This window comes from Homo sapiens, chromosome X (genome assembly GCF_000001405.40).
Source record: "Homo sapiens chromosome X, GRCh38.p14 Primary Assembly".
NCBI lineage: Eukaryota > Metazoa > Chordata > Mammalia > Primates > Hominidae > Homo > Homo sapiens.
Window position 1 is genome coordinate 120,493,620 of NC_000023.11, and position 109,909 is coordinate 120,603,528.

Sequence of the window (109,909 nt, forward strand, 5' to 3'; positions counted from 1 at the left end):
ATTAAAAAATTAGCTGGGCATAGTGGCATGTGCCTGTTGTCCCAGATACTCATGCGTCTGAGGTAGCAGGATTGCTCGAGCCCGGGAGGTTGAGGCTGCAAGGAGTTGTTGTCATTGTGCCACTGCACTGTGGCCTGGAAGACAGAGTAAGACTCTGCTTTAATTTTTTTTTTTTTTTTTTTTTTTTTTTGCTGGGCTCGGTGGCTCACGCTTGTAATCCCAGCACTTTGGGAGGCTGAGGCGGGCGGATTACCTGAGCTCAGGAGTTCAAGACCAGCCTGGCCAACTTGGTGGAACCCCATCTCTACCAAAAATATAAAAATTAGTCAGGCCTGGTGGCGTGTGCCTGTAGTCCCAGCTACTCGAACCTGGGAGGCGGAGATTGCAGTGAGCCAAGATGGCTCCACTGCACTTCAGCCTGGGCAACAGAGCAAGACTCCATCTCAGAAAAAAAAAAGAGAAAATGTGAAGAAAGTTTTTGAAGGGCTCCTTTGATAGTGCACCTAAGTGTCCTAAAATAGGTACTGAATTTTTTTTTTTTTACAAAGATTGGGTTATTTTGTTGAACATCAGTAGGTAATATTTAATCAAAATATTAAACAAATAGAGCACCTAAAAATCTTTGGCTTTTGAAGCTTTTAGCAAATTGCAGTTATTGAAAACAAAGCCTGAAAAACAGAAAGGCATCAAAATGTAACCCTAAAAAAAGGACTGAAACAAACTAGAGCTGTAATGGTGAACAATGAACAAATAGGATTTAACTGTGAAATTCTATAATTGTGCTTTGGAATATGTTGACTTGAGAGAAAGCACTTGACGTGTTGATAGTGCTCTTATTTTTTTAGTTGAATACATTTAATTTGATAATATTTTAATTAGACAGATTTCTATTCTGTACCTGAATGGAATGAAATTGAGAAGGCCTATGATTTTCAGCATCCACATTTGGCAAAATTTTCAAAAGAAACATAGAGACAACTTTTTACATGAGTTTTGTCTTGTGAAAATATTCGTTGAAGAATGACGTTTTGATTAGAGAGTTTCTGTAAGAATATTTGAAATGAAATAATTACCCATTTTAATTTTTTAAAGTGTAATTGTGAGTCTGGGGTAGGTAGCTCACACCCATAATCCCAGCACTCTGGGATACAAAGGTGTGAGGATCAATTGAGGCCAGGAATTTGAGACCAGCCTGGGCAACATAAAGAAATCCTGTCTCTACAGCAACAACAACAACATATTATAAAACAAAAGTAGGCAGGCATGGTGGCACACAGCTGTAGTTCTAGCTACTCAGGAGGCTGAGGCGTGAAGATTGCTTGAGCACAGGAGTTCGAGGTTGCTATGAGCCATGATTACACCACTGCACTTCAGCCTGGGGGACAAAACAACACTCCATCTGAAAAAAAAAAAAGTAATTGTGACTAAGCATGCTATAGTTAAGATGTATACCATTTATTGAACTTGAGGTGCAGGGTACTCACCTCAATACTATCTCAGCACCTGCAGACATAGTATTTTCTAAATTAAAAATAGTATGGTTTACAGATATGAGATAATTGAAGGTATGAACAATTTCAAATTTCTTAGCCATAAAATGCAAATTTTTCTCTTTTATAAAGACAAGTTTTCACTATGTTGCTCAGGCTGGTCTCAAACTCCTGGGCTCAGGTGATCAGCCCTCCTGGGCCTCCCAAAGTTTTGGGATTACAGGCATGAGCCACCTCACCCAGCCTAAAATGCAAGTTTAAAAATGATTGCGGACCATTTTATTTTAAAGTTTAAAACTATCAAAATCAGCCGAGCATGGTAGCTTATACCTGTAATCCCAGCACTTTAGGAGGTGGAGACAGGCGGATCACTTGAGGCCAGGAGTTTGAGACCAGCCTAGCTAATATGGTGAAACCCTGTCTTTATTAAAAATACAAAAATTAGCCAGGTGTGGTGGCGTGCGCCTGTAATCCCAGCTACTCGGAAGGCTGAGGAAGGAGAACTGCTCAAACAGGAGAGGCGGAGGTTGTTGTGAGCGGAGATCGCACCACTGCACTTTAGTCTGGGTGACAGAGCAAGACTCTGTTTCCAAAAAATACAATAAAATAAAAATAACAAAATCATATTGAAACAATACCTTCTTCACAAAAATACCAGTGATCCATTATAAGACAGGACTAAGAAACTGATTAGACTATGTGAACATGTACCAATAATAATTACTCCGGCTATTTGAAAATTTTCAGATAATCAATATAAATAACATTTTGCTTTAATATACACAGATGAATGTTATCTTTGTTTTTTAAATAAAGCATTTTACTTTTGACAACGGTTTTTGCACACTAATATAATAAAATCAATTTTTGGTACAAAATAAATATTTCAGAAAAGTTATATAGTTGGTTTCAGAGCTCTCCACTCAAAAGTGCATCAACTTGGACAAGAAGTTATGTGGTCACCTTAACTATAGCATACTTACCATATTAGCTTTTGCAGCAGACAGCCTGGATTTTAATCCCAGTTCTAACACTTAGTAGTTTTGTGACTTTAAGCTATTCAATCACTCTCATACTAAGTTTCCTCATCTTTGGTGTTTTTTTTTTTTTTTTTTTTTTTGAGACGGAGTCTCGCTCTGTTGCCCAGGCTGGAGTGCAGTGGTGTGATCTCAGCTCACTGCAACCTCTACCTCCTGGGTTCAAGCAATTATCCTGCCTCAGCCTCCCAAATAGCTGGAATTACAGGTGTGTGCCACCACACCCAGCTAATTTTTTTTTTTTTTTTGTATTTTTAGTAGACACGGGGTTTCACCATGTTGGCCAGGCTGGTTTTGAACTCCTAACCTCCAGTGATCTGCCTGTCTCGGCCTCCCAAAGCGCTAGGATTGAAGGAGTGAGCCACTGCACCCGGTCATAATTTTTGTATTTTTAGTAGAGACGGGGTTTCACCATGCTGGCCAGGCTGGTTTCCAACTCCTGACCTCAGGCGATTGGCCTGCCTTGGCCTCAAGTTTCCTCATCTTTAAAATGGTGATGATAATAATATAAATTCTCTCAGTGGTTTGTTGCAAGGATGAAATGAAATAATGTTTATAAGTCACTTGGTACAGTGCCTTGGAATGTTGCGCTCCCAGTAAACATGAACTATTATCATTGCTGTTGTTATTATGATTAAGAGGCTATATTCATGATTATTGTTAGATTTTCCTTACCATTAACTTGGCGTCCTAACAGCACATTAGTTGCCTGGCCTTGTCTTTATCTAGCAAAGGGATCCAGTGATCAGGAAGATTTGCCAAATTAAATGGTGGCATAGACCAGCATTGGCTTGTCTTGTCTTTTTTATTTTTTTCTTCTTTTTTTTTTTTTTGAGACAGAGTCTTGCTCTGTCACCCAGGCTGGAGTGCAGTGGCACAATCTCAGCTCACTGCAACCTCCGCCTCCCAGGTTCAAGCAATTCTCCTGCCTCAGCCTCCTGAGTAGCTGGGATTACAGGTGTGCACCACCACACTTGGCTAATTTTTGTCTTTTTAGTAGAGACGGGGTTTTGCCATGTTGGCCAGACTTAGACCAGCATTTTCAAAATTATTTTTTCTCAGAATCCTGCAAGAATACTACAACATTGCAAGGATACTGCATTATTACAGAATCCTGCAAGGTGCTCTGTCAGCAAAAGATTCTGTTGTCAACTGGTGTTGGGAAACTGTAGACATGTGTTGTAAATTCATAATACGTATTTAGCACTATAAAATCTCTCCAAAGTCCTGCAATAAACACTTTTATTTTGCTTACCCCTCAGTTTCCAAATTTATTTGATAATGTAGCCTCTCCTCCCCTCTCTCTTTTGTATGCGTGTGATGCCTTCAACATAATAGAGAGTATTCTACAAAACATTTTGCAAAATATCGATCTAATATAACATTTTCATTTTAAAAATGAGAGGATCAACTGAGAGAAAGACTTTCCCAAGGCCACACAGTAATAGTGGATATGTAGACCTAGATGCCAGGGCTCCAAATCCTTGTGCTTTTTCTTTTAGGGAAGTCTCTTTGTATGTAATAATCTTTGTGCATGGATACATTAATGTGGGCTTTATATTGATAAGTAGGTGTGTGATACCTTCGACATTTCAAGGACAAGGACATTTTATAACAGCCAGAGGGTTTTTTTTTTTTTTTTTTTTTTTTTTGAGTGGAGTCTGGCTCTGTCACCCAGGCCGGAGTGCAGTGGCGTGATCTCGGCTCACTGCAACCTCCGCCTCCCGGGTTCAAGCGATTCTCCTGCCTCAGTCTCCTGATTAGCTGGGATTACAGGCATGCACTACCACGCCCGGCTAATTTTTGTATTTTTAGTAGAGGTGGGGTTTCACCATGTTGCCCAGGCTGGTCTCGAACTGCTAACCTCAGGTGATCCCCCACCTCGGTCTCCCAAAGTGCTGGGATTACAGGCGTGAGCCACCGCGCCCGGCCGGGTTTTTTTTTAAATTGTGAAACCTACAGTTTTAACAACCTCCACGCTCTCCGGGACTGAAGGTTTCCGCTCATAGCCAGCAGGCAGGGACCACAGACCGCAGTAATGGAAAATGGTCTCTTGAACTGACACCGGATGAATGCCAGAGGGCGCTCTTTCCTAAGCGGTACCAATTTAGAGTCCCTAAGCAGGAAGGCACAAAACCAACAAGTTTCAAGGAGACGGAGGAAGAGAGAAAACACTGTCTCTGGAGGAAGTATAATAATGTTTAAGATATAAAGCCATGGACGAGAAGTTAGAAAAGAAAGGGAGACAGAATAGCACTATATCAATATATAAAACAATTTCGTAATCAACAAAACTAAGATTATAAGCCAGGCGCCGTGGCTCAGGTCCGTAATCCCAGCACTTTAGGAGGCCGAGGCGGGCAGATCGCTTGAAGCTAGGATTTCTAGATCAGCCTGGGCAACATAGCAAAACACCATCTCTACCGAAAATACAAAAATTAGCCAGGCGTGGTGGCGCACGCCTGTAATTCCAGCTACTTGGGAGGTTGAGGTAGGAGAATCGCTTGAACCCAGAAGACAGAGGTTGCAGTAAGCCGAGATCACGCCACTGCACTCCAGCCTGGGCGACAGAGCAAGACTGTCACAAAAACAAACAAGCAAAAGACGAAGATTATAAACAAAAACATGTAAATGCAAAAAAAGTTTTTAATGCATAGGAATGATAAAAAGCCAACATGCAATTATATATATAATTGCATATTATAAATAATTATAATTAAATAATTATGTAATTAATTTATATTATAATTATATAATATATGCACACATACATATAACCTGTACAAATCTATGAAACCACCAAGTCTCCAACAGCCAAAATGTCAACTTCGTATTTAGAGGAAATAATATAGAAATAATTGCTAAGGACCCCATCTCTAAAAAATAAGAGAACAGAAATTCCTGATACTTATTGAGCACATATTATGTATTTGGTAACTTATGTCCACTTTTAACACTTAAGCTTAAGCTTATGAGGTAGTTATTATTAGAATATCGTCCTCATTTTTCTGGTTTTTTTTCAACAGGGTCTTTGTCGCCCAGACAATCTCGAACTCCTGAGCTCAAGCAATCCTCTTGCCTCAGCCTCCTGAGTAGCTAGGACTAGAGGCATGTGCCGCTATGCCTGGCTAATTTAAAAAGGGAAATTTTAGAGGTGGGGGTCTTGCTATGTTGCCCAGCCTGGTCTGGAACCCCTGGCCTCAAGTAATCTTCCCATCTAAGCCTCCCAAAGTGCTGGGATTATAGGTGTGAGCCACCGTGACCAGCCTTGTCCTCATTTCACACATGAGGAAACTGAAGCTTAAAGGCATATGTAACTTGTCCAAGTTCACAGTGCTAAGTGAAAGAGACAGCTGAGACTTCAAGGTCTTCTTCCAGAGGACCCAACTACTCCCTGCTTCTTTCCCATGGCTTATAAAGCCCTGTGTGGCCTGGTTTCCACTTACCTCTCCAGCCTTCCTCATCACTCAGCTCTCTGAAAAGACCATGTTCCCTGCCTAGGACCCACTTCCCTCCATCTTTGCCTGACTCAATGTTACCCGTCCTACTGGCTCAGCTTAGACATCACTTCCTTCAGGAAGTCTTCTCTGTTCTCCAAGCCTGGATTAGGTGACCTTTCTTTGTGGGTGTTCGGCTCCCCATCATCTCACCACACTGTATGGCAACTGTCCACTTCCTGATCTGTGTCCTCTGTTAGACTGGGAATTTGGGGAGAGCAGAGAGTAGATTTGGCTTGCTCCCCACTGCATTTCCCAATCCTGGCACAATGCCTGCCACGTAGTAAGTTCTCTATACACAGAGACTCCTCTGCTTAAAACATTTCTTAGAGAACCACATGTGAAGAGCAAATGTCATCAACTCTGCCACCAGCAGATGGTTATTGGCTGCCATTTTGGTCTCTGGCATTGGTGGTTCATCAGGCATGTTTGCTGTGATTTTGCTTATGTTTGAGTAGTTTAATGAACGTTATTAACATATTATATATCTGATACATATAAAGAGTGTTGAAAGTCCCAGTAAGAAGTGACATAGGGTTACAATATAAATGAAATTAGAGCCGGGTGCAAAGGCTCAGGCCTGTAATCCCAGCAGGTTGGGAAGCCGAGGTGGGAGGATTGCTTAAACCCAGGAGTTTGAGACCAGCCTGAGCAACATAATGAGACCCCATCTCTACGAAACATTTTTTTTAAAATTAGCCGGGCATGGGCCGGGCGGTGGCTCACGGCTATAATCCCAGCACTTTGGGAGGCCGAGGTGGGTGGATCACGAGGTCAGGAGTTCGAGACCAGCCTGGCCAACATAATGAAACCACATCTCCACTAAAAATACAAAAATTAGCCGGTCATGGTGGCACATGCCTGTAGTCCCAGCTACTCGGGAGGCTGAGGCAGGAGAATCGCTTGAAACCAGGAGGTGGAGGTTGCAGTGAGCCGAGATCGTGCCACTACACTCCAGCCTGGGAGACAGAGAGAGACTCTGTCTCAAAAAAAAAAAAAAAAAAATTAGCTGGGCATGATGGCATACGCCTGTTGTCCCAGCTACTTGAGAGGCTGAGGTGGGAGGATCACTTGAGCCCAAGAGGTTGAGGCTGCAGTGAGTCATGTTTACGACACTGCACTCCAGCCTGGGTGACAAAGTGACCCTGTCTCTCAGGAAAAAAAAAAAAAAAAAGGAAAAAAGAAATAAATGAAATTAGAAATAAATAAATATGAAAATTAGCAGGATTGTACAAAATACATATGAACAGTTAAGAGTAGTAAACGTTCTAATGGACAAACACTAAATCATGCAGCGTGTGAAGAAAGCTGCATCAACGAAGGTCAAAAACATCTATAAGAACCATATATTTTGACTGGGGAAATGCGTGTCTTAGGCTAATTTCCAGAGCACTTATTTTTGGCTGGTCAAGGTGGAGTTAGAGGTCTCTGTCCACTTTCCAAAAGTATTTTTTTAATCCTGTATGACACAGGATGGCCCTGAGTTTCTCCAAAATCTATTATTGTGACATCTTGAATTTAAAGATGTTATGGCAAAGAGCTAAAATAATCAATGTTTATGAAGGAGGGTCACATCTAAAAAATAAAACAAAAAACAACACAGAAAATTCCTCCTATTGTGTATCCCCTTACCCCATTTCTATAGGATTTTAGAAGGTATTATCTAGATTTTGCAATGTATTACCATCTCCTGAATGCCTATTACAGGTCAGGCACTTTTATTTTATTTTATTTTATTTATTTAGTTTTGAGACGAAGTTTCTCTCTGTCACCCAAGCTGCAGTGCAGTGGCATGATCTTGGCTCACTGCAACCTCCGCCTTTGGGTTCAAACCATTCTCTTGCCTCAGCCTCCCGAGTAGCTGAGATTACAGGCAAGCGCCACCATGTCCAGCTAATTTTTGTATTTTTAGTAGAGACAGGGTTTCGCCATGTTGGCCAGGCTGGTCTCGAACTCCTGGCCTCAGGTGATCCACCGCCTCGGCCTCTCAAAGTGCTGGAATTACAGGTGTGAGCCACCGTGCCTGACCTAGGTCAGGCACTTCTAAATATTTTTTTCATTTCATTCATCCATCCCTGTGAGACAGATACTATCTCATTCTACAAATTGGGAAACTAGGGCCCTGAAAAGTTAAGTAACTTTCCCAAAGTCACACAACTAGGAAGTGTTTATGTTGGAATTGGAAGGATCCAATATGCTCCTTACAGTCCACCAGCCTTCCTCTGTTATCTAATTTCATTCTCACAACAATCACGTGAATGAAGTTAAGAAAATTATTCCCCCACTTCTCAGATGAAAACAGTGAAACCCAGGAATGTTCACGGTGTCACTATGTAGTGAGTAGAGATAGACATGAACTCACTTCTTGTGTCCCTAGGTCCAGTGCTCTCTCCAGGTCACCATATCTTTATTTCTTCATTGGTTGGTTAAAGGCTAGTGGTTGGAGCTTTTCCAGGGATTAGTCCTTCTTAGTGGCTGTGGAGTATGTGCCTGAGGTAGGGAGGGACTGGCCTGCTCTGTTGTTGGGATAAGGGAAGGAACAGCAGATACCCCACTAGAAGAAATGTTAGAAGATGTCCTTCATGATAACAGATGAAAATCTGGATCTACACAAACGAATGAAGAGCACTGGATATGGTAACTACATGGGTAAAATGCACAAGATTTTTTTTCTTATAATTTAAATCTTTATATTTGGCTTAAAACAAAAATAATAACATTGTATTGTGCAGTTTATAACATGTAGAAAAAATGCATGGCAACAATAGTGGTATGGTTTGAATGTGCTTCATTCAAAATTCATGGTGAAACTTAATCTCCACTGTGGTGGTATTAAGAGGTGGCGTTTTTGGGGAAATGATTAAGTCATGAGGGCTTTGGCCTCATGAATGGATTAATGCCATATAAAAGGTCTGGGATGGGAGAGGTGGCTCACACCTGTAATCCCAGCACTTTGGGAGGCTAAGGCGGGTGGATCACTTGACTCCAGGAATTCAAGACCAGCCTGGCCAACATGGTGAAACCCCGTCTCTATAAAAAATACAAAAATTAGCCAGGTGTGGTGGTGTGCACCTGTGGTCCCAGTTACTCAGGAAGCTGCAGCAGGAGGAACGCTGGAGCCTGGGAGGTTGAGGTTGCAGTGAGCCGTGATAGTGCCACTGCACTCTAGCCTTGGTGACAGAGTGAGACTCTGCTTCCAAAACAAACAAACAAAAAGAAGGTGGACTGTAACAGGTTAAAGATGTATTACTATAAAACCTAAAGCAACCACTAAAATAACAAAACAGAGAGTTATATTTAATAAGCCAACAAAGGCAATAAAATAGAATCATTAAAATGCTCAATTCATACTAATTTATTACTTTTTCCTTTTTTTCTTTTTCCTTTTTATGTGGAGGTTTTCTGGAAAACCAGAAAACCTGCTAGACAAATTCTAAAAGGGCTGTAACACTGACTTTCCTTTTTTGAATCATGCTTTTGCCCTAAATCCCATAGATTTTCTCCTATATTTTTTCTAAAAGTGTTATAGTTTTACATTTTATATCTAAGTCTGTGGCCCACTTTGAGTTTTTTTTAATACGGTGTGAGATTTAGATTGAAGTTCATTTTCTTTTGCTTACAGTTGTCCAGTTGTGCCAACACCATTTGTTAAAAAGGCTATTGTTCCTCCATTGATTTGCTGTTGTATCTTTGTCAAAAATCAGTTGGAATAGCAAACTATATGTTACATGTACTCTGCCATAATAAAAAAAGAAGAAAAAAAACCAGATGCGTTCTTTCTTCTGTTGCATTGATCTGTATGTCTATATTTCCACCAATATCACACGGTCTTTATTACTGTAACTACATATTAGGGCTTAATATCAAATACAGTAATTCCTCCCACTTTATTCTTCTTTTTCAAGAATAAGCTTGTTTATTTCTACAAAAAGCCTAGCTGGGATTTTGATAGGAATTGCATTACATCTATAGATCAGTTTGGGAAGAATTGCTATCTTTACTATGTTGTGTATTCTAATCCATAAATATGCTATGGCACTCCATTTATTTCAGTCTTCTTTGATCTCTTTCATTAGTATTTTGTAATTTTCACCATACAGATCCTGTATGTGTTTTGTTAAGTTTATATCTAAGTATGTACTGTTCTTTGGAACAATTATAAATGGTATAGTGTTTTTCATTTTGGTTTCCACATGCTCTCTGTTAATATATAGAAATACATTTGGCTTTTGCACGTTAATCTTGAATCCTGCAAACTTTCAAGCTCACCTATTAGTTGTAGAGGATTTTTGTTGTTTATTTGCTTGGTAGATTCATTAGGCTTTTCTATATAGAAAAGCATGCCATCTTCAGGTAAGGACAGATTTATTCTTCCTTTCTAATCGGTGTTCTTTTTATTTCTTTTTCTTGTCTTATTGTGTTGTGTTTCCAGTACTATGTTGAATGAGTGATGAGAGTGAACATCCATGCCTGGTTTCTAAACAGGTGGAAGCCAGTTACTCTTTCACCATTAACTGTGATGTTAGTTGTAGGGTTTTTGTAGATGCCTTTTATCAAGTTAAGGTAGTTCCCCTATCATGCTAACTTGCTGAAAGGTTTTTTTTTTTTTAAATATAAATGGGTGTTGGATTTTGTCAAATGTTTTCTCTGTGTCAATGAATATGATAATATGATTTTCTTTCTTGAGCCTATCGATATGGTGAATTACATTGGTTTTTGAGTATTGAACCACGCTTGACTACAGGCATACATTGTTTTACTGTGCTTTGCAGATATTATGTTTTTTACAAATTGAAGATTTGTAGCAACCCTGCATTAAGCAAGTCTATCAGTACCATTTTTCCAACAGCATGTGCTCACTTTGTGTCTCTGTGATAGCATGTTTTAACAATAAAATATTTTTAAAGTATGTACATTGTTTTATAGACATAATGCTATTGCACACTTAATAGACTACAGTATGGTATCAACATAAGCATTTTATATGCACTCTTTCTCCTTTTTTTGTGAAGGTTTTCCAGAAAACCTGCTAGACAAATTCTAAAAGCTGTAACACTGACTTTTTCTTTTTGTGACTCACTTTATTGCAATATTTGCTTTATTGTGATGGTCTGGAACTGAACCTGCGTCATTTCCCAGGTATGCCTGTACTGTGATGGCTAATTTTATGTCTCAACTTGACTGGCCATGGGTGCTTAGATTAAACATTATTTCTGGGTCTGTGAGGATGTTTCCAGGTGAGGTTATCATTTGAATCAGTGAACTCAATAAGTAGATTGCCTGCCCTGATGTGGGTGAGCATGATCCAATTCACTGAGGGCCTGAATAGAACAAGAGGTGGAAAAAGAAGAAAACTGCCCTTTTTGCTTCCTGTTTGCTTGCCTGAATTGAGACATCTCATCTCATCTTCTCCAGCCCTTTGGCTGGGATTTATACCACTGGCTTCCTGGTTCTCAAACTTTCAAGCTCAGACTAAATTATACTAACAGTTTTCCTGGGTTTCCAGCTTACAGATGACAGATCATGGGACTTCTCAGCCTCCATAATTCCATGAGCCTATTCCTCAATTCCTTGTGTGTGTCTCTCTCTCTCTTTTTCATCTCCTACTGGTTCTGTTTCTCTAGAGAACCCTGACAAGTACAAACACCTGGAATAAATCCTACTTGATCATGGTGTATAGTCGTTTATATAAAATATTATATTTTATTTGCTAATATTTTGTGGAGTAGTTTTTGTGCCTATGTTCACAAAAGATACTGGTCTGTGGCTCCTTCCTCCCTCCCTTCCTCCCTCCCTTCCTTCCTTTCTTCTTTCCTTCCTTCCTTCCTCCCTCCCTTCCTTCCTTCCTTTCCTTCCTTCCTTTCCTTCCCTCCCTCCTTCCTCCCTTCCTTCCTCCCTCCCCCTTCCCTTCTCCTCCCTCCTTCCCTTTCCCTCCCTCCCTCCCTCTCTTCCTTCCTTCCTTCCGATACTGTCTTAGAATTTTGTATCAGGTTAATAATCGCCTTATAAAATGAGTTGGGAAGTGTTTCCTTCTCATTTTCTGGAAGAGATTGTGTAAAATCTTTTTCAAATGTTTGGTAGAATTCTCAGTAAAACCACATGGGCCTGGAGATTTATTTTTTTGAGAGCTTTATAGTTATAAACCCAATTTATTTAATGGTTATAGGACTATTCCGATTATATTGGTTCAGTTTTGATCATTTGTGATTTTTGTGGTTTGTGGCCTATAGTTTGTAGAATTGGTTCTTCTATGTTGTTGAATTTATGAGCATAAAGTTGTTTACAGCATTCCTTTTATTCTTTTTTTTAAATGTTTGTGGGTACAAAGTAGGTGTGTATATTTATGGGTACATGAGATGTTTTGATACAGGCACGCAATGTGAAATAAGCACACCACGGAGAACGAGGTATCCATCCCCTCAAGCATGTATCCACTGAGTTAATAAACAATCCAATTACACTGAGTTATTTTAAAATGTACAATTATTAGTGACTATAGTCATCCTATTGTGCTATCAAATAGTAGGTTTTATTCATTTTATTTTTGGAGCCATTAACCATTCCCACCTCCCCACCAGGCCCCCGCTATGCTTCCCAGCCTCTGGTAATCATCCTTCTACTCTTTATGTCCATTAGTTCAATTGTTTTGATTTTTAGACCCCACAAATAACTGAGAACATGTGATGTTAGTTTTCCAGGGCCTGGGTTATTTCACTTAACATAATGACCTCCGGTTCCATCCATGTGATTGCAAATGACAGGATCTCACTCTTTTTATGGCTGAATAGTATTCCATTTTGTATCTGTACCACATTTTCTTTATCCAGTCATCTGTTGATGGACACTTAGGTTACTTGCAAATCTTAGCTGTTGTAAACACTGCTGCGAGAAACATAGGAGTGCCGATATCTCTTTAATATACTGATTTCCTTTCTTTGGGGTATATACCCAGCAGCAGAATTGCTGGATCATATGGTAGCTCAATTTTTAGCTATTTGAGAAACCTCCAAACTGTGCTCCATAGTGACTGTACTAATTTACATTCCCACCAACAGTGTACAAGGGTTCCCTTTTGTCCACATCCTTGCCAGCATTTGTTATTGCCTGTCTTTTGGATATAAGCTATTTTAACCGCGGTGAGATGATATTCCATTGTCGTTTTGATTTGCATTTCTCTGATGACCAGTGATGTTGAGCACCTTTTCATATGCCTGTTTGCCATTTATATGTCTTCTGATGAGAAATGTCTATTCAAATCTTTTGCCCATTTTTTTAATAGATTATATTTCTTAGAGTTGTCTGAACTCCTTATATACTTTGGTTATTAATCCCTGGTCACATGGGCAGTTTGCAAATATTTTCTCCCATTCTGTGGGTTGTCTCTTCACTTTGTTGATATTAGGTAAAGCAAATCGTCTCATATGTGTCCTCAAATATTATAAACATTTTTAAATTTTAAAAAAGTAATTTAGTTTTAAATTTTTAAAAAATTAAATAAATGGTATCACAGTGGATGTATTTTCCCGTGCTTTTTTGCACGCCATTGTTTTAGACATTTATCTGTGTTGACACATATAGTACTAATTCATTCAACTGTTATATAACACTGTATTTTATAAATGTAACACAATTCATCCATTCTGTTGAACACTCATAGCTTGTTTCCATTTTTTTAATACTCACTACAGACAATACAGAAATAAACATTCTTGTAGATTTCTTTTCAAACATAGTGTGAGATGTATATCCTAAGATTAGAATTACTCAGTCATAAGATGTCAGCAGCTTTGATCTTACTAAATATTACTATTGCTTTTCAAAGTAGTTGTGCCCATTTATATTCCTACCATAAATGAGACTACATTCCTCATCACGCCATCATTTAATGCTGTAAGGCTTTTCCATTTTTGGTAATCTGATGCATGTGAAGTACAATACCTTACAGTTTTATTCTGCATTCCTCTGACCATAGTGAGATTGATCTTATTAATGTATTGGTCATTCGGGTTTCCTTTTCTGTGAATCCCCTATTCATATTCTTTGCTCGTTTTTGAACTTACCTGTTTTTCTTATTGACTTATGAAACCTACTTATATTTTCTGAATATTAATCCTGTGTTGGTTATATGCACTATGAATGTCTTCTCCCAGACTGTAAGTTGTCTTTCTGATTTGTATGCGGCCTTTTGATTAGTTATATTGGAACTATCTCTCCAATGTTATTTTTGTGCTTTGTATTAACTTTACTTTTTCTAGGCTTCTTTCCTTCTTTCCCTGTTTCACTGATCATGTTTCCCCCTTCTACTGGTTTGGATGTTGGACATTCTAATTCTTTTTGAGTCAGCCTAAAAATATATATTTTAATTTATATACAGTATAATTCATTTTTGTTGTACAGCTCTGAGTTTTGACAAATGCAGAGCTGTGTAAACACTACTACAATTAAGATGCCAAAGAGTTTCATCATGCCTCAAATTCCCTCTTAGTACCCCTTTATATATCCCTCCTCTCACCCCCACCCATGCTAATTACTGATCTGTTTTCCACTGTTAGTTTTGCCTTTTGCATAATGTAATGTAGGAATTATACCTTATGTAGCCTTTTGACTTTGGCTTCTTTCACTTAAAATAATGAACTGCAGATTTATTTGTGTTGTTGAATGTATCAATAGTTCATTCCTGTATATTGCTGAGTAGTAGTATTCCATTACACAGATGTACCATTATTTACCCATTCAGCAGTTGAAGGACATTTGGGTTGTTTCAGGTTTTTGGCAATTATAAATAAAACTACCATAAACATTTACATACAGTCTTTTGTGTGAGAATTAGTTTTCATTCCTCTTGGAAAATACCTAGGGGTGACATTTCTCGGTACCCTTAAATTTTAATATGCATACAGTCCAAAGTTAGTATATACTTTATTCCCCTTTTGAATAAAACAAAGATCTTAATACATTTTAACTCCAAACTTTTACCTTCCATCTTCCATGTTAGCTTGTCTAGTATTTTAGTGCTACTCTTATTGTAATCTTCCCCAACAAAATCAGTAATTTTTATTTTTAGTCAATACTTATTTAGGTATATGAATATATTTCATCAATTACTTTGGTCATCATTGCTTCTTGCATCCCACTCCTTTCTTCTAAAAAGCACATTTTAGGCCAGGCGCAGTGGCTCATGCCTGTAATCCCAGCAGTCTGGGAGGCTGAGGTGGGCAGACCACTTGAAGTCTGGAGTTCGAGACCAGCCTGGCCAACATGGTGAAACCCCATCTCTACTAAAAATGCAAAAATTAGCCAGGTGTGGTGGCAGGCCCCTGTAATCCCAGCTACTCGGGAGGCTGAGGCAGGGGAATCGATTGAACCCAGGAGGTGGAGGTTGCAGTGAGCCGAGATGGTGCCACTGCACTCCAGCCTGGGTGACAGAGCGAGACTCTGTCTCAAAAAAATAAAATAAAATAAAAAGTACATTTTAATGACGTGCTTTAGAACAATAAATTAGAAATTAAATTAGCAGAATGTTCTAGTGTATACTAGAGCCTGATATGCCCAAAATACTCATTCCTAGATGACAGAATCTAGTGATCTGTTTTAGGTAGGAATTATATATACTGGTTTGAAATAATCTTTTCTTGTTCCTTTTAATTGCAAAGGAAGTGACTCTCCATTTATTAGTTCCTACACGAGAGTAGGGTGAAAAGGCTAATAGAGGCCTCATGCATTCAAAGAGGCTTGAGGTTTTCATACTACTCTTATCTTTGGTTAAAACATTTGACCTGTTTATATCTAATTTCCTCTTAAACAATCACATGCAAAACCATATTAAGGGCCGGGCGCGGTGGCTCACGCCTGTAATCCCAGCACTTTGGGAGGCCGAGGCGGGTGGATCACGAGGTCAGGAGATCGAGACCATCCCGGCTAAAACGGTGAAACCCCGTCTCTACTAAAAATACAAAAAATTAGCCGGGCGTAGTGGCGGGCGCCTGTAGTCCCAGCTACTTGGGAGGCTGAGGCAGGAGAATGGCGTGAACCCGGGAGGCAGAGCTTGCAGTGAGCCGAGATCGCGCCACTGCACTCCAGCCTGGGCGACAGAGCGAGACTCCGTCTCAAAAAAAAAAAAAAAAAAAAAACCATATTAAGTAGGATACTTGAAATTCCTGAACATTATATAAATTATGTTAAAAATTTAATATGTTTGAAAGATAAAGAGGAAAATGCTTATACAGTTATCTTTCTGCCTCATAATCCTTAACTCAAAGAGGAATTAGAAATAAACCTTTGAAAGATGCTAATTCCATAGTCTGAATTGCTGCTTGTGTTTTAGGACAGAAGTCTAATTCATTATGTAGGCCTGATTCTAAGAAAATTTGTCTTTGCTTCTCACTTGTGTTATCTTTTAAAAATCCAGCAAATTCCATACTGCCCTTTTAGGTATAATGTTAACCATTACAAATAATTTTTTTTTTAATAAGAAGTCTCACACTGTCACCCAAGCTGGAATGCAGTGGCATGATCTCAGCTTACTGCAACCTCCGCCTCCCGGATTCAAGCGATTCTCCTGCCTCAGTCTCCCGAGTAGCTGGGACTATAGGCACACGCCACCATGCCTAGCTAATTTTTGTATTTTTAGTAGAGACGGGGTTTCACTATGTTGGCAAGGCTGGTCTTGAACTCCTGACCTGGTGATCCGCCCACCTCGGCCTCCTAAACTGCTGGGATTACAGGCGTGAGCCACCGCGCCCGGCCTGAAGAATCTTATGACCACTTTTTAAAATGCTTTCACAAGATATTCACACACCAATGATTTAAACAAATCAACAAAGGAAAAATTTCTTTGTACTTAATAAAAAATTCTATCTGCCAAATGTTTAAAAAAATAACTTCTGACACATAGGCTGGGCGCGGTGGCTCACGCCTATAATCCCATCACTTTTGGAGGCCGAGGCGGGCAGATCACTTGAGGTCAGTAGTTCGAGACCAGCCTGGTCAACATGGTGAAACCGTCTCTACCAAAAATACAAAAATTAGCCAGGCGTGGTGGCGCATGCCTGTAATCCCAGCTACTCGGGTGACTGAGACAGGAGAATAGCTTGAATCCAGGAGATGGAGGTTGCAGTGAGGCAAGATCACGCCACTTCACTCCAGCCTGGGTGACAGAGTGAAACTCTGTCTCAAACAAAAACAAACCAACGAAACAAACTTCTGACATATAGTTAATGAAAAGAAAATGCGTTTATGCACAGAAGGGATTTTTAAATTAACACAAAACAATTGAATATCTAAAAGCAACTCGTGCCAATATTTATATTGCTTTCAACTTAAGAATGTCTCATTGGCTATTTCAGACTAAGAAATCTGAGAAAGATTTCATCTCTAAATAGGCACACAATATATAAAGATGTACTTTGGGACAATAACTACATAAAGGAGGAGAGGTAGAGCTGTATAGAAGCAGTTTTTATATATACTATTGAAGCTAAATTAGTATTAATTCATACTAGTTAGTTGTAAACTTAAGATGCCCATCATAATCCCCAGGGTAACCACTAAGAAAAAAACCCTAAAAGATATATATATGAAAATAAGCCAGGCGAGGTGGCGTGCACCTATACTCCCAGCTACTCAGGAGGCTGAGGAGGGAGGATCACTTGAACCCAGGAGCTCTAGTCTAGCCTGGGTAACACAGTGATACTTTGCTTCTATTTAAAAAAAAGATATGCATAAAAGGAAATGAGAAGAGAATCAAAACGGTATACTACAAAAAAAAATCAATCAAATACAACAGAAGGGGAGATTTACTCATCCTTCCCTGGTTGGATGTATACATGAGGCATATAATAGTCCCCCCTTATAAGCAGTTTTGTTTTCCCTGGGTACAGTTACCTGTGGTCAACATGGTCCAAGAATATTACATGGAAAATTCCAGAAATAAACAATTCCTAACTTTCAAATTGCATGCCATTCTGAATAGCATGATGGAATCTCATGCCGTCCTGCTCCATCCCACCCAAGATGCAAATCATTCCTTTGCCCAGCACATCCATACTGTATATACCACCCATTAGTCACTTAGTAGCCATCTTGGTTATCAGATCAACTGTTGCAGTACTGCAGTGCTTCTGTTCAAGTAATCTTTGTTTTAATTAACAATGGCCCCAAAGCACAAGAGTAGTAATGCTAGCAAATTGTTACAATTGTCCTATTTTATTGTTGTTAATCTCCTACTGTGTCTAATTTATAAATGAAGTATAGGTATGTATAGGAAAAAATGTATATATAGGGTCTGGTACTATCCGTGATTTCAGGCATCTACCAGGGGTCTTGGAACATACTCTCCTCAGATAAGGGGGGACTGCTGTACAAGCTATTAAACTGTTTTTCTCTTGTGAATCTATCTTTTGTTACAGGAGTCCATCACAATTAACAACTATGAAGGGTAGAGAGAAAATTATCTTTCCTCCCCTAGAGTTTCTGGTGATGAGGATAGGATCTCTGGGGTACCCTGCTCACTCTGGAACCTGCCAATGAGATCCCGGGGAAACTGACAGAAGCTGGCTAAGGGTAAGAATTCTTACCAAAGTCAACTCTCCTGGATCTGTCTGTAGCACCTAGTAGAGAAGAGGAAGGCAAACACTTTTCTTTGCTCCTTACTTTCTAACTTTGATTAGCAGGAGGAAAACATCTGTACCAATTGATTTTTTTGGATTATGACTCTGGCTTGATCCTTTCCCTCTCAGAGACAGCTTTTGCTTTCCTGTTGGTCTCGTGTCCTGAAAGCTTAGCTTGGCTTTCTACCTGTCCGGGCACACAGGTTATCAAGCCTGTATTTGCAGGCAGCCAACTGAAAGGTTGGCAGCCCCCAATAATATGGCCGGACAGAAATGGGGGTTGCACCCTACTTGTATCTAGGGTCCTACCAACTGTTGCCAGCTCTCAGAGGATTCTCTGTCTTTTGGCTATCTCTGGGAGTGGTTCTGGATCTTGGCAGTTGGGGGGAGGGCTGTATCTTTGCACCCTCTATGAAGACACCCCTTATACCCACAGTTAAGCCATTAAGGGCTTATTGGTTTTGGTCAAGTCACTCGATAAATATAACTCTGAAAATATCCCCAGTGGGGTGACATGAATTGCATGCCAGGTTCTGGACAGAAATATAGTTAAAAATTAATCAGGCTGCCCTTTGGCCCACTTTCCTTTTGCTGAAAGTCATGTAGTACTAGATACTGACTATTTGCATTCCCATTGTTCCTATAGATAGGATCTCTGACATTGGAATTATAAGGCTTTCGTTTAAAGACTGCTTAAGATATTCTCAGGATCCTGAATTCTAGTGGAAAGGCTGAAGCCAACCAGTTTCAAGACCCTCAGAGAGGAACCAAATCAGCACAAGAATATACTTGTTTCTTTTTTTAAGATAGAGTCTTGCTCCTCAGCCAGGCTGGAGTGAAGTGGCACAATCATAGCTCACTAAAGCCTCAAACTCCTGGGCTTAAGTAATCCTCCAGCCTCAGCCTCCTTAGTAGCTGGGGCTACAGGTAGATACCACTACACCCAGCTAATTTTAAAAAATTTTTTGTAGAGATGGGGTCTCCCTATGTTAGCCAGGCTGGTCTTGAACTACTTCCCTCAAGCAATCCTCCTGCCTTGGGCTCCCAAAGTGTTGGGATTATAGGCATCAACCTGGCCAAGAATACAGTTTCTTCATCTCCAAGTCCTATGACTTCATCCTGCACTCTTCAACCAATCAACAATCTCCACACTTTGGCCCACTCCAAAACCCTTTAAAACCCTAACCTCAAATTCCTTGGGGAGATAGATTTGAGGTTTCCTCCCATCTCTTTAATTATCCTACCATTAAACTTCTTTCTCGGCCGGGCGCAGTGGCTCATGCTTGTAATCCCAGCACTTTGGGAGGCTGAGGCAGGTAGATCACTGTAGGTCAGGAGTTTGAGACCAGCCTGGCCAACATGGTGATACCCCGTCTCTACTAAAAATAAAAAAATTAGCTGGGCGTGGTGGTAACGCGCCTGTAATCCCAGCTACTCGGGAGGCTGAGGCAGGAGAATTGCTTGAACCTGGGAGGCATGGGCTGCAGTAAGCCGAGATTGTGCCACTGTACTCCAGCCTGGGTGACGGAGCGAGACTCCGTCTCAAAAACAAAAAACAAAAACCTCTTTCTCTGCTGTAACCCAGCATCTCAGCATATTGATTTGCTGTGTACATTGGGCAAGAAACATATTATGATTACACCTTTGGTTTAAAAGAAAAAAAAAGGAGTTCAATTCTGCCAGGAATATTCTCTATTCTTTTTGATCCTGTTCCTTCCATGGAAACCTCAGTCAACTGAAATTCCTTTCTCAAAATCCTGCAAACTATATGCTCTGCCAACTCTGGCCACCTCCTTTTCGTTGACACAATTTTGCTAATAACTTGAAACTTCATTGGCTTCTTCAGAAAACTTAAGATCTCCCCAAACTGGTGCTAAGACCTCTTCCTCCCCGTTGCTTCTGCTCCTCCTTCTGCCACTTTCGATCTTTAATTCAGTTTCTTTGAACCTTGATCTGTTCCCCCTCCAAGCCCCTACCTCCTCCATCCTTCTGTCCACTACTGTGAGACCTTTTACCTTCCCACTCCAGCCCCTTAGTCTCTTGAACTGTAGAACTCTGGCTCTCAAGAGACTTAGGGACATCCAAAAGCAATTACATGAGGCTAAAAAGAAAAGGAAGGCTAGTTAGAAATAGACTGGATATTTCATCCACTCCGATGGGCTTTGGAGATAGACAACCACTAGGTGTCTCCTCAGTCACCTACATTTTAGTCCACAGCCTCATGACTGACCTCTGGAAATAGGCAAATATGCTACAAAACTCCTAGGAGAGAACTTTCATCCTTTCTCTGTGTCTTTGAGATGTAAAATTTCTTCTCTAGGGCCTGAGGGCTATCTCTTTTGAAATGAAAATCTCAAGGAGATGACTCTCACCTGAAGGAAAAAAAAGGAGCTGTTTGGAAATTGGGCAAATGAAGAATCTTGTCTTTTCCACAAATACTTGTAAAAACCTTTAGCCATCTGAGTAGGTAACCTTAACTTACTCTATCTGCTAGAAACACAATTTAGATACAGCTATTCTCTTACAAACGAGTGAGTTTCATATTATTGTACCTGATACATGGCTAAAATTTTTAAATGAAAGCTGTAAAATCTGTTTGTATCTGTATGTTTATGTATGTCTCTGTAGATATGACATTTTTCTATCCCCATGGTATTATGTAGTTTGTAAACAAGGTCTACTTCACTGGCTTTAAGAAAAATAAACCTGGCTGAGTGTGGTGCTTAGGCTTGTAATCTTAGAACTTTGGGAGGCCCAGGCAGGAGGATTGCTTAAGGTCACCCTCAGCAACATAACGAGATCCTCGTCTCTACAAAAGAAAATTTAAAAATTAGCTAGCCATAGTGGCTTGTGCATGTAGTCCTAGCTACTTAGGAGGCTGAGGCAGGAGAATTGCTTGAGCCCAGGAGTTCCAGGCTGCAGTGAGCTATGATCCTGCCATCGCACTCCAGTATAAGTAACAGAGACCACGTGTCCAAAAAAAAAAAAAAAAAAATGCCGAGCATGGTGGCTCACGCCTGTAATCCCAGCAGTTTGAGAGGCCGAGGCAGACAGATCACCTGAGCTCAGGAGTTCAAGACCAGGCTGGGCAACATGGCGAAACCCCATCTCTACAAAAAATACAAATATTAGCCAGGTATGGTGGCATGTGCCTATGATCACAGCTACTCGGGAGGCTGAGGCAGGAGAATTGCTTGAGCCCAGGAGGCGGAGGTTGCAGTGAACCAAGATAGCGCCATTGCACTCCAGCCTGGGCGACAGAGCAAGACTGTCTCAAGAAAAAAAAAAAAGGACAGAAAGAGAAACTTACATAAATTAAGTATTCTCTTAGAAAACAGAAGAACTAACCCAAATGCTTTTCAAGTTCACTTGACTGGTAATCTTTGGTAAATAATACTGTTGGTTTAGTTAAAAAAAAAAAAAAGAAAAGAAAATGCCTTCAGAGTTGTCAGCATCAGCATTAAATATAATGCAGACACACAACTTTTATTCTGAGTTTACTAGTCGAGTAAGCTTATGTTATTTCTACTAGATGTTTATGATTATAAAATTAATTCAACCAAGAATAAATATATAAGTAAAAATGCAGTATTTGTTACTTCATATATATCAAGTACAGCAGTGAACAAAAAACCCATGAATTTAAAAAGAAACACACACAAGAGACGGCAGTAATAAAGGATTAAGGAACAAAAAAAATATGATACATAGAAAACAAATAGCAAAATGACAGAAGTCCTTCCTCATCAGTAATTATTTTAGATGTAAAAAAATTAAACTCTCCAATTTCAAAAGTCAGAGATTGGCAGAATGGATTTAAAACCAAGATCTAACTATAAATTGTCGACAAGAAACTCACTTTAGGTTCTAGACACAAACAAGTTGAAAGAGAAAGGATGGAAAAAGACATTGCAAGCAAACCAAACCAAAAGAGGGCTAGGGTTGCTCCACTAATGTCAGATAAAATAGACTTTTAAGTAAAAAAGTGTATTATTACAAGAGACAACAATAATATATATTGATATAGGGGTAAGGTATTAATAATCATAAACAGACATACCTAACAGTCCCACTATATATGAAGTAAAAACTGGTAGAATTGAAGGCAGAAATAGACAGTTCTACAATAATGGTTGAAGACTTCAATACCCCACTTTCAATAATGGATAATACTAGACAGAAGATCAATAAGGAAATAGAAAAACTGAACAACACTACAAACCTACTTGGCTCGGTAGACATATACAGAACATTCCACACAAAACAGTAGAATACACATTCTTCTCAACTCCACATGAAACATTCTCCAGGATAAATCACGTTAGGCCACACAACTCTCAATAGATTTAACAAGACTGAAATCATATACTATCTTCTCTGGCCACATGGAGTAAAATTAGAAATCACTAATAGACCAGGTATGATGGCTCTCGCCTGTAATCCCAGAAATTCGGAAGACCAAGATGGAAAGATTGCTTCAGGCCAGGAGTTCAAGACTAGCCTGGGCAACATAGGGAGACCCAATCTCTGCAAAAATTTTTAAAAAATTAGCTGGGTGTGGTGGCATGCACCTGTAGTCCCAGCTACTCAGAAAGATCGCTGAAGCCCAGGAGTTTAGGCTGCAGTGAGCTGTGACTGTGCCACTGCACTCCAGCCTGGGCAACAGGGTGATACCGTCTCAAAAAAAAAAAAAAAAAAAAAGAAAAACATAGAATAGACTCAAGTTACTAAAATCAGAAATGAAAGTGGGATATTACTACTGATCTTGCAGAATTAAAAAGGATGATAAAAGATTGCCATGAGGCTGGGCACAATGGCTCACGCCTGTAATACCAGCACTTTGGGAGGCCGAGGTGAGAGGATTGCTTAAGAGTTTGAGACCAGCCTGGGCAATACAACAAGACCCCATCTCTACAAAAAAATTAAAAAAAAAAAACTAGTTAGGTGTGGTAGTGAATGCCTGTGGTCCCAGCTACCTGGGATGCTGAAGTAGGAGAACTGCCTGAACCTGGGAGATCTAGGCTGCAGTCAGCTATCATCGTGCCACTGCACTCCAGCCTGGGTGACAAGAGTGAGACCCTGTCTCAAAAAAAGAAAAGAGGATTGCTATCGACAATTGTATGCCAACAAATTAGATATCTAAGAGAAAATCGAGGCAAGTGGATCACAAGGTCAGGAGATCGAGAACATCTTGGCTAACATGGTAAAACCCCGTCTCTACTAAAAATACAAAAATTAGCTGGGCGTGGTGGTGTGCGCCTATAGTCCCAGCTACTCTGGAGGCTGAGGAAGGAGAATCTCTTAAACCCAGGAGGCAGAGGTTGCAGTGAGCCGAGATCACACCACTGCACTCCAGCCTGGGCGAAAAGAGCGAAACTCCATCTCAAAAAAAAAAAAAAAGACACGAAAAAAACAAACAAACAAAAAAATACAAATTCCTAGAAATATACAAATGACCTAAAACTGATGCAAAAAGAAATAGAAAATCTGAACAGACCTGTAGGATACTAAATAATCGAAAACATCCCCCAAAAGAAAAGCCTGGTACCAGACAGCTTCACTAGTGAATTCTCTTTTTTTTTTCATCATCCTCTGACTTTCACACTGGTGAATTCTGTTAAAGAAGAATGAACACCAATCCTTCTGAAAGTCTTCCAAAAAACAGAAGACCAAATACTTGATAGTTCATTGTATAACACTAGCATTACTCCGATACTAAAGCTGGATAAAGATACTGCAAGAATAGTACAGATCAATATTCCTTATGAATATAGATGCAAAGATCTTCAAAAAATAATAGCAAATCAAATCCAACAACATACCAAAAGGATTAGACAACATGACCAAATGGGATTTATGCCAAGAATGCAAGGGTGATTCTACATATGAAAACAAATCAATGTATTACACCACATGAATAGAATGAAGGAAATAAACCACATGATCATCTCAATTGATGCAGAAAAAGCATCTGACAAAGTTCAACACCCTTTAATGACAAAAACATTCAGAAAGCTAAGAATGAAAGAAAACTTCCGGCCGGGCAGTGGCTCACTCCTGTAGTCCCAGCAATTTGGGAGGCCAAGACGGCAGATCAATTGAGGCCAGGAGTTCGAGACCAGTCTGGGCAACACAGTGAGACCCCTGTCTCTATTAAAAAAATGTTAATTAGCCAGGTGTGGTGGCAGGTGCCTGTAGTCCTAGCTACTTGGGAGGCTGAGGTGGGAGGATTGCTGGAGCCCAGGAGGTAGAGGCTGTAGTGAGCCATGACTGTATCATAGCACTCTAGTCTGGGTGACAGAGCGAGACTCCATCTCTAAAAAACTAAATAAAAGAGAAAGAAAACTTCTTCAATAAGATAAAGGGCATTTATAAAACACCCACAGGTAACATCATACTCAATGGTGAAAGACTGAAAGCTTCCCACCTAAGAACAGAAACAAGTCAAGAATGCTCACTTTAGCTACGTATTTAACATTGTTGAAATCTCCACTCAGAGAAATTAGGCAAGAAATTGAAGGCACCCAAAATGGAAAGGAAGAAGTAAACTGTAGATGGCAAAGATGCTATAAATAGAAACTCCTTAAAAATCCACAAAAATTCATAAGAGCTAGCAAACGAATCCAGCAAAAATGCCAGATACAAGATAAACATGCAAAAATCAGCTGTATACAGTTGTATACACTGGCAATGAATAGCATGAAAAGTAAATTTAGAAAACAATTACATTTATGATAGCACCAAAAAGAACAAAATATTTAGGAACATAATTAGGGAGAGACAAGAAAAGTACACTGACATATATAAAACTTTACTGAAAAAAAAATTTTAAATACCTAAAAACAGAAAGACATCTTTTGTTCATGGATTAGAAGACTTCATATTGTTAAGATGACAATACTCCCCAAAGTGATATATAGATTCAATGCAATCCCTATCAAAATCCCAATGGCCTTTTTTGCAGAAATGAAAAAGCTGATCCTAAAATCCATATGGAATTATATGTAAGGCACCTAAATAGTTAAAACAATCTTGAAAAAGAGGAAAGGTGAAACATTCACATTTTCTGATTTCAAAATTTACCAAAAAGCTATAGTAATCAAAACAGTGTAGCACCAGTGTAAGACGGACATATAAGAAGAATGGAATAGAATTAAGAAATAAACCCCATCTCTGTGGTTTTATCTACCTTTGGTCTTTGATGATGGTGACATACAGATGGGGTTTTGGCATGGACGTCCTTTCTGTTTGTTAGTTTTCCTTCTAACAGTCAGGACCCTAAGCTGCAGGTCTGTTGGAGTTTGCTGGAGGTCCACTCCAGACCCTGTTTGCCTGGGTATCAGCAGCGGAGGCTGCAGAACAGCGAATATTGCTGAACAGCAAATGTTGCTGCCTGATCGTTCCTCTAGAAGCTTCGTCTCAGAGGGGTACCCGGCCATGTGAACATCGATGCAAAAATCCTCAATAAAATACTGGCAAACCGAATCTAGCAGCACATCAAAAAGTTTATCCACCATGATCAAGTGGGCTTCATCCCTGGGATGCAAGGCTGGTTCAACATATGCAAATCAATAAACATAATCCAGCATATAAAGAGAACCAATGACAAAAACCACATGATTATCTCAATAGATGCAGAAAAGACCTTTGACAAAATTCAACAGCCTTTCATGCTAAAAACTCTCAGTAAATTAGGTATTGATGGGACATATCTCAAAATAATAAGAGCTAGTTATGACAAACCCACAGCCAATATCATATTGAATGGGCAAAAACGGGAAGCATTCCCTTTGAAAACTGGCACAAGACAGGGATGCCCTCTCTCACTACTCCTATTCAACACAGTGTTGGAAGTTCTGGCCAGGGCAATCAGGCAGGAGAAAGAAATAAAGGGTATTCAATTAGGAAAAGAGGAAGTCAAATTGTCCCTGTTTGCAGATGACATGATTGTATATATTTAGAAAACCCCATCATCTCAGCCCAACATCTCCTTAAGCTGATAAGCAACTTCAGCAAAGTCTCAGGATACAAAATCAATGTGCAAAAATCACAAGCATTCTTATACACCAAATAACAGACAGAGAGCCAAATCATGAGTGCACTCCCATTCACTATTGCTTCAAAAATAATAAAATACCTAGGAATCCAATTTACAAGGGATGTGAAAGACCTCTTCAAGGAGAACTACAAACCACTGCTCAACGAAATAAAAGAGGACACAAACAAATGGAAGAACATTCCATGCTCATAGATAGGAAGAATCAATATCGTGAAAATGGCCATACTGCCCAAGGTAATTTATAGATTCAATGCCATCCCCATCAAGCTACCAATGACTTTCTTCACAGAATTGGAAAAAAAACTAAAGTTCATATGGAACCAAAAAAGAGCCTGCATTGCCAAGTCAATCCTAAGCCCAAAGAACAAAGCTGGAGGCATCACGCTACCTGACTTCAAACTATGCTACAAGCCTACAGTAACCAAAACAGCATGGTACTGGTACCAAAACAGACATATAGACCAAGGGAACAGAACAGAGCCCTCAGAAATAATACCACACATCTACAATCATCTGATCTTTGACAAACCTGACAAAAAACAAGAAATGGTGAAAGGATTCCCTATTTAATAAATGGTGCTGGGAAAACTGGCTAGCCATATGCAGAAAGCTGAAACTGGATCCCTTCCTTACACCTTATACAAAAATTAATTCAAGATGGATTTAAGACTTAAATGTTAGACCTAAAACCATAAAAACCCTAGAAGAAAACCTAGGCAATACCACTCAGGACATAGGCATGGGCAAGGACTTCATGTCTAAACACCAAAAGCAATGGCAACAAAAGCCAAAATTGACAAATGGGATCTAATTAAACTAAAGGGCTTCTGCACAGCAAAAGAAACTACGATCAGAGTGAATAGGCAACCTACGGAATGGGAGAAAATTTTTGCAAGCTACACATCTGACAAAGGGCTAATATCCAGAATCTACAAAGAACTCAAACAAATTTACAAGAAAAAAACAAACCCCATCAAAAAGTGGGTGAAGGATATGAACAGATACTTCTAAAAAGAAGACATTTATGCAGCCAACAGACACAGGAAAAAATGCTCATCATCACTGGCCATCAGAGAAATGCAAATCAAAACCACAATGAGATACCATCTCACACCAGTTAGAATGGCAATCATTAAAAAGTCAGGAAACAACGGGTGCTGGAGAGGATGTGGAGAAATAGGAACACTTTTACACTGTTGGTGGGACTGTAAACTAGTTCAACCATTGTGGAAGGCAGTGTGGCGATTCCTCAGGGCTCTAGAACTAGAAATACCATTTGACCCAGCCATCCCATTACTGGGTATATACCCAAAGGATTATAAATCATGCTGCTATAAAGACACATGCACACGTATGTTTATTGTGGCACTATTCACAATAGCAAAGACTTGGAACCAATCCAAATGTCTATCAATGATAGCCTGGATTAAGAAAATGTGGCACATATACACCACGGAATACCATGCAGCCATAAAAAAGGATGAGTTCATGTCCTTTGTAGGGACATGGATGAAGCTGGAGACCATCATTCTCAGCAAACTATCGCAAGGACAGAAAACCAAACACCATATGTTCTCACTCATAGGTGCGAACTGAACAACGAGAACACTTGGACACAGGAAGGGGAACACCACACTCTGGGGCCTGTTGTGGGGTGAGGGTAGGGGGTAGGGATAGCATTAGGAGATATGCCTAATGTAAATGACGAGTTAATGGGTGCAGCACACCAACATGGCACATGTATACATATGTAACAAACCTGCACGTTGTGCACATGTACCCTAGAACTTAAAAGTATATATATATATATATATATAAAAAGAAATAAACCCATACAGCTATGGCCAATTGATCTTCAACAAGGGTTGATAAGATTATTCAATGGGAGAAAAAATAGCCTCTGACAAATGGTGCTGCGACAACTAGATAACCACATGCAAAAGAATAAAGTTAAACATTTACTTCATATCATATATAGAAACTAACTCGAGATCAAAGACCTAAACATAAGAAATAAAACTGTAAAACTCTTATAAGAAAACACAGGGGTAAAACCATGAGCATTGATTTGGCAATGGTTTCTTAAATATGACACCATGACATACAGACAGCTTATAAGTGAAAATAAAAAAAAAATGACACTAAAAGCACAAGTAACAGATAAAAAATAAACTAGACTTCATTAAAATTAAAAACTCTTGTGCAAAGGTCGCCACTAAGTGAGTGAGAAGGCAATTCACAGAACTGGAGAAAATATTAGAATATAGAAAGAATTCTTACAACTCAATAAAAAAACAACCTATTTAAAAAACAGCCAAAAAATGTGAATAGACATTTCTCCAAAGAAAATATACAAATGGCCAATAGCCACATAAAAAGATGGTCAACATTATTAGTCATTAAAGAAATGAGATTCAAAATCACAATGAACTACCACTTCACACTAAGATGATTATGATAATACCTGAAAACCAGAAAACAGCAAGTGTTGAGGATGTGGAGAAATTGGAGAAATACATTGCTGGTGGGAACAGAAAATGGTGTAGCTGCTGTGGAAAAGTTTAGTGGTTCGTCGAGAAGTTAAGCACAGAACTATCATATAACCCAGCAATTTCACTCCTAGGTATATTCCCAAAAGATTTTAAAACAGGGACTTGAACAGATAATTGTAAACAAATCTTCATAGCAGCACTACGCACAACAGCCAGAAGGTGGAAACCATACAAATGTCCAACACCTTGTACAACACAAATGTCCAACGTGCTATTATTCAGACATAAAAAGGAATGAAGTATCAATACATATGACGTGGAGGAACCTTGAAAACATCATGCTAAGTGAAAGAAACCAGATACAAAAAGTCACATAATGATTCCATTGATAGGAAATATCCAGAATAGGCAAATCCATAGAGACAGAAAGCAGTGGTTTCCAGAGGCTGGGTGAAATGGGGAATGGGAAATGACTGCTTATTGGTGCCAAGTTTCCTTTAGAGTTGATGAAAATGTTCTGGAACTACATAATGGTGACTGCACAATATTGTGAATGTACTAAATGTCAGAATTGTATACTTTATCATGGTTAGAATGGTAAATTTTGTGTGTACTTTACCACAATAAAAAATTTAAAAATTAAAGAAAAGTTTTGAAATTAGAGAACAAATGAAGAGGATCTGTTGTTGTTATAGCTGGCAAAACTATTAAGTTCTAACATGCCAGTGCAGCACATTCTTATATTTTACATCCAATAGAAACGGTTTTACAAAAGAAAGGTCAGAGTCTTTTTCACTATGCTAGAGATGACTTCTAAGGATTGTTAAACATAAAGGTACATTATGTGTCCATTCAAAAGAAGAAATACCCTTTTTTATAATAGCAAGGGGAAAAAGGAAAATAATTGAGCAAAGTGTTTGATTTCAACCAAGTGTTTGCAGGTGAACAAACTTCAGTATTCAAATGTAAAGCAGGTGTTTTTTTGTAGGACACTGAAAAATATTCATTAATGAAGCATTAGCAAGATATCATTTTACAAAGCATAATTATGCAAATTTTCATCAGTACTGCTCTTTTCTTTTTAATGAACAATTTGTTTTGGCAATTTTATGTAAATAAGAGAATAGAACACGCTCACAACACTCCTGCCATTCACAGCATTAAACAGAGTGGTCATGAAAACAAAGACCAGCTCATTTTAAAAGATTTATGAATATCCAGATTAAAAAACAAACTTCTCAAATCTTTAGATCCAGATGCCCAGATAAACTGGTTTTCTGAACTGTACACTCACATACACAGCAAAAATTTCAAGAGTATGGCTAGACATCATATTAAGACCATTCAAGCAGACTCAGGAACTGGGTTCAAAAACTTTGAGGAACATCTTACTCTGAGAGTATCTGGCCCAGAACTCAAAAAACTATTAACAGAAAAGGCAGAGCAAATGCCATAACTAAGAGTAATCTTTTCTTCTCCCCTGAACTCAAATCTAGACTCATTTCATATTGACTTTATGAAACAATTTGACACTGAGGATTTGAATGAAGCAATGTTTATACTTGTATCCGCATGTTTAAGAATAATTATCCACCTTGAGGATTCCTGGGAATTTTCCTCACCCTGTTAACCATGCCCTCCCCCATACTCTTATAGCATTACCACAAAACCATTACAAAATTTTTAAAAAGTTTAAAAATAACAAAATCAACAAATGTGAGTTCATTAGAAGTTGTTAGGAAGATTTTAAGTCCTGTGATTTTATAACTTTCTTACAATACTTGAATTTTAAAGATCTTCTCTAGAAACTTTTTTTAAATAAAAGTTTTATTGGAGAAAAATAGAACCACCACGTACACAGGGAAAAGAGCACAAAAATTCAACTGATACAGAACAACAACTGAAAGTCACAATTATCCAATGTAGTTTGCAATTACTTTTCAGTTTCTTAAACAGCTCCCCTCAACTTTTTTTTTTTAACAGTCTTGCTAATTTTTCAGCTGAAACAGCATCAAGTTTTCAAAGAATTAAGAGCCTCGGGGAGGGGACCCGCTTTCAAGATACTGAAGGTGACATCAAGAGTCTCCTCCTAACAGGACCAACTCTATCTAAAAGTTGCTTACGAGTAACTTGAATCTTGTGTAATAGTCTACATCTCACAGACCATCAGGGATGAGTTAGAACACTGTTGTTGATGGTCCGGTATGAAGAGAGGGTAAACAAAATAGCTGCATTTGCTTGTCAGCTGAGCTCATATAAAGAAATCAGTGAGGAGCTGAGAAAATATAGGCAATGGCTGCTCAATAAGAATTACAAGTTCCGAATACCACATATAGTTAGACACCAGTGTGCAAGTTGATGCAACTAGAAAGAAATAGACGACTTTTTAAAATACCTGGCCACAGGTCTTTGAGAACTCAAGCAAACAATCAACAGTAGACACAAGAGTCAAAAATCTTCTCAGGTTGAAGATTAGGACATAGGTAATCTTCCTAACGGCTCCAACAGGCAAGGAAATATGCTGTGGCAAAAAGCATTAAGTAGTTCTGATTTTTAACAAACATAAACAAAATTTTCTGCTTCTCCTCCCTTCAAAGCTTCAAGGAAATAGAAACAAGGAAACAAAATAAAAACAAAAAAAAATCAGTGACAGTAAAGAGAAGCCTTTGCTTGAATTATCAATTCGAAAAACAGTACTTTTGCCATTTTGTATATATAAACAATCTTGGGACATTCTCCTGAAAACTAGGTGTCCAGTGGCTAAGAGAACTCGATTTCAAGCAATTCTGAAAGGAAAACCAGCATGACACAGAATCTCAAATTCCCAAACAGGGGCTCTGTGGGAAAAATGAGGGAGGACCTTTGTATCTAGGGTTTTAGCAAGTTAAAATGAAGATGACAGGAAAGGCTTATTTATCAACAAAGAGAAGAGTTGGGATGCTTCTAAAAAAAACTTTGGTAGAGAAAATAGGAATGCTAAATCCTAGGAAGCCTGTAACAATCTACAATTGGTCCAAGTTGAAGACAAAACTGTCCAAACAACATTTAAAGTCTAAAGTATGTTGAAAACTAGTTGCAAAGTTTTTGCTCCTGTAACAATTTACAAAACACGTTCATTTTGGTCTCTTTTGCAATTTTCTTATTGTATTCATTTTTAATATAAAGAGTTGGATTTTTCTCTTCTATGATGTTCCTCTAGTACAACTGATCATTAATTTTCTACTTTAGCTATTTTTATAAGTACTTGTTAATCAGCACAGTTAACTTGGGGCTAAGCCATATACACACATCCCATACTCATAAATGAAAATTTTTAGGATGTGAATATACAAGATATTATGTAAGCAACTGTCCCCCTACTTGAAAACTTGTTTCCAAATAATTTTTTTTAAAAAACATCCCTTTCAGTGTAACAGAACATCACCTAGTAAAATATCAATAGCTATGACAATTCATTTCTCTTTTCAAGGGAAATCACAAAACGGGTGAACAACCAAGTCAAGGGTGGTTTTTCTATTTGATAAATACATCCAGAACTCTGTACAGTAAATAAAGTTTGCATGCAGTTTAAGTATCTTTAAATGACATTTTAAGCAAATAAACCTTTTGCTTCATAATTAATGGTGTGTAAGAACCCTCCCCCCTTTTTAATAGCCACAGGGATCTCTTTCCCAGTTCCAAAGAGGAATTCATGAAGACCAGGTACGTTCTTAAGTGTTTTCTGCACATCATACTAAATAACATGCAAAGAGTTCAACAACATTCTTCTTAAAGGTAAGTATTACTCTTTAAAATGGGCATGTTAACCACTGAGAAAAAGTCCACTCAACTATTTCCATTAATTACACTGCTTCATTTGGTCATCGGTAGTAAAAAAGGAGTCAAATAATATTGAATCAACAGGTTAGTTTATCCACTGGCTACTGCATATGACACCAAATGCTGCAAGGCCAACATTCTATGCAATATAGTTGTACTGGTTTGGATTTTCTTTATCTCTTTCCATGTAGTCCCGGTCAATTAAAGATTCTATTCTCTTCTTAAGATCAGCAGGCTGTAAGAGAAGGCAAATTTTCAATGTAAAGTTCATTATCATTGGCTCAAGCCCATTTAGTTAATACCCCATTAAAAAGACAACAGTTTCGGCTCATGAATTTAATCTCCTTTTTTAAAATTTTTATTTATTTAAATCTCTTTTTTAGAGAAAAGTATCATGAAAATAAACCAGGTTAAAAAATGTTTTATACACGTTGAAGATTCTTTTTTTTTTTTTTTGAGACGGAGTCTCGCTCTGTCACCCAGGCTGGACTGCAGTGGCACCACTTTGGCTCACTGCAACCTCCACCTCCTGGGTTCAAGTGATTCTTCTGCCTCAGCTTCCCGAGTAGCTGGGACTAGACACAAGCCACCACGCCTGGCTAATTTTTGTATTTTTGGTAGAGATGGGGTGTCACCATATTGGCCAGGCTGGTCTTGAACTCCTGACCTCAGGTGATCCACCTGCCTCAGCCTCCCAAAGTGCTGGGATTACAGGGATGAGCCACCGTGCCCAGGTATGTTGAAGATTCTTTAACGCCAAAAGTGTTTTTGATTTTTGATTTTTTTTTGGAGCTTTTAATTTTTTTAATAGACAGGGTCTTGCTATGTCGCCCAGGCTGACCTTAAACTCTTGTTCTGGAGTAATCCCCCCAGCCTCAGCCTCCCAAAGTACTGGAATCCCAGTACTCACAGGTGTGAGCTACCATGCCTGGTCCTGACTTTTTCATTTTGGTATATTTGCATATACATAGTGAGATACCATGGAGATGGGACCCAAGTCTAAACACAAAATTCATCTATGTTTCATACATACCTTACATAGCCTGAAGATAATTTTATACCTTTTGTGCATGAAACAAAGTTTTGACTGCAACCTGTCAAATGAGGTAAAGTGTGGAATTTTCCACCTGTGGCATCATGTTGGCATTCAAAGTTTCCAATTTTAGAGCATTTCAGATTTTGGATTCTCATTAAAGGTGTTCAACCTGTACTATATACTATACATACATTAAACTGTCACATCCTTGTCATATTGTTACGGAATACTTTCTATTACTTTTCTATTTTAAAGAGGTCATGCCAGAAGCAGCTACCCTTCGCGTGGTTAAATACAAAAGACTACATTTATTGTAACTTCACATGAGCACTGTAAGGTAGTTTAAGGACACAGAATACTAGTTTTGTCAAGATAGTTCATGAAGCACACCTTTACTTTGGGCAAGAGTTAGTTGGCTTCATTTTTATAAATTAAGATTTAAAACGTACTGATGAAATCACTATTTAGACCGGGTGTGGTGGCTCATGCCTGTAATCCCAGCACTTTGGGAGGCTAAGATGGGTGGATCACCTGAGGTCAGAAGTTTGAGACCAGACTGGCTAACATGGCAAAACCCCATCTGTACTAAAAATACAAGAATTAGCCAGGTGTGGTGGTGGGCGCCTGTAGTCTCAGCTACCAGGGAGACTGAGGCAGGAGAATTGCTTGAACCCGGGAGGTGGAGGTTGTAGTGAAACGTGATCGCGCCACTGCACTCCAACCTGGGTGACAGAGCAAGAAGACTCCATCTCAAAAAAAAAAAAAATCACTATTTAAAAGAATACTGGACAGGTGCAGTGGCTCATGCCTGTAATCCCAGCACTTTGGGAGGCTGTGGGCAGATCATGAGGTCAGGAGTTCGAGACCAGCCTGACCAATATGGTAAAACCCCGTCTCTACTAAAAACACAAAAATTAGCCAGGCGTGATTGTGCGCACCTGTGGTCCCAGCTACTCGAGAGGCTGAGGCAAAAGAATTGCTTGAACCCGGGAGGCAGACGCTGCAGTGAGCCAAGATCATGCCACTGCACTCCAGCCTGGATGACAGAGCGAGACTCCATCTCAAAAAAAAACTACATGAAATGGCTTGATAAATGAAGTACCTCATAATTTAGATCTTCATATTTCTGGTTTAGTGCATCTAAGTGACTTGGATTTCTGCATCCTGTGATTTAAAAGTAATCAAGAAAGCTTGTAGCTTTATCTTCATGATTGCATTCTAAGCTCCTGGATGACAAAATTCCACTATATATCTTATGTATCTAGTCTGTAAATATAATATAATCTTGTTTGCTAATAGAAAGTTTTTCAGGATAAGTAAAATGACCACTTGTTCAAGAGGGGAAAAGAGGGGAAGTAGTCTGATACAGCAGTGAAAATTTTATCCAGTAATCCCAAGGTTGGGAAATCAGATGACTTCTCTTAATTATGGTGAAAGACCTAGAATATCAGCACAATATTAACTACAGCGATCCCCTAATTTCCCCAGCATCAGTGATCTCTCTGGCTTGAGGTGAAATGACTATTAAGCAGAGCATGAGGGTGAGAGGGTGGTAATGAGGAGTGCGATATTAGGTTTGGAGAAAAGAAAATGCTTACCTTATTAGAACTAAGAGCTACCGAGTGCTTATTATGTACCAGGTCCAGTGCTAAGATTTTTACATTCATGATCTCACTTAAACCTCACAATAATCCTACAAGGTAAGTACTATTATTATCTCAGTTTTACAAAAGAGGAAACAAGATCAGCATGGTGAAGTGATTTATGAAAGTCCAAAGCTCATAAGAACCCTAATAGCTAGCAGTCTATTCAAACTCTATCAATGTTTATCATCCAAGGGTTTGGCTATCTACCTCCTAAAACTTGGAAAAAAGGCCAGTACAACATCACATTAAGTGACTTTATTATTGGTCATTCACAATGGAACGTTTCCATTTAATGACCAATTTCAGTTTACCAGAACTATCACTACACTTTTCAAAAAGATGCTTAATCATGACTAGTTATCTGTATGGTTTTTAACAGATGATCTCTTATATAAGCTAACTAAACAGGAGATTTAACTCAATCCACAATAACTAAATCTGTCAAATACCATGGTATTTCAATAAATACCATGGTATTTCAAGAGGAAAAGAAGTAAATAACCAACCAAGAAGTTCAAAAGAAATATAGTGAATAAACTTGAAAATTTCAAACACTCATTTAGCAGTTAAACTTTCAGGTATCCAGGCTTTTCTGTTATTTTTCCCTTTTGTCACTGCTGCCCACATATGCCAACAAAGTTTTTTTTTTTGGAAATCATATGCATCAACATGGGAAATTAAAACTTTTCTCTCTCTAAATGGTCATGACGCTTTATGTTTGCAAGATTTGTGTCTGAAAATCTAATGTACTTTCTTTTATTTATAACACGCTCAATAGGAAAACACAGAAGTACCTACCTTTACTGGAAATTTCAACTGGTTGTACACTTCTGAAACAAGGAGATTGTGGCTAAGTGTCTTTCTCATCTTCATAATTCGAACAATTGCAGCATCAATTTGATACTGTCTGTCTTGAAATACTCTTTCTGTAGTGCTTGCTTGTTCTTCAACCTAACAAAAAAGTTTTAAACCTAGGAATTATACCAGAAGCAAAACCTGACTATTTACATAAATTGTGCATTTTAGGGACATGACATTGTTATTGCTTTAAAGGTACTGAATTATCTAAATGGGGTCTTATAAATATAGATGCTGACAGAGAAAAATCCTACAAACATAACTCCTTTCTGTTCTGATTATATTGCCCTATACCAATGAAGTAATGCTAATATTAGTTAATAGAAAAACATCATCTTTGAATTGCTTTTCTAGAAGTAGAGATAGCTGATGTGGAATTTACCATTTTGTTTTTTTACTCTGTCTTTGATATATCTTCTAAATGTGTGTATCAGTTTCAATGGATTGTTAACCAGATTTCTCTATGACAATAGCTTGTCTATAAGGTGACTCTGTCTGATCTCTGACTCAAGGCATGGTATTAACTGGCTAAGCAAACTAGTTAAGAGTCAACCTCTTTGAAAATTAATTTTTATTTTGTAATATATAAATCAGACATGCATGCCATTAGTGCTTACAATCCTTCAAGACTTACAGAAATGTAGGTATTTAGGAGGCGGTTTACCAATCTTGATGCTAAAGTAAAAATGTTCATCTTTAGTAATTAAACCAAAAAAACAGTTTGGCCTTTTTGCAGCAGTTTCTTCCTGGTACAGCATAAATGTTTTAAAAGTAAGGACATGGTAATCCTTTAAGAAAATATCCTGTCTTTGATGTGTATGTGAAAATGACAGGAACTTGTTTGGAGATACTGGTCGCTGTCCTACATTAAAATTTTTTCAGTCGGGCTCAGTGGCTCACACCTATAATTCCAGCACTTTGGGAGGCCGAGATGGGCGGATCATGAGGTCAGGAGTTCAAGACCTGCCTGGTCAATATGGTGAAAACCCATCTCTACTTAAAATACAAAAATTAGCCGGGCATGGTCGCTCACGCATGTAGTCCCAGCTACTCAGGAGGCTGAGGCAGGATAATCGCTTGAACCTGGAAGGCGGAGGCTGCAGTGAGCCAAGATCGTGCCACTGACTCCAGCCTGGGTGACAGAGTGAGACTCCACCTCAAAAAAAAAATTTTTTTTTTTTCAAATATTGCATTAAACCTTATTGGAACTGAAACCATCAGTTTCAGGATGCTGCAGTTGGAAGTCTCTTACAAATTCAAATGGCAAAAACAAACAAAATATTCACCTTCCCTGTTTTTGTTTTTTTTTTCTTTTTTTTAAACAGAGTCTCACTGTCACCCAGGCTGCAGTGCAGTGGCGCGATCTCAGCTCACTGCAACCTCCACATCCCGGGTTCAGGTGATTCTCATGCCTCAGCCTCCCAAGTAGCTGGGACTACAAGCACGCACCACCACGCCCAGCTGATTTTTGTATTTTTAGTAGAGACAGGGTATCGCCATGTTGGCCAAGCTGGTTTTGAACTCCTGACCTCAGGTGATCTGCCCGCCTCGGCCTCCCAAGGTACTGGGATTACAGGTGTGAACCACCGTACCTGGCCCACCTTCACTGTTAATCAAATAAATAGTGAATAAATCAATTCAGATTTTTCACCAAGCAAGTTGGCAAAAGAAAATATAATCTTTAGTGCTGGGGGACATAGTAAGACAGGCTCTCATATGCTGCTGGACAGAGTATAAACTGGTCCAGCCTTTCCGGAACACAATATGACATTATGTACTAAGACTCCTAAAATGTTCATACCCTTTAACCCAAAAAAATCTACTTCCACAAATTTATCATATATCAGAGATTAAAATTTAGTTTCAAAGAGGTTTCTTGCAATCTTATTTATAATACTAATAAGTCATGAATTTAATTGCCCCAAAATGAACAGTGGTTGAACAAACTATAAGAGCCATGTAAAAATATTACACTGCCATCTGCCATTTTTCGAAGCTATTTAATGGCATGGAAAAATTCTAAAGATTGAATACTAAATAAACAAAGTAAGATATGAAACTATGTTGAGTATCATCTCAATCCTGTACAACCACTCTCCCAAACACCCAAAATCAAATCAGGAAACATATTTAGCTGGACATAGACACAAAAAATATTAATGGTATTGGCAGTATTACAGGTATAAAAATCTTTATATATTTTGATTATTAACATGTATAATTCCAGTGTGTTAGGACTAAGAGAAAGTGAAAGAAATACCGTTTCTTTCATCTGGATTTGATTGATCTTTATCCTGAAAAGTTTATGTTTGAAATCATCATTACAAATGAACTTGTCACCATCTTCAATGTCTTTGCCCTTTGGATTTTTCGCCAGAACTCTAGCTTTGCCACAGGCTAATGACTGCAGTGTTCTCCTTAACTCTCCATCCTCTGAAGAAGAAACAGAGGTTTAGTTATTTGTTACCAGCATGAACAACTACGACATTCTACCTCAATCTAGCTTCCACTCCATCCCCCTATTAAAACTATTTCATTTTTTCCCAAAGGTCACCAACAACTTTTCTTTGTTCTAGCCAATGGCTTTTTTCCTAGTCCTCTTCTTTTTTAAAAAAAATAGAGGCGGGGTTTCACCATGTTGCCCAGGCTGGTCTCAAACTCCTGAGCTCAAGTGATCCACCCGCCTTGGCCTCCCAAAGTGCTGGGATTACAGATGTGAGCCACCACGCCCGGCCCCTAGTCCTCTTTTAAAGACGTCAATTATCATACCATGTGGGCAACTACCAAATATTCCAAAATGACATTTCACTTCTCTCCAGTTGCACGTTTAAAGGGCAATTCCGCCTGGCTGTTTTACTATCAACTGTAGTTACGTCCAAAATTTGATTCATCATCTCCATATAACTGTGTCCTCTTTCCAATTGTCAGTGGTGATACCACTAACCTTCTCAGTTGGGAAACCCTAAAATCATCTTTTAACTTTTCCTTCTCCTTCATCCTCAACATAATAGCTAGCCGCTGCTTCCGCAGAGATGAGTTTTCTCCATTTTCATGGTCTCATTCTAGTCTAAGTCCCTTCTACTTTATGCCTGAATCATCCCAATAGCATCTAAACTGGAATCCCTTGATCCTTCCAGTTGCCCTGTAGATTGATTTCAGTAAGTGGTCCAAATAATTACTTCCACCATGCCACATAGTTGAGACACTACAGTGTAGGTTTCATTTGCTAGACTTATCAGGTTCTCCACAATCAGGCCCTACTCATCTTACCTAATTTTTTAACTCACTATTCTATGTTACAATTAAGCTCTTCATGATTCTTCATGATTCTATGCTACAATTAAGCTCTTCATGGGCCTATACTGTGCCCATTCCTACCTCCCAACCTCATCTCAAAATATTTCCCCTTGCTGTATATGCCTTCTCCCTGACCAAAACTTGAAGGCCCAGCTCAAATGCCACTTGCTTCATGACAGCTTTCCCAATTGTGCCAGTCCACGGTGATCTCTTGCTTTGTTGCACTCTTACCACACTTATAGTCAGTACCACAAGCCAGTACTTATGGGTTTTGACATTATTTCAAGTGTCATTTCCCCCTTTCCCTATGGTTATATAAAGAGTTCTGGCCAGGCGCGGTGGCTCACACCTGTAATCCCAGCACTTTGGTAGGCCGAGGCAGGCGGATCACGAGGTCAGGAGTTCGAGACCAGCCTGGCCAACATGGTGAAACCCCGTCTCTACTAAAAATACAAACATTAGCCAGGTGTGGTGGCAGGCGCCTGTAATCCCAGCTACTCGGGAGGCAGAGGCAGGAGAATTGCTTGAACACAGGAGGCAGAGGTTGCAGTGAGCCGAGATCGCGCCACTGCACTCCAGCCTGGGTGACAGAGCAAGATTCCGTCTTGAGGGGAAAAAAAAAGAGTTCTGGCTGGCTGCAGGGGCTCATGCCTGTAATTGCAGTACTTAGGGAGGCTGAGGCAGGAAGACCCCTTGAGCCCAGGAGTTTGAGACCAGGCTAAGCAACATAGTGAGACCCTGTCTCTACAAAAAAAAATTTTAAAAATTAGCCAGGCACGGTGGCATGCACTTGTAGTCCCATCTGCTTGGCAGGCTGAGGCAGGAGAATCACTTGAGCCTGAGCCATGATTGTACCACTGGACCCCAGCCTGGGTGACAGAGTGAGACCCTGTCTCATTAAAAAAAAAGAAAAAAAAAACTCAAAACAGTTCTGAGGCAAGGAATTATTCCTATAAATATGTCCCCCAGACCTCTTAACATAGTGGTGTGCACATAGTGAACAATTAATGTTTGCTACAAACCTATTCCAGTTGCCTGCTTGATCTCTTCTAAACTGAACTCCTCTCCCTCATTAAACATTAGCAGCACCAGTGTTTGAAAAAGAGAGACCTGGAGTTCCTTTTTACCCTGTTGAAGAAATAAAAGTGTTTAGTCATCACTTTTTTAAAAACACATGAAAAATTAATCATCTCTTATAGGAAAAGCATTTTTCAATTAGTGGATTTAGAAACATGATTAGCATTATCCAGCAAAGCCACTTGACGTGGTAATACAGTATTTCAGTGTGAGGTTTAGGTGTGACCCTACCTAAAATAGGGGGAAGGATTAGCTGACCTTTTAACAGTTTTTTTTTAAGCCTTATAAATAGAATACAGTAATGAAAATTAATCAGCCTTATGTGTCATTCTAGATATTCATCACAAGCAGCAAGAAATCACTATTTCAAATGTATTTTTGATTTGTTTGGCTCAGATTAGTCATGAAAAGCTAAAGTTTTTTGAGATTAGATATTGCACACTGTTTCCCTTAACTCCCACTCTATTCGTAGCTCCCAGCAACAAGATTTCTGTCAAGAAGTGGCAGTGTTAGACTAAGTGTAGTTGCTCATGCCTGTAATCCCAGCACTTTAGGAAGCGGAGGCAGGGGGATAGCTTGAGCCCATGAGTTTGAGGTTACAGTGAACTATGATTGTGCCACTGTACTCCTGCCTGGGTGACAGAGTGGGACCCTATCTCTAAAAATAAACAAATAAATAAAAATAGGAAGTGGCAGTGTACAGTTTTCATCCACAGGTGAGGAAAGGGTAGGGGGAAAGTTCACTGCTTTTCATTTTGCAGAAGGGCCAAATCAATCGTGGAAAGACCACACACCTAAAATTACTTAAAAATACATAAAGCTATGACAAACTATCACTGTCATCATGCGGATATCTAGGATACAATTATAAAACAACAGCTTAAACTGGCCAGATGCGGTGGTTCACACCTGTAATCCCAGCACTTTAGGAGGCCGAGGCGCGTGGATCACAAGGTCAAGAGACAGAGACCATCCTGGCCAACATGGTGAAACCCCGTCTCCACTAAAAATACAAAAAAAATTAGCTGGGTATGGTGGCGCACGCCTGTAGTCCCAGCCACTCGGGAGGCTGAGGCAGGAGAATCACCTGAACCCAGGAGGCAGAGGTTGCGGTGAGCCAAGATAGCGCCACTGCACTCCACTCTGGTGACAGAGTGAGACTCTGTCTCAAAAAAAAAAAAAAAAAAAAAAAAGAAGAAAACAAAAAACAATAGCCTAAACTTTCAGTTAAGAAGGATGACCTAAACATTAAAGATAAAGATGAAAACTAAAAGTTTTGGGAACATCCACTTACCTCTTTAAATTCTGCTTTTAACACACAGTGTCCTAGGGTTGACTGCCACTGAAGTTTCCTGCCACTATGTTTGCCTAGGTAAAATGTCTTGAAAATCTCCTGAAGTTTTACCATCTAAAGTAAATAAAATAAGGCTTTATTTAAGCTCTGTATCCAATACCACATTTACCATTTTTATACTTACCTCATGTGATATAGTTTCTGGAAAATTTTAAGACTATATCCAGTAGGTCCACCAATCACTTTGATGAAAAACAATGATCTCCCAACCACCAAATCAAATGGGATTTATTAGGATTTATACCTTTTGCTCTCTCTGAACATTTAATCATCCCCTCTTTTGAAACATTCACCTGCAGCAGCTTTTGTGCCTCTGCACTATGCTGCTTCCTTTATTTCACTGTTGCTTCTGCATTGGTTTCCTTCACAGGTTCCTCTTTCTACCATCTGCCAAATGTGAGCCTTTTCTAAAGTTCTGCCTCTGCTGTTTTTTCTTCCTCTTTGAGAGAAATCTACTCCCTGGGCCTTCATAATCATCTCCATGGAGGATTCTCAATATCTATCTGTCTAGCCTTAATCCCTTTTATGGGCTTCAGTCCTGGACTAGACAGTTTACCAGGAGTCAGGATAGATTTAATCAAGGACCCATCATTTAGCAATCCCACCTATGGGTGAAATATGTGCAAGAATTCTTAATAGCTAGGTAGAGTGAGGGGTATAACCTGGGAAGATGGAAGAAGAGCCAGGGAAATTGACCCTGAACCCAGAAATTTGGCATTATTAGCTATGTGCTTAACTGGACTTCTAAGTACAAAAGTAAAACATTAAAGCAGTTGGTATTTGGTGTTGGTGCGCTTACTGACATACACTTTTAAAAGTATCCATGCCAAGCCTGGTGACTTACACCTGTAATCCCAGCACTTCGGAAGGCTGAGGCGGGGGGGATCACTTGAGCCCAAGAGTTCAAGACCAGCCTGAGCAATACAGCGAGACCCTGGGTCTCTATTTTTTTCTAAGTATCTATTTTTAAATGACAAGCAAAATGGAAATGCTATGATTTCTATGCCTATAACTCAGTTCTAAACAGTAACTCTTACCTCTGGTGGTAAATGAACTTCCATAGGCACATATGTCGGCCAATAGCCCATTGTCAGGATATTCACAGTTAACTCAATATTTCCCGGAACATTCTGATTCTGCATATACTATAAGAAGATCAAAACACACACTGAGATCTTAAAACTGCATACATTTCATATCATAATAACCTATTTAAGAAGTTCCCTGTTATGAAATTACATGCAAACACTGACCATCCTTAAAATAAAAGGCAACTATTAAGAAGACTTTAAATGAAACCTACACAAAATGCACTAGGCAAGTACAGAGGTTAACATTTTGATACAAAGGCATACAAGGATCACATGACCTCATTACAGGCGTTATCAACTTAAATAATTTCTCACATACAGCTGGGCCGTTATAGGATCTCTTCTCCATTCTTTTCCCCAATACCACCTGCAGTCCCCACCTTTGAATACCCCTATGTGGCTTAAACACCTTGCAGCAACCCCCATTCCTCACCCCCCAGCCAGCCCAAGTCTCCAGTTTTTCACTTGCTCCACTGCCTGTCTGCAGGGAGTGACCTGGAGTAGGGAAGGAAAAAGAGGGGAAAAGGGCAAAGCAGATAAGCCCTATTCTGTAGCTACTATAGAATCCATAATCTTACTGACCCTGATTTTTTCTTAATTCTTTCACTTCCACTTCCCACCTTAGCAACACTGTGGGGTAAAGAAGTCACTACTAAAACCCAAAAGAGGAAAATCTAATTTGCCATCATTATCACCTATGATCTTAAACATTTCAAAACTACTTTCTACCTACATCTTCAAAACTGTGGATCTAGCTTTCTATCCCCAATGTCCCCAAAGGCTTTTATACAGCTGCATTATCACTTCTCCTCTCTCCCCATTGCAAGCTCTGAACATGCAAATTACCAAACGATAAGATGCTGAGGAAAGCCCTTTTCCCACTATAGCTCTTCTTGTACTGACTTCAGTTCAATACATTTTATTTTTATTTTTGTGTTATTCTGGGTGTTTGTCAAAAATAAATCCTAAAGTAGGTCAAATATACTTATATTTCACCAATTTTTTTTTCTACTGTGAATATCACCTCAGTTGCCATGAATTACAACAAACACGTTTCTATTTATCCTCTTTAGTACAAATCATAGCAAGCAGATAACTAAATACAACTAAGTTTGAGGAATTAAGAGTTTAACTCACTTTTACCTGTTTGAACTGAATCATGATGTCTTTAGAAAGTTCCATGTCTTTAAACATTCCTTCAAGTTTGCTGGTGAAAGCAGCTCCGCATTCTATTAAAGATGTTTGTACATGTATAATATTTTAAAGTGGTAAAAACAAAAGAGGTTTAAAAGTGGGAAACACGAAATACAAAACTTTAGTATGAAGTATGATCTGTAACTTTCATAAGAATAAAAAGAAATCCTTACCCCAAAGTGTATGCCCCATTAATTCAGAGTCAAACTCTTTAATCCTGTAGTAACCTTATCTACTATTTAGGTATAAAATAAATGGGAAATTTTTATACAAATAATAAAACCAAGAACAATGCTTTATCTTAAAAAAAACAACTCTGGATATTATGTACAATAAGTTGGAAACCTCAGGAGCTTGCTCAATTTATGTTTTCATCATATATACATAGACATGAGTGACAAAAGAGGAAATCGATTGAAAGGGTAAAAAGCTAACATTCTCCTTCAGGAATCAAAGAAAAGGAACAGAAAGAATGAGAAACCTACCATGTTTAAGTTTGGACAGCATTGATTTTTCAGCATCTACAGATGCACTCTTTCCGACTAACAGGCGCTTGGCTAAATCTTTCTTATAGAAGGCCTCAAAAACATCCTTGCCTATGTAAAAAGAAATGCAAAATTTATAATATTCCAATAAAAAGTACTGACAAAACTGCTTTAAAGTGCTTTAATAAAGCACACCATTATTCCAAGTTATTTTACTTTACACATTTTATTTAAGTTTGTTAAATGCAAGAAACAGTAGAGATCCATTTTTGTGCCAGACATTTCGAAGTCTTTATTGTAAAACTTTTTTGCATGTAACTGTCTTGATTGCATTAACTTTTCTTCAGAAAAGCTTTTGTGGACTGGTAGCTTTGGTGCCAATATTTAAGAGATTAAGCCAAGTAGCAAAAATCAAGGCACTTAATACTAGAAGAGCCAAAGCATAGGACAATCAGGTAACATTCCTCACGTATCCCCCCAATGAATTAAACACAATTTTAAATCTGTAATTTCCAAATAAATATTCCCTCCAGTTTGAATATACTTGCTAGCTTCTCTGTTGAGTGCTATTTTAAAAGAAAAATATTAAAACATTAGTAAATACTTACCATAGATAAATCTAAATATGATCATAATTTTATCCAACATTTTCTCAAGTTCTTCATCTGTAGCTTCTTTGTTGCCTGCACGAAGTTTTGAATCTACATACTTAGCTAAAATGGGGGAAAAGTTTGTTGTTTAATAACCGGGGAATACACGAGGTACTGGGCACTATATATACCCAAAGAGGAGTATGATACACTGAGTTTTTCAATACTTCAGAAATTTATATGCATTTTTAAAAGTCTCCAAAGTCAGGAAGATCAACTGACTTGTTCAGTGCCATAGAGCTAATAACATCAGGGCCTGAACACAAACCCAAGTGTTCTGACTCCAGATCAAATGTACTTCCCACTATACTGATGTTTATGAAAATAGGATACGGATATCCTGTGGGGGAGGTCTCATGTAGCCCTGTGAGGGCATCATGTAATCCAAGCCACGAAAAGACATGAGGAATCTTCTGGAGTATCCATTTTATAGGAATAGTAAGCAATCTTAAACATTACTTTTCTATTAAAATAAACCAGATACATCGTAGAGTAGAAGGTAAAATTTGCTACATGTTTACGGATACATAGTAGATAGGTTGCAACAAAATTTCATCCTTTTGGCAGAGGACCCTAGACCTTCTCAGGTTACCTCCTCCTCTGACACTAAGGGTACTTGGGTGGAAAAACCTGAGAAGCACTGTAGTGTATATCACATCCTTATGCTAAATGGGCCCAGATTATTAGGTTTATTTTTGCCCTGGACTTTTTTCTTTTTCACTGACAACTGTAATTTCATGCTGCCCTTTTTTGTAGCTTGAAATAACACCCTGCCTCATTTTTAAATCATTAGGCTAGGAAAACAGATTAGCTTATTATCAATAAAGGTAAATAGTGTCCAACGTACTGTCTTTGAAAGAAAGCACATTATGTTTGACATGTGGGCTTTCAGTACTTACATCCAGGTTTTTAGAAACACTCTTCAAACTTGATATACCAGCTAAGCAACCTCAAACAAATCAGGAATTAGTAATACTACAACCTGGTAAAAATTTCAGATTGAGATTTTATGACTCAAAGAACATCATTAAACAACTGGAAAAAGGACTGGAAAACATACCTATAAGTTCAGCTGGTTTATTTGGTCTTTTGTTAATGAACGTTTCAAATGCTTCTTTCATGGCATTGATAAATTTCTCATTCTTCAGAAAGCAGATATCAATTATATGGTCAACCTTATCTTTAAAATCCAGCAATTCTTGAACCATGGTTTTATCTTTTTCAGGATTAATTACAATAGTGCTGCCAAATGCCTAAAACAAAAAATTACCACTTTTTACTGTAATCGAATTGTCTACAATGAAAACAATCCCCAAATCATATTTTAAGTGGCATATATATTTAAAGATCTTTAAAAAGTAAGATAAAGCTATTTTTAAGATGGAATCTTGCTATGTTGCCCAGGCTAGTCTGAAACTCCTAGGCTGAAAGGATCCTCCTGCCTCAGCCTCCCAAGTAGCTGGAGTTACAGGCATGTACCACTGCACCTGGCAAAATAAAGCTGATAGTGAAATGAGGACAAAAAAATAAAGTGCTAAATATCCACACTGTTAACCACTCATCTATAATCACAAAAATAGTAAGCAATGATCACTGGGCATATGATATCATAACAGGGTATTATTAGAAGCCTCTGGGATCTTTTCCTTATTTTTAAAGAAGTCAGCTTTCAACTTCCTTAAAATGGCAATCTGGCTTTAGTGTAAGATTGAAGAAAGGAAAGAAATTTGGGGTTCAAAGTCTTTTTCTACATTTACTGCTTTAAGTGGTAGAGACAGAAATTATGTCAGCCATCAATCAGGTTTTATAGCTGATATGCCACACAGCTACCATTCTCAGGTTGACTGTTCTCAAAATTCCCATTACTTTTTAAACAAATTTAAAATTCCCTTAAAAGAACTGGATCAAGTCCGGGTGTGGTGGCTCACGCCTGTAATCCCAGCACTTTGGGAGGCCAAGGCGGGTGGATCATTTGAGTTCAGGAGTTCAAGGCCAGCCTGACCAACATGGTGAAACCCCGTCTCTACTAAAAATACAAAATTAGCCAGGCATGGTGGTGCATGCCTGTAATCCTAGCTACTTGGGAGGCTGAGGCAGGAGAATCACTTGAACCTGGGAGGCAGAGGTTGCAGCGAGCTAAGATCGTGCCACCGCACTCCAGCCTGGGTGACGAGAGCAAAACTCTGTCTCAAAAAAAAAAAAATTGGATCAAACAAGAAATGCTTGCCAATATGCACTCTTGATGTGTAGATAAGCCATAAGAGAGAAAAATCACAGGTAAATTGTTAATACCTTGATATATTCGATCCACTGCTGCAAAAGAACCTGAACTCCACCTCGAACTCTACTGAAGAGCTGATACAGAAGAGACAAATCTTGAATTCGGTTTTCATCAAGGAGGTTATTTAAACCTGTATTTTAAAACATTTTGGCATTAAAATATAGTGAACAAAAAAGTGAACAAGATTATCAGACATTTTAATAAAATTTGAGTTATAATCATTATTGTGATACTGGTTTGAACTATGACTAGTCTGTATGTGAGTTGTAATGTAAGATTTCCTTTGAATTAAACCCAACCATCTTTCTGGGTAAAAACTAAATATAGAGACTTTAGTCGCTATAAAAATAAAAACAGGCCAGGCACGGTGGCTCACACCTGTAATCCCAGCACTTTGGGAGGCTGAGGCAGGAGGATCAATTGAAGCCAGGAGGTCAAGACCAGCCTGGGCACAACAGTAAGACCCCCTCCCCCTCTCTATTTTAATTCAAAAAGTTAAAAAAATTAAAAAGAAAAAGAAAAATGGTTAACTCCATAATGGTTTGTGCCATTTAGCATGATAGATTAGAGGCAAAAACAAACTTATAAAAACTGGCTTACATAAATATACATTATAAATACCTCATATATGTAGTAGCCATATTATGTACATAGTTATATTTCAGAATACTGGATATAGCCTGTGATATATCAAAAGCCATGCATAAATAGGTCAAATTTAAATGAGGCTCTAATAAATATTTGATTTCCAGGATGAAATAACAGTATAACTGCATTAAATTTCTAAATATATAAATTTTTATACAAAAGAAAATATTATTGGGGAGAAAGGTAAGGCTTTTACCTATTTGCGGCATTCTCAAAGTAAAATGTAGGGTATACTCTAAATTCACTTGGGATTAGAAGTGCTTGGTTTGACATGCCATGAACAACAAAAAACCCTCACCGCTTTAGTGTAAAAAGGAATACCTTTCCTTACTGAAAGCTTACATATTAAGTCAAGAATTTCCCACTTTTTTTCTTTTATTTTATTTAAAGAGACGAGAGTCTCACTATGTTGCCCAGGCTGACCTCAAACTCCTGGGCTGAAGCAATCCTCCTGCCTCAGCCTCTCAAGTAGCTGATACTACAGGCACATATCAACCACTGTTTTTTTATTGGTATTTGTGGATCCCTCTCTTCTAGTTCCTGTATCTTTCAGATAAGAAAACTGGCACCTCCAGGAAGTTTACTGTGATTAATAAGGATTGTGTCCATCCTCAGAAATGCAGCCACATGCTATCAAACTTTTAAAAGGGCAACATCTTTAAAAATTCCCTACTAGTTTGCCACTACCATTTAAAAAGCAATCTCTTATTTACAAATTGCCAATTACCTTTCTGAAGAATTGCTGTTAAGTGTTCACCTAGAAGTTGTTTTTCTACAGTAGCAATTAATGACTTCCTACAAGGAAAAAAAAAAAGGTTAGTATTATTGACGTTTGACTTCCAGAAAATGTAAAGCCTCTCCTGAGGGGGGAAAAAAATCAAATAGCTCATTTTATGTTGATTTCAAGATTCCTATCCTATGTATAAATTTATTGGTGCTCAGAGTTACTATACTTTATGCCTAAAAGAAAAAGACATAAAGGAACTGACAGGCAAAAATTTTAAAAAAACACTGCATATTTTAGAATTTGGTTTACATAACGAAATAAATATCTCCAAGACCTTGCTGTAGTCGGCTTTTTCCAAGTTTTGCTACTTTTATTAGGAAGGTAAAGAAGTACTACATACAGAGGCCCCTCGACTGGCAATATTAATACTTAGGAAAGCACAGAAATAGGGGAATCCACTGAATTTTAATTGGCCTGAAGAGTTTAAAGGTCACATCAGCCTCTAGTATTATTTCTAAATTACCTTCTAAACACACACACACACACACACACACACACACACACACACCCCTAATAATCGAATCCTTGGATGAAAACTAATTAACTAGGGAAAAGAATAACTTGAAGTTTGTATTATGAAAACAACTGTTAACACTTCAAATCACACCTGAAAACAGTTACTAACATGTTTAGGATGGCTAAAGTGCTGCAAGTGATTTAACGACAGTTTAAGACTATTAAATTCAGCATGTGGTACTTACTGGGTGGTCTGATCTAAGTAAGTAATAAGTCTGTCTGCTTCTTCTTCTAGACGTTTGTTAACATGATGTAGATATTCAGGAACCTACAAAGATAGTTTTTTACATTATTGTTTTCCTCCCCATAAATCATTCAGAAAATGTCAAGTCCAAAAGATCCTGGAAGTGGCCCTGTCAAATGTGACAGGGTAGAATCATATGTAAAAATTTATAGGTAGAGTTTATGATCCAGAATTCTGGCCTTTAAGAAGAGAGAAAAGAAAGGAGCACCTAAGTGAGAGAAGAGCATCACAATGTTGGGAAGATAAATGCAAAGGGAAGCTTATATTCTACAAAGTAAGGTCTATTGTGAGAGACAGTGAGAATTTATTAGTCATGATTTTTAAATACCTCTCTTTCTTGCATTAATTTTTGGCCTTCAGCTGCATAGAGCCGGTTAGTTTCTTCCAAAAATCGTTGTTCAAAAGAATCTTGATAAATCTGGAGGGGGAACAAAATGAAGGAGATCATTTATTTAGCAAATATTTACTAAATGTCCTCTATGTCTATGTAAACAGCATTATGAATTTGGTTTTTAAACATCAAGCTAGGATCCTTTTGTAGTTGAGAAGCATGATGATTGGGTTTTTATGCTCATATATGAGATGTGCTTCCTTCAAACCTTGTTATGACATCAGCACATTACCTGTCTGATGTGGGGGGAAAAAAAACTAGGATAGCAATCAGCTCTGTATAGTAGGTGTAGTAGTTAACTTACTTGCAAATCAGACAGCATGCTTAAAAGGCTTCGAAGTAAACTTCTATCAATTGCTTCACCATTCCTTTCCCTCTCAATCAAGAGAAGAATGCCATCAATTGTCTTATTCTGCACTTTCTGATCACTTATAATATGAGCCCTAAATAACTCCAGTCCCATGTCCCTAAAATAAAAAACACATATAACCTAAATTAATTGACAATACCACTTCTGAAGAGGTTTGCTTAACTTCTTACCACATGTTCCCATGCTAATTAGGGCTCCAGGGCTTTGAAGCAGCAATTGTCAAAAAATAAAATCCACACATTTAATTTTGAATAACATTATTAGATTAAAGAACACAGGAAACTCATTTTGCCTTTACTGAGAATTGAAGCTAAATTCCTATTTTCCTCCATAACTAAGTTTTGTTGTATTATTTCTTTTTGTGGATTTCTTCTTTGCTCAAATCAACAGACAAAATTAGTTCTAAGACATAAAACAGTTTTCACTGTACTGGTATTGAAAGCTTATTTGGTTATTTATCAACTGGTTTCAATACTGAAGAATCAGTGAATTCTGATCATTGCTGTAGGCAGATGATAGGTACATGGGAGGGGGAAGAGTTCATGATACTATTCTATTTTCGTGTATACATGGACTTTTGCATAATGTTAAATGAGTGAACTCTTGATGGTCAGCAGCAAAATGAATCACAATCATAGACATTCCAGAGCAAACTTTAGTCCCCTCGGCTAACAAAAAACTTCTTCATAAATTAATATATGCCCAGGGAATGTTAGCTATCTTCAATATTAGCATAGGCAACATATTATTAGGAAGATAAAACTGCTACAAAGGAAAGTCTAGAACCAAATGTGAATTTTTAGAATATTCACAGTATAGCTTATACACTTTCATTAGTGTAATTAAGATTTGAGTATGATTTGGAACAATCTTTTCATATTTTTCTGGCATCCTTACCAAATGGAGGGTAGCATTGAATTCTGAAGAACGTAAGTTCTATCCAGAAACAAAAAAATGCTCCTGATCATGATCTGCCAATGAAAAAAAAAGAAATCAAACAAGTTTTGTATGTTGTGAAGCTGAAATATTTGCTTTCAATAAGAATAAAACTGAAGAGTTTGTCTGTATATATATTACATTACTAAGATCAAACATGCAGATAAACACATCTATCTGAGAATATGCCCATATAGTTTTTATTACTCAACAGTCAATCCTTTTTGTGTTTTCTAGAAAAAAGACACTTAAAATGGCCCTCTGATTTACTGCTTGAGAAGTAACTGAAAAATCAAGGGGACGCTCATATAATTCTTCCTGCGCCACAGTGCTAGGGAATGAAGCTGCCTTACATTGCACATGTGAGGGTTTTTATTGGCAGGGGGTGGGGGTGGGGAGGGGTGATGGATTTTAAGATTTTAATCTGTAGAATATAAGGTATAAACCAGATTAAGAAAAATGGAAAAGGTTGTTATCTGAATAAACTAAAACACAGGACCATCAGGCACCTTCACAGGTAATCAAATAGTGGACAGGATAATCATCAAGAGAGAAAAAAAAATAAGAGTGACAGACGAAATGTAGCTTTTTAATGAATGAGATAAATACATTTTTGGTAAGTGTGACAAAAATAAAAATGAACCTAAGGTGCAAGACATTCTGAAATGCAGGTTTACCTGTAACTTGTGGTTTTAAAATAGAAAACTCAACCAAAACTAGTTTCCAATTCAGAAAAGGAACTTGGGAGGAAGAGTGGGAGGGGGGCGAGGGATAAAAGACTACAATGGTGCAATGTATACTGCTCTGGTGAAGGGTGCACCAAAATCTTACAAATCACCACTAAGGAACTTACTCATGTAACCAAATGTCACCTGTACCCCAATAACTTACGGGAAAATAAAAAATAAATAAATTTTTAAAAAAAGAAAAAAAAAGAAAAGGAATAGATATTGAAGCAATCTCCCTATTGCTAAGTTTTAAAAACTAACATTCCTGTATTTGAAGAAATGTTTTTAACTATTAATACAATGTTTAGCCGAAATACAATACTTTTTCCAGCTTACCATTTGTCTGCAATGGTTTTGCCAGCATCTATCAATCTTCTTTAAAAAAAGAACGCTATCCAATGAATCCCTGAAACATATGTTAAGGATATTTTAAAGCGTTTGGTACAAGTCATATGTGCCATGTGACAGAGAGCATATTAGTCTTAAACATGAATACCTTGCACACTAAGTGAAACTAAATGGCACTTGATTATGCACCAAAGTGCTATTTCCTAATTTGTAAAAGAAAAAAAAAACATAGTTTATACTAAAAAACACCTTTAAAAACAAGTCTTAGACATAACTGAACATCGTGTTTTCAGTTTACTATTTCCCTTAGGAGATTATTTTTCCTCAAGTGGAAATCTGATAGGGCAAAAAGGATAAAGACATAAGGACATCTTATTTACATGAATACCACACGTAGTCCTGGACACGAATTAAGGCTGAAAAGTCAAAATGTGTTTCTTTCTCGAGAAACACAAGGCACAAAAAATGACAAACCTACAAAATACAGGCATTCTACTTCAAGCTGGGTTAAACAGTGAGGGGTAGGGACAGAGAGGAAGACAAAACTATTCACGATTTTTTGTTTTAAAAAGGATATTCTCTGAATTGATGAATCTGTGCTTTGATGTGATCTTCGCAGATCTGTCTCAGCTGTTTGTACAAGTTTGCAGAAATCTTGTAAGAACAGAGATTTTCTACAGCCTGCAAGGTTAAAATACTTTCTTAAGGAGAGGATGAAGGATTTCTCAACTATTTACATCAGATTCTTATTAATTTGATATTTCTACCACATCAGCTTATTAAAAAGGGTTATTCATCCACTTAAGACACAAGGTAAAACAACAAAATATATCAATGTGGGTGGCAAACTTTCTCATAACCAATGCACTGTATCAAAAAAGAACAAATTACAGGTTTAGCATCTTTAATCTAAAAATCTGAAATCCAAAAAGCTCAAAAATCTGAAACTTTTTGAGTGCCAACATGCTGCTCAAAGAAAATCCTACTTGGGCTGGGTACAGTGGTTCATGCCTGTAATCCCAACATTTTGGGGGGCCAAGGTGAGAGGATTGCTTGATGCCAGGCTAGAACAGCCTAGGCAACTGTGATGGTTACTACTGAGTGTCAACTTGATTGGATTGAAGGATACAAAGTATTGATCCTGGGTGTGTCTGTGAGGGTGTTGCCAAAAGAGATTAACATTTGAGTCAGTGGGCTGGGGAAGGCAGATCCATCCTTAACCTGGTGGGCACAATCTAATCAGCTTCCAGTGAATATAAAGCAGGCCAAAAAAAGTGAAAAGGAGAGAAGGGCCTAGCCTCCCAGCCTACATCTTTCTCCCATGCTGGATGCTTCCTGCCCTCGAACATCAGACTCCAAGTTCTTCAGTTTTGGGAATCAACCTGGCTCTCCTTACTCCTCAGCTTGCAGACAGCCTATTGTGGGACCTTGTGATCGTGTAACTTAACACTTAATAAACTCCCCTTTATATATATCTCCTACTAGTTCTGTAGTTCTGTCCCTCTAAGAAAACCCTGACTAATACAGAAACAAAGCAAGACCCCATCTCTACAAAAAATTTAAAAATTAGCTGGGCCCAGTGGTGTGTACCTGTAGTTCCAGCTATTTAGGAGGCTGAGGCAGGAGGATCACTTGAGCCCAAGAGTTCAAGGTTGAAGTGAACCATGACTACGCCACTGCACTCTAGCCTGGGGACAAAGTGAGACCTTGTCTCAAAAATAAAAAAGCTGTCTTGTTTAAAATGTTAATCATTTTCACAAGCAGAGCTTCATTTTGGGTTTAAAAAAGAATTTCACCTGTTGTTTATGTATCAGATGGGTTGGGCAGTCCTACTACAATTGAATTAAAATTTACTTAAACGTTCTTGGATTTTCCTGAACAGAACAAAGCAGAAATTATTGCTAGTAGTATGATAATGAGTATGATATAATACCAAGGAATTTTCTCCAACATTTCAGTTTAAGAATAGTTAAATATAGATTTTAAAATCTGTGGCTGGGCGCAGTGGCTCATGCTTGTAATCCCAGCGGTTTAGGAGGCTGAGGCGGGTGGATCACTTGAGGTCAGGAGTTCAAAATCAGCCTGGCCAACATAGTGAAACCCCGTCTCCACTAAAAATACAAAAATTAGCCGGACATGGTGGTGCACGCCTGTAATCCCAGCTACTCAGGAGGCTGAGGCAGGAGAATTGCTTGAACCCAGGAGGTGGAGGGTGCAGTGAGCCGAGATCACACCAGTGCACTCCAGCCTGGGCAACAGAGAGAGACTCCATCTCAAAAAGGAATAAAATAAAAAATAAATAAAATTTGTACAACTGAATTAACGCCAATTACAAAAGAAAGAACTGCATTTTTACTTCACTTTAATAACTGAATTGGTCTTCTTTTATACTCAGATTCCAGAAGGATGACCTTCAGATTTCCGTAAGTTTCCTGTTATGCATATATAAAAGACTTTCAAATTTAAAACAACAGGCATGCTAAAACTCTTTGGGAAAACTCTGATATAATCTATAATTCCAAGTGGTAATGACTTAAATGTAACACCAGAATTCCTTTCTCACCACAACAGAAGAAAAAAATTCCATTAAAATGAACTCTAGGGGGGCATCCAAGTTCTGTGGGTTGGAGTGGAATTTTAAAAATATGTAGTTAGAAGTCACATTCCCAATATGCAGGTCCAGTAAATAAATCAGCAAATGAAAAGAAAGCTTGGCAGAGCGCGGTGGCTCACGCCTGTAATCCCAGCACTTTGGGAGGCCGAGGCGGGCAGATCATGAGGTCTGGAGTTCGAGACCACTCTGACCAACATAGTGAAACCCTGTCTCTACTAAAAATACAAAAATTAGCCGGGTGTGGTGGTGTGCACCAGCTACTCGGGAGGCTGAGGCAGGAGAATCTCATCAACCCGGGCGGTGGAGGTTGCAGTGAGCCGAGAATGTGCCATTGCATTCCAGCCCAGGCAACAGTGTGAGACTCTGTCTCGAGAAGAGAAGAAAAAAGAAGAGAAGAGCAGAGCAGAGCAGAGCTTAAAGGAAACCTCTTACACCACGAGACAAGTCACCACACCTCATCAGGAAACAGCAGGCCAATTAGATTGAGCAGCTATGGAGGAATAAGAAGGCTGAGACCCTGCTGGCCTGCCCACTTTTCACGTGACCTGGGGCTAGGCCACAAATGCTTAAGGGAATTTACATTTATTTCATGTGCCTCTCTGTTCACACAGGTCCTTTGTGGACTGTCCCCCTTCCACCTTTAGTATTCCTCTCATTGTATCTCACCGTTCCTTCTGAATGACTGTTTTCTCAGCATTTCTTATCGCTTTGCTTAGATTCTGTCATATGACTTAGTGCGTACTTCATCTTTCCACATTGTGCACTTCCGGTACTTCTCTAAGTCCTATTTATCCCATTTCCTTCTGCTATGTTCCCTTCTCAAATAAAACAGTTCTCGGCACATCTACTTATCTTCTCACACAAGATACCATATTCCCTTACTACTCAATTAGGTCCCACTTCTTCCAATAAGTTCTTCTTAATTGACTCAGCTACCAGTGACTCACATGGCACTCGCACCCATCATACCACACTGACTTAGTCATTGAGTCAACACTATTTATCTCCCAACCACTGGACACTTCTTACACAAAACTACTTATCTTTTTATGTGTATATCTTGTCTCTCTGACTCCTTAATGACAGAAAGACATTGTGTGTTCATCTATCTATAAGTTCTTTAATACTTTTTGAGCTTTGAACCAAGTGAATACATGAAGTATTCAAAAAAAACTCTAGCAATGTGTCCTGCACATAGAAAGGGCTTCTAGTATGAGAAAAGTTGCCAGAAAACGTGTAATTACGATTGAGTGTGCTAGATGCTATGATGAGGATAAGCAGAGAGATGAGGCCCCTAACCCAGCATTTAGGGGAGGGCAAGTCAGAAAAGCCTTCCTGGGAAGAGGTAAAGGGACAGAGTCCCAAAGACCCACAGGGAAACAGATAAAAAGTTAGTGGAAATAGTGAGAAATCGAGAATTAAGCTGGGCTTTACAGCACAGAGTCTCACCTGTGTTTGGCTGGAGGGTGGTTTAAGAACTTTAAGGCAAGAAAGGCAGGAGCATCTAAGGTGAGTTTTGAGGTCAAGTTCGGAGGGAACATTCTGTTTTTCTAATTTAGCCTTGACTGCTTAACCTATAGACCGGATCTAGTCATTTTCCTTCCTCAACAACCTTCCATCAAGCTTTTCCTGTACTGTGATGGAGCAATCTCGTAATAGGTATAAATAAACAAACAAAAAGAACTATCCGGTACATGGTCTGCTATCATTTATGTAAAAAAGGAACAAAATAAAAACATACACAGTCGTTTTACGTATATAAAACATCTCTGGAAAGATACCCAAAAAACTAATAATGTCTGTCACAAAGAGAACTAACTAGGGGACTGGAGGATGGGGTGGAAGTGAGACTTCTCACTACATGCTCTGCAATACTTTCGGGGCTTTGAACCAGAGGAATATATCAGGTATTCAAAAAACTTAAATACTTGCCTTCCCCAATAAAAGCCTTTCTAACTTCCCCACCACCATACTTTTTAGCATGGTGTTCAAGGCAAATCTTACCACTTTCATCTCATGTCTGATTATAACTTTTCTTTTTTCTTTTTTTTTTAGATGGAGTCTTGCTCTGTCGCCCAGATTGGGGTGCAATCTTGGCTCAGTGCAACCTCTGCCTCCAGGTTCCAGTGGTTCTCCTGTTTCAGCCTCTCAAGTAGCTGGGATTACAAGCATGCGCCGCCACACTCAGCTAGGTTTTTTTGCATTTTTAGTAGAGATGGGGTTTTACCATGTTGGCCAGGCTAGTCTCGAACTCCTGACTTCAAGTGAACTGTTCACCTCAGCCTCCCAAAGTGCTGGATTACATGCATGAGCCACCTTGGCCACCCGATTATAACCTTTCACACATCCTTTGATCCAAGTACTCTACTTTTCTCACCTTTAGGCAAGATTTGGAGTGGTGTCTGTAAAACAGTGGCTTCCAAAATGTTTTGACCCAAAGCCACAGTAGGAAATCTAATGTCACAATCCATCATACATAAATTTATGTAACTAAAATAAAATCTTCACGAACCTACACATCATTACTCTATGTGATGCATTCTGATATTTGCTATTTCATTTCTTTTTAAAAAATGCTGGTCACGAACTATTAATTTCATGAACCTATTAGAACATAAGTAACTTAGGGTAGGTACTTATGCTCTCTTACTAGTACTAAGTGCTTTCCATAACCCCAAGGTATCAGTCCAGTTTTGGACACAGTAAGCAGTCATGGATTGAACAAGGAATGACTGTTTACTAAGTACTCTTCATCCTATTACATGCTGGGATGGAAACAGGAATAAGAAGGTGTTTGAGATAAGCTCTATTTTACTCTAGATCTTTGAAAAGCACTTTTACAAATATATTCTTTTAAATATTATGTATTTATTATTTATGTATTTTTACATATTATGCATTGTTTTATTTAAATATTATGTATTATTTATGTATTTTTACATATTATGCATTACGTATTTATTATTTACACTAATAAAACACTTTGGGAATCTCTGGAAGTAACCTCTTGCCTCACAAACAACTATTTGTAATAAACAGATTCTAGATAACTGCAACCTCTGCCTCCTGGGTTCAACCGATTCTCATGCCTTAGCCTTCCCAGTAGCTCGGATTACAGACACGTGCCACCACACCTGGCTGAATTTTGTATTTTTGGTAGAGACTGGGTTTCACCATGTTGGCCAAGCTGGTCTTGAATGCCTGACCTCAGGTGATCCGCCCACCTTGGCCTCCCAAAGTGTTGGGATTTCAGGCGTCAGCCACCGCACCCAGCCTTACAAGTCTTTTTAATAAAACTATCTTTTTATTTAAGCTCCCACTAATTACCAGTAAATATGCTGCCTTAAATCCTTTGAAGGTACTTAGGTATAAAATACAGGCATTCTAGCAAGCTTCTAACCCTTATTCTTCCAAATCCCAGCCCTTCCCCTCCAAAATCCACAGGATACATAAAAAATGTGTCTTTCTTCACAAGGATGAGCTAAAAAAAAGTGTCTGAAAAAAAAACACAGTCAAAAAATATATATAAACGTGTAGCAAATGACATATGCAAATATTTACTGAACAACAGACAATAAAAAAGATACTGAATTTCCACCAGGGTGTTGAACTCTGGTCACTGGTCTAAGGAGTGGAGTCTTAGTTTTCGAGCTATGTTTACAGATAGTAAGTAAAGCACATAACAAAAAATTCAACAACTGATATAGCAATAAGATCTACATTATCTCTCTTTTTATGTCAAGTAAATATGGCTAAGATACTCTAAGTATTCAAAAACTAAGAATCTGTTTAAAGGAAACCAACTATACAATGAAACCTAAACTCCTTTTCTTTTTACTTCCAGTAAACAGGACTTAAATAAGACTGAAAATTATCAAGGACTAAGAATTTGTAAGTGCACATTTTAAAATTTTTTATTATTTAATAATCTATTGTATATTTCAAAATAACAAAGAGTAGAATTTTAGTTGTACATTTTAAAAAACAGCAACAATAGTACTGATTAACGATTCAGTAAAAAGAGAAATACATAATACATAATAGACTAAGCTTTAAGACATCAACAGGGTGACAAAAGTTACACAGACTCCAACAGCTAGTCATCAACAATGCTAAGAATCTAACTGCTTTCTTAATAATCACTGACTGCTTAAGCAACCAGATTTTACAATTGATAATAACCTATACTATTTGATTCTAGTCCTGTGGTCATCTACTCTATAAATGAATCGTTAATAGAAAGGTTCATCATTTAAGGTTTATTTCACAAAAAGGTAACTACAGTTCCCATTATTAATAATAAATAAAATTATTTTCATCAGAATTGAAGTATGGCCTAGGCTTGACTTTAAAAATAGCTAGAGATTTATAGGAAAGATAAATGTTACACGCTCCTGTACAAACTTCCAGCATCTCCAAAAAAGGTAGCTGATCTTAAACACTGTAGTAGGCCAGACATGGTGGTTCATGCCTGTAAGCCTGGCACTTTGGGAGGCCAAGGCGGGATGACTGCTTGAGGCCAGGAGTTCGAGAACAGCCTGGGCAACATAGCAAGACCCCCATATCTCTATTTAAACAAAACAAAACAAAACACTGCGGCTACTCATACAAAAGTTGAGAACATGAGCTCATAATAGGATTATGAAAATAATCCTATTTAAAATATTACTTATTAATAGTAAAAAAACTCACACCAAAACCAAAATTCCAACTGTATGATACCACATGTGAAAACAAGACACATTCTTTTTAAGCGTAGAGGGACACTGTTCCTAGAGAGTTCCTGTCTTTTTCTATTATTTTTTCAATTTCGCTAATGGTGTCTACTGAAGCACATTTGGAATGTAATCTATTTATCAGACAGCTGCTCTGGCCCAGTGTAGATTTAGAATTTAAAATCGTGTGGCTTCAGAGCTCTAAAATAAAATGTAATTTTAAAATAAAGATTTCTTTTCTAAAGACTCAAATATCTACTATCATTGATGACACATACCAATATATAGCAGGAACTGTGATAATTACTTTTTTGCAATATTTCATTTACGTCTAAAAAACCCTACCATATAGGTAGCCGTTAGTCTCACCATCTTGTAAATGAGGAAACCAAGACTTAGAGAAGTAACTCGCCCAAAGTTATATGATGAGTGACAGATTTGTAACCTAAGGCAGGCTGGACAGCTCAAAAGTCAGTGCATTTAATCAGTCTTATTTGCAGTCAATTAAAAACAAGCACGCAAACAAACAAAACAGTCAAATGAAAACATTAATCACTGCCTCACACCCACAGGATCTCAAGGTTGTCAAGGAAAGATAATTTTAAAACTCAGGTCCAATTCTAATTTAAAATTACTTTAAAAAGACAATGTTTGCTTACTGCAAGTGTACTTAGAACAGCATGTTCTTTTATAGAAATTAAAAACTTAGTAGGCAGTACATGCAACCCACACTAGGGACTTCCATACTTAAAGCTTTAAAGCAAAATGTTTTTTCATGCAGAAGTAAGTTCTAAGCAGATATATGCCAGTAAGTGTTTACCTCAGAGAAAGAGGGTGGGACAGGGGTTTGGAGAACTTTTGTATAACTACATATTTCCACATTATTTCAATTTTAGAAGAGTACTTTTTCTTATGTTTTTATTTCCCACTCAGGTAGATTGAGAGAGTACTTCTAATTACGTTTCAATGAGTCAAAATCAAACAAGCACCTGAAGTCCAGATTATATGAAATAGCTTTACCTCCTTTATCCTCCTGTTTGAACTTGAACATCTCAAAATAATCTTTCTGAGAACAATCCAAAGGAACATTTATAAAATTAAGGTCAAAAACAGTAAAAGAGCTAAAAACCAATGCTTTTGAATTCATTATAGCAAAAGCAGTAAGGTATTATGAAAAATGCAAACAGTGAAGTTATAAGACTTGTGACTAGGCTAAAGAAATGCAACTGAACAACAGCAGGTAAAACTTACGAAGTACAAGAAAACAAAAACAAGAGATGCAAGCTCTATGCTCTTGAAAGAAAAAGATTTAACAGAATCAATGTATCAGGAAAAGTATTTTCAAATCAAAAGCTCTGGAAAAATATTCAAGGTAAAGTAAATAGGGTTAATTAATAACCACAATAAACATTTGTTACAAATATGGAATATATAAAATATTATTGAAATTAAATATGCTGTATACCAGCATATCCAAATAAACACCATATACTATCCAAATAAACACCACTTATGCATGCACAGATAAAAATACTACTAAAATTATAAAGAGCTTTTTCCCTAAAGTAAAACAATTTAATTGTTTCAAACACTGCACTACAGTGGTATTCAAAGTACCAGGGTATATTAGTGAGGTGGTACAGGAGTAAAAGTGCAATGAACTAGAAATCCAGCATCTCAGTTTGAGTTGCCCCTGCTCTGCCAATATGTGACTCTGGGCAGGTTATTCAACTTCTCTGAGACTCAGTCTCCTCATCAATAAAGTGGGGATAGGCCAGGCGCGGTGGCTCACACCTGTAATCCCAGCACCTTGGGAGGTGGAGGCGGGTGGATCACTTGAGGTCAGGAGTTCGAGATCAGCCCGGCCAACATGGTGAAACCCTGTCTCTACTAAAAATACAAAAACTAGCAGGGCGTGGTGGCAGGCGCCTGTAATTCCACCTACTTGGGAAGCTGAGGCAAGAGGATCACTTGAGCCCGGGAGGTGGAGGTTGCAGTGAGCCGAGATCACGCCACTGCACTCCAGCCTGAGTGACATAGCAAGACTCCATCTCAAAAAAAAAAAAAAAAAAAAGTGGGGATAGTAACTACTACCCTACGTACCCCAGAAAGGGTTTCCATAATGCTTATATGAGATAATACGAGATGAATCCCCTTTGCAGGCTGTCATGGACACCACAAAGAAAAAATATTGGACCACATGCTCTCTTAAGGCCTTTCCAAGTCAGTTTCATATTTTGGCTTTTATTGTTGTACATTTTAAGAGACGCATATATAATACGCCAAAAGAGCCATATGAAATGGGCTTATTCTTAAGTAATAGCTTAGTACTACAACTACTAGCCGACATTTGCATAGCATTATAATGCTTATAATGTTACACGGCATTATTACTATGTGTTGTGCACTGATTTGAGTATTTTGCGTGTACTAATTTTCACAGCAACAGAAACTGGTGATCTCAATTGTCATACTACAAGTGAAGAAGCTATAATGTGGCTTGTAAAAAAGTTTGACTCGTGATACCATCTTATATTTGTAAGATTATAGTGCCTGGAGGCGTTTTCCACAAATATCTTATTTGATTCTTATCAGCAACCTTGTGAGACAGGTAGGGCAAACTATTATTTCCTCTACTTTAGAGAGGAGGAAATTTAAATTGAGAGTGACGGCTGGGTTTGGTAGCTCATGCCTGTAATCTCAGCACCTTGGGAGGTTGAGGTGACAAGACTGCTGTAGCCCTGGAGTTCAAGACCAGCCTGGGCAACATAGCAAGACCCCTATCTCTTAAAAAAACAGGAAAAAAAACTGAGAGGGCTTTAGTACCTGGCCCAAGATTATGAGGGTAACAGCAGTCAAAACTAGATCCCAAACCCATCTTCTGACTCCTAATCCAGGTTTACCCATCACCATACTAGCTCTGCAACTAAAATATACAAATACTGATAAATAAAACCAACATAATTTCTTACAAGGTACTCATCAATACAAAAATTCAAGCTATTGTACTCTGAAGTATATATATATTTTTTTTTTTTTTTGAGATGGAGTTTCACTCTTGTTGCCCAGGCTGGAGTGCAATGGTGCAATCTCGGCTCACCGCAACCTCTACCTCCTGGGTTCAAGCGATTCTCCTGCCTCAGCCTCCTGAGTAGCTGGGATTACAGGCATGCACCACATTGCCTGGCTAATTTTGTATTTTTAGTAGAGACGGGGTTTCTCCATGTTGGTCAGGCTGGTCTCGAACTCCTGACCTCAGGTGATCTGCCAGCCTTGGCCTCCCAAAGTGCTGGGATTACAGGTGTGAGCCACCGTGCCCGGCCTGAAGTATCTTTTAACACCAAATCCCTGACACTCTAATGAAAGTAACTTCTTGAATTGGTTGTGTGTCAAATACACAGTAGGGAAAAATTTCTTGGTAGCAAGGGATTGCCCTTAGGAACTGCCCTTAAAATTATATTTAAGTGTAAGGACCCATTTGCTAAGTAAAGAATCTGAACCTCAGACTAAGCTGCTGGACTACAAACTGCTACTCATTTCTGGGCTAAGGTGCGTCTTGTAGCCCAGGTATTAGAAAAATGTAAAGAGCAAGAAAAAGAAATGGCAAAGTCTACTATTAAGAAGGAGGTAGAATAAAGGATATGAATAATATCTGCATGTCTTGAGGCCTTTCCTATGGGTAGGTAACACAACTAAGAAACAATTATCACAATAGAATGACATGTCACCAGAAATCATCTTTGGGATTCATGCTATAGGATTACATTATAGGTAGAACTTCTATTACACCAAGGTACACGTAACTGTAATTTCTTATCAGGAGGGTCAAATATAAGCACAACTTATACTGGTATGACTGTACCCATGGTTTATGTGAGAATACGTGGTCTAATTATAGAGTTCATCAATTAATGGAGAAACTAAAATTAGAAGGGAACCAAAAGTCTACTTAAGAACCTATTTCAGAAAGCAAAATCCATATACATCCCACCTCAATTTATGTTAATCAAATCTGGTTATGCATATTAATACATACCTGGTAGAGTTCTTCTAAATTGTACTTAATTGAAGTACTATTCTGAATAGCTTCCACTGCTTCTTTCAGTTTTTGCCAGGTTTCATCTGTGTAGTTTTCTGGTAATTTAGGCTTATCTAGATGATATGTAAAAGGTTGGCATCAGAATACCATGTCAGATACAGTAACCAAAGATTCATAAAATATAATAGCATTACTAATTTTAGGGTAAATTGTGATCTTTATAACTATTACACCTAATCATTAAAGTAACCACTGTATTTAAGCTTAATATAAAGAATAAAATTTGAAATGCCATAATACTGTTTAAGTCATTTTGACTCACCTATTAAAATTGAAGGTGAGGTTTTTCTCCTATTGATTGTATTGCTTCAAAAAAATAAAAATTCAAGAATGACCATAAAAAATAACAATCCTGATCTTATTTCATCATGTGTAAAACCTAAGTCGACATGAATTTTTAACCTGAGATTTAAAGTACTGTCTATGTGCAAGGTACTTTATAAGCCTCTTAATCTTCCCAACAATACCCTGAGGAATCTATTTTACAACCGAGGAAACTGAGGCTGGAACTCATTTAGTAAGCTTGCCCAAGGTCATCATAGCTAGTCAATGGCAAAGCTGGGATTCTAATTCAGGTCTGTTTGACCCCCACATTTATGCAGCATCTATAGAAATGGAAACATCTTAACTCAGGTTTTAAACTACATTTACGAGCAGAGTGAAATTTTTAAAGACTGAAAGAAATGACTCCAGAAACCATGTTGCATTTTCAGAATAGAAAGAAACATCTTACTCTAGGCTTTAAACTTCACTGACTAGCAATGAGTGTGGGGAAAAAAGTTTTAATTAGAATATCCAAATGCCTTAATAATATGCTTTTATTTTAGGAGGGAGAGAAAAAAATCTCTGAAACCAATTTGAAAATGCAACCAGGATCATAACTCATTTAAAAATCTTTAGCTACAAAATCCATATATTTTTAAGTGAAATAATGAAAACGTTACTCAATTACAATTCATATTGACTTCAGAAAGCTCTACTATTAAATCAGAAACTGAGAGCCTGGGTATGGGAAGGTAGTGATATAAAAAAGAAAGGGTTAAAAATAGACAACACCATAGCCCTCTGCTTGAGACAAAATAGAGCATACTCCTGATTTCCACACAATGTTAAAAACACAAGCATAGAGAACCTAATCTTCTCAATACTAATATTCAGCCACAAAGCACTTATCTCATAAATATTACTTAAGTTCATTCATTTACTTCTCTATTTAATAAACACTGTAGCACTGATTACCTGGCAGTTACGGGTGTTGAAAAAGTAAGTCAGAAAAACAGAAACACATTCAACAAATAAAAATTAATTCAGCTCAAATACATTTTTAAAAATTGCTGATTTTATATTTGCCTCAATGTATTCATAATACTCTCCTCACATATCTCAAACACGGTCTGAACAAATTTTCCTAAAAGCTGCAGGTCGATACTTTAAAATCCATTTTAGTGATGGAAAAAATAGATGTAGTAATTGTTCCTATCTTTAGACTAGTGGTACACAGAGTTACTACTTCTGTGTATACACAATGTTTTTCACTTTCAAACCCTACCTTTGGAAAGAAATGCAGAGAACATAAATTTTTCTTCAAATATTCCTTCCAAATGAGTTTCATGAATACAGTATAAATCTAATTATAAATCTTATTTGAGCATAAAAAGATCACTATTGCTACCTGCATTTCTAGGCATTGGATAATGTGGCCTACTGAAGCATAAAAATAAAAATCCCAGCAATGCCAAGGCTCGCTATGCACCTGAAATAAATAAACCTCTTTAGAATACAAATTTCTCACCTGCAAAATCCGGATCAATCATACCGATTGTCAGTGTTATAAGGAATAACAGATTAAATACAATAGGTTGAAAAAGACCTCAAAATACTGCACAGAAACACCCGGTGTATGCTTCAGCACAAGGATCCTAACCACCCCCGGAAAATGAACCCTCCACCAAAAAAGGACCTCCCCTCCACCTCATTGATTATGCATAAAACATTAGGCCACCTCCAAACTGTTTAATATATTAACATAAATAGAGCACGTGACCCCTCGAGTGTCAAATCCTTATTAGGTGATTATGGATTTTGGCCTTGGTTACCTTTAAAGTTCTTGATCACTAACTTCTTAGCAGAGCCAGGTTTGCTGTTAGCAAAGCTAGAGACGGTGGTAGAAGATTTGGCTAGGCCGTTTGCATGATGCACCGAAGCCACAGAAGAGATTAATATACTCTTATTTTTAAGTTGCTGCTGCTGAGATGTTGCAGCAGTTGGTGAAGATGAGGAGGAGGAGGAGGAGGATTCCTCAGCCATCTTCGCATCAAACCCTACAAACTCCAGGGTGTCTTCAAAACGCAGCTTCTTCTGTATCGGTACGTGGCTGGAAGCAGCCACTGAAACCCCCAGGCAGAAGGACGAGGTTGAAGGGGATGCCGAATCCCTGGGTTGTAAAGGAGGAGTGGAAGAGGAGGAAGAGGTGGAATCAAAGTCTTCTCTCTCGTTACTACTGTTACTGCTGCTACTGCTGCTGCTGTTTAACTTTCTCTTCTTGGCAGAGGTGGGCGGAGTGGTGCTGGTATTACCATCAGTGGCAGATCTGACCTCCTGAGCAGCAGCAGCAGCTGAGGGACTGGGGGAAGAAAAACCTGTTGGAAACATGAAAATAGCGGGGTCAACAGGCAGAGGAGCATCAAAAACCTACGTTTATATGCCTGCGTGCGTGTAGGAGAGAAGGTAGCAATGCTAGAGGGGGAAGGGAAGAAAGAAGAGAGGAGAAACACAGAGGACGAGAAGGAAAGTGAAGGGGGGGGCTACACCGGGGGAATGGGAGGGTTTGGGAAGGCGGATAGGCTGACACCAGGAGTGAGCAGAACGAGGGGGGAGAGCGAATGAGGAGGCAGACAGGTAAACGGCCGTGCCGTCCCCCTCCCCTGCTTTTCGATCTCTCTCCCCCCCTTTCTGCAGGAGCGACTCAGCGAGTCTGTGAGGCTGCAGCTCCTCCTCCTTTTCTCCCTCTCCCTGGGAGGGGAGAGGCTGTGGTTGGGGGAAAGGGGGAGGGGGAAAGAACCAGGGCTTGTTATTGTCAATAGCACAAGAGGCTAAAGATGGCGCCATTTCCGGTCACGCGGCGCCGAGGGAGGGGCGGTGTCAACCTCAGGGAGTGGGGGTGAGGGAAGCGCTGCAGCCGCCCGGGGGGCGGGGGAGCTCGCGCGTGAGGGGGCGGCTGGAAAGGGGCGGCTAAAGTGCCCCAGACGCTCGCGCTAGTTCGCTCCTGCTCCCGCTCCCCTTCGCGATCCCCTTTCCTGGCAGCGCCTTCCTTCCCTGGCCCACCGGGAACTCCCACTCCCTCCTTAACGGTCCCGCGGGAAGCTTCGCGCCGCAGCGCCCTTACCGGAAGTGACTGGGCAGACACTTTTCATAGCGCCCAGATCCCGAAGCCCCCAGGTCCGCAGGACTTGAGTGGGGGGGGGAAGGGGGGAGGGAGAAATTGGGGGGAAGAAAAGTGGATAGGAGGAGGGGGCGGGCCTTCGAGACACCTTCGGAGCTCCTGATTGGAGCTTTCTGAAGGCGAGGGGGTGGGGGGGGTGGCGGGAGGAGCGGGAAGGAGCCTCGGGGGAGGGAAGGTAGTGACGGCGAGGGGCGGAGTGAGCTAGCTGGGAAAACGGAGGAGGAGGAAGAGGAGGAGAGAGGGAGGGACGGAATAAAACGTAAGGGTCCGGGAGAATAGAAACTTTGAAAGAGATGAAAGAATAAGGAGTGGTTGCAAGGCTAGGGGAGTAACCCTAAATAGAGGAAAACATAATCATGCCATTATGCCCGCTGCTGGAGAGGAATGTCCCTATGTTAAGATAGGAAAGGAGAAGAAAACGAGCTAAGATAGGAAGAAAAGGACTTTTTAATTCGGTGCCGGTATAAATTGTTTCTCTTTTATCTCAAGGCACCACAGACCCAAGGCTGAATAAGGCCTGAATTTTGATGCCTTTCTCTTTCATGTAGCTGTAAATCCTTTTATCTTACTACCAGGAGCATTTTCTAAGCTGGCTGGCCAAATTAAGTGTGTATTCTAAGGCGAAGAAATGGAAAGGTAACTAACCCCTCACCCACCCAGCACTATGCCCAGGATCGTCCTAACCCCCACTCTATCAGTCCTTAACTCAGTAATTTATAGACCCAACAAAGCTAAGACCCACTTCCTTCTTTTGCCAAATCTCAGTTTACACGCTGTCCCAAAGGAGACATTTTAGAACCATATCGGCAAAAGTCAGTGTTTTCTACTAATGTGTTTCATGACCCCATGCTTTACAATTGATTATTGATTTAAAAAATCTTTAAGTTTGGTTAAATTAGCAACAATAAACCTTGTAAATTCCCTGTTGGGAGTTTTTACTTAACCTTGGGGCATTCTCAGAGGGAGGTAACACAATATCAAAAACTAAATTTGCCAACCTGTTGATCATTCTAACTGCAAAAGCATTCAGTTAGCATGTATGGTAAGACTATGCAAGGTCTCTGCCCTTGAGAAGCCAGTAGGGGAAGATAGTTTCAAAACTAATTTCCATAACAATAATATGACATATATACAAAGTGCTGTCAGAAGAGGCAAAACAAGAAATTTGGGAGAAATCTGGAATAGGAAGAGTTCTACAGAGATTATGTTTATGCTGTGTCTCAAAGTGGGAGTTGCCAAAAAGAGAAGAGGGAACAGGATGAAAGGCATTCTGGGGAACGGAAACAAGGGCAAAGCAAGGAGTGAAAGGGCCAGGCCTGTTTATGGAAACATGGAAAGTGCAGTGAGGCTGGGAAGTAGGATGTCTGGCTGGGAGTAAGGAAGATGAGGCTCAAAAGTGCCTGGCACACCAAGCCAAGAATTTGGAGTCTACTCTGTAGGCGATCATAGATAGCAGGGAGACAATCCAGCAAGCAGAGCTTTTACAAACCAGGGGTGACAGGATTGTGAGTGGAGTAAAAGCAGCTTGTATGGTATACCTTGTGATAGGTGAATCAGAACCCTGCAAATAAATCAACTTTCTAACTTTGTTTAAACAGGCCCACTTGTTTTTGTGTCTTGAAAAGTCCCTGATTAAAATGCAAATCAACCTTTGGCATTATTAGACAATATCATTGCTATTTGATGACAGCCTGCTGAAAGCAAGGCTCTAATGGAACTTAGAACCGCTGAGAAGGGAGATGGGGGCCTGAAAGGAGACAGATGGAAGCACTCCTATCTGTTTTGAATATACCACATAGTTTTTTTCATTTTGTTTTGTTTTGAAGACAGAATCTTGCTGTGTCGCCCAGGCTGGACTGCAGTGGTGTAATCTTGGCTCACTGCAACCTCTGCCTCCCGGGTTCAAGCGATTCTTGTGCGTCAGCCTTCTTGAGTACCTGGGACTACAGGCATGTATCACTACGCCTGCTAATTTTTTTTGTATTTTTAGTAGAGTCAGGGTTTTGCTATGTTGGCCAGGCTGGTCTCGAACTCCTGGCCTCAAGTGATCCGCCTGCCTCAGCCTCCCAAAGTGCTGGGCCTACCATATAGTTCTTGCTGCCCAAATAGAAACAGTAAACTCTTAAGGCCAGGAAAGACACCTTAATACATTGAACTTTCCTTTATCGTGTCTCACAGTTCACAAAATGCTGAACCACTGTAAATGCAGGGTAAATGCTTATTGAATTGAGTATTTCATTGCATGTGAATAAAATAATGCTGTGTCTTTATAAGGGAGGATTAACTGACTCATTTTCAGGATTTAATGAACAAGGTTGTTCTAATTCATGTAGTTAAAATCTTTAGGAGGGTATATGAAGTGCTAGCCATTTTAAAAAATTACAAATATTAGTGCAACTGAAAGGGAATGGACATAAAGATAAGAGAAAGCTGCTTTTGCCATACAAAGATAAACTTTTCTACTAACCTAAATGATAGCTGAGTCCTGTTAATATTTAACTACATTCTAGTAATAATAGTTCCCTATCTCACATGGTTATCTAAGCCCTTCAGTCTTCTGAGTTACATGTTGGTTTTAAAAAGCACAGATCTGGCCACGCGTGGTGGCTCATGCCTGTAATCCCAGCACTTTGGGAGGCCAACATGGGTGGATCACATGAGACCAGGAGTTCCAGACCAGCCTGGCCAATATAGTGAAACCCCGTTTCCACTAAAAATACAAAAATGAGCCGGACATGGTGGTGTTCACCTGTAATCCCAGCTACTCAAATGGCTGAGGCAAAAGAATCCCTTGAACCTGAGGCAGAGGTTGCAGTGAGCCAAGCTCACACTGCTGCACTCCAGCCTGGGTGACAGAGTGAGACCTTGTTACAAAAAACAAACAAACAAACAAAAAACAAGGCTAGGTGGCTCAGGCTTGTAATCCCAAAACTTTGGGAGGCTGAGGCGGGCCGATCACCTGAGGTCAGGGGTTCAAGACCAGCCTGGCCAACATGGTGAAACCCTATCTCTACTAAAAACACAAAAATTATCTGGGCACGTTGGCAGGTGCCTGTAATCCCAACTACTCGGGAGGATAAGGCAGAAGAATCGCTTGAACTCAGGAGGTGGAGGTTGCAGTGAGCCGAGATTGTGCCACTACACTCCTGCCTGGGCAACAGAGAAAGAGTCTGTCTCAAAAAAAAACAAAAACCTTCCAAGTTGGTTTGTAAAATATCTTTTACATCAAGAACCAACTAATTGAGGCTAGTTGAAGAACATAAGCGTATATTCTGTACACCCAAATGTTTGCCAATCAACGTTAAACACATTCTCAACATTAAAATACATTTTCAAGGTTGAACTCACGGGAGCCACACTAATCAAGATGTGTAATGTAGGACACCATACAATTATAGCCATTATCAGACTAAACCAGACTGGGCACTTAACACATATTCCATATTTAGGATCTTTCATCTTGTGAGTTCAACTCATACCTTAGAAACATTAATTAAACTTTACAATGTTGCCACATGAAGTGTAGTTATTATTGGCCACCTTTAACCAAGCTGTTTATAAAGGTAAGTATATGTGTAAAGGAAGAAATACAAACAAAGACAGGGAGCTAGCTTTTACAATGTCAATTCCTTTATTTCTGTGGACATCTCCCTAAAAAGGCAGAGTGTAACCCATTTCCCCTTTTTGATCACAGGGATTCCCCAGGGTGCTTGGGGAATCAAGATGTGTAATGTAGGACGCCATACAGTTATAGCCATCTGGGGTGCTTTAGGTCCTCTCCAGATATCTCATACCAGTGGCTTGCCACTAGACAGACACTCCTGGAAGCCTTCCTATCCAATGGGTGGGATTTTCCTTAGGAATGGGAGAGACTGCTTGCCCAGGAGAATCTGAAGATGTTTCTGAGAATGCATTAAAAAAACACAAACAACAACAAAAAGCAAAAACCAAAACAAAACAAAACAGAAAAAACGGCTGGGCACAGTGGTTCACACCTGTAATCCCAGCACTTTGGGAGGCCAGAGTGGGTGGATCACTTGGCCAGGAGTTTGAGACCAGCCTGGGCAACATGGCGATACCCTGTCTCTACTAAAAATACAAAAATTAGCCAGGCCTGGTGGTGCACATCTGTGGTCCCAGCTACTTGGGAGGCTGAAGTAGGAGAATTGTTTGAACCCGGGAGGCAGAGGTTGCAGTGAGCCGAGATTGCACCACTGCACTCCAGCCTAGGTGACAGAGTGCAAAAAAAAAAAAAAAAAAAAAAAAACTGCTAGGTAAAGGGCAGTCCATTTACTTTTTTTTTTTTTTTTTGTCTGAGACAGTGTCTCGCTCTGTCACCCAGGCTGGAGTGCAGCGGCGCCATCTCAGCTCACTGCAAGCTCCGCCTCCCGGGTTCATGCCATTCTCCTGCCTCAGCCTCCCAAGTAGCTGGGACTACAGGCGCCTACCACCACGCCCAGCTAATTTTTTTTTGTATTTTTAGTAGAGATGAGGTTTCACTATGTTAGCCAGGATGGTCTTGATCTCCTGACCTCATGATCCGCCCGCCTCGGCCTCCCAAAGTGCTGGAATTATAGGCGTGAGCCACCGCGCCCGGCCCAGGCAGTCCATTTTCTTCATCCACTTTTCTGAAGGATCATCTTTGAAGCAGGAAAGTACAGAGAAGGCAAACTAAGCAATGCTGAGATAGTAAAGATTGTATCATAATAAGGGCTTTGTTATGCTATCAACACCAATGGGCTGCTGAGGAGGCCAAAGCTCAAGCAAAAATAATCCAACTACACAATGTGAATTCATCAGTTTCCCATCCTGAGATTGCTATATAAAAGCAAGGAAAGTAATAACATGTGCTGAACCTATGTGCTAAGTAAAATGTAAATAGATAACAGATTTCATATGTATGTGTGTGTGTATAGGTATATATATATATATATATATATATATATATATATATATATATATGTATATATATTTGGGTTTTTTTTTGAGATGGAGTTTCGCTCTTGTTGCCCAGGCTAGAGTGCAATGGCACTACCTTGGCTCACCACAACGTCCACCTCCCGGGTTCAAGCGATTCTCCTGCCTCAGCCTCCCAAGTAGCTGGGATTACAGGCATGCAGCACCACGCCTGGCTAATTTTGTGTTTTTAGTAGAGACGGGGTTTCTCCATGTTGGCCAGGCTGGTCTCGAACTCCCAACCTCAGGTGATCTGCCTGCCTCAGCTTCCCAAAGTGCTGGGATTACAGGTGTGAGCCACCGCACCCAGCCAAATTTCATATTTTTAGCAAAATTGTTTATCTTACATCGCCTGAAGTTACTGACTTGGTACATCAACCATTCAAGCACTTCGTTCCTTAGCTCAGAGATTTTATCTGTCATACCTGTGAACCATCTGGAAAGCAGATTTAAGGACTAAAAGTTAGAGATAGGCTGTTTTCCCTGAGGGTTTGGGAGTGGGGAGCCAGAGCAGCCACAGATGACTTCTCCCTTGGGTGCTGCCAAGGACTTGCTTATGGAGTTGCTGGGCCTATATATATATTTGGCGAGCTGATGTGCCATGGCATGGGCCTATTTTTAACATTCTGTTTACTTTATCGATGTCTCTCAAAGTCCCTCCAACCCCACCCTGCTCAATGTTTGATCTAATGGCATTCAGCTTTTCTTTTTCTCACAGACAAGGCCAATTTAGATTTTTTTTTTTTTTTTTTTTTTTGAGACAGAGTTTGGCTCTGTCGCCCAGGCTGGAGTGCAGTGGTGCAATGTTGGCTCACTGCAATCTCCATCTCCCAGGTTCAAGTGATTCTCCTGCCTTGGCCTCCCAAGTAGCTGGGATTACAGGTGTGCACCACCATGCCCAGCTAAATTTTTTGGTATTTTTAGTAGAAATGGGGTTTTGCCATGTTGGCCAGGCTGGTCTTGAACTCCTGACCTCAGGTGATCCGCCCACCTCGGCCTCCCAAAGTGGTAGGATTACAGGCATGAGCCACTGCACCCAGTGCCAATTTAGATTTAAATCCAGGGTTCCCAACTCACTGTACAATAGAATGACCTAGGAGTTTTTTTTGTTTTTTAATCTTTACCCAGGTCCAAACCTAGTCAGTCCAATTCAATCAGAATCTCTGTGAGGAGGACCTCAATTATCAGTATTTTTAAGAAGCTCTTGGCCAGGTGCGGTGGCTCATGCCTGTGCCTGTAATCCCAGCACTTTGGGAGGCCGAGGCAGGAGTATTGCTTGAAGCCAGGAGTTCAAGACCAGCCTGGTCAACAAAGCGAGACCCTGTCTCTATCGAAAAAAAAAAAAAAAAATTAGCTGTATGTGCTGGCATATCCCAGCACTTTGGGATGCTGAGGTGGGAGGATTGCTTGAGCCCAGGAGTTCCAGCTGCAGTGAGCTATGATGGTGCCAATGCACTCCAGCCTGGGTGACAAAGTAAGACTCTGAAGAAAAAAAAAAAAAACAGCTCTCCAGGAAATTCTACATACCTCCAAGTTTGAGAAACCATAGTTGTAGATGAAGTAAGTATGTCTTGTGATTTGAATGGGGCTGATAAGCACTTGTATTCCGTTTAATGCCTGAAATTTCATGATTATTTATTCACTCATTTGGATAACACATTGCCTCCTTCTCTAGGAATCCTTTTTTAAAGTGCAAATTAGCCAAGGAGTCTTAGTTCCTAACCCTTTAAGGTGAATGCCTCTTGGAGGAAAAAAGCTAATAGGAAAGTCCTAGGAGACTGGAGGTAAACAGAACTAGAAGAAGCCACTGCAATAGGGAGTGGTGAGAGGTGAGGTTACCAACCAGGAAGGAAAGATTTCTGAGAGTACATTTTGCTGACCTCACAGTATTGCCTAGGGCCAATCCTGCTTTTTGATGACTGCATATTTAAAACCTAATCAAGTTTGACAGCTTATCTAAGCTGCCAAAATCATACTAAAAGAAAATTTAAATATTTTTTATAAGCAAAGCAGAGAGCAGACATTGGGTATGTAGGTTTAGAGCTATCCCTAAATGCCCAACTTTTAAATTATCACTCACCTCAGGGAAGTTTCTATTACCAAGTCATGTATTTTTCCTGCTTCTATTACTAAATGTCCTTTATTCCCACCAACAGCATTATTTCTCTCTCCAATTCCTTTGGTCATTCAACAAAAATATATTGAGCAAATACTCTCAGCAACGCATGGTGCTAGATGCCGTGAGGGAATACAGAATAACACAAAATTCAATTTGTAGTTGATTTCACAGTTTTTCAAAGCACTTTCACATACAATCTTATTTTATCCTGATAAACACACTGTGAGATAGATCAAGTACCATCCCCACTGTACAGATAAGAAGTAGGCTCAGCAAAGGAAGTTAAAATTATTTGCTAAAGTCACAAAGCACACAGACCTAAGTCCAGTTCTTCACAGACTCCAAATACAGCACTTCCCATAGTTTACAATTTCGTAAGGAGACTTGCCATAAAATAGTCTCAAGTAGTAGACATGTTAGAAAAAGACGTTCAGAGCCCCACTCACCAAGAGAAAAAAATGAAGAATAAGAAAATAACTCTTTTATTGAGATAAGCTAAATCAAAATGCCCAAAAGGAGACCAAGCTTGCATGCAGTTCAGGCCACCATCAAGCAGGTAGGACAAAACAGCCGGCAATGCACATTTAAGGATATGGTGGCAATCTTGTTCTAGAGAATCAGTCTATTCTCTGGCTGGACCCTCAGCCAGTGGCTGATCTTCACAAGAGGTAGAAACTGGCTGCTTCTCCTGGCCAAATCCAGGAAAACAGTGAAGGAACCCTGCCGGCAGACCCATCATGTTCTACTCCCTTAGTATACAAAGACAACCCTTGCCCTCCATTCTCAATTGGCAATGTAGGTTTAGAGCTATCCCTAAATGCCCAACTTTTAAATTATCACTCACCTTAGGGAAGTTTCTTTTTTTTTTTTTTTTTGAGACGGAGTCTCGCTCTGTCTTCCAGGGTGGAGTGCAGTGGTGCCATCTTGGCTCACTGCAAGCTCCGACTCCCTGGTTCACGCCATTCTCCTGCCTCAGCCTCCGGAGTAGCTGGGACTACAGGCGCCCGCCACCACGCCCGGCTAACTTTTTATATTTTTAGTAGAGACGGGGTTTCACCGTGTTAGCCAGGATGGTCTCGATCTCCTGACCTTGTGATCCAACCGCCTCGGCCTCCCAAAGTGCTGGGATTACAGGCGTGAGCCACCGCGCCCGGCTGGGAAGTTTCTATTACCAAGTAATATATTTGGTGGGTAAGGCAGACAATTACAAGACAGAGTGACAAAGGCCACTATGAGAACGCAGAGGTGGGACACCTGGCCCAGCCTAGGAGGGTGAGGTGGGGTGCAGTGGAGGAAGGGAATTAAGAATAGCTTCCAGAGAAAGAAATCCAATTTAAATCCCCGAGAGTGAGTGGGAATTAGCCAGGCAAAGGGAGTGAAAGGGAGCAGGGGGCATAAAGAAGGAAGATAGGAAGCACATTTAAATCCTAAAGGAAGAGAGAGTAAGGCACATTCAGGACATTGCAAGGAGACTAGTTATTAGAGTGTAACTTCAGTCCTAACCAGAAACTCTGAAGAGCTAATGAAGGAAATGAAGGCAGCATCCCAATCTCAAGTCTGGTACAGCAATCTTAGGCCTCTTAGCACCAAATCTTACTCAAATACCCTACTTGCTGTTGGAGCTGTGGCTACAGATAACACTTCTTGCCTTGAGCCACACTGGTTCAGGAATTGGATTTACAAGTCAGGCTCACTCTTAGATATAGGAGGTGAGAATCACAAAGCGGGAGAATAGGGTTTGACACGTGCAAAGTAAGACAAGGGCAGACTTGATAATAAGAACCACAATACTGGGCAACACTACAAAAATTCAGATAAACTACAGCAGGGTTTGGAAACCACAGCCCATGGACCAAACCCTGTCCTTTACCTGTTTTTGTAAATAAAGTTTTATTGGAACATTGCAATATTTATTTGCCTATGTATTTTCTGTGGCTGCTTTTATGCTAAAACAGCAGAGTTTAGAGTTTTGACAGAGACCGTATGGCCCACAGAGTCTAAAATAGTTCCTACTAGTTCCTTAACAGAAAAAAAAATTGCCAGTCCTTGCATTTGAATATACTAATTGTTAAAAACAGAGACATGGCACAAAGGAGAAAGTGATTTAGAACATGCTAAGGATTTTCTATTCCTATTCTGCATGCAGACTTCAAAGGATGGCAAGAGAATATTCTTTGATAAGAAAATGGCTAAATAAATTGTGGTATAGTCACATAATGAAATACTATACAGCATTGAACAATGAATAAATTACAGCCATGTGCATAAGTCTCAAACAATGTTATGTGAAAAACACAAATCACCAAATAATACCTACAATTTGATAACTTTTTAAATAAAGCTCAAAAATAAGAAAAACTTGCAGATATATAATATGATAAAAGTATTAAAGTATAGAAGGAAAATAGCTGGGTGATATGGTATGCACCTGTAGTCCCAGCTACTTGGGAGGCTGAGGCAGGAGGATCGCTTGAGCCCAGGAGTTCGAGACTAGCCTGAGCAACACAGGGAGATAACAAAAAAAAGGGGGTGGGGTGGGGTGGGGGGAATAATTAATGTAAGATCTGGGATAGGAGATTGCTCTAGGGGAAGTATGGGAGGAAAATTTAGGGAAGGGGAATTTAGGTAAATTCAAAAGCATCAGTAATGTTCTAGTTCTTACACACAGATGATAGATTCCTGGATGTTTATTTAATAATTATGCTCCATAAATTACACATCATACATCTTTTGTATGTATTAAAATTACACAAGTCGCCATAGTGTTTGCAGAAATTTTTAAAATTAAAAAAACTAAAAGGTTTTTTTAAAAAAAGTTTCAAGACAGGAAGTGGTGACTTATTGAAGGCAGACCATGACAGTATGCAGAAAGAATAGCTGGCAGAGATAACAAATGACAACTAGGATTGATTTTTGTAACATTTAAGCATACCTTGTGGATTTCTGGAAATTACTCAAGGGCGGGGGATGCACCCTCCAACCTGGTGGAAGAATGGACTCTCTATGGTCCACAATATGGGGGCTTAACGTTGTAACCTGTATATTAATCATACAAATCCAAACTTAATTTGTAGTATCAGGACAGTGAGATCTAGAGATCTATGGATTACTTGAAAAGGGGAACAGTGTGTGCAAAGACATGGAGGCATGAGAAAGATCATGGCCCATTTAGGCAACTGTTTACAGGTGACCCTTGAACAATTGGGGTTTAAACTGTGATGGTCCATTTATACACATATTTTTTCAATAAATACAGTCGGCCCTCTGCATGGGCGGGTTCCACATCAGCAATCAAGCAGGAATGGAAAATACAGGATTTGCAGGATTGGAAACCTGTAAAGGGAAGGCCAACTTTTTGTATCTGTGGGTTCCGCAGAGCTGACTGTGGGAGTTGAATATGCACCGATTTTGGTATCTGCAGGGTTCCTGGAGCCAGTTCCCTGCAGATACGTTGGAACAACCATATTACCATGCTGTGTGACTGATGTTCAGTAGGCCTGTGGAGGAATGATGAGAGATGAAGACAGAGAGGTGGGGTGGGTTCAGATCATGGCGAATATTGTATGTCATCCTCCAGAGTTTAGATTCTATCTAGTAGGTCATGGGTAACCACTGAAGGGCATCAAATATGGAAGGGAGTAATATAACCAGAGGTACAGTTAGAAATGTCCAGGTCTTGGCTAGGCGTGGTAGCTCATGCCTGTAATCCCAGCACTTTAGGAGGCCAAGGCAGGTGGGTCACTTGAAGTCAGGAGTTCAAGACCAGCCTGACCAACATGGTGAAACCCTGTCTTTACTTAAAAAATATAAAATTAGCCGGGTGTGGTGGCGCATGCCTATAATCCCAGCTACTTGGGAGGCTGAGGCAGGAGTATTGCTTGAACCCAGGAGACGGAGGTTGCAGTGAGCCGAAATCATGCCATATAGCACTCCAGCCTGAGCAACAAGAGCAAAACTCCTCAAAAAAAAAAAAAAAAAAAGAAAAAGAAAAGAAATGTCCAGGTCTCAACAACCTTTGACTACAAAATAAGGTGAAATCTCCACTCAGTCCCTGTTCCCCAACTAAAACCAGCCCCCAAAGGTAACCTCAGTTAAGTTTACTGATTAAAGATCTTTTTCTATACACTTAACCAACGTGCAGTTTTTGCTTTTTTTAAAAAAAGGATCACACAGTATAAATTTTTCTGTGACTTTATTTTTTGCTTAATATTATATCATGAACATCTTTCCTTGTCACTACACACAGATCTACCTCACTATTTTTAAGGGCAACATAGTATACTATATATGGATACATATTCCTATCACTTAAAAAAATCTAATTATCACACGTTATTGTTGTTGCTTTTTTCTCTTACCTTACGTTGCTGGACTGACAATTTCCTTTGTTTCTTTTTTCAACTATTAGTGTTTTGGAAGTTCTACATACTATTTACATTCTATTAATGGTCACGTTTCAGTTCTGTTTAGTTATGCAAATGATATATAAACATTCTTTTTGTAAGAAAAAATTTAAACAATATAGAAGAATATAGGATAAAAAGTGTAAGTGTTGGTGGTCAGATAAGCATACAAAAAAGAAAAAATAAAATTAAAAGTGTCTTTTACCTGTTAAATTTGGTGCATCACCTTCCTCAGCATTTATGTACATATATACTTGTATATATACAAATAGGAAGCTTTAGTATTTTTTAAAATGGCATAATTACTGTACATATAGCTCTACAATTTGCTTTTTTCGCTTAATATATATTAGAGATCTGTCCATGACAGTATATAGAGATCTACCTCATTCTTTTTAAGGGCTGTACACTATTTTACAGTAAAAATATACCATATTGTATTAAACCATTCCCCTATTTTTGGACATTTGGTTATTTCCAATTTTTGTGACTACAAACATGCTCCAATGAACATCCTTGTAACATAAATCTGTGCATGTATAAAAGTATTTCTGAGGATATATTTGAAAAAGTAGAATTGGGTCAAGGGGAAGGTATATTTAAAATTTCGATACACTGTCATATTTACCCTTCAAAAATGTTGTGCCAACATATGATCCCCACCTTCTGAATGACCATTAACTGCCCCATATCCTTAGCCACACTAAATTTTATCAAACCTTAAAGTTTTTGCCAAAATATTACATGAATTCATTCTCACTGTAAAGCAACAAAAACAAAGTAAAAGCAGGAGTGCTCTCTTGACCACCATCCCCTGATCCCAGTTTTCTCTGGGAAAATTTGTTTCTACCTTGCTATTAAATTTTTTATTAATTGTTTCATTACGCTAGATGTTCTGAGGAATTTCCTTCCTTTTCTTTTTTCTTTTCTTTTTTTTGAGACGGAGTCCCACTGTTGCCCAGGCTGGAGTGCAATGGCACAATCTCTGCTCACTGCAAGCTCCGCCTCCCACATTCAAGCGATTCTCCAGCCTGAGCCTCCCTAGTAGCTGGGATTACAGGCGCGTGCCGTTACCACGCCCAGTTAATTTGTGTATTTTTAGTAGAGACGGGGTTTCACAATGTTGGCCAGGCTGCTCTCGAATTCCTGACCTCAGGTGATCCTCCCCGCCAACCCCTCCTCCCCCATCACCTGCCCCCCTCTGCCCCAGCCTCCCAAAGTGCTGAGATTACAGGCGTGAGCCACCGCACCCGGCCCTGAGGTATAATTTCATAAGAATTTACTCAAGCTTCCTAGACATGTTGTTAACAATATTTTTTTTTTGAGAGGGAGTCTCGATCTGTCACCCAGGCTGGAGTGCAGTGGGCGATCTCGGCTCACCGCAAGCTCCGCCTCCCGGGTTCACGCCATTCTCCTGCCTAAGCCTCCTGAGTAGCTGGGACTACAGGCGCCCACAACCACGCCCGGCTAATTTTTTGTATTTTTAGTAGAGACGGGGTTTCACCGTGGTCTCGATCTCCTGACCTCGTGATCTGCTCGCCTCGGCCTCCCAAAGTGCTGGGATTACAGGCGTGAGCCACCGCGCCCGGCCTGTTAACAATTATTTAGACTTAACTCTTGAGTTTTACTAGTTCATTTACTCACCACCGTCTTTAGAGGTAGTAGCCTCATCATCATTCCCATCTCCTGATCCAGATGACTGTGACATCATCCGTCCTTTGGGTCTACGATAGAAAACAGAGAATTCACTTTTCCAGCAGTCCTCTCCCATATCTGTATAGTGTTATGAATTCATTGACTCTGGTTTCCCAGCCAATTTTATCCTATTTGTTCCATATCTTCAAGGAAATTATCAAAATTTTGGTCTGCTAATCACATCCTTCCTTGCTAACCCTTGCAATTTTAGTGCTATTCTTTTACTCGTTTTTTTCTTCTGTCATTTCAAGCTGATTTGGCAGGGAAAACACATTTGTTAAGATTCTCTTAAATTGGAAGCCTGACATGCCATTTTAAATTACAATGGCTTGAACTCCTACGGGCTTGAATGTCAACAAAACAGATTCCCCTCAAAGTGTCCTCCAGCTATTTCTGGAGGTTCTTCAAAGTACTATCTCACTTATGATCTGAATCAGTCACAAATTTTCTTCTGTTCCTGCCTCTTCTTTAAGCTGCAGTGCTATGGTTGTTGAAGGCCATCTTGTGATCACCACTTTGCTGGGTAGGATCTTCACCACAAATAACTATGACTCTAACGAGCTTTTCCCTAAGTTATCCGCATCACAGGTGAATAAAGGCTGTAACTTTTAACATACCTCTTATAAATATTTGGGAATAACGAAACCTAGCACAACATTGAGAATAACTTAAAATTGCCTAAAAATGTGGCTTTGCTTAGGTCTTGTGACCCATAACCAGGTACATAACCAGGTCCACCTTCAATAAGTTCCTAAACAAGATCCTCCCCACATTCCGAAATCTCAAAAGGGCATTTTAGCTCACCGTCAGTCACTGGAGGATCCGTTGTGTTCTTCTATCTAAGGTCCGAGCTGTCTAAAGCAGAGGATTGGGAAGACCTTTTGAAAACACTTTAGCAATGCCCGCCCTTTCGGCGGGCTAGGTTCTGCCCGCCGAGGCTGGCTTTCATGTGTATTTAACACCTTCCGGGATGATAGACTGCAGGGCTGACCAATCTCTGCAGGGGAAACCCCATTAGTCTAACAACAGAGGCCTGGTTGGAGCCAAAAGAAAAACAAAACGAAAATTTCAAACGATCTCAGAGTTATACAGTTCCCAAAGCCTGGGTTATTCTCTAATAATACTACCTATGGGACTTAAACAGATAAGCCTAGGTTGTTCTATACCAAGACTGGCAGTTTCTAAACTGAACTGCTGGGGAGGGATTGTGTCTTCACAATTGGGTAGTGCTGACGTCACCCTCATGGGGAGGGGTGGTGCATCAGGGTAGTGCTGACGTCTCCTCCATGGGGAGGGTGAGGGGCATCAGGTTCTCCACGTGGTCTCTGCTGAGCGGGAAAAGGTGGGGGATGGGAGATGGGAACTGGAGCCTTCTAAGAGCCGAAGTCTAGGCTCCTGTTCCGCCATTGCTGGCTTGGGTAAGGGTGAGTCTGCATTTTTTCTTTTTTCCCATGGCATTTGGCTTGACTAGATTAGCTATCTAAAATTTTCTCGATTGCTAGATTGCTCCTTTTTGGGTTCTTTGTCTTGAGAGACAAGTTTTGTTAAGGCTTTAGTCTGTGTCTGTTGGTGTTTCACACTGTTGTGAATGGGATATATATATGCACACATAATGTCTAGTTCTGTTATTACTAGAATAAGAGAAAATTATTGGAATATAACAAAAGAATGTTAATTTTAAAATCTAGGTGGTGGGTGTATTGATGTTCATTGTAAAAATTCTTTAAACTTTTCTGCATGTTTGAACATTTTTATAACAAATATTGGAAAATAAAAGGGAGCTATTTAATAATACTTTGAAAAGGAAAAAAATGGAAATGATGGGATTCTATATATTTATTTTGCATCTGGCTTGTATTAGGACTCTTGTTTGCAAGTGACAGAAACCCAACTTGAATAATCTTAAGAGGAAAATTGAGTTTATTGGTTAACGTAACTGGGAAGAATAGGGCAGATCTCAGAACCAACTAGATCGAGGGACTCAAATGGTATCTAGGCTCTCACTCCGTCTCATCTTTCATCTCTGCTTCTCTCTGTATCGCCTAATTCTCTAAGACTCTTACATGGTAGAGACCCGACATGGCTACTAATTTCTCTGGGTCACATCCTTACAGTTCAATATCCAAGGAAAAGAGAAAATTACTTCTTTACCTTTGATTTGGAAAATTCCAAGGGAGATCTTGTATCTCTGGGCCAGGTCTCATGCCTACCACTTGGAGCTACCACTGAGTCCAATGGGGTTGGATATTATGATTATGATGTTATGATTAGTCCATCCTGGGTTAGGTGCCCAGCCACAGGCAGCGGAGGGGACTATTGTGATTGCCTGTCCTACCAGGACTATATTGAAAGGATAAAGTAGGAGCAGGTACCCAAAGGAAGAAGAATGCTGTTGCTAGAAGCAGAGAGGAAGGAATGCTGGGCAAAGCAAAATAGCAGATATCCACTACATAGGCTTATTAGTTTTAATGTTTTTAAGTTACATTTCTTGGATTCTCAATGTGTATAATCATATCTATAAATATACTTTTTCCTCTTTTCTCTTTCTTTTAGATTTATACAGCTTATTTTGTTTTCTTGTTTTGTCACATTCCAGAGCCTTCAAAACACTGTAGTGGACATCTATGCTTTATTCCTGAATTTCAGGGGACGTGACTTGATTATGATGCTTTCTATTGGCTTTTCGATACTCTTTACTGTGTTTAGAAAGCTCTTTTCTAGCTGGGTGTGGTGGCTCATGTCTGTAATTCCAGCGCTTTGGGAGGCCGAGGTAGGTGGATTGAGCCCTGGAGTGCGACAGCAGCATGGGCAATATGGTAAAACCAGTCTCTACAAAGAATACAAAAAATTAGCTGGGTATGGTGGTGCATGTCTGTAGTCCCAGCTACTCCAAAGGCTGAAGTGGGAGGATCACCTGAGCCTGGGGAGGCAGAGGTTGCAGTGAGCAGAGATCACGCCACTGTACTCTAACCTGGGCAACAGAGCGAGACCATGGCCAAAAAAAAAAAAAAAAAGTTTTTTTTCTATTCTCATTGTACTTTCTATACTCATTGCACTCATTTATAAGGAATAGCTGCTGATTTTTATCCAGTGCCTTTTGGCCATCCATTAACAGGTAAGACTACATCAAAATTAAAAATTTTGTAAGGAAGATAGTAAAGTACAGAAATCACCTGAAAACAAGAAAATGGAGAAACTGGAATGTAGACTTTACCTTCCGTGAAACTAGGAGTGGTAAATGCTACATGAAAACACTGCTTAGAGCTGGGTGTAGTGACTCAAGCCTATAATCCTAGCACTTTGCGAGGCTGAGGAGGGAAGATCGCTTAGAGCCTAGGAGTTTCAGACCAGCCTGGGCAACATGGTGAAACCCTATCTCTACAAAAAATACAAAAAGTAGCTCAATATGGTGGGCACACACCTGTAGTCCCAGCTACTAGGGAGGCTGAGGCGGGAGGATTGCTTGAGCCCAGGAGGTCAAAGATGCAGTGAGCCGTGAGTGTGCCACTGCACTCCAGCCTCGGCCAAAGTGACACCCCGTTTCAAAAAAAAGAAAAAAAGAAAAGGAAAGAAAAAGAAAAGAAAGAAAGAAAGGCAGATGGAAAGCAGATGGATAGGTGACTAAATTATTTTAGCTAGCCCCAGTAGAAGCACTCATCATAAATCCCATGGACGTTCTAAGTGCTTTACATATGTTACTCCAGCAAAAGAGGTCTATTATTTGTAGAAACTAAACAAGAGACATCTGGATGCTCATTATGTAGCTTTATTTGTAAAAGTTCATTGAGCAGTACACTTATAATTTGTGAATTTCTTTTTTTTTTTTTTTTTTTTTTTTTGAGACAGAGTTTCGCTCTTGTTGCCCAGGCTGGAGTGCAATGATGCAATCTCAGCTCACTGTAACCTCCACCTTCCGGGTTCAAGCGATTCATCTGCCTCAGCCTTCCTGAGTAGCTGGGATTATAGCCATGTGCCAACACACCCGGCTAATTTTGTATTCTTAGTAGAGACGGGGTTTCTCCATGTCGGTCATGGCTGGTCTCAAACTCCCGACCTCAGGTGATCCGCCTGCCTCAGCCTCCCAAAATGCTGGGATTACAGGCGTGAACCACTGTGCCCAGCCAATGATTTGTGCATTTCTGTATGTTATTTATCAATAAAACGTTTTTAAAATAGACTAAAATGCAAATAAGTGAAAATGAACCACAGAGGTTATAGACTTAGAGACAAGTAGGGAAAGTAGAGTATGCTAGACTGAAAATAGGAGGAATAAAGTCTGGGATTCTATTTCTCATATCTAGTTCCTGGAATATAAGCAGGCAGTCTTATATCCCAGATAGGAGATTTAAAGGATCCTTCTCTGAAGAATTGAGCCACATCAAAGAATAGTCTACTGGTACAGGTACCTCAACCAAAAAGCATCCTGCTATCCAATTGCCATACATCAAAGCCCACCCCTTCTCCCAGGCATTCAGAACTTCCAGCCAGCTTTTTAGTGCCTCACTCTTAAATATGAACAAATCACTAAAGATTTCAAACAACTCAAGGAAAGTACCAACATGAAAACCAGAAGTGAAACAAAAGCCAAAAAACAGAAAAGGGGAGGTGGGAGAAAATATAAACAATGAAAAGAACAAATAAAAACATTTTAAAAAGCTGGGCGCGGTGGCTCACGCCTGTAGTCCCAACACTTTGGGAGGCTGTGGTGGGCAGATTACTTGAGGTCAGGAGATCAAGACCAGCCTGGCCAACATGGTGAAACCCTGTCTCTACAAAAATAAAAAAGATTAGCTGGGCGTGGTGGCGCACGCCTGTAATCCCAGCTGCTCCGGAGGCTCAGGCAGGAGAATCACTTGAACCCAGGAGGCAGAGGTTGCAGTGAGCCGAGATCGCACCACTGCACTCCAGCAACACTGTCTCCAAATAAATAAATAAATAAATAAATAAATAAATAAATAAATAAATAAATAAAAAACGTTAAAAAAAGCCCTACTAAGCTTCTACTCCAGTATATGCAGAAAGATAAAAGTGTTATATTCATAAAACATGAAGCATGAGCGAGAAAGAGCCCCACATGGAGGCATACCATTGTAAAATTTCAAAGTATTAAAGCAGACCTTAAAAGCTTCCAGAAGTAGGAAGAAGTAAAAGTTTCCATACAAAGGATCAAGAATAAGAATGGCATTTGGCTTCTCAATAGAAATCAGTAAAGCTGAAAGACAGCGGAACCATACTTCAAAATTATTAGTGAATATGATTTCCAATGTAGAATTCTATATTCAGTCAACATATCAGTTGAGTTTTAAGGTAGAATAAATACATTTTCAGTCATGCAGTGCTTAAATAATTTTCCTCCCATGCACACACTCACAAGAAGTGACTAGAAGACATGCTCCACTAAAACTAAAGGGCAAACCAAGAAAGAGGAAGACATGGCATCCAGGAAACAGATGATCTGACACAGGATATTGAAATAGGAAGACAGAGGCATCTAAGAAAATAAAATGGAATGGATAGATCATCTATTAATTTAACTGTCTATAAAATTATATTGAAAGTCTGGCTCTCTTCTCAGAAACCCAGCCCCCTCACCCCTCATTCACCCTAGAGGAAAAATAAAGGAGCTCTGTTTCATAGTTCGGGATGACTTAGCCATAGGTACAGGCAGGGCTGCCATATATAACTGCATAAGTTATGCACTGCACAACTCCACAGAGCACCATAGAAAAATGAAGCAAATGAAAAGGAGAGGCAATTGTTAAATCCAGGAAAAGCAAATGTTTAAGAAAGGAAATGTAATTATAATATATTATGTGGCTCATCAGTTAATTATTTACACATAATAGTTTATCCAAAAGTTGCTATAACTCTGTTGAGAGGATGAGGAGGAGAGAACTGGGGGGAAGATAAGAAAGCCTAAATAGATTATGGTACATCCATGTAGTAGAACACTGCAGCCATTACAAAGAAAATGATGGCGCCGTATGTATCCATCTGAAAGGAGTCTGTGATACATTAAGTGAGGCATAAAACCAGTTGTAGCCCAATGTCTATTGACTAATCCTATTTTTGTTTTAAATATATAAATAAAGGTATATGCATTCTGGTGTATCTGCTGATGGCCCTGGTGAGTGAGTGAAGTAAATTGTGGGAGAGAGGTTGTAGCATGTCCAATAGATGCCTCGTCTCTAATTCCTAAGGACAACTCCTAGGGAGTCCTAGTGGTGGTTGATGGTCTCTAAGAGTTGTTGGTGGCATTTGCATTGAAGACCTCTCCTCGGCCGGGTGCGGTGGCTCACGCCTGTAATCCCAGCACTTTGGGAGGCCAAGGCGGGCAGATCATGAGGTCAGGAGTTCGAGACCAGCCTGACCAACATGGTGAAACCCTGTCTCTACTAAAAATACAAAAATTAGCCACGCATGGTGGTGTGTGCCTGCAATCCCAGGTACTCAGAAGGCTGAGGCAGGAGAATCGCTTGAACCTGGGAGGCAGAGATCGCAGTGAGCTGAGATCGCGCCACTGCACTCCAACGTGAGCGACAGATTGAGACTCTGTCTCAAAAAACAAACAAAACAAAACAAAAAAAACTCTCTTCTTGGTGCTGAGAGTGACTCTATTAGAAGCCTAAGTGAGGAGAGCCTAGTCTTTAAAACCAGAGTTCCCTGGTTGTTAGAAGGATGATCTCTGGGCTGCTCTGCAATGTTGGCTCCGCTAGGACTCAGGGATTCAGGGCTGTCTCTTGGTGCAGTGGAAAGTGGGGAGCAAAGACTGCTGTCATAGAAGGCCTACTTTAGCAAAGTCTCTCTGAGTTTCAACTGACCTTTCAGACCTGTGCGTGGAATTGGGAGACACTCCAGAAGGCAGAGGCCTTGTCTCTGGGCATTGTGATTAGCACCAGCAGAGGCCACCATAATTGGTAATATGGTTCTGCAGCCTATGCCCCCCACACAGCTATGTGTGGGGAAATGAAATCTAGCCTATACTGTACTAGTAACCAAGCCTTGTGTACTAATTCAGGGGTGCCATGGTCAGCAGAGAAAGGCAAACTTTCTTATGACTGGCCTATCCAAAGAGGTGCCTTTTTCCAATTAATCTACCCCAAGGGGAGACTATTTTTTGCAATGTTTCTGCTCCGAAGGTCATACCCTTTTATAATTTGCCCTAAGGGGTCTTATGTGCTAGCTGTAGCCTTTGCTCTTTCTAAAACACTGATATGCAGATTGTAGGTCCTTAAGTCCTAATGGTCATGAGTAATCATAATATAAATATTGTACAATAGTAAGAAAGAGAAGAAGAAGAAGAAGAAGAAGAAGAAGAAGAAGAAGAAGAAGAAGAAGAAGAAGAAGAAGAAGAAGAAGAAGAAGAGGAAGAAAAGAAGAAGAGAAGAAGAAGAGAAGAAGAAGAAGAAGAAGAAGAAGAAGAAGAAGAAGAAGAAGAAGAAGAAAAGAAGAAGAAGAAGAAAAGAAGAAGAAGAAGAAGAAGAAGAAGAAGAAGAAGAAGAAGAAGAAGAAGAAGAAGAAGAAGAAGAAGAAGAGGAAGAAGAAATCCTGAGTAATCAGAAGCCTTCCCTGGAAGAGGCCCTTTCTCCTTGCCTCTCTGAGTGAGCCCTGGCCAGTCTCCTCACCTCAGGCAAATTGACATAAGAAAATGACTCTGGTCAGATTAAATCAAGATGGCAGCCTACGCACCTGTAACTTTGTTCTCATCCTCCCCACTTCAAATCCCTTAAAATATTACAATGGCAAAATAAACAAGAGCAGTATAATTAAAGGAAAGTGTACCATCAGCAGTCCAGAAATTGTGAAGAATCCCCTGAGGATAGAAATCAGTTAGAATCATATTGATAAGAGAGGAAGAGAAGCCTGGTCCAAAACCTGCAAGAGAAGATTACGGGAGTAAATCCAGAGAAAATCAAATTTCAGAATAAATAAATGCAAACGCATGGGAAGGGGGAACTTCCAGTTAATTAAAGAATTGCATTCACTACAATTGGAATGGAGCAGTTAAAAAAACAAACAAATGAGAACTATATTCAGAAAAGAAGGGTCACTTCTGTGGCTGTTTCTGTCCTTCCTTCCCCCCAACTTATTCCAAGGTTAAAACCTAGAATTTCACACTAAAGAAAGCGAACTACTTGCTTCCAAAGGTTTGCTAATGTGAGTGTAGGATCCTAGAAAAACGAAAACAACAGAACAGACCTTTGTGTAATCTGGACTTTCAGGAAATATAGGGAAAAAAACAGAAGCAGTTTTGATCGTGAGAGAAATACACTCCTGAGTAATACCAGTGAAACTGCCTTTGCAAAATTATGACAGTAAAAGGCCTTTATGCTTTTTCCCTTCTTGGATCTTGTTTTTTGAGGAAAAGGTTTTTTTCTTCCCAGTTGACTGAATTATGTTTCTCCATTTACTTCTGTCTGCCCTCTTGCCACCCTTGATGCCCACATGAGAGGACCTAAGATGATTCCTAACAGCATGGGACCCCTCAGGAAAAACAGAAGGCACCACAGACTCTGTTTTGGGTGGAACCTCTGTTTTCCTCATGGAACCCCAGGAGTCGTAAGCAAACAGATTAGATATAAGGCTCTACTCTGTTTTGCACTGTAATACCTGACCTTTTTACTTTGCGTATTGAGATAGCTTTTAGCCTTGGTATGTAATAGCTAGGTAGGAGATATACTTTTAGGGATGGTTAATGGCAGTTATGGGGGGATACTCGGTTCTTTGCATGTTTAGATAATAAAATAATGCTTTTGGTCACCTGGAAGGTATGGAAACATTCCCAGCCCGCACTGAGAGGTAAGGCTCTGATATGGTTTTGCTGTGTCCCTATCCAAAATCTCATCTTGAATTGTAATCAAAATTGTAATCCCCACATATTGGGGGAAGGTCCTCGTGGGAGGTGATTAGATCTTGGGGGTGGTTCCCTCATGCTGTTCTTATGAGAGTGAGTGAATTATCATGAGATCTGATGGTTTTCTAATTGTCTGGTTAGACAATCTGATTGTCCCTCCTGAGTAGCTGGGACAATAGGTGCATGCCACCACACCCAGCTAATTTTTGTATTTTCTGTAGAGACGGGGGTCTCACTGTGTTGCCTAGGCTGGTCTTGAACTCCTGGCCTCAGGTGATCCTCCCACCTCAGCCCCCCGAGTAGCTGGGATTACAGATATGAGCCACCATGCCTGGCAAAGGGATATTTAATATTGATAAAAGGTGCACTCCACCAAGAACATGTGACTGTCATGGACCTTTATGCACATAATGACATGAATAAGAAATATAAAGCAAAGTCTGTTAGAAATACAAGGAGAATAAACATTTACAAATAGTCACGGGGGGAGAGTCCCCTCTCTTGCTCTCCCTTCTCTCCTTCCCAACTTCTCTCCTTATCTTTTTCTTGCTTTCTCCTCTTCCTTCCTCCAACAAATAGATATTTAGCACCTTGTATGTATTAGGCATTGTGTTAGATATTGTGGGCAGAGTACCAAGCAAAACAATCTTGGCGCCTGCCACATGAAGCTGACAGTCTAGTGAGGGAGATAGACATTATTCAAATATTCATGCAAATACATGTAAAATTACAACTGTGATGAGTTCTCTATTAATTACTCAATTAATTATTCTGTAGGAGAGGCACACAGAATATGAGGTCAGGGAGGTTTTCCTGACCAAGCAAAACTTCCTCAGAGATTTGAAGACTGCACAGGAGTTAACCAGATGAAGCAGGAAAAAAAGCATTGCAAGCAAAGGGGAAAACATGTGCAAAGACCCTCTGGCAGGAGGAAGCCCAGTGCATATGGAGGACAAAAGAAAGCCAGTGTAGCTGGGGCTCAGACATCAAGTGGAGAATTTTATGAGGCTGAAGAGGTAGATATTGGCCATGCTATGCAGGGCCTCAGAGGCTATATTAATTATTTTGTTTTTAATGCTAAGAGAAATAGGAATCATTGAAAAGTTTACAGCCTGGGCAACATAGGGAAACCCCATCTCTACAAATAATAATAATAATAATAAATTAGCCAGGCATGTTGGTGCATGCCTGTGGTCCCAGTTACTTGGGAGGCTGTGGTGGAAGGATCACCTGAGCTCAAGAGGTCAAGGCTGCAGTGAGCCATGATCACACCACTGCACTTCAGCCTGGGTGACAGAGTGAGACCCTGTCTCAAAAAAAAAAAAAAAAAGTTTAAAAGTGAAAAAGACCACACTGACTGTAAAAAGTATTGGATGAGGGGCAAAAGTCAAAGCAGGGTGATCAATTAAAAAGCTATTACTGAGAAAAGAAGATATCTTAGGTAGAAGTGGTAGAAGGAGTGGTAGACATTGAGAAAGAACGAGTAAGCTTTTTTTTTTTTTCTTTGAGATGGAGTCTTGCTCTGTTGCCTAGGCTGGAGTGCAGTGCCTAGGTGGACTGCAACCTCCACCTCCCGAGTAGCTGGGATTACAGGCGCGTGCCACCATGCCTGGCTAATTTTTTTTTTTTTTTGTATTTTTAGGAGAAACGGGGTTTCACCATGTTTGCCAGGCTGTTCACGAACTCCTGACCTCAAGTGATCCACCCACCTCGGCCTCCCAAAGTGCTGGAATTACAGGCATGAGCCACTGTGCCTGGCCCAAGCAAGCTTTTAAGAGACATTTAGTGGGCAAGATGAGTAACAGCACATAACAAGGATGACTTCCTAGTTTCTGGCTTGTGCAAATGGATGGATGATGGTGCCATTTACTGAGTTACAGAATACTGCAAGAGGACCAAATTCTTGTTTTGGTTTTGGTTTGGGGGAAAGGAGGAAGAAGGACTAGACCAGTTGGGGGCAAGTTGGTCATCTCTCTCTCTCCAGACATCCCTTCATGTGGCTAGCTAGGGTCTCCTTACAGAATGACAGACTCAGGGTAGACAGACTTGTTACATCGTGCCTCAAGGGTCCAAGAGGGAGTGTCCCAATAAGCCCAGGTGGAAGCTGCAAGGCTTCTTATGAACTAGCCTTGTAAATCCCAGAATGTCATTTCTGCTGCATTCTTTTGGTTAAGCAAGTCTCTAAGATCAGCCCAGATTTAAGAAGAGAGGGATTAGGCTAAACAGAAAGAGAAAGTGGAAAGGCCATGTGCCTCAACTAATGAACCAATATTGATTATTGTTAACTAAAGTCTATGTTTTATTCAGATTTCTTTAGTTTTTTACCTAATGTTCCTTTTTCTGTTCTAGGATCTCATCCAGGATACTATATCATATTTAGTTATTATGTCTCCTTAGATTCTCTTGGCTGTGAAAGTTTCTTAAACATTCCTTGTTTTTGATGACGTGGACAATTTTTAAAAGTCTGTTGAGGTATTTTACAGAATTTGGGTTTGTCTGATGCTTGTTTCATAGTTAGGGGTTATGGATTTCTGGAAGGAAGATCAGGAAGGTAAAGTGCCATTATCACATTATATCAAAGGTACATGACCTATCACCGATGATGTTAACCTTGATTGTGAATATAGAAAACTATTTCCAGGATTGTTGCTATAATGGGGAATAGGAAACTTTAATGGTAGTTAATGTGGTATTCCATTTATTCATTCAACAAATATTTATTGAATGTGTACCATGTGCCAGGATCTTGGATAAAACAGTGAACAAAAACAGGCAAATCCTTGCCTTCATTGAGCGTACAATCTGGTTGAGAAGAGACACAATAAATAATAATATAACAAATTTTATAGTATGTTAGAAGGTAATGCATGCTATGGAAAAATTACATCCCTGAGCAAAAGGGATGGGAGGGCAAATGACGTTATTAGTGGAGTGACTAGGGCAATGCCTCATTGAGAAGGTGACATTTGAGCAAAGACTTGAAGGAAGGGAGGGATGTAGTCATTGGAGATCTAGGGTAGAGCCTTCCAGGTAGAAGGAACAGCCAGTGCAAAGACCCTAAGGTATGAACATGGCTAGTGTGTTTGAAAAATAGGAAGGAGGAGGCGGGGCACAGTGGCTTACGCCTGTAATCCCAGTGCTTTGGGAGGCCGAGGCGGGTGGATTACCTGAGGTCAGGAGTTCAGGACCAGCCTGGCCAACATGGTGAAACCCCGTCTCTACTAAAAATACAAAAAAATTAGCCCAGTGTGGTGGCAGGCGCCTGTAATCCCAGCTACTCAGGAGACTGAGACAGGAGAATTGCTTGAATCCGGGAGGTAGAGGTTGCAGTGAGCCAAGATCGTGCCATTGCACTCCAGCCTGGGCGACAAGAGCGAAACTCTGTCAAACAAAAACAAAAACAAAGAAAGAAAGAAAGAAAAGAAAAATAGCAAGTAGGTTAGTGTGACTAGAGAAGAGTCAGAGAAAGTAGGGGAGACTAGTAGGAAATGATGTTAAAGAGATAACAGAAATCCAGACAATTAAAGACCTTGTAAGCTATTGTACAGACATTGGTTTTCTTCTAAATGAGATGGGGAACCACTGGAGATGTTTGAGCAGAGGAGAGACTTTAATTTAACTTTCATTTTTAATAGGAAAATCTGACTCGTGTTGACAGTAGATTGTGGTAGGGGGCAGAGGTATAACACCAGTTAGGAGGCTATTGAAATAATCCAGGCAACAGATAATGATGACTTGAACCAGGATGGTAGCTGTGAGAGCTGTGAGAAGTGGGTGAATTATTGATATATTTTGAAGAGTAAATAGGATTTTTTTATTATTTGAAGATAGAATGTGAGAGAAAGAGAGGAGTCAAAGAAATACCAAAGAGTTTGGATCTAAGCAAAGGATGCAGTGCCATCCATATGAAAGGAAGCAACTGTCATCAACTGAAGGCTGTCAGTAATATAAGTTTTCGGATGTGTGTGGGGAGGCAGAATGGGGAGAGACTAGAAGTACTGTTTTGTTTATTTTTTTATTTTATTTCAGTAGTTTTTAGGAAACAAGTGGTAGTTTTAGACATGTGCTATGAGATGTCTTTTAGATATTCAAGCAGAGAAGTCAAATAGGTACTTGGATATACAAGTCTAGAGTTTAAGGGAGAAGTCTAGGATGGAGATATAAATGGTGTTTAAAGCCAGGAGACAAGATGAGATTATCAAGAGAGGAAGTGTGGACAGAGAAGAGAATACCAAGGATAGCATTCTGGGAGAGAAGAAGGAATCAGTGAAAGAGTCTCAGAAGGAGCAGCCTTCTGAACAAAGCTGGAGGCATCATACTATGTGACTTCAAATTATATTACAAGGCTATAGTGACCAAAACAGCATGGTATTGTTATAAAAACAGACACATAGACCAATTGAACAGAATAGATAATCCAGAAATAAATCCATGTATTTATAGCCAACTGATTATAGACAAAGGCACCAAGAACATACATTGGAGAAAAGACACTGCCTTCAATAAATGGTGCTGGTGTTGTTACATGGATATATTGGGACACCCACACACACACACACACACACACACACACACACACACACACCACAAATAAATGGTCCTGCAAAAATTGGATATTTATATTCAGAAGAATGAAATCCGACCCCTATCTCTCACCATATACAAAAATTTAAGATGGATTAAAGACTTAAACATAAGATCCAAAACTATAAAACTACTAGAGGAAAATGGGAGGAACACTTCTGGACATTTATCTAGGCAAATATTTTATGGCTAAGACCTCAAAAGCACAGGCAACAAAAACAAACAAACAAAAAGGACAAATGTGACTTAATTAAACAAAAAGCTTTTGCATAGCAAAGGAAACACAAAATAAAAAGGCAACCTACGGAATGAGAAAAACATTTGCAAACTAGGTATCTGATAAGGGTTTAATATTCAAAATATATAAGGAACTCAACACCATAGTAAAAACAATGACAAAAACAACAACAAAGTAATTCTATTAAAAAAGTGGTCAAAGGGCATGAATAGACATCTCTCCAAAGAAGACACACAAATGGCCAAAAGATATATAAAAAATGCTCAATGTCGCTAATTATCAGGAAAATGCAAATCAAAACCACAATTAGATATTGTCTGACCCCAGTTAGGATGGCTGTTATTAAAAAGCAAACAACGGATGCTGGTGAGGATGCAGAGTAAAGGGAACTCATATGCACTGTTGGTGGGAATGTAAATTAGTACAGCCACTATGGAACACAGCATGGAGGTTTCTCAAAAAACTAAACATAGAACCACCATATGATCCAGCAATCTCACGACTGAGTATTTACCCAAAAGTAAAGAAATCAGTATAACCAAAAGATACTTGCACCCCAGTGTTTATTGTAGCAGTATTCATAATAGCCAGGATGCAGAATCAACCTAAATGTTCATTAACAGGCAAATGAATAAAGAAAATGTGGTATTTATACATAATGGAATACTATTCAGCCATAAAAATGAAATCCTGTCATTTGCAGCAACATGTCTGGTCATTATGTTAAGTGAAATAAGCCAGGGACAAAACGACAAATATCACATGTTTTTACTCATCTGTGGGAACTAAAAAAGCTTATCTCATGGGGGTAGAGAGTAGAATGATAGAAACCAGAGGGGGTGGGAAGTGTATGTGGGTGGGGGGGGTTGATGAAGAAAGATTGGTTAATGGGTACAATAATACAATTACATAGAAGAAATAAGTTACAATGTTTGATAGCAGAGTAGGGTGACCATAGTTTGCAACAATGCTTTGTACATTTCAAAATAACAAGAAGAAAGGACTTTAAATATTCCCAACACATAGAAATGATAAAGACTCAAGGTGATGGATACTCTAAATACCCTGACTTCATTAATACACATTCGATGCATGCAATGAAATACTACATATACCCTATAAATTTATGCAAATATTATGTATCAGTTTAAAAGCATGTGTGTAAGACTATATTTTCAGGGGTCACTTCTATAGTTTGTTACTAGAGAAGTTTCTCTGAACAGGTAAAGATAAAAAGCACATATGTACTGTGTATATAAATGCGCCAAAAATTTCTGGAAGGATATACACACAAATGTACACACAATATACACACAAAATTATTGCCAGTCATTACCTATGGGGAAGGAAGGGAAGAGTTAAGGAGGGGAGGGAGAACGAGGTGGAGTGGGGCAGGACAGGGCAGGACACAGCAGGGACACTTTAAATGTGGTAATTTAGAGAGCATAGTGTTGTGACCACTTGAGTTCAAATCCAGATTCTGGTATTTCATATCTGCGTAATCTTCGGCAAGTTACTTCTTTTTCCTCAGGTTCTTAATTCAAGAAAAGAGAAAATACTAATAGTATCTACTTGATAAGTAATTCTGAGAATTAAATGTGTTAATACCTGAACGCATTTGCAACAGTGCCTGGTACATGGTAAGTCCTCAATAAATGTTAGCTATTATGATTGTCGGCTTCTGTGTTGTTTGGATGTTATATAATGTTGGAATATTCATGTACATCCTTTGAAAAAGCCAAGAGAAAGGGGCCAGTAGAGAGTGAGAGGTTGAAAATAGGAAAGAGGTAATAATAGGTTGAGTATGGCTAGTGAGGAGACCTGTACATGAATGGGCTCTACAATGCACATGGAGGAATTACACCTAGATTGGAAGAGGGATATCTTTCATTGTAACAGTAGAAAAGGATGGCTGTGAATATGTTTCTAGTTTGGTAGTAGGAAGTTGGTTTCCATCTGGAGACTTCTATCTTATCTTTGGGGCAGCTGAGTAGTTGGAGTTTTGAGGAAAATGAAGAAGATTGAGAAGTATCATTTGGGAAAATGAGAGAGTGAGTTGAAAATATGACAGGAATCCCCAGAAATATTGAAGGTCCACTTGACGTTGGTGACTACGAATTCAGAGTGGTAACAACCTGTTCATCTATGTGACTTTCTCTTGCAGTGCTTAACACCCCTGGGGGTAGGAGTGAGAAGAAAGGCTGTGAACCAGATGCCAGCATCTTTGATGAATGAGTACAGGAGAGCAAAGAGGTGGAGTCAAGGTGTAACCAAATATCATGAAACTCAGAGGAAGAAGGATCAGGGGGTTTTGCCTGAGGGTGGAGGAGGAATGGTTTGAAAGGTGCAGTGTGGTTGGAAGAGGATACCCACCTTACCTCCTCCATATGCAGTACATGCGATGTGTTGGTATAGATCACTTTCACTGGAAAGGGCTGTAAAGGAAGCTCCATCCTCATGGGAAACCCAGGAACGTGGATATTCGGGGATGAGTTTGTGGATGGCAGAAGAGTTTGTTAATCATGGAATAGTGTTCCAGGAGGCACAGCCGAAGCATGTAAGGAGTGAAGGTAGAAGTGGGAGGTCAGGGCCGGGCATGGTGGCTCACACCTGTAATCCCAGCACTTTGGGAGGCCAAGGCAGGCGGATCACCTGAGGTCGGGAGTTCAAGACCAGCCTGACCAACATGGAGAAACCCCGTCTCTACTAAAGTGCAAAATTAGCCGGGCATGGCGGCACATGTCTGTAATTCCAGCTACTTGGGAGGCTGAGGCAGAAGAATCGCTTGAACCCGGGAGGTGGAGGTTACGGTGAGCCGAGATCCTGCCAGTGTACTCCAGCCAGGGCAACAACAACAAAACTCCATCTCAAAAAAAAAAAAAAAAAAAAAAAGTGGAAGGTCAGGTTCAGGGAGAAGAAGCACAGAGCAATATGGGAATGCAGTTAGAGGATAAGAACAACAATAATAATAAAACATAACAATAATAATAATAATCTAACAGGGCTTTGCATAGATTATTTCATTTAATCCTCATAAAACCTCATGAAGAGTAGACCTTAATTTTACAGATGAGAAGACAAGCACAGAGCTCAAGTGATTTGCCCAAGGTCACAAAGCAGGTATGTCAAACTGGATGCTTACATGTTGAATGATGACAGAGGAAAACAGGGATGTAAATGAGGTATGGTGGGTTTGGCTCATCACAAATTTGGTTAGATGGTTAGTCCTGCTATTTTGTGATAAACGGGGGCTCTCAGGTCTCCCCAAATTTAGCTGTATTTGGACCTGGAGGCAGGAGTTGCTGTTTTATTGGTGTTCCTTACATTGCTAGGTGTGGAAGGATCCAGGCAGTGGCATGACCAGTATATTTTCTCACCTGTGCTCTGCAGAGCAATTGGTGGTAGCGGCAGTGGTGTGGTTCTTAGATGCGTCTTGCCCTAGTTGGATATATAAGGCCAGGCTGCAGCTGCCTCTAAGGTATAAGGCTGAGAGGCAGTTTGTGGGAAATGGGAACCTACTGGAGGACTTCACAGGCTGTAGATTCTGAGAGATGTGAGGCCCAGCAGGGGTCTGGCAGTAGCCCAATTCTTTCTTGCAGTGAAAGCATCTCCTCCAGTGTTCAAAGCTTTGGCCTAGCTCCTAAAGAAACCTTTCTTTACTGAAAGGTTTGGGTGCCATGCTTGGTGCTCAAGGAAATTTGTAAAAAAGAACAGGAGGCCTTATTGCAAACTTCCTTGGGCAGCATTTTAGAGCCTTGTGTCAAGATGACCCTATAAAATCCTTTCAGGATTCTAAGAAGGTAAACACAATTGTTGAATATTTAATGCTTATTACAGCTACATTACTTATTTTAGTATAATGTATGATAGACTTGGGTTTTCTGTGTCCTGTGCTACATGTACCTCAAGGACCCTTGTAAGATAAATTTCACAGAACATTTATGCACAAGTTACAGGACAGAGAAAATGTATGTCTAAAACATAAAGGTCCTTTATTACATGACTAAATGAAGTTCATTGTTTTAATTTTTGAAGAAGTTTATTTTGAAGCATTTCTTTTTTAATGACATATGGTTAGTTGTAGCAAGTATTTATTTGAAGACAAGTTATTTGTCAGGAGCAAACCCTCAATTACAGCCTTGGAAAAACAGAATCCACTTTATGATGATACCATTTACAACACAATATCCAGAAATGCATTGCAGTGAAAAGTGGGCCCTGCTTATGTACCTGTATAGATGGGTTATGAATGAAGGTACTTATGCACACGTACAGATCTGAATAGCACGTTAATACTAATGACCAAACGTGGTATTTGTCATCATTCAGATTTAGTTTCTGTGATTGTCAGAGTGTATGAAAGTAGATTAAAATATATATGTACATGTGGTTATATATCAATTCCCATGCATGTAAGATCCATCATAACTTAGATAGCATATGTGTAATTTTTATAAAATTAAAATTTATGGGCCGGGTGTGGTGGCTCATGCCTGTAATCCCAGCACTTTGGGAAGCCCAGGCGGGTGGATCACCTGAGGTCAGAAGTTTGAGACCAGCCTGGCTGACATGGTGAAACCCCATCTCTACTAAAATTACAAAAAATTGGCCGGGCGTGGTGGCAGGTGCCTGTAATTCCAGCTACTCGGGAGACTGAGACAGGAGATTCGCTTGAACCCGGGAAGCAGAGGTTGCAGTGAGCTGAGATTGTGCCATTGCACTCCAGCCTGGGCAACAAGAGCAAAGCTCCTTCACAATAAATAAATAAATAAATAAATAAATAAATAAATAAAATTTATTATTTCTTGGCTGGGTATGGTGGCTTAAGCCTATAATCCCAGCACTCTGGGAGGCCAAGGCGGGCAGATCACTTGAGGTCAGGGATTCGAGACCAGCCTGGTCAACACGGTGAAACCCTGTCTCTACTAAAAATACAAAAAAAAAAAAAAAAATTAGCCGGGCTGGCACACACCTGAAATCCCACGTACTCGGGAGTCTGAGGCATGAGAATCTCTTGAACCCAGGAGATGGAGGTTGTAGTGAGCTGAGATCGCACCACTATACTCCAGCCTGGGTGACAGAGCGAGACTGTCTAAAAAACAAACAAACAAAAAAGTTAACTCTTACTATTATTTCTAGCACCACAGATTTTCAGTGTAATACTTTTATCATTCTTTTTTTTTTTTTTTGAGACAGAGTCTCGCTCTGTCGCCCAGGCTGGAGTGCAGTGACGCGATCTCAGCTCACTTCAAGCTCTGCCTCCTGGGTTCATACCATTCTCCTGCCTCAGCCTCCCGAGTAGTTGGGACCACAGGCGCCCGCCACCACGCCTGGCTAATTTTTTGTATTTTTAGTAGAGACGGGGTTTCACCGTGTTAGCCAGGATGGTCTTGATCTCCTGACCTTGTGATCCGCCCTCCTGGGACTCCCAAAGTGCTGGGATTACAGGCGTGAGCCACCGTGCCCGGCCATTTTTTTTTTTTTTTTTCCAAGACAAGGTCTTACTCTGTTGCCCAGGCTGGAGTGCAGTGGCGTGATCCTGGCTCACTGCAATCTACCTCCTGAGTTCAAGTGATCCTCCCACCTCAGCCTCCAGAGTAGCTGGGACTATAGGCACACACCACCAGGCCTGACTAATCTTTAAATTTTTTTACAGGTGGGGTCTCGCTATGGTGCCCAGGCTGGTCTCAAACTCCTGGGCTCAAGCAATTTTCCTGCCTCAGTCTCCCAAAGTGCTGGGAATATAGGTGTGAGCCCATGTGCCTGGCCTATTGCTGTTTATAATGTATTTATTGTTAAATGGCAGGCTCCCAGGGTGATTTGAGAGTTGCCAGGAGAGGAAGGCCATTTGGCAAGAATCCTGACAGACAAAAGCTGGAGGAGGGTAGAGCAAGATGGCAGAATAGAAAGCGCCACCGATCATACTCCGCCCCCACAAGGACACCAAGTTAACTACCTACACAGAAGAAATACCTTCATAAGAATCAAAAATCAGGTGAGCCCTCATGTTCATACTGCTAAAAGAGGCACTGAAGAGATTAAAAAACAGCTTGGAATTGCCTACACCACCTCTCCCCACCCCCGGCAGCAATGGCGTGGTGGGGAGAGCATCTCTGGGTGCTGGGGGAGGGAGAACACAGCAATTGTGAGGCACTGAACTCAGTGCTGTCCTGTTAGAGCAGAAAGGAAACCCAGACCAAACTCAGCTGATGCCTGCCCTTGGAGGGAGCATTTCAAGTAGCCCTAGCCAGAGGGGAATCACCAGTCTCGGTGTTTGGAACTTGAGTTTTCACAAACCTCACCAGTGAGAACTATAGCACTCTGCGTCTCCAAGTAAACTTAAAGAACATTCTAGGCCATTAGGACTGCAACTTGTCGTGAGTCCTAGTGTTGAATTAAGCCCAGAGACAGTGGACTGTGGGGGCATGCGCCATACTGAGACACCAGCTGCAGTGGCTAAGGGAGTGCTGGCATCACCCCTCCCCCAATCCTAGGCTGCATGGTTTGTGGCTCCAAAAGAGACCCCTTCTTTCCACTTGAGGAGAGGAGAGGGAAGAGTGGGTAGGACTTGTGTCTTGCATCTAGGATAACAGCTTAGCCACGGCAGGATAGGGCACTGGTCAGAGTTGTGAGGTCCCTGTTCCAGGTTCTACCTCCCAGATGACATTTCTAGACACACCCTGGGCCAGAAGAGAACCCACTTCCTTGAAGGAAAGGATCCAGTCCTGGCAGCATTCATCGCCTGCTAACTGAAGATCCCTTGGGCCTTGAATACCAACAGCAATACCCAGGTACTACATCGAAGTCTTTGGGTGAACCTCTGAGACTTCCTGGCTTTAGGTGAGACTCAGCACATTACCAGCTGTGGTGGCTATGGGACAAAACTCCTTTTGCTTGAGAAAAGCAGAGGGAAAAGTAAAGGGGACTTTGTGTTGTACCTTACACACTGCCACAGGGGGTAGAGCACCAAGTGGGCTCTTGGGATCCCCAATTCTAGGACTTGATTCTTGGATGGTATTTCTGGACCTGCCCTGGGCCAGAGGGAAGCCCACTGGCCTGAAGGGTGAATCCCAGGCCAGGCAGCATGCATGACAAGCTGACTTAAGAGACGTTGGGCTTTAAGGTAACATCTGCCATAATCTGGCAGTACTCCTTGTGGCCTGGGGTGGCAATGGCTATGGGGTGAACCTCCTCTCCCTTTGGAAAGGGTAGAGAAGAGTGGGAAGGACTGAATGGTGTGGTTTGAGTGCTGGCTCAGCTACAATACAATAGAACACCAGGTAAACATCTAAGGTTTTTGACTCTAGTCCCTGACTCCCAGATGGAACTTCTGGACCCACCTGGGGCTTTGGGGACCTCACTGCCCTGAAGGGAAGGACACAGGCTTGGCTGGCTTTGCCACCTGCTGATTGTGGAGCCCCAGGACCTTGAGCGAACATAGGCAGTAGCCAGGGACAGGTTACAATAGGACTTGGGTGAGACCCAGCGCTGTGCTAGCTTCAGGTCTGACCCAGTGCAGTCATAGTGGTGGTGGCCACAGGGGTGCTTGTGTCACCCCACCCCAAATTTAGGTGGCTCAGAACAGAGAGACTATGTTTGGGAGAAAGTAAGCGAAGGGAACAAGATTCTCTGCCTGGTAATGCAGAGAATTCTCCCAGATCTTGTCCAAGACCATCGAGGCAGTACCCCTATGAGTCTGCAAGAACCACAAAGAAATTTAAGGTACCACAGAGAAGGAATTCAGAATTCTATCAGATAAATTTTAAAAAGAGACTGAAATAATTTGAAAGCATCGAGCTGAAATTCTGGAGCTAAAAAAATCCAATTGGCATACTACAGAATGCATCACAGTCCTTTAATAGCAGAATTGATCAAGCAGACAAAAAAATTAGTGAGCTTGAAGACAGGCTAATTGAAAATACACAGTTAGAGGAGACAAAAGAAGAAATAAAAAACAAGGAAGCATACCTACAGGATCTAGAACATAGCCTCAAAAGAGCAAATCTAAGAGTTATTGGCCTTAAGGAGGAGGTAGAGAAAGATATAGGGGTAGAAAGTTTATTTAGCGGGATGATAACAAGAGAACTTGCCAAACCTAGAGAAAGATATCAATACCCAAGTACAAGAAGGTTGTGGAACACCAAACAGATTTAACCCAAAGAAGACTACCTCAAGGCATTTAATAATCAAACTCCCAAAGGTCATGGATAAAGAAAGGATCCTAAAAACAGCAAGATAAAAGAAACAAATAACATTGAATGGAGCTTCAATACATCTGGCAGCAGTGGAAACCTTACAGATTAGGAGAGTGGTGTGACATATTTAGAGTGCTGAAGGAAAAACACTGTAACCCTAGAATAGTATATTTGATGAAAATATCCTTCAAACATGAAGGAGAAATAAAGACTTTCCCAGGCAAACAAAAGCTGAGGGATTTCATCAACACCAGACCTGTCCTACAAGAAATGCTAAAGGGAGTACTTCAATCAGGAAGAAAAGGGCATTAATGAGCAATAATCACCTGAAGGTACAAAACTGACTGGTAATAGTACACAGAAAAACACAGAATATTATAACACTGTAACTGTGGTGTGTAAACTATTCTTATACTAGGTAGAAAGACAAAATGATGAACCAATCAAAAATAACAACTACAAAAACTCATCAAGACATAGTCAATACAATAAGAGGTAAATAGAAACAATAAAAAGTTAAAAAGCGGTGGGGATGAAGTTAACGTGTAGAGTTTTTATTAGTTTTTTTTTTTTTTGCTTGTTTGTTCCTTTATGTGTATAGTGTCAACTTGTTATCAGGTTAAAATAATGGGTTATAAGTTATTATTTGCAAGCCTCATGGTAACCTCAAACTGAAGAACATACAATGGATAAAAAAACATAGAAAGACATTATGTCATATCACCAGAGAAAATCACCTTCACTAGAGGAATACAGGAATGAAACAAGGAAGAGTAGACCACAAAACAATCAGAGAACAAATAACAAAATGGCAGGAATAAGTCCTTACTTATCAATAATAACATTGAATGTAAATAGGCTAAATTCTCCAATCAAAAGACATAGAGTAGCTGAATGGATGAATAAACAAGACCCATTGATCTGTTGCTACAAGAAACACACTTCATCTATAAAAACACACATGGACTGAAAATAAAGGAATGGAAAAAGATGTTCCATGCTAATGGAAACCAAAAAAGAGCAGGATTTGCCATACTTACATCAGTCAAAATAGATTTCAAGATAAGAACCAGAAGAAGAGACAAAGAAGGTCACCGTGTAGTGACAAAGGGGTCAATTCAGCAAGAAGATATAACAATTCTAAATATATATGCACCCAACACTGGAGCACCCAGACATATAAATCAAATATTATTAGAGCTAAAGAAAGAGATAGGTCCCAAAACAATAATAGCTGGAGACCTCAACACCCCATTTTCAGCATTGGACAGACCTTTCAGACAGAAAATCAACAAAGAATCATCAAACTTAATCTGCACTGTAGACCAAATGGGTCTAATAGATATTTACAGAACATGTCATTTAAGAGCTGCAGAATACACATTCTTTTCCTGAGCACATGGATAATTCTCAAGGATAGACTATATCTTAGGTTACAAAACAAGTCTTAAAAAATTCAAAAATTGAAATAATATCAAGCATCTTCTTTGACCACAATGGAATAAGACTAGAAATTAATAACAAGGGGAATTTTGGAAACTATACAAACACAGGGAAATTAAACAATATGCTCTTGAATGACCACTGGATCAGTGAAGAAGTTAAGAAGGAAACTGAAAAATGTCTGGAAACAAATGATAATGGAAACACAACCTATCAAATCCCATGAGATACAGCAAAAGCAGTACTCAGAGGAAAGTTTATAGCTCTAAGTGCCTACATCCAAAAAAGAAGAAAAACTCCAAATAAATAATCTAATGATGCATCTTAAAGAACTAGAAAAGCAAGAGCAAATCAAACCTAAAATTAGTAGAAGAAAAGAAATAGTGAAGTTCAGAGCAGAAATAAATGAAATTGAGATGAAGAGAACAATACAAAAGATCAATGAAACAAAAAGATATTTTTTGAAAAGTTAAAGAAAATTGACAAACATTTAGCCTGATTAACTAAGAAAAAAAGAGAGAAGATCCAAATAAAACCAGAAATGAAAAAGGAGGTATTAAAACTGATACTACAGAAATTCAAAGGATCATTAGAGGCTACTATGAGCAACTATATGCCAATGAATTGGAAAATCTGGAAGAAATGGCCAAATTCCTAGACACACACAGCCTACTAAGATTGAATCAGGAAGAAATCCAAAACCTGAACAGCACAAAAGCAAGTAATGAGATCAAAGCTGTAATAAAAAGTCTCCCAGTAAAGAAAAGCCCAGGACCCAAAGGCTTCATTGCTGAATTCTACCAAACATTTAAAGAAGAACTAATACTGATCCTACTCAAACCATTCCAAAAAATAGAGGAGGAGGGAATACTTCTAAATTCACTCTATGAGACTGGCATTACTCTGATACCAAAACCAGACAAAGACACAATAAAAGAAAACCACAGCCGGGCGTGGTGGCTCACACCTGTAATCCCAGCACTTTGGGAGGCAGAGGCGGGCAGATCACGAGGTCAGGAGTTCAAGACCAGCCTGACCAACATGGTGAAACCCTGTCTCTACTAAGAATACAAAAAAAAGCTGGGCGTGGTGACGCGTGCCTGTAATCCCAGCTACTTGGGAGGCTGAGGCAGGAGAATCACTCGATCCTGGGAGGCGGAGGTTGCAGTGAGCTGAGATCGTGTCACTGCACTCCAGCCTGGGTGACAGAGCAAGACTCAGTCTCAGGCCAATATCTCTGATGACCACTGATGCAAAAATCCTCGGCCGGGCACGGTAGCTCATGCCTGTAATCCCAGCACTTTCCCAGGTTGAGGTGGGTGAATCACAAGGTCAGGAAATCGAGACCATCCTGGCTAACATGGTGAAACCCTGTCTCTACTAAAAATACAAAAAAATTAGCTGGGCATGGTGGTATGCACCTGTGGTCCCAGCTACTCGGGAGGCTGAGGAAGGAGAATGGCATGAACCTGGGAGGCAGAGCTTGCAGTGAGCCGAGATCGCACCACTGCACTCCAGCCAGGGTGACAGAGTGAGACTCCGTCTCAAAGAAAAAAAAAATCCTCAACAAAATACTAGCAAACTAAATTCAACAATACATTAGAAAGATCATTCATCATGACCAACTGGGATTTATCCCTGGGATTCAAGGATGGCTCAATATACACAAACCAATCAATGTGATACAGCCTGTCAACAGAATGAAGGATAAAAACCTTCAGTTTCAGTTTGAAATAAAAACCTTTCATTTCAGTTGATGCTGAAAAAGCATTTGATAAAATTCAACATTTCCTCATGATAGAAACCCTCAATATCCGGGGATAGAAAAAACATACCTTAACATAACAAAAGTCATATACGATAGACCTGCACCTAGTATTATACTGAAGGGGGAAAAACTTAAAGCCTTTCCTCTAAGATCCAGAACATGACAGGATGCCCACTGTCATCACTGTTATTCTGAAAGTGCTAGTTAGAGCAGTCAGACAAGAGAGAGATACAAAGGGCATCCAATTTGGAAAAGAAGAAGTCAAATTATCCTTGTTCGTTGATGATATGATCTTATATTTAGAATAAACTAGACTCCATGAGAAAACTATTAGAACTGATAAATTCATTAGAATTGTAGGATACACAATCAAAATGCAAAAATTAGTAGCATTTCTATATGCCAACAGTGAACAATCTGAAAAAGAAATTTAAAAAATAATCTCATTTACAATAGCCACATGTAAAATTAAATACCTAGGAATTGACTGAACTATAAGAAGTGAAAGGTCTCTATAATGAAAAGTAAAATACACTGGCCGGGCACGGTGGCTCACACCTATAATCTGAGCACATTGGGAGTCCAAGGTGGGCAGATCACTAGGTCAGGAGTTTGAGACCAGCCTGGCCAATATGGTGAAACACCATCTCTATTAAAAATACAAAAAAAAAATTAGCTGGGCATGGTGGCACACGCCTGTAATCCTAGCTACTCAGGAGGCTGAGGCAGGAGAATTTCTTGAACCCGGGAAGCAGAGGGTGCAGGGAGCTTAGATCGCGCCACTGCACTCCAGCCTGGGCAACAGAGCGAGACTCTCTCTTGACATATAAAAAAGTCAATTCAAAATGGATTAAAGACTTAAATCTAAGACCTCAAACCATGAAACTACTGCAAGAAAACATTGGGGAAAATCTCCACAACATTGGTCTGGGCAACGACTTCTTGAGCAATACCCAACAAGTACAGACAACCAAAGCAAACATGGGCAAACTGCATTGCATAAAGTTAAAAAGCTTCTGCACAGCAAAGGATACAATCACCAAAGTGAAAAGACAACCCATGGAATGGGAGAAAATATTTGCAAACTACCCATCTGACCAGTGATTAACAACCAGAATATATAAGGAGTTCAAACAACTCTATAGGAAAAAATCTAATAATACAATCAAGAAATTGGCAAAATATTTGAATAGACATTTCTCAAAAGATGACACACAAATGGCAAACAGGCAAAAGAAAAGTTGCTCAGCATCATTGGTCATGAGAGAAATGCAAATCAAAACTACAAGATATCATCTCACCCCAGTTAAAATGGCTTATATCCAAAGACAGGTAATAACAAATGCTGGTGAAGATGTGGACAAAAGGGAACACTTGTACACTGTTGGTGGGAATGTAAATTAGTACAACCACTATGGAGCACAGTTTGGAGGTTCCTCAGAAAGCTAAAAATTGAGCTACCATATGATCCAGCAATCCTACTCCTGGGTATCTACCCAAAAAGAAAGGAAATGAGTATATCAGAGAAATATCTGCACTCCTATGTTTCTTACAGCGGTGTTTACAACAGCTAAGATTTGGAAGTAACCTAAGTGTCCATCAACAGATGTTTGGATAAAGAAAATGTGGTACAGATACACAATGGAGTACTATTCAGCCATAAAAAAATGAGATCCTGTCATTTGCAATCACATGGATGGAACTGGAGTTGACTATGTTAAGTGAAATAACCCAGGCCCTGAAAGACTAACGTCACATGTTCTCACTTATTTGTGGGATCTAAAAATCAAATCAATTGAACTCATGGACACACAGAATAGAAGGATGGTTACCAGGTGCTGGGAAGGATAGTGGGGGGTTGGGTAGTGGGGGGTTGGGTAGTGGAGGTGGGGTTGGCTAATAGGTATTAAAAACAGAAAGAATGACTAAGACCTTCTATGTGATAGCAAAATAGGGTGACTTACATGGTTTGGATGTGTCCCCCCCAAATCTCATCTTGAATTGTAATCTGCATAATCCCCACATGTCTGGGGAGAGACCTGGTGGGAGGTGATTGGATCATGGGGGTGGCTTTCTGCATGCTGTTCTTGTGATAGTGAGTGAGTGCTCACGAGATCTAATAGTTTTATAAGGGGCTCTTCACCCTTTGCTCCACACACTTCTTTCTCCTGCCACCTTGTGAAGAAGGATGTGTTTGCTTCCCCTTCTGCCATGATTGTAAGTTTCCTGAGCCCTCTCCAGCCATGCAGAACTGTGAGTCAATTAAACTTCTTTACTTTATAAATTACACAGACTCAGGTATTCTAGCAGTGTGAGAATGAACTAGTACTGTGACTATAGTCAATAATAACCTAATTGTATATTTTAAAATAAGTTAAAGAGCATAATTGAATTGTTTGTAACTCAAAGGATAAATACTTGAGGGGATGGACGCCCCGTTTTCTATGATGTGCTTATTTCACATTGCATGCCTGTACATCTCATATACCCCATAAATTTATACACCTACTAGGTACCCATAAAAATTAAAAAAAAATAATCCTGCCAGTGTGGCAGTCACCACAGCTTGGGGTCTGGACATCAGTTTCACATGTTCATAATGTCAATATTCTAAATGTTGCAGAGTTGATGGATGCTGGGAATGTGGATTCTCACTAAGGATGTTCACAAGAGAGTGTTGTATAAACCAGAATGCCAATTTATTAATTTACAAATGCAAACATAATTGTTCATGCAGATTTGATTGGAACGTAGCTAATTCTTTCCCTGTGGGCAGATCTTCATGGGAAGCCAAATTATAATCAGAATATTGTTCATACCATAGAATTAAGACAAGGTGTTAGTTGGATCATTTAAATGCATAGTACTGTTTGCTATAATTGCTCTAATGGCCCGTCTCCTCAATATGGACTAGAGTATTTACTCCCTGGGGAGACTGGTGTATTTGTTTTGGATGTCAGTGCCTACCCACCCCACCTCCTGCGTAGGGCCTTTTCAGGTTTTTAAATTTTTCCATGATTTCTTGGCTGATCAAAACCCTTGATTAGGCCAGGCACAGTAGCTCATGGCTGTAATCCCAACACTTCGGGAGGCTGAGTTCGGGGAATTGCTCGAGGCCAGGAGTTCAAGATCAGTCTGGGCAACTTAGTGAGACCCTGCCTGTCTCTACAAAAAATTAAAATTCGCCAGGTGTGGTAGTGCATGCCTGTAGTACCAACTACTCCGGAGGCTGAGGCGGGAGGGTCACTTGAGCCTGGGAAGTTGCAACTCCAATGAACCGTGATCATGCCACTGCACTCCAGCCTAGGTGACAGAGTGAGATGCTGTCTCTAAAACAAAAAACAAAGTGAAACTCTTGATTGGCATAATTTTGTTTCTCTATCAGCTTTATTTTTAAAAAAATTACATAAGTAAAACATGTCTCTTTAGCTATTATCTCTTAAATCAGATTACCTTCTGTAATAATTCTATGGGAATTATTCTACGGGAGCACAGTCATTCACGCTTGTAACCCCAGCACTTTGGGATGCCAAGGTGGGAGGACTGCTTGAGCCCAGGACTTTGCAACCAGCCTGAGCAACATAGACCCCGTCTCTACAATAATAATAATAATAATAAAAATAAAAAAATTAACCGGGCATGATGGTGTGTGCCTGTAGTCCATGCTACTTGGGAGGCTGAAGTGGGAAGATCCCTTGAGCCAAGGAGGTAGAGGCTGCAAGTGAGCCATGATAGCACCACCGCATTCAAGCCTGGGCAAGAGTGAGGCCCTGTCTCAATAAAAACCCGCAAAAAACTTTGGGAGCATCGTACGGTTGCCAGTGAATAAGGTTATAAGATAAAAA

At 39.7% G+C, this 109,909-nt stretch overlaps 1 protein-coding gene, 1 long non-coding RNA gene, 1 other non-coding gene and 4 pseudogenes across 6 annotated transcripts, besides 7 other annotated features; 2 read left to right on the top strand and 5 right to left on the bottom strand.

The window, feature by feature from the left end:
- On the bottom strand, window positions 9,422-9,478 carry RNU7-68P (RNA, U7 small nuclear 68 pseudogene; annotated as a pseudogene).
- On the bottom strand, window positions 10,933-11,182 carry RNU7-86P (RNA, U7 small nuclear 86 pseudogene; annotated as a pseudogene).
- Window positions 11,033-11,082, bottom strand: LOC124900489 (uncharacterized; annotated as a pseudogene).
- Window positions 30,239-81,913, bottom strand: CUL4B (cullin 4B). 4 transcript variants are annotated; one of them, NM_003588.4, is made up of 22 exons: window positions 81,787-81,913; window positions 80,932-81,011; window positions 66,464-67,006; window positions 64,305-64,420; window positions 53,517-53,620; window positions 52,928-52,997; window positions 51,825-51,898; window positions 50,862-51,024; window positions 50,495-50,584; window positions 50,108-50,190; window positions 49,347-49,414; window positions 47,983-48,101; window positions 46,751-46,943; window positions 45,649-45,753; window positions 45,041-45,151; window positions 44,505-44,590; window positions 43,308-43,415; window positions 42,211-42,324; window positions 40,862-40,967; window positions 38,803-38,975; window positions 36,483-36,635; window positions 30,239-33,237 (listed from the first exon to the last, which is right to left on the bottom strand). In NM_003588.4, the coding sequence occupies exons 2-22, from the start codon at window positions 80,996-80,998 to the stop codon at window positions 33,142-33,144; spliced, it is 2,742 nt and encodes a 913-aa protein (NP_003579.3). In that variant the 5' UTR covers window positions 80,999-81,011; window positions 81,787-81,913; the 3' UTR covers window positions 30,239-33,141. The 4 variants fall into 4 exon arrangements, with proteins under 4 accessions (NP_003579.3, NP_001317553.1, NP_001073341.1 ...); NM_001330624.2 differs by lacking the exons at window positions 80,932-81,011; window positions 81,787-81,913 and adding an exon at window positions 67,753-67,834; NM_001079872.2 differs by lacking the exons at window positions 80,932-81,011; window positions 81,787-81,913 and having other exon boundaries at window positions 66,464-67,343.
- LOC124905273 (small nucleolar RNA U13) lies at window positions 50,696-50,799 on the top strand. Its single transcript, XR_007068437.1, has one exon. It is a non-coding gene; the product is annotated as a small nucleolar RNA U13 (small nucleolar RNA).
- Window positions 55,802-57,001: an enhancer, noted in NCBI's record as "MED14-independent group 3 enhancer chrX:119683276-119684475 (GRCh37/hg19 assembly coordinates)". NCBI's record gives its function as "activates an origin of replication core promoter dependent on BRD2, BRD4, P300/CBP and CDK7 cofactors, and independent of MED14, by STARR-seq in HCT116 cells {active_cell/tissue: HCT116}" and the evidence as "EXISTENCE:reporter gene assay evidence [ECO:0000049][PMID:35650434]".
- Window positions 66,412-67,297: an enhancer, noted in NCBI's record as "H3K27ac hESC enhancer chrX:119693886-119694771 (GRCh37/hg19 assembly coordinates)". NCBI's record gives its function as "activates a minimal SCP1, AML or CMV promoter by ChIP-STARR-seq in primed H9 embryonic stem cells {active_cell/tissue: H9 hESC(primed)}" and the evidence as "EXISTENCE:reporter gene assay evidence [ECO:0000049][PMID:30033119]".
- Window positions 66,412-68,182: a biological region, named in NCBI's record as "H3K27ac hESC enhancers GRCh37_chrX:119693886-119694771 and GRCh37_chrX:119694772-119695656".
- Window positions 67,295-67,589: an enhancer, noted in NCBI's record as "tiled region #11856; HepG2 Activating non-DNase unmatched - State 1:Tss, and K562 Activating DNase matched - State 1:Tss". NCBI's record gives its function as "activates a minimal TATA promoter and a strong SV40 promoter by Sharpr-MPRA in HepG2 and K562 cells {active_cell/tissue: HepG2 | K562}" and the evidence as "EXISTENCE:reporter gene assay evidence [ECO:0000049][PMID:27701403]".
- Window positions 67,298-68,182: an enhancer, noted in NCBI's record as "H3K27ac hESC enhancer chrX:119694772-119695656 (GRCh37/hg19 assembly coordinates)". NCBI's record gives its function as "activates a minimal SCP1, AML or CMV promoter by ChIP-STARR-seq in primed H9 embryonic stem cells {active_cell/tissue: H9 hESC(primed)}" and the evidence as "EXISTENCE:reporter gene assay evidence [ECO:0000049][PMID:30033119]".
- Window positions 67,563-67,642: a silencer, noted in NCBI's record as "silent region_20967". NCBI's record gives its function as "represses an Ori minimal core promoter by ATAC-STARR-seq in GM12878 lymphoblastoid cells {active_cell/tissue: GM12878}" and the evidence as "EXISTENCE:reporter gene assay evidence [ECO:0000049][PMID:35858748]".
- Window positions 67,943-67,992: a silencer, noted in NCBI's record as "silent region_20968". NCBI's record gives its function as "represses an Ori minimal core promoter by ATAC-STARR-seq in GM12878 lymphoblastoid cells {active_cell/tissue: GM12878}" and the evidence as "EXISTENCE:reporter gene assay evidence [ECO:0000049][PMID:35858748]".
- On the bottom strand, window positions 95,205-97,524 carry LOC124905210 (uncharacterized). Its single transcript, XR_007068313.1, has 2 exons — window positions 97,037-97,524; window positions 95,205-96,192 (listed from the first exon to the last, which is right to left on the bottom strand). It is a non-coding gene; the product is annotated as an uncharacterized LOC124905210 (long non-coding RNA).
- LOC124905296 (uncharacterized) lies at window positions 95,822-95,911 on the top strand (annotated as a pseudogene).
- Window positions 97,525-109,909: the final 12,385 nt, after the last annotated feature.

Excerpts from the sequence above, each read along its gene's own strand:
- CUL4B (NM_003588.4), bottom strand. The coding sequence starts at position 80,998 with ATGATGTCACAGTCATCTGGATCAGGAGATGGGAATGATGATGAGGCT. Across the intron at positions 67,007-80,931 it reads TACTACCTCTAAAGACGGTG|GTTTTTCTTCCCCCAGTCCC; the intron begins GTGAGTAAATGA and ends TGTTTCCAACAG. Across the intron at positions 51,025-51,824 it reads TCAATGCTACCCTCCATTTG|GGACATGGGACTGGAGTTAT; the intron begins GTAAGGATGCCA and ends TTTTTATTTTAG.